This window comes from Gadus morhua, chromosome 4 (assembly GCF_902167405.1).
Source record: "Gadus morhua chromosome 4, gadMor3.0, whole genome shotgun sequence".
Taxonomy (NCBI): domain Eukaryota; kingdom Metazoa; phylum Chordata; class Actinopteri; order Gadiformes; family Gadidae; genus Gadus; species Gadus morhua.
In genome coordinates, this window is record NC_044051.1 from 21,246,838 (window position 1) to 21,387,196 (window position 140,359).

General features: G+C 44.6%; 5 protein-coding genes across 12 annotated transcripts; 1 reads left to right on the forward strand and 4 right to left on the reverse strand.

Moving 5' to 3' along the window:
- Nucleotides 1–517: 517 nt before the first annotated feature.
- Nucleotides 518–37,731, reverse strand: LOC115543105 (proteinase-activated receptor 2-like). The gene is made up of 2 exons (XM_030355656.1): nucleotides 37,489–37,731; nucleotides 518–2,009 (listed from the first exon to the last, which is right to left on the reverse strand). The coding sequence occupies exons 1-2, from the start codon at nucleotides 37,562–37,564 to the stop codon at nucleotides 826–828; spliced, it is 1,260 nt and encodes a 419-aa protein (XP_030211516.1). The 5' UTR covers nucleotides 37,565–37,731; the 3' UTR covers nucleotides 518–825.
- A 16,365-nt stretch (nucleotides 37,732–54,096) lies between these two features.
- On the reverse strand, nucleotides 54,097–105,423 carry LOC115542614 (proteinase-activated receptor 2-like). The gene is made up of 2 exons (XM_030354936.1): nucleotides 105,308–105,423; nucleotides 54,097–55,533 (listed from the first exon to the last, which is right to left on the reverse strand). Exons 1-2 carry the CDS (start codon nucleotides 105,381–105,383, stop codon nucleotides 54,416–54,418), a joined length of 1,194 nt encoding a protein of 397 aa, XP_030210796.1. The 5' UTR covers nucleotides 105,384–105,423; the 3' UTR covers nucleotides 54,097–54,415.
- On the forward strand, nucleotides 65,985–80,317 carry LOC115542615 (uncharacterized). Of its 8 annotated transcripts, XR_003976578.1 has the most exons (11): nucleotides 69,909–71,300; nucleotides 73,997–74,075; nucleotides 74,160–74,271; nucleotides 74,381–74,500; nucleotides 74,623–74,788; nucleotides 74,953–74,975; nucleotides 75,104–75,192; nucleotides 75,391–75,581; nucleotides 75,841–76,000; nucleotides 76,762–76,863; nucleotides 80,244–80,317. XR_003976578.1 is itself a non-coding variant. In XM_030354937.1 (8 exons), exons 4-8 carry the CDS (start codon nucleotides 75,004–75,006, stop codon nucleotides 80,285–80,287), a joined length of 651 nt encoding a protein of 216 aa, XP_030210797.1. In that variant the 5' UTR covers nucleotides 73,815–74,075; nucleotides 74,160–74,271; nucleotides 74,381–74,500; nucleotides 74,623–75,003; the 3' UTR covers nucleotides 80,288–80,317. The 8 variants fall into 8 exon arrangements, 1 of the variants encoding a protein (XP_030210797.1); XR_003976575.1 differs by having other exon boundaries at nucleotides 74,623–74,975; XR_003976577.1 differs by having other exon boundaries at nucleotides 74,953–75,192.
- Nucleotides 105,424–125,511: 20,088 nt separating the features above from the next.
- Nucleotides 125,512–130,769, reverse strand: LOC115543020 (proteinase-activated receptor 2). Its single transcript, XM_030355552.1, has 2 exons — nucleotides 130,481–130,769; nucleotides 125,512–126,830 (listed from the first exon to the last, which is right to left on the reverse strand). Exons 1-2 carry the CDS (start codon nucleotides 130,554–130,556, stop codon nucleotides 125,761–125,763), a joined length of 1,146 nt encoding a protein of 381 aa, XP_030211412.1. The 5' UTR covers nucleotides 130,557–130,769; the 3' UTR covers nucleotides 125,512–125,760.
- A 1,127-nt stretch (nucleotides 130,770–131,896) lies between these two features.
- LOC115542798 (proteinase-activated receptor 1) lies at nucleotides 131,897–134,126 on the reverse strand. Its single transcript, XM_030355216.1, has 2 exons — nucleotides 133,870–134,126; nucleotides 131,897–133,529 (listed from the first exon to the last, which is right to left on the reverse strand). Exons 1-2 carry the CDS (start codon nucleotides 133,934–133,936, stop codon nucleotides 132,262–132,264), a joined length of 1,335 nt encoding a protein of 444 aa, XP_030211076.1. The 5' UTR covers nucleotides 133,937–134,126; the 3' UTR covers nucleotides 131,897–132,261.
- Between the last annotated feature and the right edge of the window lie 6,233 nt (nucleotides 134,127–140,359).

Genomic DNA, 140,359 nt, shown 5'->3' on the forward strand with positions numbered 1-140,359 from the left:
CAGGTTGAGAGTTATGCTGATGGTTCTGCATCCATTTCTGGGTCGATTGGTGGGTGCGTCATTTTCCCATGTGGCTTCTACAGTGAAAAAGCGCATATGCAACTTGATGTGTTCGGACCGAGCGCTTCCGGATGTGACGCGGCGGAAGTATCCTCGAAAATGTAGTCAGATTGTAGTTTCGAAAATGCTTTACGGCACAGACACACACCCAAACATGACACCGGCTAGATATAAACAGCCAGTTGCGAGGCAATTTGGCTTGATTTACCTTAATATAACAGGCTAGGAGTCATTGCGATGGTTCCATTATACATTTTTGTTCGATTGTTCGTTGTTTCAACTCCCCCTTGCGCATCTTGGCGGAGAAAATGAATATGTTTTCTACCATTAGATATACAGGCCTAATAATAATCATAGTTTACCATAGAATATAATCATTAATTTCTACCACACCACCACAGACCGAATAGCTTCTCTCGTATCCCCCTCCATTGTCTCTGACTACAACTGAAACTGGCGCGCGACCTAGACGTCATCGTTCTCAGCCACTCCCTCTGTTCGCTGATTGGACCGCCAGAAATCTGGTTTCCATGGAACGCGTTCATATTTAGCAGACCCAGACCTAGTACTGAAGTTAAATGAAAATTGAGCGGAAGTAGTTGGGTGGGCGGTGCCAGGCTAAGCAACACCAAGGACCAGATAAAAACAAGCAATTCTAATTCACAGAATATACACATTCATAGGGAAACAAGCTCTTGTTAAAACGTTAAAAAGTGTGTCGCGTTGTGAGGCAGCACCTGCCAAGTCCAACATGCCCCCCCACAGTCAGCAGCTGCTGCTCTTGGTCTTCCCAGAGCTGTCAGAGCTGTATGTACTCTTCTTGGACTTCTTGGAGTTCTTGAGTGCATTGAAGGACACGCGCATGCGCTCTGCCTTGCGCTGGCTGCGGCAGATGAGTGTGTTTCGTACGTGTTCGCGGAAGTCCTCCGAGATAAAGTAGTAGACGAAGGGGTCGATGCAGCTGTTGAGGCTGGCCAGGCACAGGGTGATGATGTAGAAGCCGTAGCCGTTGTTGGTCCTCTGGGCCAGCAGGAGGCCGTAGTGCACAAGCAGCATGATGTTACTGGGACTGAAGCACACCAGGAACATGACCAGCACGGTGATGATCAGCAGCACCGACTTGCGTCGTTTCTTGGCGATGGCCTCGTCTGTCATGGAGCTCCACAGGGCCTTGAGCATCAGCACGTAGGCCACCACGCACACCGCCGCCGGAACTATGAATCCCAGGATGCCCATGGTCAGGAAGTAGCCGGCCGCCAACTCCCTCTGGTTATGAAGGGTGACGTCATGGCACGTAACGATGTCCATGTTGCTGACCCTCACCGTCTGGTCGTACAGGAAGAGGGGCGTGGTTAGGACCCAGACCGCCAGCCAGATCAACACAGAGACGGCCATGCTCACAGTGTTGTCCTTTCGTTGCCGGGACAATGGCTGGATGACACCCCAGTAGCGCTGAATGCTGATGCAGGCAATGAAGGCGGTGGAGCAGTACATGTTGGCGTAGAAGAACCCCACCAGGACCTTGCACAGACCCTCACCGTAGATCCAGTTATTGCCGTTTAAGTGGTAGGCGATCTTCAGAGGGATCCAGATGACAAAGAGCAGGTCACACAGCGCCAGGTTGGCCATGAAGATGGAGGACGGGTTCTTCTTCTTTGTCCGGAATAGAAACACCCAGAGGGCCAGAGCGTTGGCAGGCAGACCCACGACAAATACGATGATGTAGACGATGGGGAGGAAGACTGTGGTCAGCGGACTCTTCAAAACCGATCCATCTCCGACGCTGATGGTCACACTTCTGACGCTGATGTTCACACTTCCGACGCTGATATTCACACTTCGGACGCTGATATTCACACTTCTGTCGTTTGCATTCTTCTTTCCCGAGTCGCTGATGCTCACATGTGCTGTCCCCTTCACCTCTTCCCCTTTAAAGCCTCGATCGTCGTCTGGAAAGAAATACAAAGAAAGTATTGCTGTGTCCAACTGAAAGTTCCACTTTAAAACACATATTCAATGCCTCAGGTAAACTTTAACTTTTTAGGTGAATGCGCCTTCCACCATCCTTCACCTAGAGACTCTATTCTAATTTTAAAATATTTAGATTAGCTTGGAATCGTAAAAAAAACTTTTTTACTTTTTAAATATAAATTCTTACATTGGAAGACAATGGGAGGACGGTGGAGCTGTCACGCCAAATTTGTACCGGGTGCCAAATTTGTACCGGGCACGTCATCAGTTGTCCGTTGCCAGGCAACGGACAACTGATTACGTAAGGGTTGTCTGTTGCCGGGCAGGTTTCAAAAAACATTCGCGCTCATGTTGCCAAAGACGAAATAACATAATACAGAAAACGGATCGCTAGATAACACATGTTTTTACTTTATATTTGTATTGTATTTAATTGTTTAATCAAATTTAGCAAGTAAACTGAGTGTTTAAAGCAGGTCAAGGACGAAATAGCACAATACAGATAACGGATCGCTAGATAACACTTGTTTTGAACGAGCTTGAAGGTTCGCGAATGTTCGTGAACCTTTCACGTCATTCGACGTGATCGTCCGTTGCCAGGCAACGGACGACGCGATCATCTGTTGCCAGGCAGGTTTGGAAGGGATTACGTATGGATGACGTGCCCGGTACAAATTTGGCACCCGGTACAAATTTGGCGTGACAGAGCCGTCCCCCCATTCTCTGACACTTCAAACTTCGTAACTTGGTCATTTAAAAAAATCGAACCTTCATTCAAACATTTAACAAATCAACACACTTGTATCTTCATGTATATCAAACAGATTTTCGATTACATTTTTCCGAATCACAGTTTAACTTTGTACATTTTCAGTTGGTCTCATTCTGTTGAGGCTCGAAAATGAGGACGTTGAAGATAGTTGACGCTCTAGCTAGCCCAAGGTGGCTTTCACAAAAGCTAACCATTTTGGACGTCGAAGAGCCTAAACAACCTCAATATTTAAAATAGAAACACAATGTCAAGCTTAAACTGTTACGTTATTTCTTATTACACTGGCGCTAAAATGATTAATCGATTGGAAACATGATTGTTTTATATTGGGCGGTTGTCTGTGGGGACACCCGTTTATATGGCTAGAGGCTAGGTGCTTTCTACGTATGCGGTTTACTCCCGGTAGAAGCTACATGCTAACAACAATGCTTAAAGTATATTTTTTCACATCATGCTATCAACACAAACGATATTCCATGTGAAAGCTAAGCCCCAGAGGAATAAGCCTCATCATTTTGTGAGCTTATTTCGATGTAAAGGAATAAGGCCAATAACAGCAGTTTCCAATTTACCACCACACACACACACACACACACACACACACACACACACACACACACACACACACACACACACACACACACACACACACAGAGAACAGCTCAGCTTTTCCATAATTTGTCTCAAATGTATTCAAACATGATCACTTCAGATATTTGTTGAACTCTTCACTTTATTTGTTCTCAACCTTTTTAAATTGTTTAAATGGTGTGCATGTTTACATTGTTTTTCTCCATTTAGACTCTGTTCAAACTCCTTCACTTGATTTTTAGCCATTTAACATTTCTTTACGTCTTAAACTATGTGGCTTAAAACATATTTTTCAACCACACTTTGCACTACAGCATTGCCCGCATTTTCTGCAGGAAATGCATTTTATATTTGCATCAGTGGCTTTAAGGAGGAAATACAGGTTTTAGCAAGATCGTTTTCAGATCGCTCTTAAGTCAACAGATGGCAACAAAAGGTGTGTAGAATGGCCCATAACAGCGTTTCACAAAATTAAGGGGTCAGGCACATCAAAGCACGGAAATGTAACACACACCAAGTTGTAGGAAATAATTATTTTTAAAAAAGCTCACACACAATATTTGTATTGGCTTGAAGCAAGAAATGGCATTAAGTTAAGGTCAACAGTATCTTAAACAGTTATATTTCACACAGAGGGTTCCACGAGAGAACTACTGAATATCTTGTCGGAAGAATTTATAAATATTTATATGATCTCAAAGTCATAATAACCTTTCTATGAAGGACTCCGGATTGGAGCTTGGTCTGATCCCTGCCCCACACCTAATATAGACCTCTGAAGAATAAGTTCCGCCTCCACGGCTCCCGTTTCCCTCGGTCAAATGTCTATGGGAAATAACATGGTGTTTTTGAATGATAGCACATAACAAACCCTGTAGGAGGCGAAGAAGTAAAAGCTGCACCACATTTTGAACTACACACTTTTTCCATCTAGTTTCCACTGGGGTTTTGAATTGTCTGTGCCGTTAAAGTAGTTAACTATTATGAAGAAGCATTACTGTTCTGGTCAAGGTCATGCAAAATAAAGCTATGAGAACACATGAGACTTCGAATCGACTCTGATTCCTCTGTATCATAATTCAATTCATTATCTGTTTTTCTAATATTTTTCCAGCATGTAAAATATATATTATCATATATAGTATATATTACTATTATGAGCTACAATCTGCAATCAATCGAATATCTCAACAATATCTCCATAACAGCAAACAAACTCTTATCACGTTAAAACCAAAAAGTTAAGTCGTTGATAAAAGAGGCTGAACTGAAACTGAAATCACGTGTGAAATGACCATAAGGGTTGTCTGTTGCCGGGCAGGTTTCAAAAAACATTCGCGCTCATGTTGCCAAAGACGAAATAACATAATACAGAAAACGGATCGCTAGATAACACTTGTTTTTACTTTATATTTGTATTGTATTTAATTGTTTAATCAAATTTAGCAAGTAAACTGAGTGTTTAAAGCAGGTCAAGGACGAAATAGCACAATACAGATAACGGATCGCTAGATAACACTTGTTTTGAACGAGCTTGAAGGTTCGCGAATGTTCGTGAACCTTTCACGTCATTCGACGTGATCGTCCGTTGCCAGGCAACGGACGACGCGATCATCTGTTGCCAGGCAGGTTTGGAAGGGATTACGTATGGATGACGTGCCCGGTACAAATTTGGCACCCGGTACAAATTTGGCGTGACAGAGCCGTCCCCCCATTCTCTGACACTTCAAACTTCGTAACTTGGTCATTTAAAAAAATCGAACCTTCATTCAAACATTTAACAAATCAACACACTTGTATCTTCATGTATATCAAACAGATTTTCGATTACATTTTTCCGAATCACAGTTTAACTTTGTACATTTTCAGTTGGTCTCATTCTGTTGAGGCTCGAAAATGAGGACGTTGAAGATAGTTGACGCTCTAGCTAGCCCAAGGTGGCTTTCACAAAAGCTAACCATTTTGGACGTCGAAGAGCCTAAACAACCTCAATATTTAAAATAGAAACACAATGTCAAGCTTAAACTGTTACGTTATTTCTTATTACACTGGCGCTAAAATGATTAATCGATTGGAAACATGATTGTTTTATATTGGGCGGTTGTCTGTGGGGACACCCGTTTATATGGCTAGAGGCTAGGTGCTTTCTACGTATGCGGTTTACTCCCGGTAGAAGCTACATGCTAACAACAATGCTTAAAGTATATTTTTTCACATCATGCTATCAACACAAACGATATTCCATGTGAAAGCTAAGCCCCAGAGGAATAAGCCTCATCATTTTGTGAGCTTATTTCGATGTAAAGGAATAAGGCCAATAACAGCAGTTTCCAATTTACCACCACACACACACACACACACACACACACACACACACACACACACACACACACACACACACACACACACACACACACACACACAGAGAACAGCTCAGCTTTTCCATAATTTGTCTCAAATGTATTCAAACATGATCACTTCAGATATTTGTTGAACTCTTCACTTTATTTGTTCTCAACCTTTTTAAATTGTTTAAATGGTGTGCATGTTTACATTGTTTTTCTCCATTTAGACTCTGTTCAAACTCCTTCACTTGATTTTTAGCCATTTAACATTTCTTTACGTCTTAAACTATGTGGCTTAAAACATATTTTTCAACCACACTTTGCACTACAGCATTGCCCGCATTTTCTGCAGGAAATGCATTTTATATTTGCATCAGTGGCTTTAAGGAGGAAATACAGGTTTTAGCAAGATCGTTTTCAGATCGCTCTTAAGTCAACAGATGGCAACAAAAGGTGTGTAGAATGGCCCATAACAGCGTTTCACAAAATTAAGGGGTCAGGCACATCAAAGCACGGAAATGTAACACACACCAAGTTGTAGGAAATAATTATTTTTAAAAAAGCTCACACACAATATTTGTATTGGCTTGAAGCAAGAAATGGCATTAAGTTAAGGTCAACAGTATCTTAAACAGTTATATTTCACACAGAGGGTTCCACGAGAGAACTACTGAATATCTTGTTGGAAGAATTTATAAATATTTATATGATCTCAAAGTCATAATAACCTTTCTATGAAGGACTCCGGATTGGAGCTTGGTCTGATCCCTGCCCCACACCTAATATAGACCTCTGAAGAATAAGTTCCGCCTCCACGGCTCCCGTTTCCCTCGGTCAAATGTCTATGGGAAATAACATGGTGTTTTTGAATGATAGCACATAACAAACCCTGTAGGAGGCGAAGAAGTAAAAGCTGCACCACATTTTGAACTACACACTTTTTCCATCTAGTTTCCACTGGGGTTTTGAATTGTCTGTGCCGTTAAAGTAGTTAACTATTATGAAGAAGCATTACTGTTCTGGTCAAGGTCATGCAAAATAAAGCTATGAGAACACATGAGACTTCGAATCGACTCTGATTCCTCTGTATCATAATTCAATTCATTATCTGTTTTTCTAATATTTTTCCAGCATGTAAAATATATATTATCATATACAGTATATATTACTATTATGAGCTACAATCTGCAATCAATCGAATATCTCAACAATATCTCCATAACAGCAAACAAACTCTTATCACGTTAAAACCAAAAAGTTAAGTCGTTGATAAAAGAGGCTGAACTGAAACTGAAATCACGTGTGAAATGACCATCATGTTATGTTTTGACTGGTTGCAAGCAAGGACATCTAATGGTGTGTTCCAGATGACTCGGCCACAAGCCTTTCGAGTTGCATTTTTGACATAATTTTTCCTGTCTGGTAGCATTTATAGCGTTCCCGTTAGTCTTTGCGATTATGTCATGTAATTGTAATTTTTATTGTTAGCTACATTAGCATCTTTAGCAAAACCATTTCGAAAACAAACAACACAACTTAACATTGTATTGCACACGCAGCAACACTGTGCAACGCATACATTTGTGACCGGAATAAAGTAGCAATGTAATCAAGTGTGTAAGAGTATTTAAAATCTACATTAAAATGACGAATGTTGTACAAATGCAAAGAAAATAAATATCTTCATGGCCGCAGCCATTTTTTTTGTCGAGTCGCCTCACTGAACTCGGTATAATTTCGAGGGGGACAGACTAAAAGGGGGCGTGCCTCCATGCAATGCCGAAAGAAAGCTGGGAGATTTTCCCACTCGCAATTTGGAAGCCTGGTGTCCGAGGCATATGGAACACACCATAACTCCCTCTTCCCTAACAAGTATGACGTATGAATTCAGCGCAGATCGGCACTAGCTCCCGGTTAGCATTCAGGGTTGCCAACTTTGGCTGGAGTGAAGGCCGATATATGCTCTGTTTTAGACGTAACGCGTAAGCACGTAAGATACATAACCCCCCCTTGCGCGGTAAAATATCCCCCCTTACGTGCTTAATTGCGTCGGCCCAAATTCCTGACTATGCGACTAAAACACTACGGCCCTACGCAGCTCGCAAAGACTGTGATTGGCCAGCTAACCACATCCTTTCAGGAGTCTCACATTTCCGGTTTTACAGCATAATAGCGCCATTTTTAAAAGGCCGTGACAGAAGCGAATGAAGAATTTTGAAGAAGGAGAAGAAGAAAACACAAGAACGAATTATGATAATTATAAACAGTACCGCGGGAAGTAGGGGTGCCGGGGGTGCTGGGGGTGCTGCCCTGTCTGAGGCCCTGTCTTATCACAGAAAACGATTATTTCTAAAAACTCCGGCCAAAGTGGAGATTTCTGAAAACGCTGGTTATGTGTTGTGTCAACGGGGAGAAACGGGATTTTAGGTTCTGAAGCGTCACATTATGCACCAGGAAATGCTTAACGTCATGTGAGCGCCCGCTGTACCGTATTGGTCCGAATATAAACACAAACCCGACCTATGTTTGGAAAAAAGATTTGAAGACCAGATCTTGTTTTTATAAATAAATAAATTGTATTCATTGAAATAATATACGAAAATTAAAAAGGCATAGAATAAAACACTGCATTGCCACTAAACAGTAGTGCAAATAGGCCGTACTGATGTGTACACAAAAGACTATTCCTGACACTCCTCTGCCCCGCTGTGGTCGCTCCGCACTGTTTCGGCCCGTGGCAAAGCGGGTCATAGTCGCTGCTGTCCAAGGCATTTCGAGATTTATTTAATGCTCATATGACCTAGTGCTGAAAAAAAGTTATATGAAAAAGTGTGAGGGGAGCGGTGGCGCGCTAAACTTGTTCTGTGAGCAGCTGGATGTGAACCATGGTGTGAACACAACGATCGATTTTCGACTGTGCGCGCATGCACTGGTGTAATTGAGCTGCGCTGCTATATATCTTTTTTATCAATGTAGCGAGTTGTGAGTCTAGGCCAGGCTGAGTTTTTTTTTCCAGCACCCCCTGCTGAGAATACGTTTCCGCGGCTATGATTATAAATATAAACAAGCCAGCGATTTCCACTTCCACGCCCACAGATTCGTTCGTTGCTCCCCCTACTGTTCTGGCGGAGAATCCCCTTGCAACACGCGCAATCCTTAAGGATCCTTAAGGAACCTTAAATCAAAACCTGTCTAAAACAAGTCCCTTGTGTAAATTACGTGCTTACGTCTCTGCGTCTAAAACGACCCTAAATAGGCCTTGAGACTGCAAAATTTCAGTGCGCGCATGTGCGCGTGCCGAAGATTCTTGATATCCCTATTCCTCAAAACAGTCCTTGTTCAAGTATTATAAATTGTTGACGTAGGACATTCAAAATGTGTTTAGATATTTTTTAATTGTGCATTAATTGCACATTCCCGTCACTGGGAATTATACTTGAAGAAAATACTTTTGTTTTGAGAATTTTTTCCTCTTATGGGGAAAACATTTTCGTGATGTCGGCATGACGTCTTAAGACGTGTTATGCAATTTAGGCACATTGTTTTCCTCTCGCCTTCTATAGTTCTCCTTCTGCCTGCCTGCCTGCCCGTTATCGAACCTCCGCCTGCCTGACTACCCGCCTCGCTTGTACCAAAAAATCCTGTTGCCCTTACCCTGTCTCCAGCTCCCTGTGTCCAGCACTTGGGTCCCCACGTTCTGTTCCTTAACACCCGTTGCTAATAGGTCAGCCGTGCATCGCTCCATGCGCGTGTTAAATACAATTTCCCTCCTTTTAGTTCATAGTTACCATGCCGAAATACTTTATCAACTAAAGTGAGTTAAAAGCGATCCGGTTTAGTTGACTTTCTTCAAGAACACGACAGACGCTCTGATGATTCTACTTCTGTACATCAACTGGGGCCAGATTTTGATAACAGAGTGAAAACGCTCGTAGCTAACGAGGACTCCAGGGGTACTCGTAGGATGCTAAGAGCATCGTTAGCCTACTATAGCGTCAGTGGCTTCACTAGCGGACACTCCGTGTATTGTATGCGTTTTATGAAAACACATCCAATACCACGGAAAGACCAGCTGACGCAATTTCGCAACCAAAAGCAGTGGTTACCGCCGATATATTACTACTGTTAGATTTAAACATCAAAGATCGAGACATGTTGTCTCCCTCTGATTTTAATTCAACCATCGTGGTTAAAATGTCTTCATATTGATCAATGACAGAAGACATAGGCTACTGTAGAAATGCATCATGCTGAGAACAGCGGGTGTCGGAGAATTTCTGCAGGCGTTTTTTGTTGCGGTTGTTTGCATTAAGCACTGTAGGCGCTTCGGTGAGGCTGTGTGGAAGTTCACTATTTATCGGACCGTGTCTAGACTGTAACGAACATCCCTGACAATAGTTAATCCCGTTTGTAGTCTATACTCAGACGTGAAATCATTATATCTTCATTCATAAAAAAAATTAAAACAATCGGGGGCATGCAATAATACAAATTATTCCAAAGAGGTCATAGACTCCGTGCACAGCCCCGCCAATTTACCAAGAAAGCGCGCGCCGTGACGAACGGGGGATTTGACCCCCTCGGTTTTACACAGGAAACTTGAGATAAGAAGGTGAAATTGCCGGCCGTGCCAAGCTGCGACCGAACCGGCTTGGCAGTGTAAAAAGACCTATAGCCTACTTCATCCTGCCCAACAATATGGGCCGGATCTAGACCAAGCTCTCCAAATCGGGTCAGCAATAGCCATGTGTCAATGTCTAGCCTCTGCGTTTGAATTATTGAACGTTGCATTTTCAATGTCTACAAACATTCTAGACTAGACAGTGTGCGCCAATCAATGACACCTTACGCGGAATCAGATGAAATCGGCTCCCTTTGTTGCGCAAAGCATGTTTCAGAAATCAGCACATTAAGATAAATGTAGTTGTCACACAAGCTATTTTAGATTTTTGTTAATATGGAATTATTTCAGGGGGGGAATTTCGTGAAAAAATGTACGCACACTGCATTCAGGATTAGGACTGATACATATGTCGGCCTAGGCCTAATCAATTGTGTTTTAATATCTTTAGCATTCATATTATTGCACTCTATCCTTTTTGTATGCTACTCTGCTGGCTTAAAATATCTCCCCATCAAGGCTGCTTTTGGCCTCGATGGGGAGATATTTTAACTAGGGCTGTAACGATACACCAACTCACGATTCGATTTGTATCACGATTTTTGACCCACGGTTCGATACATCCCACGATTTTTTTAAATCTAAAAAGCATTTTATTTAAACAACACTTATATAAGAATTAACTTAATGTAACATTTAATAACAAATAATTTGGAACACTGAACAGATTTGAACAGAAAGAATACTATTAAAGTATAGCTAAATTAATTAATAAATAACCAAAGATTGCAGTTGGAGGATGCTTGCAGGTAGGCAAAAACCCTCAACTAGTTTGGTTGGTTTAGTCAAATATCCTATTAGCGCTTCTTATTAGGCTATGTAGCTTAAATAATGACATAATTAGGCCGTATAGAATGCAACATGTTTAATAGCCTAACTTTCAGTAGATGGGAAAAAACATGAACGTCTATGAACGTCGGAGTTACGAGGCATAGCGTTACGAGTAGGGTAGGCCTATGTGTGTGCGCGAGAATGGCAGTGTGCGTGTGTGTGTGTGAGTGACGTCAGGTAGTGAGTGGACGAGCGAGGAGAGCGAGCGGTAGCGTGTGTGTCTAGTGAAGAAGCGAACGACTCTGGTAGAATAAAGTACCCATCCTGTCAATAATCGGTGGCCGCTTCATGCCGACCTATAAGCAGACAATTACAAACCTACGAACGTCGTGAGTGCAGTGAACGCGTGTTCATGTTGAGAGGAGTTTCGGGAAATCCTCCAAGGAAATTTACGATGGATCACAAGATCCATCGTGAGAATGATCGTACTAGCGTGGATCCATCGTTATCGGGAAATGGGGCCCAGGCTTTACAACAACAACACCTAGGATCAATGCGAATTAGAGAGGGATTTTGAGGTAATACAGAATGCGTACACAGAGGTTGCAGAAACTGTTTTAGGTAAACCCTGGAAGAAGAAGAAACCATGGATTAGCGAGGAATCATGGCAGCTAGTCGATCAGGGGGAAGCTACAATGAGATCTTAAGTAGGCTACTCGTTCAGAAAGGGTGAGGCTATCCCAGAAGCTTGGAAAAAAGGGTTCATCATAAAGCTGCCGAAGAAAGACAACCTAAAAGATTGTAAGAACTCAAGAGGCATAACACTGCTGCCAGTCTTTGGGAATATACTGGGACGAAATGTCATTGACAGAGTGAGGAATGGAGTTGACAAGAGACTGAGGAAGGAGCAGGCGTGCTATAGGCAAGGAAGAGGAAAAACAAACCAAGTCTTTATACTGAGAAACATCATAGAACAAGTAAACAGGTAAAGATTTTGCTGATGATGTGGCATTACTATCTTCCACAAGACAGCACATCCAAGACAAAACCACCAGAATGGATGAGGCAGCCAACAGGGTAGGGCTTAGAATCAACCTTGGAAAGACAAAATTCTTCAGAACCAAGAAGAAAAAACAGACAAGAATAAACATAAACATTGATGGGCAGGTAATCGAGGAGGTGGAAGAATTCACGCATGTTGGAGCAAAAGTTAGTAAAGAAGGAGGCGAATTGAAAGACCTACAGAACAGGCTTTCACAGGCAAGGGGGAACTTTATCAGACTAAAGAGGATTTGGAACTCAAACAGCATCTGGAGGAGAACTAAGTTAAGACTGTACAAGACCTTGGTGTTACCTGTCTTGCTGTATGGTTGCGAGAAATGGAAAATTAAGAGATGTGATGACAAATGAGTCGATGTGTTTCCCATAGGCCTACATGGACCAATGTGTGGCACAGCGCCACAGAATCAACACCGAGCGCCACTAATTGATTCCGCTTCTTTTTTCTTTTTGTGCGATTTTTAAATATAATTATCGTTCCGTTTATTCATCTCCTCATAGCACTCTTTCTCCCTGACATTCGCATTCATGCCAGTGGTGCACAGGTACACTTATATAAACAGCTGATTCGCCCGCTCCTCCTCTTAACGCGCCTATCAAAGGAACCCGAAGCAGCGGGATATTTGGTACAGAGAAGATGGTCGGCGACCGTTTTACCAATGTTTAGCATGTTATACTGTGCTGAAAAACAAATGCCCAAAATTATTGCTAACTCGGTTGTTAGCCCTTATGAATAGGATTGAGCACCGAAACTCGGTTCCAGTAGGGAACTGGTTCCGACGTAAACGGTTGTAACGAGATCGAATAAGAACGCACATTTCGGTTCCTCATAACGGTGCCTGGCGTTTTTTAACGCCCCCTGCCCCGCCCCCATGGTGTTGCGGCGTCAACTTGCATAGTGCTAGGCGCTATACCGGTTCACACTGAATAACGGTGTGTATTTTCGTTAGGATAGGATTTTTGTATATAGCGCCATACCGGTGTATTTGATTACACAACGTTCGGAACGCAGCGCTGCGCGACACTGTTTCAGACGGGACCCTTTTCAATGTTGCGCTAAACACGCATGGTACGACTACGACCTTCTTTATAGGTCCATGACTGCGAGGCGTGGTATTTCAGGCCGTGCGTGTGTGTGTGTGTTGCGAGCGAATGTAATTTTAAGGTAACAAACAAACAAACTCAAAGCCGATGCATGCATCCAAAACTTTCTGTTCAAAACCAAATAAACAAATCAAAAACAGAGTCGTTATTCGCTTCAAATACTTTTTCTTTTCAAAACTTGGGAATTAATACAGCGCGGTACCGAGCGGTTGAAAACAATGTTGGCGTCTCCTCCTGTGGCTGCCTTGCGCACCTGAGTTATATTACTTAATATGACTTTGGCAGTAATGTTGCGCCATGATGCGTGCTTGCCTGCTTTCAGCGAGTAATTTATATTATTTGTAATTATTTTTTAAAAATATATTTATCAGTAATATAATAGTTTTTATTATAAATTAAATTACTTATATTAATTATAATAAATAATTAATATAAGTAATTTAATGCCAACCGTAAATCTTGCATATCAAGTAGGCTAGCAAACACCGTTGCCATTCAACTCAGTGTCCGCTGACTTTCTGCTTAATGTGAAACTCATAACAAGTCGTGCATGTATGCAAGTGTGTGCGGTTTCGTTTTTTTAAGTACCGGTTCGAGAACCGTTTTAGCACCGGAACCGTTTGAAAAGTACCGAGTAGGCACCGGTATCGGATAAAACCCAAACGATACCCAACCCTACTTATGAACTCCATCAAATTCTGCCTACTAGTGGTTGAGCGATCCTGCGTGCGCACCCATCAGTTTCTGCTGATGGTGAGTATTTTCTTTAAAACATGCTTTTTAACTGCGCAATTATCCTACATATATGTTTAACATTGCGCCTTTTGACATGTAATGCACTTAAATATGTGCACACTTCTGATGAATGTAGAAATAAGATGAAATATGTGTTGACTTTACGGGTCTGGGAGCGGAGAAAGTTTTCGTTGGTAGTGGAGGGGGAGGGGGACGACGACATCTTGTCTTATCGTTTTGCATAAATTCTAAGTACTTGTGTTTGTATTAGCTATGGAGGAAAGATGGAAACAATCGTTTGACCTCCTGTCGCTGGGAACATTCCCAGATGGCCTTGGGAGGTACGCTTCAAAATTCAAGTTAAAGGGTGAGTATCTGAAATACTTGCTTGTTTATAATGTCTTTATTTAAGATAGCAGGGGTAAAGTAGCCTATGTGGATAGACCAATTGCCTGTGTCAAATAATGCTCCCACTGCAGAATCACATTATTTAACACCACTACTCACCCTTTGTACACTAAGAAAATGGGGAGCATATTTTGATGCTTGTTTATAACGCCTTTATTTAAGATAGCTCAGCAGCAAAATCCTCCATATTTTACTGGCTTGGCATGTCAGTGGACATTAACAACTGGGTAGGCCATTTGTTTGAGTTATGGTTACTTTGTGTTTTAGTGTTTTATTAACAGCTACCTTCTTAAAGGACTTTGAATGTGATAAATGCCAGATGGTTGGGAAACCTTTGACTGCTTCCTAGACATTACAGTGTATACAGGTACATGTGTGCAGTGGTATCTTATCCAACAGCTATTAATAAAGAAGTATTGAGTGTAAAAATAATTATATTTGTTTTACCTTGATAGGTGTCTCCTGTCTGGGAGCTGATTGGTATTGACCTGACCGGACCTCTCCCAAAAACTGTGGATGGCTTCCAGTACATTTTAACAGCCACAGATTACTTCTCAAAATTGGTTGAGGCTTTCCCATTAAAGTGGGACGCCACATCTACTTGATTATTTATACACATGGTTGTCCCAAAATAATCGTATCTGACCAGGGAAGAGAGTTTGTTAGTGAAGTATGTGCATTTTAGTAATGCTATTGTAGTAAATACAATTCAGGAATTATTCCTTCTGCTTGGAATGTATTTTTTTTTTACTTTAACTGATTTAATTTCAGCTCAACACCAGCCTTTGCAGTATTTTGGGGTTAGTGTGACAGCTGCCTATCATCCCCAAACCAATGGTCTGTAAGAGAACATATTGTTACACATACCTATTTATTACACTTTTATTTTAGTCGTCATTTGTTCAGTGCTACAGAAAACATAATGCTTTTAGTGTCTATAGCATAAATAATAGGGAGGTATTTGTGACACATGTATATATTTAAGTATGTGTGTGAATACTTTTTTGAAATGTTTTTTCTTTTTTATTCACAAATTATACATTTGTTGCGTACCATGATTTATTTACTCACAGAATGATAGGAGTTTTAAAAGCTTATGAAAACCATTGTTTCTAGGGAATGCAGAGGACTTCTGTGTGGCGTGCTCCTTTGCCGAAGAAAATGCAGATGAGAGCATGATTGAAAAGATAAAGTATAACGTTAAATATGTGCTTTGTATAATTAATTGACTCAAAAATGTGGATTGTGCAGTCGGTGGGCACATTTAAAAAAAAAAAAATAATAATAATTTGCCCACCGACTGCACAAAAAATAAGGCTGTATATATTTGCAATAAATGCCTCAAAATAAAATAAAGATTTGAGAACGCGCCCAACGCACCAACGCGCAAAGTTAAAAAAATTGAACTTTTGACACGCCTACGCGTGACGCTTAGCTGCGATAGCCAACCAGCGTGGAGCTTGACCCGACGTCACTGGCAGAGAGTAGTGACGCTTGCACAGAAGCATATGGCGGACATCTTTCTTTATTCTGGGTGGAAATAGTAACATAGTTACGCCATTAAAAGCGTTTATGTAAACATTTTTAGCGAGAAATGTGCATTTTACTTTCCATTTTGCTTGGTGAATGTGAAGGATGTTTGGTTTGATAGTTATGACAAAGAGGGAACGCTCCATTCACTTGCATGGACTGCTCTGCTCTGGTTGCTAAGCAACCTCAACATCTTGGCGGACTATATCTCTGCTGATCAACACTACGAATGCTGGAAACACACCAGACACACCATGTGAAGTTATTTAACCGTATTATTGTTATTTATATCCCCGATCTAAGCTCTATCATGCACCCAAACACGGCGGCGTTTGGGTTTCCTACCTCAGACTCCTAAATCCAGCGCAGCGACAGGCGCGTTAGGCGCGTTGAACCATTTTTGTGACACACAATGATCAAGCGTCAAGTTAGGAGCGTTATGCGCATTTTTGTGGCCTTAGCCTTACGTCACGCTTGTGACGTAAGGTAGCATTTTCTGATGGGTAGCATGATTTGATAGACTCCGCTGTCGAGTCGCACTCTGTAAAAACAAAAACTTAAAATTGTTGGTCTCATTATGATTTCTGAGTAAATTGAATATTAAACATTAAGTATTCATGTCAACTGTGCAATGCAATTTAGTCCAACCAACAATGTTGAGTTTTGGGTCAAGAGTTGGGCTCACTGTAGTATCTTTGTTAGCAAGACACACGGGTTTAAGTCAGACTCTAGCTGTGTTCGAAATCGTTCCCGATCACGGATATAGTGTACTATATAGGGTGCTCGCCATTTTGTAGGGGTGTTCGAATTCTCAGTGGTTAATTTCATGCACTATATAGTGCACTTAAAATACCCCAAATTTGAGTGTACATACGATGTACCCTACATGTTACTCCCGTATACCACAATGCAATGCGGTCGTGTTTTTCCGGAGGAGAAGAAGAAGCTGAATAACCGCGAAAAATAATACATTTCATGATGGAGTCTCCAGCTTGCGTTTAGAAATGTCAACAATTTATTTGGGATTTAACATAGAATATTTAACATTCAAAATTAATTAAAAAAAACTTGAACAAGGAAATGTAATATTCAACATCAATACAACCTCCAGCCCGGTTTGTTTAGATGATGTGGGCGCATCACGTCACACAAATACCCGGCGCATTTACGGACGCAAATTAGGTTTAGAAATGTTCAGCGTAGTAAAAAGTAAGTAAAGTAAAAGTAAAATGTATTTATAAGGCACATTTAAAAACAGTTTTCACTGGCCAAAGTGCCGTACATGGTGCAAAGAGGCATATAAAAGGAACACATACCACATACATAGACATAGATAAAAACATATAAAATAAACGAGATATCACAAAAGGGGAGGAAAGGCCAGGGAGAAAAGGTGTTTTTTAAGCCTAGATTTAAAAATGGTGATGGAAGGAGCGTTTCTGACTGCAGGCGGCAGCTCGTTCCAAAGGCGGGGGGCAGCCACAGCAAAAGCCCTGTCAACCCTCTGTTTTAGCCTAGTGCGTGGAACGTGTAGGAGACCCAAGCTACCTGATCTAAGGGACCTGGGTGCTGAGTGGTGGTGGATGAGCTCTGTGATGTAGGGCGGGGCCAGGCCATTTAGGGCATTAAAAACCATTAGTACGGTTTTAAAATGAATTCTGTGCTGGATGGGCAACCAGTGGAGGGATGCTAGGATGGGGGTTATATGATCCCGCTTTCTGGATCCAGTCAGCAGCCTTGCTGCGGAGCTCTGGACCAACTGAAGGCAAGAGAGGAGTGATTGAGGGAGTCCTAGGTAAAGGGAGTTGCAGTAATCCAGCCGTGATGTGATGAAGGCGTGTATTACTATTTCCAGATTGTGAAGTGATAAATGGGGTTAGTAGGGTCCGTATTCTCGTTTGTTCGTTCCCTATATAGTGCACTATATCATGAACACTATATAGGACATTGGTTCTCAAAGTGCGGCCCGCGGGCCAATGGCGGCCCGCGGAATCATTCCTGGCGGCCCGCAATGACATACATAATTATGTAAGTTATAAAAAATAAAAAAAAACTTTTTTATTTTTATTATTAAATCAATATTAATTTAAATAAATATAAAGAGAAAATTCGACTCTCTCTAGCTTTCAATTAAATCCTTTTACATTTGTTAGTTTTAATCCGACTGTACATTATTTTGAAAGGGTGAACCTCAGTTTCGTGATTTAGACCTCACTTGACCTCACTCCACAGTGCAATGTTTTTTTTGACCACTGGGATGCTGACGGCGTTTCCCGCCAATTTTTTTTTTCCTTTGGCGGACCTCAGTCAAATTTTGGGTTCCTAAATTGACCCTCAGTTGTCAAAACTTTGAGAACCCCTGATATAGGGGAATAGTGAGTGAGTGTATAGGGAACGATTTCGAACACAGCTTCTGTCTGAGGCTGGGCCAACTACGGTGCACATGCGCATTTCGACACTTTGGAAAATACGGGGTTCCCTAACGGAATTTTCAGATGGTAAATATTGTGGCGACTCCTACCCCCCGGGGAGTCTGGGTATTCGTGATTCCGGCTGGGAAAAAGGGGTTTATTGCCTTTTGTCAATTTGTTTCCGTTAGGTTAAGTGGGGTTAACGGGTTTGGGGTCTTTATTGTTTGTGTGTTGTTTATTGTGTGTAGTGTTGCCGCCACCGTTACCGAGACTTGCATGTCCGTTGGTTGGGTGTGCGGTGCGCTGTGTGTTTTTTTTAAATAATATTAACCTTAATTTGAAATATTAAGTCAACAACCCTGACTTACTTTTTTGAGTTTTGTAAAATATAAAAATCTTAGTTGGTATAACTCTAACTTTCAAGTTTGTCTAAAGAAGAAAATTATCTTTTGATGGGCTCAAAACTCAAAAATTGATTGCAGTAAGTTGCCTTGCAATTTTGAGTTTTCTCAACTTTTTATATTTACAGTGCACTACGGTAGCAAAATCTGACAATGGAGCAGAAATTGGAACACCGGCGATTTGAATTCGCTCTGCATCTGGTATTCAATAACAAGTGCCTGCGCAGAATTCTCCGTGTCCGATGGCACGATCATATCAGGACTGAGGACCTGCTTAAGAGAGCTGAGATGAAACCACTGAGTGAGGAAGGGAAGATCAGAAGATGGAAGATGATCGGCCATATCTTGAGGCAGAATAGAGAAAGTGATGGCAATGTGGCAATGGGCACCGGAAAGGAAAAGAAGAAGAGGGAGACCTACGACAACGTGAAGAAGGACCGACGAGAAATAGAGGAGAAATGGTGCCTGGGGCTCATGGGATGAGGTGCGAGTTGCAGCAGCGGACCAAGAGAAATGGAAAGGTTCTGTAAAGTCCCTATGTACCACGAGGCACTTGGAGGACAGGTAACAGGTAGCTTTAGATAAGGGCAAGTATAGCCTTCCATACAGTGGCAATACAATATGCTTCTCATAGCAAAAGGATAGAAGGTGATAGGCTACAAGGAAATGAAGGCGTTCAAACTTGAAACTAATCCTTAATTCTGTTTAGTTCTGACTGTTTTTTATCGGATAAAAAAAACTGCCTTGAAGAACTTTTGACTTCTGATGAGGGGTCTCGTTATCACCTGGACCATGAATGCGCCTATAATCATGCATTGACATAGGAACACAGCTGTATAGACCTACTGGCACCTGCTGCCATAGATATGTATTTAACCAAGACTTCAGAATTTATTCCCAGTCTTACCCAGAAATAAGAAATTTAACAGAAGGTAACAGTGTGTTACAGTGTGTGTGGTTTTAATTAGTTTATTAACTTTGTTATGGGTTGATAGCCTAGACTACATTAAAGGTCCCATAGCATGCTACTTCATTGATGCTTTAATATAGATATTAGTGGGCCCCAAACACAGTATTTTAAGATGTTCCCGAAATTCAGCCGTTGCGCAGAATTACAGCCACTACGAGCCAGTCGCACATTGAGCTTTCCCCAAATGCGCTGTGTAGGTGTCTGTAGCTTTAATGCAAATGAAGAGGAGAGAGGCGGCTCAAGGAGGAGGATGGGGGTGTGGCCCTGAGCCGCTTGCAGCCACGGTACCATGCGCAGTGGCGTAACATCATGGTGATATGCCCGGGTGCAAAAATGTTGTGCCCCTCGACAGGACTTCAGAGCGGGGGGTGAGGGTTATATTCGTATAATTCAGTTAATTAATTAAGGGCGCCACCAAAGGGCGCCCCCGACACATTTGCCGCCCTGGGCGATATATATATATTTTTCTTCCTCCATGGGCCCCTGACGCCGTCTGGGCCCCGGGCAGCTGCACCGGTTGCACCACCAATATTTACGCCACTGACCATGTGCTCTGTTTACAGTGGATGTATCGCAATGGCGAGGCGCACACAGCCTTTGTTCTGTAATTATTGTAGGACACACGGGAGACCTGGAGCTCTATGTCTATAATATCATATTATACGTAGATATCTATATCATATAATATTAGAGCTGTCAAGCGATTAAAATATTTAATCGCGATTAATCGCATTAATGTCATAGTTAACTCACGATTAATCGCAAATTATTTTTCAATGCTAAATATCCCTTGATTTTTTTGTCCCATAATTCTTCTCATTTAAATTCTCTTATCAACATGGTGAAGTGCATCGGCTTGCCTTGTCCAAATGATTTTTTATTGATAACAACATTGGCATATACCAGACATGGGGGACTCGAGTCACATGACTTGACTCGAGTCAGACTCGAGTCGCAAATTTGAGGACTTGAGACTTGCTTGACAAACACTGATAAAAGACTCGACTTGACTTTGACTTGGTCTTCATGACTTGAGACTTGACTTAGACTTGAGACAGATGACTCGAAATGACTTTTCTAAAGTTAGATTATAGGTTGGATATGTGATTTGCGATACGCCAGCAGATTTTGAAAAGACGCAACTCAAATGGTCCTACCCCCTCTCCTTCAACGCTGACTCTGACTCCACCCATTCCAAGTACATGGACGCGCAATCACACAAGAGCGCGAACACAGATGCGCGAGAGTGGGCCAGGGCAGGCTAGCTAGGTTGGTGTTTAGGGTTGTATTCTAGCGCTAGGTCCAAATGTGGATTAGCTAGTAAACTAGCTCCAGTAGCTACCGCAGGATAACAACAAACAGAAGCTTGCTCTGGGTCACGAGCTTTGAGTACGTGCACGAAGAGGTCACGCGCGGGGGGAGGGGGAGTGCAGTACGACCGTTTGATTGACGTACTTACTGTCCAATGCCACTCAGTGTTTCTGAAAATCATTGGCAGGAGTTTTTCGAGCCCTGCCCGTTCCACAGATGATTAACTTGTTTAATTTTCATGTCAGTAGGCTACTTCTAACTCAGTGGTTTTAAGTGTCTTTTTGTTCAAGGTGGAGGTACGAGTTATAGCAGTCCCTGCATCAAGTGCACCTGTTGAACGTGTGTTCAGCCATGGTGGGGTGATAATGTGACCGCATCATTCAGAACTCAGTGACAAAGTACTGTCAAATTATTTTTTTTGCAAATGCAATGCATTGTAAGTCGATGTATGTTGCGAGGCAACATAAGAGGCAAGATTGCTACCAGCTTTCAGGCTTGTGTATTACTATTTCCCCTTCCTACAGTATGTGTATGTGATATTACTTTTGAAATATTATTTTTTTTCATGTCTGATGCCATGTGTTGCAAATAATATTCTACAACATGTAGGGAGATTGAGTGATTCACTTGAACTGTTGTCGTATACAGCTACCTAGAGGTTATATTTGATTCTGTTCATAGGTTGGAGGTAATGATCATAAAAAACATTTTCAAACTATGCAAATAATGGTTTTGGAATGTTTTGAATAGTTTAAGTTATTGTTATTGTTAAGACATTGTTATTGTTAATGTTGAAATAAAACTCAACTTATGAACCACTCTCTTTACCGATTTTTAAATGTGGAAACTGGGTTAGATCATCAGATTTTTGTATGACTTGACTTGTGACTTGCTTGATTCTCACCACAGTGACTTGGGACTTGCTTGAGACTTGAAGGTTATGACTTGAGACTTGCTTGTGACTTGCACATGAATGACTTACCCCCACCTCTGGCATATACTGATCAAAACAGGACGATGCAAAAAAAGAGCCTAGTGCAATTAAACGACTGCTTTGAACAAATGTCATTTGAACATAGCAGTCAGGCTACTGCTTCTTTGTTTTGAGCCAAAGAAATTTTTTTTTTTTTTTTTTTTTTTTAAAGATCCCATGCCATTCTATTTTATGATGCTTTAATATAGGTATTAGTGAGCCACAAACACAGTATTCAAAGACGTCCCCGAAATTCAGCCGTGGTGCAGAGTTACAGTCACTCCGAAACAGTCGCACATTGAGCTTCCCCCAAACGCGCTGTTTCGGTGGGCGTGTCAAGGCAGGTCAAGGAGGGGGGTGGGGGTGTGGCCCTGAGCAGCTTGTAGCCACTACCATGCGCTCTGTATACGGTGGGCGTGTCAAGGCAGGTCAAGGAGGGGGGTGGGGGTGTGGCCCTGAGCAGCTTGTAGCCACTGACAGGACCATGCGCTCTGTTTACGGTGGATGTATCGCAATGGCTCTTAGAAACCCATATTATACATAGATATCTATATCATATAATATATAATATATATTATCACGGCCAAAAGCTGTGTGAGCCTCCAGACGATAGGTTATTATGAATCTCAAACGACCGCGTCTACTTCAGATTGATGTGGAAGTGGAAGAACCAGAGACGTCGGAGAACCCGACGAAGTCCTTTGTGATTCATTATATCGCATTATATGGACGCGCACACAGCTTTTGGCCGTGATAATATGTATTATTTGATATAGATATCTATGTATTATATGATATTATTTAGATATAGAGCAGAGCTCCAGGACTGTAACGCAAGTGTTGTACACTTCCTTGTTATTTGGATAACCGTTCTGCTGTTGTTGGTGTGATGGCGCATAACACGTAGGACTCTCGTCTCTGGTATTTCTACAACGAGACTCGTAGTGGGGGTGATCTCAGCAATGGTTGAGAATGAATTGGGGGAAAGGAACTTTGGCTTTGACTCCCTGAAGTAGGCTACATGAACCACGACATGGAGGAGAAAGGGATTGTTGGCCGCGAATGTATCCCGCTTGAGCCCTGCTTCCCGCCGCCTCGGCAGCGGTCAGCGCTAATCACCGCCTCGGCAGCGGTCAGCGCTAATCACCGCATCCTGAAGCCGAGGCGGTGGTCCATCGGCAGCGAGGCTCCGGCGGGAGACGACCGCGGTCAACAATCCCTTTCTCCTCCATGTCGTGGTTCATGACTTCAGGGAGTCAAAGCCAAAGTTCCTTTCCCCCAATTCATTCTCAACCATGGCTGAGATAACCCCCACTACGGGTCTAGTTGTAGAAATACCATAGATGAGAGTCCGACGTGTTATGCGCCATCACACCAACAGCAGAACGGTTATCCAAATAACAAGGAAGTGTACAACACTTGCGTTACAGTCCTGGAGCTCTATATCTAAATAATATCATATAATACATAGATATCTATATCAAATAATACATATTATCACGGCCAAAAGCTGTGTGCACGTCCAGACGATATAATGAATCACAAAGGACTTCGTCGGGTTCTCCGACTTCTCTGGTTCTTCCACTTCCACATCAATCTGTGGTAGACAGAACCCTGCGCTGCCTGCTGCCGGCGCGAGGCACCACCGCCCGGCTGCCCGCTGCCGGGCGGTGGTGCTTCGCGGCGGTGGTGCCTCGCGGCAACCTGCGGCAGGCAGCATGTCGCAGTTCATGTAGTTCGATGTCGTTCTGCCATTGCATTCAAAATTCTGTAACTAGCCTGTTACTACGAACTAAGCAACTACCGTACACGTATTAGCATTTAGCACTAGCTCAATCACGACTCCTTCAGAATTCTTGTGGGTGGTTACGAACCAACCAAGTGGGCAGGGCCATGAATAATAATTTGACAAGGCTACGTCACAGTGTCACCTTATCCAGATCGGCTCATTTCTTCTGCCTTTTTCCTTTCATTGCCTATTGCATTCAGCAGACAAACTGCATAGATTTCAAACTTACCACAGCTCACAAACTTTTTCAGACCTATGTTATTTAACAAACAATAGGAAAAATGTGATTTTAATGGCATGGGCTCTTTAATACATTTTTTTAACGCCGTTAAAATTGGTTTGCGTTAACGCCGTTAATAACGCGTTTAACTGACAGCTCTATATAATATATATTATCACGACCAAAAGCTGTGTCCGCCTCCAGACGATATTATGAATCTCAAACGACCGCGTCGGGTTCTCCGACGTCCCTGGTTCTTCCACTTCCACATCAATCTGAAGTAGACTGAACCGCACGCTGCCGGCTGCCTGCTGCTGGCTGGCTGCTGCCGGTTGGTGCTTCGCGGCGGTGGTGCCTCGTGGCAACCGGCGGCAGGCCGCATGTCGCAGTTCATGTACTTCAGGGAGTCAATGCCAAAGTTCCTTTCCCCTAATTCCTTCTCAACCATGGCTGAGACGACCCCAACTACAGTCTCGTTGTGGAAATACAAGAGACGTCAAAGAGCCGATGTGTAATGCGCCATAACTCCAACATCAAACACTTGAGTTACAGTGTGTGTAATCACACACACACACACACACACACACACACACACGGCGCTCGCACAGTCATGTCTCATTGGCGGGCCAAATTCTCTGGGCGGGCAAGGCAGAGAAAGGGGAGTTTATGACGACATATGGGACCACATTCCAAATCAGCGCGCTTGAGCCTCCATTTTTTTTTTAAGGCGAGCAGAACACCTAGTGCTCGTTTTACACCGAACACAAGTTTTAGCCACTGGGCAGGCTAGGGGAACTCATATTTATGTTAGAAAACTACGATTAGTGAGATTTTCATGGCACGGGACCTTTAAAGGGGACATATTATGCCACCAGTTGTGAGTGTGATTAGCCTTACAAGCCGTTTCGAAAATCTGCCCCATATGACATCACTAGTTGAGCAACGTTTCCTTCAGTCCATTGGGTAGGATGGTAGACTGATCTATCCAGCATTTTCAAAACGGCTTGTTAGGCTAATCACACTCACACCTGGTGAAATAATATGTCTCCTTTAAGACACCTTTTAATTTTGTTTTGAGGAGGGCTGTCAAACCATGAGAAAACCTTTGGGGACTATATTGCGAGAATAGGTTACTTGGACACCGCTCATTGCCAAACGTGACTTTATTTAGCCTAATGACAGATATTGAAAAGTAACAACATGGAATTAATGTTAAATCTGAATTAAAACGATATAGCCTAATTAATAAATCAATATTTTGAACTGTAACATAGCCTATGGATAGATTCAGGAAACTAACGCCTATTGACTTGTTCTTGCCATGTTTTACTCGAAAGGCACTTGTAACATAAATAATATATAGACTAAGTAACACCAAACTAAGTTCTGGTTGAATTCAAAGGTCCACAGTCGGCGGATAGGCAGTAGACATGGAAAGAGGGAGGGAGAGAGACAAGAGTTTTTGGAAAGGATCCTGCCATTTTAGAGAAGGTCTCTGAAAATGTCTTTGAGGCCTTTATTTTTGCCTTTTCTCGCTCTTGTTCAGATGTTAGGAATCACATAAAAATGCACATTAGAAGTTCTTGTTCATTTTGATACCCTGAACGTAATTTTAGGTTGAGTATTGAGCAGTAGGTCTACATGCTCTAATAAGTAGGCCTAAATGAAACCAAATAGCGGAGTGTCCACATTAATTGCGTAAAACAGTAATAAAACAAACGTAACGTTGTTATTTTAAAATGACAGCACTATTTGAGGCATTTATTTGCGTTCTCAGACCTTAAGGTACGGCCACACCAAAAGCGTTACCCGCGTATCACGCGTATAAAATCGGCAATTTTTCCATAGGGAACCATTGGTTTACGCGCGTATGAGACGCGTACACGTGTTACACGCGTATAAGCAACATTTTACTCGCGTTAGGCGCGTATGAGGCGCGTATATATACGCGCGTATATATACGCGCGTACATATACGCGCGTACGAGGAGTTCAAAAAATTGATCTTTTTACGCTCATACGCGCCGCAATAGCCAATCAGCGTTGAGCTTGACCCGACGTCACTGGCAGAGAGTAGTGAGCTTGGACAGAAGCATACGGCCGACATCTTTCTTTATTCTGTGTGGAAATAGTAACATAGTTACGCCATTAAATGCTTTTATGGAAACATTTTTAGCGAGAAATGTGCATTTTACTTTCATAATGTTCGCTCGGTGAATGTGAAGGATGTTTGGTTTGATAGTTATGACGAAGAGGGAACGCTCCGTTCACTTGCATGGACAGAGTCTCTGGTTACTAAGCAACCTCAACGTCTTGGCGGACTATATATCTGCTGATCAACACTACGAATGCTGGAAACACACCAGACACACCATGTGAAGTTATTTAATCTGATTATTGTTATTTATATCCGAGATTATTTAATCTAACCCGATCTAAACTCTATCACCCAAACACGGCGGCGTTTGGGTTTCCTACCTCGGACTCCAGCGCAGCCATGTCCATGGCAGCCACGGCCGGCAACTTTCTTTATTCTGGGTGGAAATAGTAACATAGTTACGCCATTAAATGCGTTTATGGAAACATTTCTAGCGAGAAATGTGCATTTTACTTTCATAAGGTTCGCTCGGTGAATGTGAAGGATGTTTGGTTTGATAGTTATGACGAAGAGGGAACGCTCCGTTCACTTGCATGGACAGAGTCTCTGATTGCTAAGCAACCTCAACGTCTTGGCGGACTATTTCTCTGCTGATCAACACTACGAATGCTGGAAACACACCAGACACACCATGTGAAGTTATTTAACCCGATTATTGTTATTTATATCCGAGATTATTTAATCTAACCCGATCCAAGCTCTATCATCCACCCAAACACGGCGGCGTTTGGGTTTCCTTCCTCGGACTCCTAAATCCAGCGCAGCCACAGGCTGGGGGGGGGGGGGAGTTTTGGGCAGTCTCATCTACGCGCGTTACGCGCGTATCTGACCATTTTTGACACAAAATGGTCAAGCAACATTTTAGCTGCGTTACGCGCGTACATGGTACGCGAGGTACGCGCTTGGTGTGTTCGCGGCTTTACGGTACGGCCACACCAAACGCGTTACTCGCGTTGGGGGCGTCCAAACTCGGCATTTTTGCATAGGGAACCATTGGTATAGGCGCGTAGACGCGTTACATGCGTTGAAGCGTCGCGTTAGGGGCGTTAAGGCCGATTTATGCTCAGTTACGTAAGCGTAAGCGCAAGCGCAAGAGGCCCTTGCGCGCCCTTGCGCACCCCTTGCGCGACTTCTCACGTCTTGCGTGCGTCGGGCGATCTTTCTAGACTTGCGTCATTTTTTACGTAAGCTTTTACGTGAGCCGCGCAGCCTGCAAGGCTGTGATTGGTCTGCTCGTCTGGTTACTACTTCCTGTCTGGAGTATCACATTTCCTGTTTTCATACCGCCACCTTCCACCCTATCTGGCACATAATTATGCGAACCCTTTATGCGAACCCTTCCACAGGGGCAAAGTGCTATTTTGATGCGCGACATCAAACAGCTGATGCGGGATTGTGAGCCATTTTAATGATCTTGTCACCCGATATTCGTTCTATTAGGCCTACTGGCCTTATTTGTTTTAGTGTTAGCCTATTTGAATTAATTACGTAATGTTTTGTGTTCACGTTCTATGTGAAACATAAGTGTTCATGTTCTGTGTGAAACATAAGTTCAGTAGCCTCTTTGAGTGAATGAAATTTGAAAGCGTGAGTACTGTGTAGTGAATGAAAAATGTGTGCGTGTATGGTGGGACTATTTTCTGTATTTGATAAATAAACCCCTTTTCTCTAATAATGCTGCCTACCATATAATTTATGTGGACATTATGCGCTATAGCTTAAAGCCTTTGGCTATAGGCCTACACTTAAATAATTCATTCATCTGTCAAGGCAGTAGCTGTTATATAAACATTTGATATGGATATGAATTAATGAGTTTGACGTAAACCAAATTCGGTAACTTGTGTAACATAACTAATGAATCAAAAGTCATGCTGACCAATGTATATATATTTATTGGTCAGTGCGCATACCCAATCGTAGCACATTGTACTGGTGGGGAAACACGCCAGCATCTGACAAAAAATAATCTGCCAGCTGCTCCCTGACAAGGGCCGGTTTTGGTGAGAGTCGGGAAGATATCGGATGACTCGCGAAAGGAGATCATCAAACTTTGGCACATAAACAAACCAACGACTCCCACAGACAAAGACGTCATTCTCGAGGTCGTCTTCAACGAAAAACTTTCCTCCACATATTACTCCACCTACTGTTCTGGCGGTAAATTGCTTGGCAACACGCGCAACCTAAAAGGGAGCATGAATTGCTTTGAGTAAATTTTGCGCAACAACGTAATGGTACGGCCACACCAACCGCGTTGCTCGCGTTAGGGGCGTTGAAAATCGGCATTTTTGCATAGGGAACCATTGGTTTAGGCGCGGTACACGCGTTGAAGCGTTGAAGCGTTGATTTGGGGGCGTTAGGCGCGGCAGTTGCACGTAATTACGCACGTAAACGCAGTAACGCGCCCAACGCACCAACGCCCGGAGTTCAGAAAATTGAACTTTCAACGCTCCAACGCGTGACGCTTAGCCGCGGAAGCCAATCAGCGTGGAGCTTGACCCGACGTCACTGGCAGAGAGTAGTGAGCTTGCACAGAAGCATACGGCCGACATCTTTCTTTTTTCTGGGTGGAAATAGTAACATAGTTACGCCATTAAATGCGTTTATGGAAACATTTCTAGCGAGAAATGTGCATTTTACTTTCATAATGTTCGCTCGGTGAATGTGAAGGATGTTTGGTTTGATAGTTATGACGAAGAGGGAACGCTCCGTTCACTTGCATGGACAGAGTCTCTGGTTGCTAAGCAACCTCAACGTCTTGGCGGACTGCTTCTCTGCTGATCAACACTGCGAATGCTGGAAACACACCAGACACACCATGTGAAGTTATTTAACCCGATTATTGTTATTTATATCCGAGATTATTTAATCTAACCTGATCTAAACTCTATCACCCAAACACGGCGGCGTTTGGGTTTCCTACCTCGGACTCCAGCGCAGCCACGGCCGACATTCTGGGTGGAAACAGTTACATAGTTACGCCATTAAATGCGTTTATGGAAACATTTTTAGCGAGAAATGTGCATTTTACTTTCATAATGTTCGCTCAGTGAATGTGAAGGATGTTTGGTTTGATAGTTATGACGAAGAGGGAACGCTCCGTTCACTTGCATGGACATGGACTCATCTAGCTGCGTTGGCGCGTTGACGTGTTGGAAGCGTTGAACCACCACACACTGGTCAAGCGTCATGGTACGGCCACACCAACCGCGTTGCTCGCGTTAGGGGCGTTGAAAATCGGCATTTTTGCATAGGGAACCATTGGTTTAGGCGCGGTACACGCGTTGAAGCGTTGAAGCGTTGCGTTGGGGGCGTTAGGCGCGGCAGTTGCACGTAATTACGCACGTAAACGCAGTAACGCGCCCATCGCACCAACGCCCGGAGTTCAGAAAATTGAACTTTCAACGCTCCAACGCGTGACGCTTAGCCGCGGTAGCCAATCAGCGTGGAGCTTGACCCGACGTCACTGGCAGAGAGTAGTGAGCTTGCACAGAAGCATACGGCCGACATCTTCCTTTTTTCTGGGTGGAAATAGTAACATAGTTACGCCATTAAATGCGTTTATGGAAACATTTCTAGCGAGAAATGTGCATTTTACTTTCATAATGTTCGCTCGGTGAATGTGAAGGATGTTTGGTTTGGTAGTTATGACGAAGAGGGAACGCTCCGTTCACTTGCATGGACAGAGTCTCTGGTTACTAAGCAACCTCAACGTCTTGGCGGACTATATATCTGCTGATCAACACTACGAATGCTGGAAACACACCAGACACACCATGTGAAGTTATTGAACCCGATTATTGTTATTTATATCCGAGATTATTTAATCTAACCCGATCTAAACTCTATCACCCAAACACGGCGGCGTTTGGGTTTCCTACCTCGGACTCCAGCGCAGCCATGTCCATGGCAGCCACGGCCGGCAACTTTCTTTATTCTGGGTGGAAATAGTAACATAGTTACGCCATTAAATGCGTTTATGGAAACATTTCTAGCGAGAAATGTGCATTTTACTTTCATAATGTTCGCTCGGTGAATGTGAAGGATGTTTGGTTTGGTAGTTATGACGAAGAGGGAACGCTCCGTTCACTTGCATGGACAGAGTCTCTGGTTACTAAGCAACCTCAACGTCTTGGCGGACTATATATCTGCTGATCAACACTACGAATGCTGGAAACACACCAGACACACCATGTGAAGTTATTTAACCCGATTATTGTTATTTATATCCGAGATTATTTAATCTAACCCGATCTAAACTCTATCACCCAAACACGGCGGCGTTTGGGTTTCCTACCTCGGACTCCAGCGCAGCCACGGCCGACATTTTTCTTTATTCTGGGTGGAAATAGTTACATAGTTATGCCATTAAATGCGTTTATGGAAACATTTTTAGCGAGAAATGTGCATTTTACTTTCATAATGTTCGCTCAGGGAATGTGAAGGATGTTTGGTTTGATAGTTATGACGAAGAGGGAACGCTCCGTTCACTTGCATGGACATGGACTCATCTAGCTGCGTTGGCGCGTTGACGCGTTGGAAGCGTTGAACCACCACACACTGGTCAAGCGTCAGGTTAGGCGCGTTACTCGCGTTGTCCAACGCGAGCAACGCGGTTGGTGTGGCCGTACCGTCAGGTTAGGCGCGTTACTCGCGTTGTCGAACGCGAGTAACGCGGTTGGTGTGGCCGCACCATAAAGGTACGGCCACACCAACCGCGTTGCTCGCGTTAGGGGCGTTGAAAATCGGCATTTTTGCATAGGGAACCATTGGTTTAGGCGCGGTACACGCGTTGAAGCGTTGAAGCGTTGCGTTGGGGGCGTTAGGCGCGGCAGTTGCACGTAATTACGCACGTAAACGCAGTAACGCGCCCATCGCACCAACGCCCGGAGTTCAGAAAATTGAACTTTCAACGCTCCAACGCGTGACGCTTAGCCGCGGTAGCCAATCAGCGTGGAGCTTGACCCGACGTCACTGGCAGAGAGTAGTGAGCTTGCACAGAAGCATACGGCCGACATCTTCCTTTTTTCTGGGTGGAAATAGTAACATAGTTACGCCATTAAATGCGTTTATGGAAACATTTCTAGCGAGAAATGTGCATTTTACTTTCATAATGTTCGCTCGGTGAATGTGAAGGATGTTTGGTTTGGTAGTTATGACGAAGAGGGAACGCTCCGTTCACTTGCATGGACAGAGTCTCTGGTTACTAAGCAACCTCAACGTCTTGGCGGACTATATATCTGCTGATCAACACTACGAATGCTGGAAACACACCAGACACACCATGTGAAGTTATTGAACCCGATTATTGTTATTTATATCCGAGATTATTTAATCTAACCCGATCTAAACTCTATCACCCAAACACGGCGGCGTTTGGGTTTCCTACCTCGGACTCCAGCGCAGCCATGTCCATGGCAGCCACGGCCGGCAACTTTCTTTATTCTGGGTGGAAATAGTAACATAGTTACGCCATTAAATGCGTTTATGGAAACATTTCTAGCGAGAAATGTGCATTTTACTTTCATAATGTTCGCTCGGTGAATGTGAAGGATGTTTGGTTTGGTAGTTATGACGAAGAGGGAACGCTCCGTTCACTTGCATGGACAGAGTCTCTGGTTACTAAGCAACCTCAACGTCTTGGCGGACTATATATCTGCTGATCAACACTACGAATGCTGGAAACACACCAGACACACCATGTGAAGTTATTTAACCCGATTATTGTTATTTATATCCGAGATTATTTAATCTAACCCGATCTAAACTCTATCACCCAAACACGGCGGCGTTTGGGTTTCCTACCTCGGACTCCAGCGCAGCCACGGCCGACATTTTTCTTTATTCTGGGTGGAAATAGTTACATAGTTATGCCATTAAATGCGTTTATGGAAACATTTTTAGCGAGAAATGTGCATTTTACTTTCATAATGTTCGCTCAGGGAATGTGAAGGATGTTTGGTTTGATAGTTATGACGAAGAGGGAACGCTCCGTTCACTTGCATGGACATGGACTCATCTAGCTGCGTTGGCGCGTTGACGCGTTGGAAGCGTTGAACCACCACACACTGGTCAAGCGTCAGGTTAGGCGCGTTACTCGCGTTGTCCAACGCGAGCAACGCGGTTGGTGTGGCCGTACCGTCAGGTTAGGCGCGTTACTCGCGTTGTCGAACGCGAGTAACGCGGTTGGTGTGGCCGCACCATAAAGGTACGGCCACACCAACCGCGTTGCTCGCGTTAGGGGCGTTGAAAATCGGCATTTTTGCATAGGGAACCATTGGTTTAGGCGCGGTACACGCGTTGAAGCGTTGAAGCGTTGCGTTGGGGGCGTTAGGCGCGGCAGTTGCACGTAATTACGCACGTAAACGCAGTAACGCGCCCATCGCACCAACGCCCGGAGTTCAGAAAATTGAACTTTCAACGCTCCAACGCGTGACGCTTAGCCGCGGTAGCCAATCAGCGTGGAGCTTGACCCGACGTCACTGGCAGAGAGTAGTGAGCTTGCACAGAAGCATACGGCCGACATCTTCCTTTTTTCTGGGTGGAAATAGTGACATAGTTACGCCATTAAATGCGTTTATGGAAACATTTCTAGCGAGAAATGTGCATTTTACTTTCATAATGTTCGCTCGGTGAATGTGAAGGATGTTTGGTTTGATAGTTATGACGAAGAGGGAACGCTCCGTTCACTTGCATGGACAGAGTCTCTGGTTGCTAAGCAACCTCAACGTCTTGGCGGACTGCTTCTCTGCTGATCAACACTACGAATGTTGGAAACACACCAGACACACCATGTGAAGTTATTTAACCCGATTATTGTTATTTATATCCGAGATTATTTAATCTAACCCGATCTAAACTCTATCACCCAAACACGGCGGCGTTTGGGTTTCCTACCTCGGACTCCAGCGCAGCCACTGCCGACATTTTTCTTTATTCTGGGTGGAAATAGTTACATAGTTACGCCATTAAATGCGTTTATGGAAGCATTTTTAGCGAGAAATGTGCATTTTACTTTCATAATGTTCGCTCAGTGAATGTGAAGGATGTTTGGTTTGATAGTTATGACGAAGAGAGAACGCTCCGTTCACTTGCATGGACATGGACTCATCTAGCTGCGTTGGCGCGTTGACGCGTTGGAAGCGTTGAACCACCACACACTGGTCAAGCGTCAGGTTAGGCGCGTTACTCGCGTTGTCCAACGCGAGTAACGCGGTTGGTGTGGCCGTAGCATAACACCAACGCTGAAGCATGCAGCCGCCTTTAGGCGCGTCAGACGCACGTTATTACGCACGTAAACGCAGTAACGCGCCCAACGCACCAACGCCCGGAGTTCAGAAATCTGAACTTTCAACGCTCCAACGCGTGGCGCTTAGCCGCGATAGCCAATCAGCGTGGAGCTTGACCCGACGTCACTGGCAGAGAGTAGTGAGCTTGGACAGAAGCATACGGCCGACATCTTTCTTTATTCTGGGTGGAAATAGTAACATAGTTACGCTATTAAATGCGTTTATGGAAACATTTTTAGCGAGAAATTTGCATTTTACTTTCATAATGTTCGCCCTGTGAATGTGAAGGATGTTTGGTTTGATAGTTATGACGGAGAGGGAACGCTCCGTTCACTTGCATGGACAGAGTCTGGTTGCTAAGCAACCTCAACGTCTTGGCGGACTATTTCTCTGCTGATCAACACTACGAATGCTGGAAACACACCAGACACACCGTGTGAAGTTATTTAACCCGATTATTGTTATTTATATCAGAGATTATTTAATCTAACCCGATCTTCACCCTTCTACCCTCTGGCAGGCGCTACCGGGCCACTACAGCCCGCACCTCCAGACTGCAGAACAGTTTCATCCCCAGGGCCATCACAGAACTTAATAATCACACTACACTCCTACCCTCCACCCAGCACAACTGCACTTTTGTTAGTGGTTGCACAAACAAATTTCGTTGTGTATCCAATGCACAATGACAAATAAAGTCTATTCTATTCTATTCTATTCTAAACTCTTCACCCAAACACGGCGGCGTTTGGGTTTCCTACCTCGGACTCCAGCGCAGCCACGGCCGACAACTATCTTTATTCTGGGTGGAAATAGTAACATTGTTACGCCATTAAATGCGTTTATGGAAACATTTCTAGCGAGAAATGTGCATTTTACTTTCATAATGTTCGCTCGGTGAATGTGAAGGATGTTTGGTTTGATAGTTATGACGAAGAGGGAACGCTCCGTTTACTTGCATGGACAGAGTCTCTGGATGCTAAGCAACCTCAACGTCTTGGCGGACTATTTCTCTGCTGATCAACACTACGAATGCTGGAAACACACCAGACACACCATGTGAAGTTATTTAACCCGATTATTGTTATTTATATCAGAGATTATTTAATCGAACCCGATCTAAGCTCTATCACCCAAACACGGCGGCGTTAGGGGTTCCTACCTCGGACTCCAGCGCAGCCACGGCCGACAACTATCTTTATTCTGGGTGGAAATAGTAACATAGTTACGCCATTAAATGCGTTTATGGAAACATTTTTAGCGAGAAATGTGCATTTTACTTTCATAATGTTCGCTCGGTGCATGTGAAGGATGTTTGGTTTGATAGTTATGACGAAGAGGGAACGCTCCGTTCCATTGCATGGACTGAGTGTCTGGATGCTAAGCAACCTCAACGTCTTGGCGGACTATTTCTCTGCTGATCAACACTACGAATGCTGGAAACACACCAGACACACCATGTGAAGTTATTTAACCCGATTATTGTTATTTATATCAGAGATTATTTAATCTAACCCGATCTAAACTCTATCACCCAAACACGGCGGGGTTTGGGGTTCCTACCTCGGACTCCAGCGCAGCCACGGCCGACAACTATCTTTATTCTGGGTGGAAATAGTAACATAGTTACGCCCGCGACTTTCACTCAACACTTTTCACGCGCAACTAAAAGACGCAAGGGAGCGGCGAATCAACAGAGAGAGGGTGTGCGTAGATCAGCCTGCACTGCAATCAATGCAGTTGGTCCGAATAGATGGAGAAAGATGGATGAATTTATCTAATGAGCATATTTCCTTGCGCGTTCAGATCGCTGGTAATTATGGGGGAAACCTTTTCGTCGTTAACGAGAACTTTCCGACGTCGCGAAAATGTTTCGTGATGTGAACGCGCAATATCATAACTACTATCGATTAAATCGTTTTGAAGGAATTCGATAACCGGAAATAAGGCAAGATAGCATTGATTGGTGGGACATCGTTTTCTGATTCACGGTTCAAAACATGATCATAAGACACGGATCACTTGATAATGAAGCAGATAATAACATTGTCTTCTCAATAGGCCTACTTTAAACAATACCAACAATCACTTAGCATTCACACTGACAGCTGGCCTGTATGGAAGCATATATGTAGCAAAATTCAAATGGCAATGCAATTTGGAATTACATTATGCATTTGACAATTCATTATGCAATTTTATAATGTAATTTGTAAATACGTTATTCAAAGTGTATTTTAACATGCAAAGTGACAATGCAATCCTCAATTAAATTTGCAAAAGTTATAACAATACAAATAGAATAACATTTTGTCAAATTATTTGAGTTCCTTTATACAAATTGAAAAGCGTCCCCGTGATTGCAATCCACTTCGCCATGCTCCGTGTGTTGCGATATTCAAATTACATTTCAATCCGCAAAACGAACGCTTTGCAAAAGATTTGGCAAAACGGAATCCAAAGAGGAATCCAAAGAGGAATCCAAAGAGGAATCCAAAGAGGAATACAAATAGGAATCCAAAGAGGAATACAAATAGGAATCCAAAAAGTCAATATGCAAAGTGGCAAACGTATCAGCCAATCAGCGTCTGGGCGGCAACTACGTCACTTGCTCGTAATTTCCTTGTTCCCTTCTAGTTCGTAGCCTATGGTCCATGGTCACCAATGGAGATTATTGATATGCTCCGAAGTTTGGCCGATGATGTGGAGAACAATCGAGTTGAAGACACAGATGCAGTAGATAGAGTGCGTGTTCTGGGAGATAGGATAGACGACTTATCCTCACTGGTACGTTTTGACGCCAGTGTGGTATACACAAAGATCTCCCAAGTGCTACAGGCACTGGGGGCAAAACATAGGGTCGGGAGACCCACCGTCTCCACCCACTCCTCACCTACAAAGCTCTCCACAACCTAGCCCCCAGTTACCTCTGCGACCTCCTCCAAGAATACACTCCCTCCCGCTCCCTCCGCTCAACCTCTGCTGGACTACTATGTATCCCCACATCACGACTCATTACGAATGGGTGCCCGCCCGGTCATTCAGCTGTTCAGCACCCAGGCTCTGGAACTCCCTCCCCCCACACATAAAACAGTCATACACCATTACAACCTTCAAGTCACAACTCACCTGTTCAAACTCGCACACAACGTCTAACTGATCACTGTCTTGATTGTTTGTTTGTTTTGTCTTGTTTTTGTTTTATTTATTTATTATTATTATTTTTCCACAATGTGTTGTTTTAAACTATTTATGATAACTTTATGCTCTGTAAGGTGACCTTGGGTGTCTTGAAAGGCGCCCTTTAAATTAAATGTATTATTATTATTATTACCGTGGAGATACCCTTGGAGACAATAGAAAGTGACGTCCAGACGCTGATTGGCTGATACGTTTGCCACTTTGCATATTGACTTTTTGGATTCCTATTTGTATTCCTCTTTGTATTCCTATTTGGATTCCTCTTTGGATTCCGTTTTGGATTCCTATTTGTATTCCTCTTTGGATTCCGTTTTGGATTCCGTTTTGCGGATTGGAATGTCATTTCAATATTGCAACACACGGAGCGTGGCGAAGTGGAATGCAATCACGGGGAGGCTATAGCTTTGCAATTTGAATAAAGGAACTCAAAAGAATTTGACAAAATGTTATTGTATTTTTATTGTTATAACTTTTGCAAATGTAATTGAGGATTGCATTGTCACTTTGCATATTAAAATACACTTTGAATAACGTATTTACAAATTACATTATGAAATTGCATAATGCATTGTCAATTGCATAACGTAATTACTTATTGAATTGCAAATTGCAAATTGCATTGCCATTTGAATTTTGCTACATATATGCTTCCATAGGGCCTGACTGACAGTCGGCCTGATTGCAGTCTACCTAGTCTACTCAGGAGAACCATACAAATCAGCCAGGAGGGACTTACCATGTTTGGCCATAGACTTTGATATGTTGAGGATAAAAAATAGTACCAGGAACTTAGAAACACAACCAGGCTTCATCGCTTGTCTTCGATATTCAGAGACTCGGTCCCGGTCTTCCGCAGTTATCTGTGTGTCGTTATGAGCTGAATGTTGGCTGCATTATATTTATATAGTCGTGATGTCCCTCCATCCCCACCCAGTTGCTGGAGATGGTATTTCATGTTGTTTAATTTAGGCTATTTCGAATAGGACAATAATTCCTCCAAGTGGACGAGAGGGAAAACAAATTCAGCATGGCAATACAGCCTAGGTGTTGATAATATAAAACAATTTAAAACAATATAGGCTACTTATTTCAGAGTTATGTTGTTAATCAATGTTATTGCAAATACAGTTTAATCGTGGCAAAGTTCTGAGTGAAACCATAGATTTTATAGAGTGAAAACGACAGACACGAACAGAGACACCAGATCGTTTGGTGTACAAGTTATAAACACTTTACTGCAGCAGTAGCCTCTATTAAAAGCAATCCGTTTAAAGCATTTCATTATAAAGCAACATTTTTCAAGAAAACACACACACACACACACTCCGTTTTTGTTGTAAAGAAAATAAAAAATACAAGGAATAATCTATGTTATATGCTTTTTGAAATTATTTGGTTTATTCGGTTCAATTCAACCAAGCCCTATAAATGAAGGTGGGAATATGAGTGCATGTTGACATTACAAGAGTGCGCCATAGCGGGGGTCGGCTGGTTGGAGCAGACGACCAGCAGCATGTTGCAGTGGATGTTGGCTGGCCGTGACCACGCGGCACAGAAGCGGTCCTATCGTCCAGTCAGGACCGGCGATCGGCACAGGCGACCTAGGCGATCACCTAGGGCGGCAAATAGGTTCTGGTGGCGACCTTAATTAATTAATTAATTAATTAAAATATACGAAACAAGCGAAATGAAACCAAACACGTTCCCAAGTTGAACGGACAAGGGAGGGGGCGGGGGATTAATTGTTAGGGCGCACTGAAACCCTCACTGTAGCACGCAGGAAAACGCGATAAGCTAAATAATAAATCTTTATCCAAATCCTAAATCTAACTGCTAAATCTCTCGTAATTATTGTGTAGTTGTGTCAGATATTGTTAACACACACACACACACACACACACACACACACACACACACACACACACACACACACACACACACACACACACACACACACACACACACACACACACACACACACACACACACCAGAGATGGAAATTAACTTTTTTGCCCACCAGCCACTGTGGCAGGTAGATTTAAAAATCTACCAGCCACTCGTCTTTTTTACCAGCCACTTTTTATGCGCTGTATTTTTTTTTTATATATGCGTAGGCCTACATTTTAAACAATATAATAGTAACAATAGATAAGAAAAGTGTTTTTCATACACATCGTTTTTTCCAGGTATCACACTTCTCAGCCTCCCTGGTAAAGTCTACTCCAAGGTGCTGGAAAGGAGGGTTCGGCCGATCGTCGAACCTCAGATTGAAGAGGAACAATGCGGTTTTCGCCCCGGACGTGGAACTACGGACCAGCTCTTCACTCTCGCAAGGATCCTGGAGGGGGCCTGGGAGTATGCCCATCCGGTCTACATGTGTTTTGTGGATCTGGAGAAGGCGTATGACCGGGTCCCCCGGGAGAAACTGTGGGAGGTGCTGCGGGAGTATGGGGTAAGGGGGTCTATCCTCAGGGCCATCCAATCTTTGTACTCCCAAAGCGAGAGCTGTGTTCGTGTTCTCGGCAGCCAGTCAGTTTCGTTCTCAGTGGGTGCTGGTCTCCGCCAGGGCTGCGCCTTGTCACCAATCCTGTTTGTGATATACATGGACAGGATATCGAGGCGTAGTCGTGGTGGGGAGGGGTTGCAGTTCGGTGGTCTGAGGATCTCGTCACTGCTTTTTGCAGATGATGTGGTCCTCATTGGATCATCGGCCTGTGACCTTCAGCACTCACTGGATCGGCTGGCGGCCGAGTGTGAAGCGGCTGGGATGAGGATCAGCACCGCTAAATCTGAGGCCATGACTCTTAGCAGGAAACCGGTGGATTGCTTACTCCGGGTAGGAAATGAGTCCTTAGCCCAGGTGAAGGAGTTCAAGTACCTCGGGGTCTTGTTCGCGAGTGAGGGTACTATGGAGCGTGAGATTGGCCGGAGAATCGGAGCAGCGGGGGCGGTATTGCGTTCGCTTTACCGCACCGTTGTAACGAAAAGAGAGCTGAGCCGCAAGGCAAAGCTCTCGATCTACCGGTCGATCTTCGTTCCTATCCTCACCTATGGTCATGAGGGCTGGGTGATGACCGAAAGGACGAGATCGCGGGTACAAGCGGCCGAGATGAGTTTTCTCAGAAGGGTGGCTGGCGTCTCCCTTAGGGATAGGGTGAGAAGCTCAGCCATCCGTGAGGAACTCGGATTAGAGCCGCTGCTCCTTTACTTAGAAAGGAGTCAGCTGAGGTGGTTCGGGCATCTGGTAAGGATGCCCACTGGGCGCCTTCCTTGGGAGGTGTTTCAGGCACGTCCAGTGGGGAGGAGACCTCGGGGAAGACCCAGGACTAGGTGGAGAGATTATATCTCAACACTGGCCTGGGAACGCCTCGGGATCCCCCCGTCAGAGCTGGTCAATGTGGCCCGGGAAAGGGAAGTCTGGGGCCCCTTGCTTGAGCTGCTCCCCCCGCGACCCGACCCCGGATAAGCGGATGACGATGAGGATGAGGATGAGGATCGTTTTTTCCATCAGAATTGATTCTTACTGTAAGTAGGTGCTACACTCTTACCGCAGATGATAAACAATACACATCTGCCATGTTAATGTCAAAGGTGTTACGATGACAAGTTTGGGGATAATGCATCTATACAAAGTATTTTCAATAAAAAACAAATTGACATATTAACAATAAAACAACATGCGTGGCTACACCCTCATAAGTCAATCTAATTAGTGCCTGAATACAAATGTGTCCACAGACATGGTAACTAACGTATGATAGTAAGTATTATTGGCCCTTAACACTAATATTCAGAAAAAACACTGCCTCAAAAAGCTATTGGCTTAAGCAATACAAGTAGAGGCATACACTTGAACTTTATACCCTGAACTTTTAAACGTTGCAAACGTGCAAAAAAATAATTTTATATTTATATGGCATTCAGTCCAATGCTGGAAATATATCTGTGGCATTCAGTAGGCCAATGCTGTAATAAAATATGTAAAGTATGACCAAGTGTTTCTTTCTGTTCAATAGATAGAACGTTATCAATCCCCTGTGGGAGAAATGTGTTAATGTCTGTCCCTATAAAACAATAATGGTAAAAAAATAAATACACGACGGTAACTGCGTAAGTCAAACCGTCCAATCTGAAGGCTCTACTTAACCACGCCCCCTACTCACTTCCACCAATGCAAAGCGAACAGAACTGAGTAGGGGAGGGCGTAGCCTATCTAGTTTGCGAACGACCCAAAGAAACGCAACGCAAATTCAATGAGAACATGTATGAGGCTTTAATAAAATCCCGGACGATTTTTAAATTCCGCCACACATTTTTTAAAAGTGTCTCAAAAAGAGGGCATGTCCGGGCAAAAGACGACGTCTGGTTACCCTACGTACGGGAAACCCATTTGATTCCTACCTGTAACACTGTTTAATAGTATGGCGACACATTAGTGCCATAATTCACTAATGTGATAAAAGATGCATTCGGGCGTATTATATTATTCCACACGCGTAGATATTAACTGCGAGCGCGCAAATGATCTCTGCGCACGCGCAAATTACCTCTACGCGCGCAAAACTATGGCAAGCCGAGTGTGCCACAATTCGACTTCAATTAAACGCGTTCTGAAACGCCAGCACGCGTGCCCAGAACGCGTTTTGGTTTTCCAGAACGCGTTCCGGCGTTTCAGCGCGCGCGCCCAGAACGCGTTCCGGCGTTTCAGCGCGCGCGCCCAGCGTTTCAGCGCGCGCGCCCAGAACGCGTTCTGGCATTTCAGCGCGCGCGCCAAGAACGCGTTCCGGTATGGCAAGCCGAGTGTGCCACAATTCGACTTCAATTAAACGCGTTCTGAAACGCCAGCACGCGTGCCCAGAACGCGTTTTGGTTTTCCAGAACGCGTTCCGGCGTTTCAGCGCGCGCGCCCAGAACGCGTTCCGGCGTTTCAGCGCGCGCGCCCAGCGTTTCAGCGCGCGCGCTCAGAACGCGTTTTGGCATTTCAGCGCGCGCCAAGAACGCGTTCCGGCATTTCTGCGCGCGCGCTCAGAACGCATATTAGCATATTAACAGCACGCGTGCTGTTAATATGCTAATGCGTTCCTCCCCTCAATTTTCTCAGCCAATAGATTTGAGCCGTTTTCACCCAATCATATGCTAGGGCAAACACACAGACAACATCAGTCGAGACCAGAGCTCTTCTTTCGCGAATCTTTTCTGTTGTGTCGTTCTTAAAGTCGAAAGATGTTAAGATGTTTCAAATTAGGTGGTTAATGTGGAGGTGGTGAACACTACAAGTACATACACTTTGACTATACACTATCTAAGCTACTTGACCGAACATTGTGTATGGTAAGTGCCGTGGCAACTATGATAACATCATTAAAAAATACTTTTATTTATAGCGTATCGTTTATTACATTTATTTATTACAGCATTACATGAGTCAGCTTATTCGTCTTCTGAGTACAATAAAAACAATAAAAGAGTTCAGAAGTTAGAGTTAAAATTCCATTAGAAGTAAATAAGTCCGTCTGAAGTATTAACATGCAGTTGCAGGTTTTAGCCTGTACGTGGTAGTAGCCTATAAGACGAGGTATAATTCACTTCATCAGTTGGAATGAGACAGATAGAAAAAACTATATCTATATATATATATATATATATAATATAGGGAGGTGAGGAGATAGATACTACTACAACTGATACTATTGGTAACCAACTGGTAGGTATTGGTACCCAACAGACCAAGCCCTTTAGGAAGACTTCCATCCTGCTCCTGTCACATTACATAAATAGTTGGTGTATAGCCTATATAAATGCAGAAAATATTGCAGCCAAAATTGCCCCCAAAATATTCACAACATTTACCATTTAACCATCCCTTTTCACATTAAACTGGCCTCTACTCTTGATACATTTGTAACTCACCTACAAACTCACTCATAGCCTTTAATTTAGTGAAACGTTTTGTTCACCTTTTTCCTATTTCTTTTTCACAGTGTCTACACGTCAGGTCATGGTGAGGAATATATTAATCATATATTTATATTAGTTAGTTAGCATGTTATTACTATATTGTTATTAAGTGAACATCAGTCCATGTGTTACAAACAAACAGCAGAAATCAAATGCCGGGAGGGAGAAGCCTGTCTGGGCAGGCTCTATACACTGCGGTCCCGGTCCAACCAGCACCTGCCGACAATCTCCTGATTAGGAGTGAGAGAAACTGATTCGCGAAAGAAGAGCTCTGGTCTCGACTGATGTTGTCTGTGTGTTTGCCCTAGCATATGATTGGGTGAAAACGGCTCAAATCTATTGGCTGAGAAAATTGAGGGGAGGAGCGCATTAGCATATTAACAGCACGCGTGCTGTTAATATGCTAATATGCGTTCTGAGCGCGCGCGCAGAAATGCCGGAACGCGTTCTTGGCGCGCGCGCTGAAATGCCAGAACGCGTTCTGGGCGCGCGCGCTGAAACGCTGGGCGCGCGCGCTGAAACGCCGGAACGCGTTCTGGGCGCGCGCGCTGAAACGCCGGAACGCGTTCTGGAAAACCAAAACGCATTCTGGGCACGCGTGCTGGCGTTTCAGAACGCGTTTAATTGAAGTCGAATTGTGGCACACTCGGCTTGCCATACAAAACAGCCTCTCGCGCGTAACAGCCTCTCGCGCGTAACAGCCTCTCGCGCGTAACAGCCTCTCGCGCGTAACAGCCTCTCGCGAAAGATGTTTTTACGCTCGCTCGAATTTAATTTTGGCACTATGGGGGAGGGAATCAAGGCAGGGCGGGCTTTCCTATGATTGGCCGTTTCTGAAGCGCGATATTTGATTGACAGCCCTCCTCAGCCCTCCTCTCATTCAATTCTGAATTGTTCAGTAAATGGCTGAAACGATAGTTACGTATTGTAACTCCAGATTCTATGAGTATAGGCACAGCCTTTTAAGTGTCGGCCTCATTGTCCTTTAAATAGCTGAAGAAAACCTGTTTATTGGGAGCAGAACGTCCGCCGGCGCCCGACTATATCTGCGAAATGCGGACGTCGTTGAGGCACGCCGCACGCGGACGTAATTGAGGCCCACCAGACCCGGTTCTACGAGGGTGCATAAGCATGCATTGCACCCCCAAAAAAATTGTTTGCACCCTCAATTAAAAAAAATAAAAAAAAATAAAAAATATATATTTTTTTATAAATATGATAAAAAGAATAAAATACTTGCTCACAAAACAAATTGTAATTAAACTTGTGACAATATCCATTGAATACCGTTGAGATATGAGCGTCCAACATCACTCTGACTGTTCACCAAACTGACAAATCACTCCGCATTTATGTATGGTGTTTTGTTTATATGTTGCTTGGCAACAGTCCACTCAGTGGGGAATGGGGATCTATTTTTGTTGCTGGAAGCAATTTCATTCGTTTTAAGGCGAGACACGGCAGGCAAAATCATCGATTTTTCAGTCACTGGTCAATTTTGATATTTTGGGCTATTTTGCACCATTAACATGTAATGTTTCGCACAAAAGAAAGAAAAATGTCAAAACGAAACATTTAGGTGTTTGTTTTATTATAGTTTGTCAACTTGCGCCTCTGAATTTTACAGGAAATTCACCAAACGTTTGCTTTATTACGCACCGTTTCAAATTACAGCCGGTCTCTGTCATATGTGTTCCGTGGTATCATTGGAAAGCACTCGATCTGCTGCACAACATAATACTGATATCTGATTGGCTGGACTCGATTTCCGACCGGACGATTGGTTCGAATGTATCACGTGGTATGCTCTCAAGCTTGGTTGGCTTTTGCCATAAGAATCTTTCAAGTCTGTTTTCTCAAAATTAGTGTTTTTCCATTTTTAGGCGCACATTTCTCAGCCTATGTAGAACCTAGGTATACCACACTTCCCAGTTTCACACATAGCATTGTTATGAAGACATCTACACATGGATTTATTTATAAATTGTTCCTGGCCAGATTTATGGGTCATTTTACCTGGAAATCATGGCAAAAATAGGGTTTTTAAGGCCATGGTCGGGTATATTTTGATTTCCCAGGTCATAAAAGCAGATATCTTAAAATCCATGTGAGGATTTTTTGTCATTTGATAAATAAACAAAATAAAAAAAGAATTTTGGTCCTGGCTTTATCACAGTTTAAGATTCATGCACCGGAAATATATGCAAAAACGTGCATATTTAATGAGATTCAGCCTAATTAGCATAATTAAATATGCAAAATTCTAAAACTTGTAATACATTTTTTTCTTATAATGATGTATGTAATCAACTGGTAAAGTTTCATGGTGATCCCTTGTATTTAAAAATTTTACCCTATTCACCTGCCATGTCTGGCCTTAAACAAACAAATCACAATCTATTGTCAATCATTATTATTAACAGTACATTTTACTAGTATAACTGTTGTATAAAGCCATAACACACTCGAAATATTTATAAAAAATAAACGTTATATTTGAATTGCAGTCACATGGTTTTTTTTGAGAATTCGGTTATTTTTTACACCTCACACATCACACATATCAAAAACCTATCTCATATTCAAAGCTATCTAAGATATCAATAAGCTAATGTTGCAGCTGAAATGTTCTCCACATCACAAGACATGATATGATACCATCTTTTAAGCACAGTAAATGATTGTTGTCCCAACATGTCAGTAGAACTACGCAGAAGTGCTTGTCTATGGTAGAAAGGCCTGTGTGTAAAAAAGCGAAGTCTGAACTGAAGCTGGGTAGCTGGTTTTAGTACAGTACTGGTGCACCCCCTGTAATCTCAGATGCACCCCAAGGCATTCTGTTCTGGAACCGGGCCTGAGGCCCACGCTGTTGGTGGTCGGGGATTACACATTTTTCAATGCTACGGCTCACGCCTAGGGATAACCCAATAGCAATAGCCTTAAAAGGCTGTGCCTATATACTCATAGAATCTAGAGTTACAATACGTAACTATCGTTTCAGCCATTTACTGTACAATTCAGAATTGAATGAGAGGAAGGCTGAGGAGGGCTGTCAATCCAATATCGTGCTTCAGAAACGGCCAATCATAGGAAAGCCCGCCCTGCCTTGGTTCCCTCCCCCATAGTGCCAAAATTAAATTTGAGCGAGCGTAAAAACATCTTTCGCGAGAGGCTGTTACGCGCGAGAGGCTGTTTTGCGCGCGCTGAGGTAATTTGCGCGCGCGAGAGGCTGTTTTGCGCGCACAGAGGTCATTTGCGCGCGCGCAGAGATCATTTGCGCGCTCGCAGTTAATATCTACGCGTGTGGAATAATATAATACGCCCGAATGCATCTTTTATCACATTAGTGAATTATGGCACTAATGTGTCGCCATATAATAGCGACCCAAATTGGTGGGCGCTACCCTGGTAATTTCTCTGCGTGAGAAATACGAAGTGTGTCGTGTGAGCGTGTGCATGGGTTGAATTGCGTGTGTCAAACGCCGAATGCGTGAGACTTGAGAGCCCTGTTACTGGTATATTATCCCGGATGCCGGACAGTTGCAGTTCAGCAAAAGAGGCGTAGAAGAAGAAGGGGGCCGGATGTTGACAGTAATGGTTGTGGAACTGGGCCCCGTTTCCCGAAAGCATCGTTAGTGGATCGCAGAGTGGGTCGTACGAGCATCGTACAGTTTTCACACCGTTTCCCGAAAGCATCGTTGGTAACGAACGTCTTGAAAACGCTCGTAGCTAACGAGTGCTCCAGGGTACTCGTATGAGTGAACTCAGTATTGCATGAGGGAGTCTTCGTTCATAAAAAAATAAAACATTCGGGAGTATGCAATAATACAAATTATTCTAAAGAGGTCAGAGACTCCGTGCACAGCCCCGCCTTCCCCAGTGAACCAAGAAACCCTGCGCCGTGACGAACGGGGGATTTCTAACCTTTACAAGATGGTCAAATGTAGATATATAAATGTCCTATAATAATTTAATTTATAAACTAACTTACGATATAAATAAACGATTGTTTCTTTACCCCCAAGCCAAACTTGCTGAGTATTTCACCCCGGTGAACAGCTCATCGTTCTCCCCCCTCAATAGAATAAATCGAGCAGTATGCTGCTGGCTCCCTAAACCAAATGTTAGAATTAGTTTTGCTTTACACTAACAAACAAAAGCAGCTTAAATAGCAAAATAACCAAGTGAACTGTGTAATCAATCCCAACGACTGTAACGTTACGGTCTGAAAACCAGGGTCCACAACCTGTGTTCGCGTTGGTCCATTTATCTAACGTTACAGAATAGCAAATTATCTATATAATCGCCACAATTTCGGTAAATATAACCATTTTGACCTCTTAAATTTGAAACTATAGGGCTTAACGGGTGTTCTTAGTTAACGTTAAAGCGTCACTAACTGTAACGTTACCTTACTTATATTGCCTATTACTTTAAAAACGCGCTGCGCAGCGGTTATCAATGAAGTACTACATAACATTGTGTTGGGAATAGGTATTTTGGCGCCCCCTCTGGTTGCAGGCGCACACCTGCTCGTTGAGAAGGTGCCGTGCGCAGACGGAGTGAAACCCCCAATGAAGTCCGTAGGTTCACGATACAAACACCCCGGTGCCTCTCTGCACGGAGCTCCTGGGCCAGATTGTGGTATACCCCCTGTTCTTGTCTCCGTTCATTGATGGGGTGCACCCAAACCCTTCGTCTTCTCCTTGCCCGCCTACGGCACAGCAGAAGATGGGCAACCACCCTCTGTCTGGCAACAATTGTTCTGTTGAAATAAAAAATAATAATTTGCGTTGCGTTCCTCTTGGTCTGTCCCAAACTAGTTGGGCTACGCCCTCCCCTACTCAGTTCTGTTCGCTTTGCATTGGTGGAGTAGGGGGAGTGGTTAAGTAAAGCCTTCAGATTGGACGGTTTGACTTTAGAGTTACCGTCATGTTTTGTATTAGGCCTATATTTTTTTACCATTATTGTTTCATAGGGACAAACATTAACACATTTCTCCTGCAGGGGATTGATAAAGTTATATCTATGTAACAGAAGGAAACACTCATACTCCATCAAATATTCATGCTCTTGCATACTTCGCACACTTTACCACAGCATTGGCCTTCTGAATGCTACAGATATATTTTTAAGCATTGGACTGAATGCCACAAAAATATAATATATGTTTTGCACGTTTGCAACGTTTAAAAGTTCAGGGAAAAGTATATCCCTCTTGTTGCTTAGGCCAATATCCTTTTGAGGCAGTGTTGTTTCTGAATATTAGTGTTAAGGGCCAATAATGCCTACTATCATACATTAGTCACCATGTCTGTGGACAAATTTGTATGCAGTCACATATTAATATATCCCCAACAAAATCTCACTCTGAACTCAGTTAAAAAATGGAGAGTCCTACATTGCGCATCTGTTGACCTTTATCCATTTACAGTAAACAGATATATTTTTCTTGCTGGAAGAACTTTTATTTTGAAGAGCACAGGGCAACGAAGCACACTAGCCAATAAGAGGACCCGCCCGCCGGCGGAAACCAGATATTGAGTGGTAAATTCGTTTTGTGAAGAAGAACCAAAAAACGAATAAACAAACTGAAATTTTGTTTTTTCGTTTTTTTGGACAAAACGAAAAAACGGCTGGTTTTTGGTTTCTCATCTCATTTCTCATCTAATTTTCTTCCGCTTATCCGCGGTCGGGTCGCGGGGGGAGCAGCTCAAGCAGGGGGCCCCAGACTTCCCTTTCCCGGGCCACATTGACCAACTCTGACGGGGGGATCCCGAGGCGTTCCCAGGCCAGTGTTGAGATATAATCTCTCCACCTAGTCCTGGGTCTTCCCCGAGGTCTCCTCCCCACTGGACGTGCCTGAAACACCTCCCAAGGAAGGCGCCCAGTGGGCATCCTTATCAGATGCCCGAACCACCTCAGCTGACTCCTTTCTAAGTAAAGGAGCAGCGGCTCTAATCCGAGTTCCTCACGGATGGCTGAGCTTCTCACCCTATCCCTAAGGGAGACGCCAGCCACCCTTCTGAGAAAACTCATCTCGGCCGCTTGTACCCGCGATCTCGTCCTTTCGGTCATCACCCAGCCCTCATGACCATAGGTGAGGATAGGAACGAAGATCGACCGGTAGATCGAGAGCTTTGCCTTGCGGCTCAGCTCTCTTTTCGTTACAACGGTGCGGTAAAGCGAACGCAATACCGCCCCCGCTGCTCCGATTCTCCGGCCAATCTCACGCTCCATAGTACCCTCACTCGCGAACAAGACCCCAAGGTACTTGAACTCCTTCACTTGGGCTAAGGACTCATTTCCTACCCGGAGTAAGCAATCCATCGGTTTCCTGCTAAGAGTCATGGCCTCAGATTTAGCGGTGCTGATCCTCATCCCAGCCGCTTCACACTCGGCCGCCAGCCGATCCAGTGAGTGCTGAAGGTCACAGGCCGATGATCCCATGAGGACCACATCATCTGCAAAAAGCAGTGACGAGATCCTCAGACCACCGAACTGCAACCCCTCCCCACCACGACTACGCCTCGATATCCTGTCCATGTATATCACAAACAGAATTTGTGACAAGGCGCAGCCCTGGCGGAGACCAGCACCCACTGAGAACGAAACTGACTGGCTGCCGAGGACGCGAACACAGCTCTCGCTTTGGAAGTACAGGGATTGGATGGCCCTGAGGAGAGACCTCACCCCATACTCCCGCAGCACCTCCCACAGTTTCTCCCGGGGGACCCGGTCATACGCCTTCTCCAGATCCACAAAACACATGTAGACCGGATGGGCATACTCCCAGGCCCCCACCAGGATCCTTGCGAGAGTGAAGAGCTGGTCCGTAGTTCCACGTGCAGGGTGAAAACCGCATTGTTCCTCTTCAATCTGAGGTTCGACGATCGGCCGAACCCTCCTTTCCAGCACCTTGGAGTAGACTTTACCAGGGAGGCTGAGAAGTGTGATACCCCGGTAATTGGCACACACTCTCTGGTCCCCCTTTTTGAACAGGGGAACCACCACCCCGGTTTGCCACTCCTTTGGCACTGTACCCGACTCCCACGCGATGTTGAATAGGCGTGTCAACCATGACAGCCCCTCAACACCCAGAGCCTTTAGCATTTCTGGCTGGATCTCATCAATCCCAGGGGCTTTGCCACTGCGGAGATGTTTGACTACCTCAGTGACCTCCACCAGGGAAATTGACGACGAAACACCATCAACCTCGAGCTCTGCCTCCAACATAGAGGGCGTGTTATTCGGATTCAGGAGTTCCTCAAAGTGTTCCTTCCAACGTCCGACGACCTCCTCAGTTGAGGTCAACAGGTTTTTGGTTTCTGCTTATGTCAATTATTCCCAGAAAACAGAGTAATAAAACGTTGCTCCGAGCGCTCTCGTAGAAAAGGACATGCCATTTCTAACACTTTCTTCTGTCGGAGAGCTGCCTTCAGCCTTATAGACAACAGACTCAGAGTAGGTCTAACCACCTCCTGACTCGAGTAGGTTAGACCCACGGCGTGTGTTGCCGCAGGAACTAACTCTCGGTTGCGCTGAACCTGCTACCTGAAACGGAAAACCCAGAGTTTCCACTAACTCAGAGCGAACAAACTCGGGGTTGCCTCAAAACCAGCTACCTGAAACAGGGCTCTGGGCTCACCCTGACTGGTGTAAAGGCCCCATAGCATTTGTAGGGCTCTTCTGACGCCTCTCTCATCACCAACGATAGGCTTTTGTCATCGAGGAATTGAATAACTCTGCGTAGCATTCTCTGTTGTTTACAGGGTCTACGTCCCAAAGTTCATAGTTATTTTCATCTCCATCAATAACTAACCTATGCCATCTTCCTCCTGTATCATGCCTTGGGCCTTAACCTCTTGGGCTCTCCATTCTAGACCCGCCCACCGTCGGAAACCAGATATTGAGTGGTAAATTCGTTTCGCTCAGTAAGAACCAAAAAACGAATAAACAAACTGAAATATTGATTTTCGTTTTTTTGACAAAACGTAGAAACGAATAAGCGAACTGAAATTTTGATTCTCGTTTTCTTGTCAAAACGAAAAAACGGCTTGTTTTCTGGTTTCTGCTTGCGTCAATTATTCCCAGAAAACAGAGTAATAAAACGTACCTTGCTCCATTTGTATGGGCAGAGGATGGGGATGATGTCTCATGTCTTATACCTTTATCGCTTAAAAGTGAGTGAAAAACATTACTTCTCTGTTCAGTGCCATGGTCTGATCTGATACACTTGATTGTACCATACGGTGCATTGTCTGCAAGGAACATCTGTTGATGAATTGATGATGAAAAAATATCTGTCAATAAAATTAGCAGTTGGCTCAAATGGACCTTTTATGTCAGTGTGCACCGATTCATTAGGTGAATTTTTATTCTTTTTATCTATTAGGATCCCCATTAGCAACACACCGGAGTGAGAGCTAGTCTTCCTGGGGTCCGAAAAATAAAATGTTGACAACAGACAATCACTTGTTTGACATTATGTCAAACAAAGTTCTGTGTAAAGTGTCATTTACACAAACCTAGATATATCACCTTCGACATCTTGAGAATTGAATTGTTGATATCAAGAATTAACTTTTTGACTAGTGAGATTTGAGTTGTAGACATCATTAATTATAATTGCAACTAGTCAAAATGACATTATGGATACGGTGGCTTGGAATTATAACTAGTAAAAAATAAATTGTTGATATCTACAATTGCTGCTGTCGCTACTGGTTATATGTTTAAAGAGTTTGCCATAAATTGCAGCACTTAATTGCTTAATGGCTTTTGGAGCCATTAATGGTTCCATTTGGAGCCATTACAAATTCTTAATGGCTCTTCTTAATTACAAATTCGCTTGACGGAAATCGCTCTCAATACGGCCGCAATTCCCACATCCATAACAGATGATGTGCCCACTTTCATATCATTGTCAGATTTTGTTTATGTGTCTAATTTTTCTGTCTCTTCAAAGCTTGGTGGATTCTTTCTTCAGTGAAGTGAGCTCTGTATACAGGGCAATACTTATTGGCTCACCCTGACTGATGTAAAGGCCCCATAGCATTTGTAGGGCTTTTCTGCAACCTCTCTCATCACCAACGATAGGCTTTTGTCATCGAGGAATTGAGTAACTCTGCGTAGCATTGTCCGTTGTTTTCTGGGTCTGGACAAACAAGTATTGTGTCTTTAAAGGCAGAATATGTACTATTTCGGCATTCAATTATGTAAAAACTACTAGACCTATGTTATATAATTCCATTTCCCAAATGTTTCTAATCATTGCTAATCCTTACATTTAAAAATGGAAACGTCCCGGGCAATTTTGTCGAGCTTTGTCATTTTCCCCTTAACCTATATAGCATCCAGGAAATACAGCAAACCAAAAGAGTGAGGACGGAAGTCGGTGAACTAGATAGCTATCCACTCTGTTGTTGTTTCATTCTATTGTTTTTATTGCTTACTCGTGATAGACTCGTGATTGAAAAAGAATGAGAGAGGAGGCATTACATACTTCATTGCTCTCCCATCAGAGGAAGTGACATCACAGATGCAAGTCACAAAAACCAAAGGCGAATCAAACAAACCAAGAAGGTTATGTGACAATAGGAAAGATACAAGAGTAAACATTGGTGTGGCATTCTCAAGATGGAGAGCATCGTGAAGAGCTGGAGAGAGAGAGGACTACAGGACTACAGAGACGCCAACCTCACAGCACGTGTTCTACGAGACAAGTAAGCACCATTTGGCTCCTCACGTCTCACGTAGTACTAACAAAAGTAATAATAGTACTAACAACAGCAATAAAAGTACTCACAAGAGTAATACAAATACTAACAACAGTAATAAAAGTACTAACAACAGCGATAATAGTACTCACAAGAGTAGTAATAGTACTAACAGTAATAAAAGTACTAACAACAGCGATAATAGTACTATCAACAGTAATAATAGTACTAACAACAGCAATATCAACAGTAATAATAGAATGCTGTATATTATTTTTTGATAACTGTTGGAAAACATTAACTATCCTCAATGTTGATAGTTTTAGTGTTACAACTGTATTATATGATGAAAGCACATGCATTCATACTGTAAGATCCTCATGTTTTATGAATGAGAACGCTTAACGTACGTATTTTAATCATTTCTGAGTTTCGCCTCACTAATGTTAACGTATAATGGTAAATAGCTTTCCTTTGCAATTATATATAATTAGGCTGGGGAATTTGTCACATGTTGTTATATGTTTGATAACATTTTAACCTTATGTAGGCTATCAATCACTGCTTGTGTTCGATACATAATAAGTGAACAAACACACATTTTGCGCTTTTCATGATCCTGTGCCAATTATATTCAGTCATATTCATGCATCCAGACACAAATGGTGGGTAACGATGGCAAGCCACCATTAGACACATCCACCCACACACAGGTGTGTGTGGGTGTGTCTGTGTGTTTAAGGTCATGTTAAAACGTGCGTAGCGGTGTGACGAGGCAGCAGCCCCCGCGGTCAGCAGCTGTTGCTCTTGTGAGAGGTGCCAGAGTTCTTGAGTGCACTAAAGCAGGGGTTCTCAAACTATATGGGGCCGGGGACCCCCCCATAGGGCAGAAATTATTTCAAGGACCCCCTCATAACCGCAACACAAATGTAATCATATAGGCTCATGTCTATTTTTTCTGTTAGATGCTTTTGAACTCTTTTATGCTTAAATCATTCAGTGCTAATACGCTTAAATAAGCATTTTATTGTATTTTGGCATAACTTTACAATATGTAAATAGATTTTACTTTTTTATAAATGTGTGTATAACAATTTCGCCCACACACACACACACACACACACACACACACACACTCACACTCACACTCACACACACACACACACACACACACACACACACACACAATACCCAACCCAAACAAAACCAGCAAAAACATGACACGGCAACATTGCCCAATGTTGTCACAATGGACATGGGACAACGGCAGAGGACATGTTTATTTCCAAATCTCTGCAAGGATTGGTTAAATTATTCACCCACGTAAACACGTTTACGTAACACCTACTGTTACCAATGGTCCATCGTAACAAATCGCCTGCTCGGCATGCCATGCATATATGGATTAAGCTTTGAAGGGGACGCAAAACACAGCTTTGGCAACGCTGTTGAACGCTGATTGGCTGTCATCACGCGTTTGCTGCCGAAAAGTTGAAATATTTCAACTCGAGCAGCATTTGATGCGCCGCAAAATACGTGAACGCGCCTGCAGCGCGGGCACGGGCGTGCTGCGCTGCAAATCAAATCTTGCCGCGCCGCAAATCAAATTTTGCTGCCGGTTTTCTCGGCAGCAAGTGGTCCGGCAGCAAACCTGCAACGCGTCTCTACATTCACTTTGAATGGGATCGTGCTGCGAGGCATCTTTTTGCATCTTTTGGTGTGAACGCAGGGCAGACTCGAGCATGCGTTGACAGGTTGACGCAATGTTAACAGAGTTACTATTGGCCGAAAATTAAAGCAGGGGGTGGGCTGAACATAATGCGCCTGTTTAATTGGCTTTCATTTAGTTATTTAGGTGCGAGATGTGAAGGTAAAGCCTGAGGGAGTTTGACGTAATGTAAAAGCAGAGTTTTCATTGGTTTAACGTTACGCCGACGGGAGTAATAACGACCGGCCCAAATTTTTTTCCATAAATACCGGCATGTTTATGTTGTAACAACAAGCTCTTCACGGACCCCCTGGCAACGCGCCACGGACCCCACTTTGAGAACCGAGGCACTAAAGGACAAACGCATGCGCTCTGCCTTGCGCTGGCTGCGGCAGATGAGTGTGTTTCGTACGTGTTCGCGGAAGTCCTCCGAGATAAAGTAGTAGACGAAGGGGTCGATGCAGCTGTTGAGGCTGGCCAGGCACAGGGTGATGATGTAGAAGTTGTAGCTGGTGTTACTTATCTGGGCAAGCAGGAGGCTGTAGTGCACCAGCAGCATGATGTTACTGGGACTGAAGCACACCAGGAACATGACCAGCACGGTGATGATCAGCAGCACTGCCTTGTGTCGTATCTTGGCGATGGCCTTGTCCGTCATGGAGCTCCGCAGGGCCTTGAGCATCAGCACGTAGGCCACCACGCACACCGCCGCCGGCACTACGAATCCCAGGATGCCCATGGTCAGGAAGTAGCCGGCCGCCAACTCCCTCTGGCTACGAAGGGTGACGTCATGGCACGTAACGATGTCCATGTTGCTGACCCTCACCGTCTGGTCGTACAGGAAGAGGGGCGTGGTTAGGACCCAGACCGCCAGCCAGATCAACACGGAGACGGCCACGCTCACAGTGTTGTCCCTTCGTTGCCGGGACAATGGCTGGATGACACCCCAGTAGCGCTGAAGGCTGATGCAGGCAATGAAGGCGGTGGAGCAGTACATGTTGGCGTAGAAGAACCCCACCAGGACCTTGCACAGACCCTCGCCGTAGATCCAGTTATTGCCGTTTAAGTGGTAGGTGATCTTCAGAGGGATCCAGATGACAAAGAGCAGGTCACACAGCGCCAGGTTGGCCATGAAGATGGAGGACGGGTTCTTCTTCTTAGTCCGGAATAGAAACACCCAGAGGGCCAGAGCGTTGGCAGGCAGACCCACGACAAATACGATGATGTAGACGATGGGGAGGAAGACTGTGGTCAGCGGACTCTTCAAGACCGTTTCATCTCCGACGCTGATGGTCACACTTCTGACGCTGATGATCACACTTCCGACGCTGATATTCACACTTCTGTTGTTTGCATTCTTCTCCTTCTCGATGCCAACAAAGCCTCGACCGTCGTCTGGAATGAAATACAAAGAAAGTATTACTGTGTCCAACTGAAAGTTCCACTTTAAAACACATATTCAATGCCTCAGGTCAACTTTCACTTTTTAGGTGAATGCTCCTTCCATAATCTTTCAGCTAGAGACTCCATTCTAATTTTAAAATGTTTAGATTAGCTTGGAATCGTGCGCTTCAATTCAAAACAGATATATATTTTTAAGTAGAGCCTTCAAATTGGACGGCTTGACTTTAGAGTTACCGTCATGTTTTGTATTTATTTTTTTGCCATTATTGTTTTATAAAACAATAACAAACATTAACACATTTCTCCTACAGGGGATTGATAAAGTTCTATCTATTGAACAGAAAGATACACTTGGTCATACTTTACACACTTTACCGCAGCATTGGCCTACTGAATGCCACAGATTTATTTTAAGCATTGGACTGAATAACACATAAGTATATAAATATAATATATATTTTTGCACGTTTGCAACGTTTAAAAGTTCATGGAAAAGTATAGCCTCAACATGTGTTGCTTAGGCCAATATCCTTTTGAGGCAGTGATTCCGAATATTAGTGTTAAGGGCCAATAATGCTTACTATCAGAGCCCGTCTACGAAGAGCCTGGGCATTTCCTATACGCCCCATTGTACCGATCTTGGTTGTAGTTCCATTAGACATCCACTGGGGGTGATCGCGGGCGAGTCCGGATTGAATGCGAGTCTATGGGGCTGGACGGCTAAATATGTCTCTTTCACCTGCTTGTCGTTGAAATATCGCAAATTTTATTGTAGATTCCGCAAGTTCAATATAGATTATAGTTCAAAAGTCTAATGAATGAGTACTTATGTCCTTTCGATTTCTTACAGTTTGGGCCGTTGTTGGCCGTACACGCTAGCATTCTGCTAATGAATGCTGATTGGTCAGCAACGTTGCCTATAAGTCGCCATTTGGTCATGGCAACATTACCTCCTGGCAACGTTGTGCTAGACCCGGCGGACGGAGATGCCATGGGCCTGGTGGAATCTGCCCTATCAGTTCACTCCCAGCTTACACGTGACATGGGAAATTCGATGGCTGCTGCAGTGTTGTGCCGTCGGCAGGTGTGGCTTGCGCAGACCTCTCTGCCAGAGGCCATCAGGACGGAGCTGCTCAATCTCCCTGTGGCGCCTGGGCATGTTTTTCATCCGGAGTCCCAGGCGGTGTTGAACCGCACTGAACGTGCTGCAGCGTCTAGGGAGGCGGTCCAGCGCATATGTATTAGAACAGGGCTAGCCGCTAACCAAGCGCCAAGGGGTAAGCCCAGGCAACAGCGGCCCAGCTGGCCTTCACGGACAGCTGGTAACTTTCGGGACCGGCCTGTTCAGGCGGCATACCAAGGCCCAGCCCGAGATCCTCATTCCAGAGGGAGACGGGGACAGAGACCGAGTAGGAGCAAGTACGCAGGCCGCCGCGGCGGTGCTGCATAGCGGTCAGGGGCTGCCTGTCGGATGCCCTTCCCAGTTGTCTCGGATCTCCTGGGAGGGGATCGTGCCAGACCCTTGGGTTGTGGCAACAGTAGCCCGTGGGTACCGGCTACAATTTCAACGGCGGCCCCCGGCTTTTTTAGGGGTCAAGGTAACACCTGTAAGATACCCAATTTTAAAGTCAGTGCTCGACAAGGAGGTCCAGGAGCTACTTTTAAAAGGTGCCATAGCAGAGGTACCACTCAGCGCACAGCAAGTTGGGTTTTATACCAAATATTTTATTGTGCCCAAAAAGGACAGCGGTCAGCGGCCTGTTCTCGATCTAAGGCCCCTGAATCAGTACCTCAAGGTGTTGCCATCCAAAATGGTCCACACCGCAGTGGTGATAAGGTCAATTCAGCGGGGAGAGTGGTTTACGTCTCTGGACTTAAAGGACGCCTATTTCCATGTCCCAATCTGCCCGGAACACAGGCCATACCTCCGGTTTGCCTTCCAGGGCAGGGCGTTCCAGTTCCAGGTCCTCCTCTTCAGCCTCTCACTGGCCCCAAGAGTTTTCAGCCGAGTGGTCTCCGCCGCACTAGCCCCACTACAGGCACGGGGATTGAAAATACTCCCGTACCTGGACGACTGGCTTATATGCGCCCCCTCTCGAGAGCAGGTAGTGCGCGACACCAATACGTTGTTGGCCCACATCCAGTTCTTAGGCTTTACAGTCAACTGGAAGAAGAGCAATGTGCATCCCCGTCAACAGGCAGTGTTCCTGGGGATTCTCTTCGATCAGCCAGTATGAAAGCGTCTCTCACTGGTCGGAGAGCGTACAGCTTGATCGAGACCCTGAGGCATTCTCGGCTGGGCAAGCTGGTTACCGCCAACAGAGCCCAGAGACTGCTGGCTTTGATGGCTGCAGCAGCTGTAGTGGTTCCACTTGGTCTGCTGAGGTCTCGGCCCTTCCAGTGCTGGTTCAATGCTTTCCAACTCCACCCAAGAGACGACAGCCAGGTCAAGCGGCGTGTCTCTCGAGCTTGCATTTGGGCCCTGCGTCCTTGGAGGAACAGGGAGTTCCTGCTCAGAGGTGTCCCCCTGGGGGGTCTTCCACACAGGAGACAGGTCATCTCGACAGATACATCCCTAACAGGGTGGGGGGCTGTCTGGGAAGGACGTTCGGTAAGGGGCATTTGGCAACCTCCATGGACGTCAGAGCATATAAATGTCCTCGAACTGAAGGCCATTCACCTCGCCCTTCAGCGATTCCTGCCAGCGATACAGCGCAACCACGTTCTGGTGAGATCGGACAACACCTCAGCGGTGTATCATGTCAATCACCAGGGGGGGACAAAGTCCCAGAGATGCCTTCAGGTGACGGAGGAACAACTGACGTGGGCATGGCCTCGACTTGCCTCAGTAAGGGGCCGACATGCTCTCCAGGACAGGACCACTCCCGGGAGAGTGGAGACTTCACACAGACGTTGCGCTACGAGGTTGCGCAAGTGGATCTGTTTGCGTCAGCGGAAACAACCCACTGCCCAGAGTGGTACTCTCTGAGGGGGCAGGGGGGCAGTTTGGGCCTGGATGCTCTATCACAAGTGTGGCCGACAGGCTTGTTGTACGCTTTTCCTCCGATCCCTCTCATCCCTCAGGTTCTGCAGAGGATCAAGGAGGGCCAACACACAGTCCTGCTGGTCGCCCCACGTTGGCCAGCGAGACCCTGGTTTTCAGATCTGCTCCAGCTACTGCAGGGTCAGCCATGGCAATTGCCGAGCAGGGCAGACCTGCTGGCACAAGCAGGTGGACAGATATGGCATCCGAACCCGGTCGCCCTGTGCCTTTGGGTTTGGCCAGTACAGAGCCCGTCACTGAGCGTTTAGATGCGTCTGTTCGGGAGACACTCGACAACGCTATGGCTCCATCTACTAGAGCCAGCTATGCGCTCAGATGGAGAAATTTCTCAGGCTGGTGCCAGAGTATGGATATTGAGCCAGCAGCGGCTTGCCCTGTGCCTCACGTGCTGCGTTTCTTGCAGTCCCAGCTGGACCAAGGCAAGGCGGTTAGTACTGTGAAAGTCTACGCTTCTGCCATTTCTGCTTTCCACCAGGGCACGAACAACGGGCCTCTCGGGAGGCATCCCTTGGTGGGCCAGTTCTTAAAGGGAGCACGCCGTTTGCGCCCAGCCCGTACCCTACGGGCACCAGGCTGGGACCTTCCGATGGTTTTAGCATCACTCACTGAAGCTCCGTACGAGCCCATTGCGGATGCCGATCTACGCCCTTTGTCACTTAAAACCGCATTCCTTTTAGCCCTCTGCTCAGCAAGACGGGTTGGGGAGCTGTGTGCCCTCTCTGTCAGTGACGATTGCCTCAGGTGGAGGGAAGGTGGCACCAGTGTGTCACAGTGGCCAAATCCAGCCTTCCTGCCAAAGTTTGTTAATAGGCAGTCCATCAATCAGGTTTTGGAGGTGGATGCGTTTCAGCCCGCCTCTGCCTCACAGGCAGAGCAGGAGGGGTTGCTCACTTTGTACCCAGTGAGGGCCTTGAGAGCTTACCTGACCCATACACAGCCACTAAGGGGAGCACACTCCGAACTTTCCGTCTGCTACGGGGCAGCAAAGAGGGGCTTACCTCTTTCAAAGCAGAGGCTGTCCCATTGGCTAGTAGACGTTATTTCCAATGCCTACAAAGCGAGCGGGATGCAAGTTCCGCCTGGTTTAAGGGCTCATTCAACCAGAAGTATGGCAACATCCTGGGCTGCCCTTAGGGGAGTGCCAGCGGACGACATCTGTGCAGCAGCCTCATGGTCTACGCCATGCACGTTCGCAAGATTATATAGGGTGGATGTAACTCGCCCGGCTTCGGTCGGCAATGCCGCCCTCATGTCCATGACCGAGCGAGGTTTTTAATTTTACTTTTTAACAATTTGAGCAACACGTTCCTCGCGACCATTTTGGTATTAGTCATCCCTTTTAGACCGTAGTGACGGTCACAGTGAGGTCGATACAGATCGTAAGTTACGGATGTAACTATGGATCTGTGAGACCGATGACCGTCACTATCTTCTGTCGCTCAGAACAGCCTGAGGCGATCAAGGTAGGAGAACGACCCGGTAGCAATCCATGCTATTTACAAGCGCTGGATGTTCTGCTTCCGGAGGTCATGGGCATGACGTTTTTTGACATATGGTTTCGGTGATAGGCAGAACGATGTACTCATTCCCTTTTTAGACCGTAGTGACGGCCATCCCTCGGTCTCACAGATCCATAATTACATCCGTAACTTACGTTGCCATCAAGTAAAATAAATACGTTGCTGCAACGTAGTGGTTTGGTCATTTGCTTACGTTGCCGCTTGGTACTGTTAAAAACGTTGCAGCGACGTAGTGGTGTTGTCATTTGCTTACGTTGCCGCTTGGTAACGCAAGTAATGTCGCGGCAACGTAGTGGTGTGGTCATTTGCTAACGTTGCCACTTTTAACGCAAGTAATGTCGCGGCGACGTAGTGGTGTGGTCATTTGCTTACCCTGATGTCAAACTTCAGAATTACACAGGCTGTTTGTGTCCAGCACAAAGGTTAGCTTCAATCAGAAAATGTCACCACTTGTATTGTTTATTTACTACTTAGTGATGACTCAATTCCCACAGCAAATATTTGTGCTCAACTAGGATTAATGTTGACCATCCAGAACTACATAACAATTCTCATTGCCACAAACTCTGATCCAGTTGAAAAATAGAAATGAAATATATTCATATACTGCATTGATGAATCACTTATTTTAAATGCATATACAGGGACCAAATCATGACAAATGTTAACACAACATTTTAAGTAAACTTCATGCGTTTCACGGATTCAAGTGAAAAAAACCACATTGAAGGTATAAATTGTTCAACCAGGACAGCGCATAAAGGGCAAGGCCTTGGAGAGGCTGACGTGGAGAGTATAGCTAAAACAGTGACTGCTAATCAGAATCCAATCCAAACTAATGTTATTGCTGTCTAGTGCAATTTTAAGTTAATTGTATAATAATTCCACAGAACCAATATGTTGTATGGAATTGCATGAGAAAATAACCACACATTATAACACCAGTTTAAATATTATAATTAAATTATTGCATTTAACAAATTATTCAATCAAAAAGTCATTAAGTGGTCCCAATCCAACATCAGTTCATGCGTGAACTTCCATGTGCTGGCTGCACACAAACACAATACAGCCAAATGAGAATATGACTAGTTAACCGCAGGACTACATTGATCCCCTGGCAAAACGACTAGCCGTCATCTCCCAATTAAAACAGTGATTCCCATGTGATTCACAAGGTATAAAATGGACAGGGAAACACATATAGACCCCAAAGGTAATTGCCCCCCGGTTTTCGATCAAGCTGAAGTTGTCCTTAAGCTGCAGAGAGGCTGGCTCAACTGTTGATGCCGAGTCAGTGTTGTGAAGATGTCCTGTTGATTCCGGATGTCTCCCAAATGGCGTCTTCAGTTCGGTCCCTGGAAAAAGAAAAAATGTAAGTATTTAATACTTTCTGTTCACACACACGTATCTTATACTGAGGAACAGTTGGATAACACATCAAGCAAAATGAAAAAGTGTTCGAGGACAGCTATACAAGAACAATTGTGTCTGGTTTACCGAGTTTCACCAAATCGGTCTTGATTTTATGCCAGTAGCTCACAGCTATGAGGAGCGACAGCTACAAGTAATCTCCATGCCCTCTGCAGCCTGTGCAATACTTGACACAGAGAAGACCAAACATTGTTAATGCAAATTTCCTTTTCGATATAACATTTGATTAAGAGTCGATTGTCTATGCTTACCTAAATCTTATTTTGCTTTAAAAAAAAGTCGATGGCACCATTTCCACACTTTTTTTTACAGTTTGTTGTAATTCTATTGTTATAATTTGTGACACCATTAAAAGCACATGAAAAAAATGATAACACTAAAACATGACCTGTGGTAATCGTAAGTTACAGAAAGCTGCCTTTAAGATTTGTATACAGTATGACACAGGAAATAAGAATCTCTATGTCAACGTTTCATTTTAATTTTAATATTTATATTTAAACAGTACTTTGCAATATGATGGTCTATTCTGTGTGGTTGAATTGAACCAAAACGAAATTGAATAACAGAATGCCCAAAAGTGACGCAAAAGGAACAATTGAATAGAAACAAGGTTGAAACGCTGGCTCAAATCCTCTGGTTCTGTCCCTTGCCGTTTACTCACTGTTGGTATGCCATAAAAACCAAATGATGATTTTGTATTGCTGTTAGAACAGCAATACAAAACTTATTTCCCAGAATCTGGGAAATAATTTGTGCAAGAAATACCACTGGCAAGGTAGCGCATGACGCGTTAGTCAACCATAGGGCACCCGCAAATGCGATGGCGTTTATAGAACTATAGAACCAGGCCTCAGAGGTCTCCTGCGATAGAGACGGTTAAATACCAAGTACTCCCAAAGTTAGAGCTCATGAAATAAAGACGGTTAAATACCAAGTACTTCCAAATTTGCCTTTGTTGGTTTTGAGACAGAAGAGAAAGAGATAGAAGACAGAAGAAATTCTTAAAACAATTACTAGAATTATTAATTATTAGGTAAGGTAAGTCAATTGTAAGTAGCTATTTATTTTCAATGTTTGTATTTTTAATTTTAGTAGTATAGACTATTCTGATATCGATAACATTCGATAAATCTTAAATTAGCTATAGTACTATCATGACAACGATATCCAGGCGTTAGCTAATGAGCCAATAGCTAATGCACTAGCTGGTTAAACACTAATGTAACTCAAATGATATGTGCTTATAGGTGTAATAGAATTGTATGATCACGTGTAAATGACGTACCCGGATATACGTTGTTACGGGGCACGCATGCGCGGACGCGGACCGAAAGTAAAGACGTTGATTTAACTTGGACCGATGTGTGGACGTCTTTTACTATAAGTAACCGAATACTTTACATGGTGTCAGAAGTAGTTCGAGCCGACGATGCCGAAGTTTAATCCGCCGGACAGTTTCTGTTTCGAGAGACCTGCAGAATGGAGCGATTGGAAGAAACGCTTCATGCGGTATCGAACGGCTACGAAGCTGGATCAAGAGGACGGAGGGGTACAGGTCCGCCTTAGGCGGGGAAGCAGAGAACATATTCGGGTCTTTCCATTTTGATGAAGAAGATGACGGAGAGGATTTTGAGGTAGTAATGGGCAAATTTGATGCTTACTTTATACCGAAATGGAATGTCATCCACGAGAGGGCTTGCTCTTACCAACGTGTGCAGCGTGCGGGGGAGAAGGTGGAGATTTTTATTTGCGCCCTTTATGAACTTTCTGAGCATTGCGAATTCGGAGTTACTCGTGAAGAGCACATTAGGGACCAGTTTGTGGTGGGCATCAGGGACAAAGAACTCTCCCGGAAACTGCAGCTTATCTCAAATCTCACGTTAGAGATGACAGTTCAGGAGGCTCGTCAACAGGAGAAGGTGAAAGCTCAGGTTAGCCAGCAAGGTGAGGCCGCTGCATGCGCTGTAGAGGAGGTCGCGCGGAGCTTTAGCAAATTCAAAACGGACGAACGGCGAAATAACGAAACGGACCAACAACGCAGACGCAGCGAACGGGGTAAGACATGTAACAGATGTGGGAAAATGACGCACAAGATTCAATAACATTGTCCTGCAATTAAGTCCACATGCAACAAGTGCAAGAAGATTGGGCACTGGGAAGAATGTTCAAAAGTAAAATGGTAGTGAATGAAGTCAGTGAGCATAAAGAAAATGCAGCTTACTTTCTAGGCTCAGTAAAATGCACATCCTCAAGCAGTGGCGGGCAATGGACAGTAAAGTTCAATATCTGCCACACGCCAGTTAGTTTTAAAATAGACACTGGAGCGGATGTGTGCATTATGAGTGAAGAGACTTTCAAAAGTCTCAGCCAAGTGACTGAACTACACCCAGCAAAGGCCATGCTGTGTAGTCCAGGCGGGCGATTGAACTGCATTGGCCAATTCACAGCGAACGTGTGGCACAAGGACAAAAAGTACTCATTCAGAGTCTAGGTAGTTGGAGGAGAGAGTGTGAGCAACATGCTTAGCAGAGCGGCGGCACAGAAAATGGGGCTTGTGAAGAGGATTTGTCAGGTCCGTGGCTCCGGAGAAGAGTTCGGCCTGCTAAAAAAAAATAGCGCCCAAGGAGGATGCCCAACCCTATGCTGTCCACACTGCCCGCAGAGTCCCCATTCCCCTCATGAAGTCTGTTAAGCTGGAGCTGGACAGAATGGAGACCAAAGGCGTCATAGAAAGGGTGACGGAGCCCACGGAGTGGTGCGCTCCCATGGTGCCCGCTCCTAAGAAATCAGGACAGGTGCGTATCTGCGTTGACCTACGAAAATTAAACAAGGCCGTTAAGAGGGAGAGGCAGATACCGCTAGACAAGGATAGTCAGAGTCTGACAACCTTTATCACACCATTTGCCAGGTACTGTTTCAAACGACTCCCATTTGGGATATCTAGCGCACCCGAAACTTTTCAGAGAAAGATGGTGGAAACACTGGAAGGCCTACCAGGGACAGCTGTTTACATGGACGACATCATAGTGCATGGAAAAGATATGACCCAGCATGACGAACGTCTACAGCAGGTCATGGAGCGCCTGGAGACAGCTGGGCTGGGAAACCCTCCCCACGGCAGACGCGTTGTCCAGGAGCCCAGAAGGAGATGCGCAGGATGGAGGCGACACCAACATTGATGTTGAGTGCTACGTAGCATCCATCATCAACAACATGCCGGCTACAGAGGGGAGAATGGACAGTATCAGAGCTGCCACAGTTGTTGATGACACACTACAAGCTGTGACCAGATACATACAGTCCGGGTGGCCTGATCACGTAGGTAAGACACACCCAACGGTTAGAGAGTTCTTCCCCATGAGAAACGAGCTGTCCGTCCACCAGGGCCTGGTGATTAGGGGCAATAGGATAGTAATCCCAGAGACATTGAGAGCAGACATGTTAGAACGTATCCATGATGGTCATCAGGGACTGACTAAATGCCGAGACAGAGCTAACTCTGCCGTCTGGTGGCCGGGTATATCAGCTCACATCAAGCAGAAAGTCTCAGCCTGCCAGCCTTGTCAGGAACGAAGGAGAGCTCAGTCCAAAGAGCCTTTGATCTCCACACCGCTCCCGGACAGGCCATGGAAAAAAGAATTGGCATGGACTTATGCGAGTACAACAAACAGAACTATTTAGTCATCTCTGACTACTATTCACGGTTTATTGAGATTCTCCATATGCCCACAACCACTACCGTCCAAGTAGTCACAAAACTGAAAGCTACTTTTGCCCGCTATGGGGTAGCAGACAAAGTGGTCAGTGACAATGGCCCACAGTTTTCGAGTGAAGAGTTCAAACAACTGGCCCGTGAATTGGACTTCGCACACGTCACATCGAGCCCACACCATCCTCAAGGCAACGGGCACGCCGAAAGAGCGGTGCAAATAGCAAAAGGGATCCTGAGACAAAAGGATCCTCTCCTGGCACTGATGTGCTACAGATCTACTCCGTGCAGCAGCACTGGGGTAAGCCCAGCAGAACTCTTAATGGGCCGCAAGATTCGAACCACTCTGCCTACCCTTGAAAGCAACCTACAACCCAGACGGCCTAACAAGCAGAGTATTGCAGCCAAGGACGCATCAGAGAAGAGGAAACAAACCTACTACTACAACCAACGCCACGGAGTGAGGAACCTTCCAAAACTAAGGGCAGGGGACCACGTCCTCACCAGACTGGACCATCAAAAGTCCTGGGTCACCCCGGCTGTGGTGACTGGCGAGAGCATCAGACCGAGATCCTACCTTGTGGAGACGGAGCAGGGAGCCAGACTTCGCTGCAACCGTCGTCATCTTCAGGTGGTGCCCAGGGTGAGATCTACAGCATCGGGTACACTGGGTCCTCCACCAGAGCAGCCGTCCAGTGACCCGGGGAGAAGCCCTACAACGGTTGACACTAGCATGGGCGCAGTTGCTGATGGCCTGACTCAGGTCAGGCAGGGTCAGTAGACCAGTTCAGAGACTGGACTTGTGAGCGTTCGTGTCACTTGACACTAGGAAAGAAAGAAAAAGATTTCCGGAAATGTGTATCATACAGTGCACTGTGATACATGAGATTGGTAATATTGCATTGAGTTCAAACAATGAAAAGTGTTCCATCTTTAATGTGAAAAGAGTTCCAGAAATGTATATCATACAGTGCACTGTGATACATGAGATTGGTAATATTGCATTGAGTTCCAACATTGAGAAGTGTTTCATCTTTAATGTGAAAAGAGTTCCAGAAATGTCTATCATACCGTGTCGGAATGTATTGGTTGGTTTTACATTGAGTTCCAGAAGGCCATACACATTTTCCTAGTTTGGTAATAGAATTAACAGAATAGTGCTTTAATAATCCTTAAGTGATGTTCCTAGCCAATGTTGATAATTTCAGTGTTAAGGTCGTAAGAATCTCAAGGGGGAGATGTAATAGAATTGTATGATCACGTGTAAATTACGTACCCGGATATACGGGGCACGCATGCGCGGACGCGGACCGAAAGTAAAGACGTTGATTTAACTTGGACCGATGTGTGGACGTCTTTTATTATAAGTAACCGAATACTTTACAATAGGCGGAGGCAAATTACACTTAACACCCAAGTCTAGTAATTGTTTAATTCAACACCACGAAGTATGATGAAGACAGTAAGAATACTGCAAACTTTAGCAGGCTACTTGGCTAACTCAACAGGCTGACGGGGATATCGGCCTTGCTATAAAATGCCATTGTGAGCCAGCTGTAGCTTCTGTAACTTGATGTCACATTTAACCTTTCATTCAGAGTAGATTATAATTTAATGGGCTTTTACAGTTTTAAGATTGCATTAATTTCGCTTGCCTTTGGATGTGCAATGACAACCTGCTAATATCGACGAAATCGGGCGGGAATCAACAAAGATGTCGCGTGCAGTCCCAACATTGCATTTATCTGTTAACTATAATGCTGTTGCACAAGCTTGCAATGGTAGTGCTAGCACTACAAGGCGCGAAAAATCTACTTTGTCTAAACAAAGGATAGCTTCATACCGTAGCTTTCCGTTCCTCGCCTTGTCTTCTTTTACTCGTCAAGCAGGGTGTTCTGCCAATTTCTGCTACCCATCATATTGTGCTACCTACTTTGTTCCGCGCATGCGCATGATTACGCTATTTATCCGTGGTTTGGTATAAAATACACATACTGTACCCCTGAAATCTCCAATAAAGGTGTTATAATAATACAGTATCAAATTATGCTCTGCATATTCTTACCGTGTACATGGAGTGAGTAGTGGTGTACAACAACGTGATTCTGTAGTGGGAGCATCGTTTGATAGAGGCAGTTGGACTATAGATTAAATACGCTTCCTGACACATAAGAATATGGGGAGCATAATTTGATGCTGTATTAAAACTTCTTTATTGGAGATTTCAGGGGTACAATGGATTTTACAATTTTACACGTCATCATGCGCCTGCGCAGAACCATTAGGTACTGAATCTGATAGGTAGCATTTAGCACTGGTGTTGTACCAAACTGCAAGAATTTCAAAAGCATTTGGTTAGCTATGTGTCTCTCTGTCTGCAGACTAAATGCCACCAATGGTAATCTTAACTTACCTTATTGAGGATTTCAAGCGAAAACGACCACGTATCACTGTGGTCTGGGTCTCAACCGTGAAGTGTTCGCGGGAATGGGAGGAAATGAGCCTAGCAGCCCCATCGTAGATTACACGGGAGGCTGCTGTGAATCAAGAGGCGAGATCTAAATCAACTGCTGTAGTTCAAATGACTCTGTACTCAATTGGATAGTCCTTCAACCAATCAGACCAACGATCAAAAAGCTGCTTGCCGTCGCTTCCCTGTCCTTATTGGGTTAAACCAGCCAATAGCGCGCCAGGGGGTGATTGGCTCCAGTAAAACTGCATCGAAAACAGAAAGAAATGTAATGCTCCACTCAAATACAAATCCCCCCCACCCGCTTATCTACCCACTTATTTATTTATCTAAGATCACAGAAAATACATAAAAGCTAGAAATATGAACGAGTACGCGATTGACGCTTGTGTGACGTCATGTTCTAAAAAATGAAACAAAAATCGACCAGTGATCTTGACATCACTTGTTGTCAGTCAAGTTTAAAGAAATCCACCAATCACTATAATAGGCTAATAATAGTAACACCTGGCCCAATGTTTTCTAGGACCTTTCAGTTTTGATTTAAGATGAATTTACACATTCCCATCTTCTTTACCTGCACAAAACCTAGGCCTAGTCCTGTACTGTTTCACACACTGCATGTATCATGAACTGTACCGTTTAAAACAATTACATTCATTTCCTATACATTTCTTTTTGCATCATAGATCATTCCCTCCAGTCCCTGTTGACCTCATTCTTGTCAGGTATGTATAAAAAGCCTTGTCAGCCTTAAAAAGTCAATTCAGAACAAAGATTCACAATGCAACGTAACAAAACCGTTGCAGATAGAGGTTGCAGCAGTGTGAATTGAACGTTGCAAGTCGTCGTAAGACAGTTGACATGTTGAATTGCAGTTACAAGGTTTTAGAACACCTTTACTTCAGTGTTGATGACGTCTTGCCATTAACGTCAGTCAAGTCCAGCAGAGGCTTCACGATGATTAGGAGAGTAGAAGAAAAGACGTATCCACTTTGCGTGAGGAACACTACTCTTTGCAAAACATCAGTCGCGTAACAAGTATGCTAATAAAATCACATAACCTTTTGGCTAAAGCTTTATTGGTTAACTTCACCAGCAGGCTAGTTAGTAAAAGTGAGTGGTATTGTAAAGTGAGAGTAAAGTAAAGTGAGAGGTTGCATGGGTGTAAACCCTTCTGAATTGTGGTATCTGTGTGGTAAAATATTGCCGGTTTGTAGGATTTTGCATGTATTTTTCTTCGCAAATCTTTGGTCTGAAGCCTGCTTTTGCATCCCAAATCTTTGGTCTGAAGCCTGCTATAAGACAGTTTATGGCTAGATTATATTGAAACCAATCACACGTTAGAGTATGGTAGGCAGAGGTCCAATTCTTATTTTATTTTGAATCGCGGCGAATGCTGTGAGGTCATAGAGGAGAGGGATGGAAGCCAGCTGTGCCGTGTACACCAGCACCCAGATCCACTTTTCAGTGTCCCTTGTGACTCCTCATTAATCCGAGTGCTGAAATACAAGAACAATGACACTGTTTTGAGATGGATCCTGTGATGGAAAATCTACATGTTGTTACATTTTTGGTCTAGCTATGAACTTAAGTTTTGTTACTATTTTGTGTGATGCATATATTGCCTGCCTTCTCTCTCCTTGTGGGTCATCTAAAGCGTGAATCTTCGAGGGTCGTGTGATGCATTTTATTGCCTGCCTGCTCCTATGTTTTCGTGTGTTGTAAATCATCTTCCATGCAATCCTTTGATGTATGGGCCTGTTCCTCGACCCCCTGGCTAGCGTCAACGAAGCCAGAGGGTTAGATGGCACGGCCGCTACCCCCTCCAATGGCATCCAGGGCAGCTTCAGTTGTAAAGATAACCATCTGGTACACAAAGGCTTTTGGTTTATTGGGGGACACACCCCCTCCAGAACCCAACCGAAGTGAATAAGAACTCATTGATTCGAACACTCAATGGACTTCTCTCGAGCGTACCTTTAAGTATGAAGTAACACGCAACGAGAAGCTCCCATCTGAGGCCTCAGATTATTGTAATGTATTCCTGTTATGTTGTTTGTTGATGCATGTTGTGATGTATCTTTGTTCGTACTTTTATTACAAATATATGTGACCACTAATTGTCAACAGTATTGTGTGCTTTTTGCATCTAGATATCTCATCTGTCTTAGACGCAAACTCTGATAGAGAAATTGCCACGACAATTTGGGGGCTCGTCCGGGATACCAAACCTGAAGATCCCGTGAAAAATCCCTAGTTGTTTGCCAAGTCAGGTCTGAGGATTCGGTCTCAGTCCCAAAGCTCTACCTCGCCTCCAGGTGACTGTAACCAGACTAATGGGGTCGAGGAAAGGGTGTCTGTGGGGGATGAAGTAGGGGTATTCAGTACGGTATCCAAAGGAAAAAGAATTCGAGCAGGTGAGATCACAATACTGTTTAAAGCTTCCAAATAAAATCCGTTACAGGAACGGTATATAAATGTTTCGGTATACGTAAACTTATATCTGAACTTAGGCCTCGTTCAAGGAAACTCTGTTATAGGAACATACGGTAAAGCTCCGGTTCCGTCAATATATATATGGCTATATAGGTAACAGAAAGGGCAGCTAGAGTCTGTCGGGAACGGTAAAGGGAAACCCGTTGAAGCGCGGTTGGTGTTATATATATATAAATAATAATAATAGGCATTCATTAATAAATATGTATATACGTGTAGTAACAAGGAGGTTACGGTGATATTAGATAATAGTAACTAATAGTGTGTATGGATCTAAAAATGTATAATAGATCGGAAGAAACAGTGAAATATTGGTATAAACTGGGCTTAAACGTTTTAGCTTAAACGGTTGTTGGGGCCAGGATAGAGAAAAAAAATCAGCCAGGGACAGAGAGCGTAGAGAGTGTAGGTATTTTTAATCTCGATTTCACCCGAGATGTAGACCCGGACCTGGACTGCACCGGCGGACCGCGTGCGTCTCCCCTTCAACTCCACCGTATGACGACAACGCCCAGGCCGCCGCCCCATCATTCAACCTCTATCAAGACCTCACGGCAAAGGAGGCACCCGCTAACAGCGCAACAGGGGTTATGGCAGTCCGGCATACGTTTTCCGTGCATGGAGACCCAGTGACATTAAAAACATAGCAGAATGTCTCCCGGACCCATCTGCAGTGGGAGGGGAATCCCTCGCTACAGCCATTCTGGAAATGGCCCATCACCCATCGGCGAACCACGCCAAGTCTAACTGGGCCTACGGTGGGGTCGTATTCAAGGCGACATTCCCGGGAGAGACCAAGCTGATATAATGTTTGTGGAGGCGCCGGACGGCAAGGACGACCACAGGAAAGTGGGGAAGCACAGAGGCAGGCCTGCTTTCGTTGTGGCGTCATGGATCCTTGGTTCAACGATTCTCCCAAAAGAATCGACAAAGACAATGGAAGGGCCGGCTGGCAGTTCGCACCTTCCCTTGAACTGACTGTGAATCATCCAAGAGGCAGAGGTGGAGGGGGGCATTCGCATTGACGGGACGCAGGAGCAGGCCAGGTCCAAGGAGGAGGTATGAGCACCATAACACATAACACAACCAACACGCAAAATGGTCTCAGCGTCACAACGCACGCAAGCACCACATCCAAATGATTGTTGTATGGTTCTCACCAGCCTTACACGACCTGATCAGCTAAATGTAATATTATATATGGTTATTATATATAGTTATTATATATGGTTATAGTAAACAACGGGCTATTGTAGACAGTGGATACTCGATTTTTACAATCTATCACAACCAATTTAATGGTCAACCATATCACACAGCCATGACATGACCCCAACTGACCCAGACTAACCCCGACTAACCCCCGACTGACAACGTGACGGGGACAACAGAAGTGTATTGCCTAATATTGAAAATGCAGATTTTTATATTATGAAATTTTATTAATGTTTTATGGCCAAATTGCAAGAAGATGAATTGACGAACGTATCAGAGAGATTGGAAGAAGTATGTGTTATGGAAGGAGAAGAGATAGATGAGAACGTAAGGCAAGACAAGATAAGGAAAGGGGTGGGGAGAAAGATAACTCATCTGCATCGAGTTTTGTTGAAATAGATCCGGACCTGGACAACGCTCCTCCTTCTCCTGCTTTCAGCCCGACCAGTGGCCCAATACAGTGCTAATACCCCACGTCACGGCTCCTCTACATCAGACTTTATGAAGTTACAGACCATGGGAGGAGGCCCACCTGAAGAGCTACAGAGCGGTCTGCTGGACGACACAAGGAGACAGTCCAGCGGTGGCCTCCATGGTGCCTGTGTAGCCACAAGGAAGTGGCCTGAACAAAGAGACAAAGGAGGGTCTCAAAGACGGGAGAGACGTGGGGACAGGCACTTCAAAGGACAGCCCGTGATGCGGATGAGAGGCAGAAAGCAGAGAGAGAGGTGGAGGCGTGTCCGGGCGGATGGAGAGAAGAGCAGTGTGCGGAAAGTATCGCACTAGACACAGCATTCACGTATATTACAAGAGACGAGATCTAATGTGTAACTAGGACTGTCTATATGAGTGTGTGATAGTTTCTAAGAAGTATATCTGAAAGGTTTGAAAGTTATTAGGAAAAGTAGTTTGAAGGATCAAAGGCAAGTAGAAAAGTTGAAGGTTAAAGAAATGTTTTTAAAAAAAGTCATCCAACAGAATTGACATAGGCAACCATTGTGCGTACCATACTCGGAGTGGTGGGACAGGAGAGAGGTAGAATGGTCCCGTAGAGAACAACGTCTATGGGACAACAAGCCAATGCAACTGCAGATACAGCCCAAGGAAGGGCAACTCCACGATACATGGATTACTATCGAAGACGTGCCTGGAATTCACCAAGGTGGTTGGAATCATTCCAAGTCCTGTGGATCACAGCAAGGTAGCTAAGAGTGCTACCCGGACCCACGTCAGCCACTGCAAGCGGGCACCATCACCAACAACAAAGGTCACTTCCGACCCAACCCCCTTGAGCGTCACCCCAACACTGAAACCAGGGTGAAGTGCAAGTAACTCACCCTTGCACACACAATCACGTCAGAACCAGGCCCAAAAGACTGTCTCTGGCTTGGGGAGCGATGGGGCCAGAATCGACATCATTCAGAATGGACGCCAGCCCTGGACCACTATCTGATGGGATTGATAGTGTGATAGAAATTTAATTGTATTTTTTCCAGGTGATGTTAGGTGATTTTGTACTACCTTCTGTAAAAGCGAACGGTGGTATAAATATCTGTACTTGGAGGCCATGGTCGGACATAGTAGATTATGAACATATGCATGTTGTGATTAAGTGATAATTTTAATCCTAAAGGTTGCATCATTTTGTGATTATAAATAATCAAAGGGGGGATTGTGATGGAAAATCTACATGTTGTTACATTTTTGGTCTAGCTATGAACTTAAGTTTTGTTACTATTTTGTGTGATGCATATATTGCCTGCCTTCTCTCTCCTTGTGGGTCATCTAAAGCGTGAATCTTCGAGGGTCGCGTGATGCATTTTATTGCCTGCCTGTTCCTATGTTTTCGTGTTTTGTAAATCATCTTCCATGCAATCCTTTGATGTATGGGCCTGTTCCTCGACCCCCTGGCTAGCGTCAACGAAGCCAGAGGGTTAGATGGCACGGCCGCTACCCCCTCCAATGGCATCCAGGGCAGCTTCAGTTGTAAAGATAACCATCTGGTACACAAAGGCTTTTGGTTTATTGGGGGACACACCCCCTCCAGAACCCAACCGAAGTGAATAAGAACTCATTGATTCGAACACTCAATGGACTTCTCTCGAGCGTACCTTTAAGTATGAAGTAACACACAACGAGAAGCTCCCATCTGAGGCCTCAGATTATTGTACTGTATTCCTGTTATGTTGTTTGTTGATGCATGTTGTGATGTATCTTTGTTCGTACTTTTATTACAAATATATGTGACCACTAATTGTCAACAGTATTGTGTGCTTTTTGCATCTAAATATCTCATCTGTCTTAGACGCAAACTCTGATAGAGAAATTGCCACGACAATTCAAAGAGACAACCTGAAAAAAAAAGGCAATTAAGATACCTGTTGGGGGGAAAAAATTAAAAAAAAAATCTTCATGGCCATTCTCCATGACATTGCACTATGTTGTCATTTGCGCTCTCATCAGTGTATTATCATTGCAATTTCTTATGCACATAATTATTCTTTACTGTATCAAATTAACCCCTCTGTTCTTGATTACAGAATGTATAGTATAGTGGAGTTTTTGGGGGAAAAGACAGTTGGTATAGTGGCCAGTAATTGGATCACAAAAGAGGGAGATGTAAGTACATGCTAAAAACATTTATGTAAATCGTGTCAAAAATTCTATGCAAGTTCTGCCAAACTATTTTGTTTTCCATTTCAGAAGACATGCAGCTACTGGCCACTCCACAAGACAACACAGAGGGCAAAGGCAAAAGATCTGCACGATCCTAAAACCTGGCCAAATAGGCCAATAAAAATCTTTTCTTCAACAGGTGTGTTAATGGGCGACAAATAACAAGTGGTGAAATACAACACATTTAAAAGAGTGTAATTTCGAGCTAAAAATTCCCACAAATTGTTTTGGCCAACCTGACTGTTTAGATGATTGGGATCAGGCCGTCAGGATGAACAAGAGGGCGGAGACAAAGTCCTCTGTGGAGACAGGAAAGGAGGACAAAGGGAGGCGCATCATTGTCAAACCCCAAAAATGTATTCACAACGGTATATCTGCACATCCTTGTGTACTGTATTAACTTATTGTTAAAAGGGCAAGCAGCAATTCTCAAACAATGTGTAAACATGTAACACTGTTATTTACATTTGGCTCCTATGATTCTGTTCAGGTGAAAAGAAAACACAAAGAAATTAAACACAGAAAGAAACCAAATGCAAAAAAGGCAGAACAAGGTCCACATTTCAGGACTTTTCTTCCCCCTCTACCCCAGACAGAAACCCCAATTCCACGGCCTAGCCCACAACAACAATCTTCACCCCCTTTGACTGATGACGGTAAAGTTTTGCAAGGGAATAATGGTTAAAAACAACTACCAATAATTGTATAGAAGTCAAGAAGACACTATGGTTCGAAACAAAAACACGTAACCTAAATTCTTATCTTGTTCTTTCTGTATTTACTCTTTCTCTTATTACTCCCTTCCTTCTTCACCGGCAAGACAAGTTTTTACAGAAAATTATGGTAAAGTTATGTATGGTGATGATGACGAATGATGATGAGTCGACATAACAGTTATTCTATGAGCCAAGACAACAAAGAGTTTGGAACCAAAAAGATGACATTGAATTATTGTTTTGTGCTTTCTGCAGATGATTCGATCCCATCATCAATTGAAACGTCATTGCCTATCTCTACTAGTGACGGTAAAGTGGCAGGTGGAGAGGGTGGTTAAAAGCAGGTTATAACAGTTATCTGTCTATACTACCCCTACACATTATGCTTTTTGCACATTACTTAGGTGACCGAAGAGAAACCATGCCAATCTGGACAAAGAATATCAACGGCAATACATGCATTGCACTATATTGCACTGTATGCAAATGACACCAACTTCTACTAAATACACTCCTCTCCTCTCAACATATTTTTTTTACAGCGACATTGGAGGTTCTGCTCCGAAAGCTTGAGACAGTTGAACAGAATCAAAGAGAGGCTCTGATTCTGCTACGGGCAAATCGACGTGGGGACCCTGGGGAAGCTAGTGTCGAGTTACTGCAGGCGCAAACTCAGGCCGACCTGCAGGATCTCAAGGAGCGCCTTAAAAATAGGGATTTCACCAAAAAAATGGTAAGTGTAGTAGTGTACGAATAATTGTGAAGTGGCTTTAGGCTATAATGTACACATGCCACCAAGAGTGCCACATGGCCCTGCCATTAAGCTTTTTTCATCTTTAGTTCCCTGTTGTTAGCTAAGTAGTTGAGTAGATGAGCAGTCCATCTTCAAATACATATTAATTTGGTAACTCCACCTCAAACGAAAACACCACCACCCCATGAAAAATACAATCCAAATACTTGCCTTAACCATGGTTGTTTGATTTCCTTAGATTTCCCATCTGAGCCTAGTTGGGGGGTCCAATCCTGGGGAGTGTGTGAGGAGGGTGTTGCGCTCTGTGGCCTCAAACTTTGTTTGGAGCAGCTACAGCCTTAGGGGAAAGAAGGGGAAGATGCCACTGCTTAGCACAGCAGTGGGCAGTACCATCAAACGTAAGTCTAAATATGTGCAAGCAAATCTATTTAGCTGTTTCAGCTATTTGTCTACACTTTTTAGCTTATGTGATCTGTTTCTTCCAAAGACTCCTCATTTAGGGATGGGCATGATTAATCGACGATCGACTAATTGATCATTAAGAATTTCGTGGATGACGTAAATTTTCCATCGATAAAACTAATGCTAAAAAATATCTTCACACGGTGTGTTTTTTTTACACTTACCGTGTTGTTCAGCAGAGAAATAGTCTGCCAAAGACGTTGCCGTTGCTTAGCAACCGGACACGCTGGGGTTGATAAATTATCGGACTACTTACGGAGTGTTAAGAAAGACGTGAATCAGGCAAAAAATCCACTTTCCTTGACAGCGGTCCAGTTCGGAGTGCATAAAAGTACAGAGGGACGAACTACTGCAACTGCTGATGCCATCTCTCTAAGTTATAAAGGAGCTTCAGCCACCCCAAACCAATCTGAATAAGTGTATACATGTCGATTACAGCAGACTACACCACCTCTTCTATTCCACATGGAATTCTGAAATGTAGCCCAAAATGTATGTGTACTTCATCTGAATCTATACAATCCCATTCATTTTTAATGAGAAGGCTACTTGAGGGGCTGTTGAAATCACAAAGCAACAAGTTCCAATTTACTATCACACAAAAATAACCTCCAGAGATTAATAGCTTTCAGGAAAAATCTTTTTTGAGTGTGGGTGACACGCCTAACTTTTGATCACAAATTCAATGTAATTACAGAGGCAATCATGAAATGGAAGCCGGGTCTGGAAGAGAAGGAGGTGGAGCTTCTGATGGCAGAGGTCTTGAAACATGCCCCCTCAGCCCACTCCAAGTTTGAAGGTGAGTTTAAATGAGAGAGGCATAGGCAATCGATATCCCTCAAGATCAATTATACGAACATGCTAACAATTATCATATTTTTGTACACCACCACAACATGATATGCAGATTCATGTCCTACTCTTTAAGTTTGTTTACAAGACGTGGTCTTTCTGCAACAAGCTACAACTTCTTTGCACTTTTTGAAAACATAATAGCGCCACCGTTTCCATGCCAACACTGCTCGTTTTAACTAGTTGTTAGCCAGTCAACCAATGAAGCTTATAGCCAAAAATGCATGTAATTATGTTTGATATTGTGATTTTACCAGTTTTAGTCCACTCGGGATGGCGTCGTATATTTCAGAAAGATATGCATCGTTGGAGAATATTTTTGTATATTAGCAATTAACATACCTCCCGCAGAAGTTGCCGACTGCAGCTTGCCGAGCAGGTTTTCCAATTCACAAAAGATGGTGATCACGTGAATAGGAGATGGCGGACACCTTATAGAGCAGCGATAACACGTTCGCTAACAAAACTACGTTGCAATACAATAGGCTTTATATTTGGTTTAATCACGGTTGAGTTTTTTTAGTGTAATTTTTTTGGCAGATGAAATTAACATTACATTAACTATTTTCGTTTGGTTCGCTTAACTAAATCCCAAACAGGTCTATCGACAACTACATGTTCTACAGCTAGTTGACGAAAACGTGTTCTGCCAATATCTGCTTCCTGAATCCTATCAGATTTTGCTACCTAGTGGTTCTGCGCATGCGCATGATGACGCTACTTATCCCCGGTGTGGTTTTGGTTTAAAATACACATACTGCAGGATTAATACATTGATCAACTATCCAAACGCAAAAAAGTTCAAATTAAAGAACTAGTAAATATATTTCCCACAGAAAAGTGCTGTAGTGCAAAGTGAGGTCGAAATATTTTTTAATAAAGCCATGCACATAGTTTAAAATTGAAAGAGATGTTAAATGTCTTAAATCAAGTAAAGGGATTTGAACAGTCTGAATGGAGTAAACAATGCAAACATGCACACCATTTAAACCACTGAAACAAATAAAGTGAAGAGTTAAACAAATAGCTCATGTGATCAAGTTTGAATACATTTAACAACCTAATTATTAAAGGTTGGGTAGGTGATTTGCGAAACGCCAGCAGATTTTGAAAATACACAACTCAAATGGTCCTACCCCCTCTCCTTCAACGCTGACTCTGACTCCACCCATTCCAAGTACCTGGACGCGCAATCATGCACGAGCGCGAACAGAGATGCGCGAGAGCGAGCCAGGCTAGCGTAGGTTTTCGTTTAACAACATGGCACTACATTCAGCTGTAAGTTGCACCCAGTACCGCGGGAAGTAGGAGTGCTGGGGGTGCTGCAACACCCCCTGTCCGAGGCCCTGTCTTATCACAGAAAACGATCATTTCTAAAAACTCCGGCCAAAGTGGAGATTTCTGAAAACGCCGGTTATGTGTTGTCGTGTCAACGGGGAGAAACGGGATTTTAGGTTCTGAAGCGTCACATTATGCACCAGGAAATGCTTAACGTCATGTGAGCGCCCGCTGTACCGTATTGGTCCGAATATAAACACAAACCCCATTGTAAGACGACCTATATTTGGAAAAAAGATTTGAAGACCAGATCCGTTTTTTATGAATAAATAAATTGTATTCATTGAAATAATATACGAAAATAAAAAGGCATCGAATAAAACACTGCATTGCCACTAAACAGTAGTGCAAATAGGCCGTACTGATGTGTACACCAAAGACTATTCCTGACACTCCTCTGCCCCGCTGTGTTCGCTCTGGCTGTGGTCGCTCCGAACTGTTTCGGCCCGTGGCAAAGCGAGTCATCCTCGCTGCTGTCCAAGGCATTTTGAGACGCAGCATTTATTTAATGCTCATATGACCTAGTGCTGAAAAAAGGTTATATGAAAAAGTGCGAGGGTAGCGGTGGTGCGCTAAACTTGTTCTGTGAGCAGCTGGATGTGAACGATCGATTTTCAACTGTCCGCGCATGCACTGGTGTAATTGAGCTGCGCTGCTATACATCTTTTTTTATCAATGTAACGAGTTGCGAGTCTAGTGCAGGCTGAGTTTTTTTTTTTCCCAGCACCCCCTGCTGAGAATACGTTCTCGCTGCAATGTTTGGACCAGATGTTATAAACATTAAACGGTCACATAAATCATTACTATTTTTAGAAAATGTATGTTTGTTTCATATAATTGTATTGGAAGTCCTGGTTTTCACTAGGGTTGCCGCGGTGTGGACATTTTCACACCGAGTAATACACTCGTCTCCACACCGGTATTACCGAGTATAAACGGTATAAACTTTGAAACTAGGTCAACCGCCACACAAGCATCGGTTTTTAGACCCTTCTCGTCCTTCAGTTGCCGCCAACGTTCGAAAGCAGCGCCTAGGATTATTCTTGATTTCAGTTTTTCTCTTTCAGCGTTTTTATTATCAATTACTCTCTGAAAAAGAGTTTTCCTTCTCTTTGCTGGTGGTGGTGGTGGTGGTGGAGATGGTGGCGTCTTGTCTGCCATGGAAATTGTCTTCTACTGCTAGGTCCAAATGTGGATTAACTAGTTCCAGTAGCTACCGCAGGATAACAACAAACAGGAGCTTGCTCTGGGTCACGAGCTCTGGGTCACGAGTACTGCACGAAGGGGTCGCGCGCGGGGCGCGGGGGAGGGGGAGTGCAGTACGACCGTTTGATTGACGTACTTACTGTCCAATGCAACTCGGTGGCAATGAAAATGATTGGCTGGAGTTTTTCGAGCCCTGCCCGTTCCACAGATGATTGACTTGTTTAATTTTCATGTCAGTACTTCTAACTCAGTGGCTGTAAGCGGGTTATGATAAGGATTTCAAGTAATTTTGCAAAAATGGCCAAAAAAGCAAATCACCTATACAACCTTTAACTATGTGGTATACAAGGAACCTCTCATCTATCTCTCACACACACAAACCTCAGAAGGTCTGTGTAAAGAACACACTAAAAGCAGCAGAAAATTGGTCTTCAATGAGATTACATCACACAACACACAAAATAAGTATGTAAAAGACCAATGGTGAACACAATAAACAACTGAATTCGACCTAATTGACTTAATAACTTTTACAATACTCCTACGCGCGCAGGGACACAGCCACAGGAAACTTATGTTGGGTAGATGAGCTAAAGTAAAACAACCCGCAAAATAGTCATGCATAGCTTTCATAGCGACTTAAGGCTCTAGAACGTGCTCACGCTCGAGTCTAGCGTAACCTCGGAATAAGATTTAGTTTTGACTAAATGTACAATGACATTTGACTGAATGTAAAATGAAAATGAATGCACTCACATGTTCTCTTTTATTTGTTCTTCACAGGGTCGGATGGAACGGCAGTTGGAAGAAGTGTTTTAAATAAATAAAAATAGAATCCATTTATATTTGCAAGTGTACAGCTGTCTTGTCTTTTGAATAGGCTTGGGGTCAACATTAGCAACAGCCACCAGCCAAAATGTAGGTAAAATATTAATGTGGCTTGTAGATTTCAGACTAGATTTTGTGGGTTCTGTAAAGGGCAAATGAGGACTGCACCATGCAGATTCGCCCTAACGTCCTTGCAACGTTATGGCAACGTTATGGCAACCTTCTTGAAGAAGGTTGCATAAATGTCGCCAGTATGTATTTTGGTTGCCACGACGTCGCCAGGACGTGGCAGTTACGGACGAGCAACGTCGCCAAGATACGTTGCGGCAACGTGATCGCGTCTTTCACCCGCACGTCGCGGCAACGTTGAAACTTACGTGGCGGCAACGTATGTTTGGTCATAAAGTTACATACCCGCGACGTAGCGGCGACGTAACTGCGTTAGCTGGGCAGAAACATTCCATCTAAGTTAATTTTTTGGGTACTGTATTTATATTTTCCTGCAGGCCCTTTTATTTTTTATATAGTTATGTATGGTGAAAGTACATGGGCACAATGGAATTTCTTCCATTTCTTGTGTTCAATGTTCAATGTGACATGGTAGGTACGGTATGACCACCTTAAATAATACAGTCTTAGTTTAAAAAAGAAATGCCTCGTAAATGTGCAATGATAAACTGCTCTAACAGTGGAAACGGATTGTCCGTCTTTTCGTTTCCCAAGGACAGAAAAGGGTAACGTTCTTGCTTGCTCCTGTATGAATGGTCCTAGGCTACCTGAGGCTGCACCTGGTAGGGAAAGTAGCGCTGGAGCCCGGGTAAAATCGCGAGTGTCGAGACTCAAGCACTTAACTTACCTTAACCGATTGTTCCATACAAATTGTTTGTTAACGATTTAACAACTTCAACATCTTCTATTACTGTAGTTCTTTTTTTGTAGGACTTACTTGGGCTAATGACCTTGCACAGAGCAAAAAACATCTACACCACTTGTCATTGATTGCTATGCATTCACTGATCTTTACAGATGGGTTTGTTTTAAGCCATTGAATATAATTGCTCTGCCCTGCAACACATTATAAGCTACGCATGTTTGTTAAATGAGAAATATGGTCTGGGTCACATTGAAACAGTAACAGTTGTATAACAGTAATTATACAAACATTATACCAACATTGCAACAGGCAAGTTTATTCAAACATCACAAGAACAAGAACACAATAAGAACAGTAACTAATAGTAAATAATAATAAAAAAGATAAGTGATTCAACAACACTGAACATACAGAACAGAGGCAGGGAAAAAGGACAGAGGAAGAAGACTTGTCCGTTGTCACAGCATCAATGTCCAACTGTAGAGATCAAGAAAGGAAGAGGCATGAGGAGTACAACAGAACACTGCTCTCTAGGAAATTGTTTACTGATGTAAACTAAGTTGATGCAGTCTTAAAATTATGATTCTAATCCAGGTTTCTATTTCAGGAGAAAGAAATGGCTCATAATCGTTACTAAAAAAAAAGCTGTATCATCGGCACTAGGGAGGATTAAAAAAAAAACACTCTAAGTTACATACATATGTAAAACATTCGCGCATTTCTTTTATTTACATTAGCTCACTAAAACTAACTAGTAAGCAAGAAAAAGCCTTACCTCCAACAGCTGGTGTTATCGTTGCAGGAAAAGGGAAATGCAGAAGTGCTTCAGAAACTGCCGTAAAGCAGTACCCCTGACAGTATGACAATGTGTGACGTCATCGCATATTTTTTAACGCCTTTTTAGAACAGATACGTGATCTTAAAAAATGCAATATTCAGCTGAGTTTATTATCTTAGCCCCTCCTTTTGAACGCAACTTTCAAATTACTTGACAAAAAATGAGAAAAGTGGATTCTGAGGATAAAACCCCATAGGCTCCCATTCATTCAGGACTCGCCTGCGAGCGCCCCGCGTGGACAGAGATTATTACTGCAACCAGTCCAGAAAACCGGAACTAACCAACAAGTGCCCATTCTCCTCATATTAGACATTCTCTGTTACTATCATAGTCACCATGTCTGTGGACACGCCCCCCCCCCCCCCCCTGCCGCCGCCGCTGCAGACAAAATCTCACTCTGAACGTCGCAGAGCCTAAACAACTTCAATATCTAAACTAGAAACACAATGTCAAGCTTAAACTGTTCCGTTATTTCTTATTACACTGGCGCTAAAATGATTAATCGATTGGAAACATGATTGTTTTATATTGGGCGGTTGTCTGTGGGGACCCCCGTTTATATGGCTAGAAGCTAGGTGCTTGCTACATATGCGGTTTAGTTTACTCCAGGTAGAAGCCACATGCTAACAACAATGCTTAAAGTATCTTTTTTCACATCATGCAATCTACACAAACGATATTCCATATGAAAGCTAAGCCCCAAAGGGATAAGATTTGTGAGCTTATTTCGATGTAAAGGAATAAGGCCAATGTTTCCAATTTACCACCAAACACACACACACACACACCACACACACACACACACACACACACACACACACACACACACACACACACACACACAGAACAGCTCAGCTTTTCTATAATTTATCTCAAATGTATTCAAACTTGATCACTTCAGATATTTGTTTAACTCTTCACTTTATTTGTTCTCAACCATTTTAAAAGTTTAAATGGTGTGCATGTTTACATTGCTTTCTCCATTTAGACTCTGTTCAAACTCGTTCACTTGATTTTTAGCCATTTAACCTTTCCTTACGTCTTAAAATATGTGGCTTAAAACATATTTTTCAACCACACTTTGCACTACAGCATTACCCGCATTTTCTGCAGGAAATGCATTTTATATTTGCATCTGTGGCTTTAAGGAGGAAATACATGTTTTAGCAATATCGTTTTCAGATCGCTCTTAAGTCAACAGATGGCAACAAAAGGTGTGTAGAATGGCCCATAACAGCGTTTCACAACATTAAGGGGTCAGGCACATCAAAACACGGAAATGTAACGCACACCAAGTTGTAGGAAATAATTATTTTTAAAAAAGCTCATACACACGCAATATTTGTATTGGCATGAAGCAAGAAATGGCATTAAGTTACGGTCAACAGTATCTTAAACAGGTATATTTCACACAGAGGGTTCCACGAGAGACCTACTGAATATCTTGTCAAGAACAATTTATAAATATTTATATGATCTCAAAGTCATAAAAACCTTTCTAGGAAGGACTCCGGATTGGAGCTTGGTCTGATCCCTGCCCCACACCTAATATAGACCTCTGAAGAATAAGTTCCGCCTCCACGGCTCCCGTTTCCCTCGGTCAAATGTCTATGGGTAATAACATGGTGTTTTTGAATGAGAGTACACAGAGATGGAAATTAACTTTTTTGCCCACCAGCCACTGTGGCAGGTAGATTTAAAAATCTACCAGCCACTCATCTTTTTTACCAGCCACTTTTTATGCGCTATATATTTTTTTAATATATGCGTACATTTTAAACAATATAATAGTAACAATAGATAAGAAAACTGCTTTTCATACACATCATTTTTCAATCAGAAGTGATTCTTACTGTAAGTAGGTGCTACCAAGGAACTGAGTTGAAAATGTCACACTCTTACCGCATATGATAAACAATACACAGGTATCTGCCATGTTAATGTCAAAGGTGTTACGATGACAAGTTTGGGGATAATGCATCTGTACAAAGGATTTTCAATAAAAAAAAAATTGACATATTAACAATAAAACAACATGCATGGCTACACCATCATAAGTCAATCTAATTAGTGCCTGAATACAAATGTGTCCACAGACATGGTAACTAACGTATGATAGTATGCATTATTGGCCCTTAAAGGCCAACTAGGCAACTTTTTTAGCCAAAATTACATTAAGTATGCAGGTTGAGAGTTATGCTGATGGTTCTGCATCAATTTCTGGGTCGATTGGTGGGTGTGTCATTTTCCCATGTCGCCTCTACAGTGAAAAAGCGCACATGCAACTTGATGTGTTCGGACCGAGCGCACCCGGATGTGACGCCGCGGAAGTATCCTCGAAAATGTAGTCAGATTGTAGTTTCGAAAATGCTTTACGGCACAGACACACACCCAAACATGGCACCGGCTAGATATAAACAGCCAGTTGCGAGGCAATTGTTGCATTCATCATGGATCAATCGACTAATGGTACGGCCACACCAACCGCGTTACTCGCGTTGGATAACGCGAGTAACGCGCCTAACCTGAAGCTTGATCATTGTGTGTCACAAAAATGTTTCAACGCGCCCAACGCGCCTGTGGCTGCGCTAGAGTCCGAGGTAGGAAACCCAAACGCCGCCGTGTTTGGGTGCATGATAGAGTTTAGATCGGGTTAGATTAAATAATCTCGGATATAAATAACGATCTCATCTCATCGTCATCCGTTTTTCCGGGGTCGGGTCGCGGGGGGAGCAGCTCAAGCAGGGGGCTCCAGACTTCCCTTTCCCGGGCCACATTGACCAGCTCTGACGGGGGGATCCCGAGGCATTCCCAGGCCAGTGTTGACATATAATCTCTCCACCTAGTCCTGGGTCTTCCCCGAGGTCTCCTCCCCACTGGACGTGCCTGAAACACCTCCCAATGGAGGCGCCCAGTGGGCATCCTTGCCAGATGCCCGAACCACCTCAGCTGACTCCTTTCTAAGTAAAGGAGCAGCGGCTCTAATCCGAGTTCCTCACGGATGACTGAGCTTCTCACCCTATTGCGAGACGCCAGCCACCCTTCTGAGAAAACTCATCTCGGCCGCTTGTACCCGCGATCCATCACCCAACCCTCATGACCATAGGTGAGGATAGGAACGAAGATCGACCGGTTGATCGAGAGCTTTGCCTTGCGGCTCAGCTCTCTTTTTGTAACAACGGTGCGGTAAAGCGAACGCAATACCGCCCCCGCTGCTCCGATTCTCCGGCCAATCTCACGCTCCATAGTACCCTCACTCGCGAACAAGACCCCGAGGTACTTGAACTCCTTCACTTGGGCTAAGGAAACATAAATAACGATAATCGGGTTAAATAACTTCACATGGTGTGTCTGGTGTGTTTCCAGCATTCGTAGTGTTGATCAGCAGAGAAATAGTCCGCAAAGACGTTGAGGTTGCTTTGCAACCAGAGACTCTCTCCATGCAAGTGAACGGAGCGTTCACTCTTCGTCATAACTATCAAACCAAACATCCTTCACATTCACCGAGCGAACATTATGAAAGTAAAATGCACATTTCTCGCTAAGAATGTTTCCATAAACGCATTTAATGGCGTAACTATGTTACTATTTCCACCCAGAATAAAGAAAGATGTCGGCCGTATGCTTCTGTGCAAGGGTCACTACTCTCTGCCAGTGACGTCGGGTCAAGCTCCGCGCTGATTGGCTATCGTGGCTAAGCGTCACACGTTGGAGCGTTGAAAGTTCAACTCTGGGCGTTGGTGCTTTACGGCAAAGACCCCCAAACACGGAACCGGCTCGATATAAACACAAGTAACTAAGGGATTGTTATATTCATCATAGATCAGCCGACTAAAAAGAGACAGAGAAACCCAATGTCGGAGAAACAGAAGAAGAGAAAAGGGAGACTGACCGACAGAGAGGCCAGACACGAGTAAACATTGGGCAAGCTTTTCAGGAATAGCGTGAACTGAAAGAAAAAGAAGACTGCAAATCAGACGCCGACTCGGCCGTGTTGCTTTTGAAATTGAAAGTACCCTTGCGTGAACTTTGTCTTCGTGGTATTCTTGATGTTGATAGTCTCTGTACAAATGTGTTTGCTCAACCATTTTGTTGTGAGCCCTGTAAAAATTGTTTTCTCGACCGTTTTGTTGTGAACCCTGTATGTTTCTAGCTTGCTTGGTTGCAACCAAGTTTCCATGGGTGTTTTGCAGTTCGTCCGTCTCGTCCCCCAGATACAGACTGAATCCCCGAATCCAGGTTCTTGTTTATTTAGATTATTATGTTGGCCAAACCTCTTACACTGATTGTTCTGTTCAACCTAAGATATAACAATTATAATCTAGGATATAAATTCTCCCCGTCAACTATAAAAAATTATGGATTTATGTTTATTGCAATACAAATACACCATTTTAAAAACGTATAACCTTGCCTACACTTTATGAAATGCACATGGCTCGCGTAGAAGTGCATGGGGAAGGGTCGTCAACGAGTTGTTACGACAGTGTTGTGAAATATCTACTATGAAGCTGTAGGGGGCGCTGTGTAGAGAAATGTGCGTGCCAAAACCAAGAAAACAACAAAGAAATTCCCGAAGTTGCATAGTGGGCCTTTAACACTAATATTCAGAAAAAACATTGCCTCAAAAGGCTATTGGCTTAAGCAATACAAGTAGAGGCATATACTTGACCTTTATACCCTGAACTTTTAAACGTTGCAAACGTGCAAAAAAATAATTATATATTTATGTGGCATTCAGTCCAATGCTGGAAATATATCTGTGGCATTCAGTAGGCCAATGTTGTGATAAAATATGTAAAGTATGACCAAGTGTTTCTTTCTGTTCAATAGATAGAACGTTATCAATCCCCTGTGGGAGAAATTTGTTAATGTCTTTCCCTATAAAACAATCATGGTAAAAAAATAAATACACAACGGTGACTGCGTAAGTCAAACCGTCCAATCTGAAGGCTCTACTTAACCACGCCCCCTACTCACTTCCACCAATGCAAAGCAAACAGAACTGAGTAGGGGAGGGCGTAGCCTAACTAGTTTGCGAACGACCCAAAGAAACGCAACGCAAATTCAATGAGAACATGTATGAGGCTTTAATAAAATCCCGGACGATTTTTAAATTCCGCCACACATTTTTTAAAAGTGTCTCCAAAAGAGGGCATGTCCGGGCAAAAGACGACGTCTGGTTACCCTACGTACGGGAAACCCATTTGATTCCTACCTGTGACACTGTTTAATAGCGGCCCAAATTGGTGGGCGCTATCCTGGTAATCTCTCTGCGTGAAAAATACGAAGTGTGGCGTGTGAGCGTGTGCATGGGTTGAATTGCGTGTGTCAAACGCCGAATCCGTGAGACTTGAGAGCCCTGTTGAGTAGGGCCCGACCGATTATCGGCCGCACCGATATATCGGGCCGATATTTAACATTTTTGGGATATCGGTATCGGCCATACTTTCCATAAATTCCCACCGATAAGTTCATATAATTTTCACAACCAATTTTGCAGCCGTTTCGTTCTGAACGCGCCTTCCGCTCTTGCCACTTGGAATTCATGAGCCTTGCCAAGTTGCCCCGCCCGTCACAGCATCTGATTTGTTTGGCACACGGAATACAACCAATCAACACGCAAGGCTGCAAGCGGGGCGGGGTGCCTTCACGCTCCCTGTGACTCGTGAGCGGTTTCTAGACGGCCAAGTGGGGCTAAGGACGGTGCTGCGAATACAACTTAAAGCAGAGAAAACACATTTCCTTCGAGGTAAGCATATACGAAGCAATATCCCCTGCAATATGTCACAAACACACCAACGTTGCAGAAGCACGGCACCACAAGGTGTTTATTAATTTGTGAAACCGATCCATTTGATCTGTGTAATAACGACACAAACCTTAGCTCACGCAAGGACAACCAGAATGACAGCGAATACTCACTGAAAAGGTTGTACATAGAGCAGTCTCAACATGGTGTATAGTCCTACTACAGTTATTGTTAAAACCCCACATGGAAACGTGAACGTGTCTGTAGTTCTACACGAAAGGTGGACTGAAAGCCATGGTCAATGAAGACCAAATAAAACGTGTTTGTGTTTGTTCCCGAGACGAACCATTTAGAGCCTGCTAGCTACTTGATAGCCTGTTAGCTACTTTATAACCTGCCTGAGTAAGAGCCAGCATATAGGGTCGAGTATCTGCAGCCAGAGCCTTGTATACATTCCCATTTACGGCTCTGGTGAGAGCCTTGTTCCCTAACAAGTTACCCAGCACGGTAGAACCAACGGTGATTGGTCGCAATGTCCCTCAAATTAAGTTAAATAGAATTAAGTTTTGGTCAGTCGCTGCGTTTCAAACTGGTGTAACATCTTGTTACGGGTAGACAGACAGGCTAGCAGCAAGTAGCTACAGAGATACGACAGCATCTCTGGTAGCTAATTTTGGCTTGCGCTAACTAACTTGGTGTTAGGTAAACAACTTCATGAACACTACGCTACGCGACTCAGGCCCTAAAGGCACATTGTACGTTCAGTCTATTAGTTTCTTTATTGTGCGTTCCCAGGCCCTTTGACCACTTAATCACGCCTGGTGTGATCTCAAAGTGCTGGCATTTGATGTGCGCTAGGTACAATGATCCAAATACTTCTTTGTAATTCGCCTTTATTTGTGACATGAAAACATTATACCTAAATGCTTTCGTTTCACCTCGCCACCCAGAGGCAGACAAGCAGCCCAGCACAGCCACTAGACGTAAAATAAACTCTTGAATCAGGAGGTGGTTATACGTGCTGTAGTTTGCATTTTTTTTTTTTACTTTAAGTAAACTACTAGTGCCGTATATTTACAGAAATATACAGGCTTATCTATATGATTTTGACTATTTTTATATAGAGAATTACTATAAATTATTCACAATTTATATGTACAATTATTATGTTTGTTTTTTTACAATGTCTGAAAATAGATTTAGTTTGTATCAAATATTTATTTTCTAAATATGTCTGTATTAGATTGCAACTGCTTATGCTATTATTCTATGTTAAGTTATTCTAAGTTAAGTTCGGCTTTATTTTACAAATGCTGCTGGCAGCTCCCTGTACTTAAAATGTTTACTATTAAAAACACTTAATGGAAGTTCGAGTCAGTGTGTGCCATTTTTAATTTATTTGAGAATTTTTTTCTTCTATTTATCGGTTGCACATATCGGTTATCGGCCTCCCATTTTCATAAATATCGGTATCGGTATCGGCCCTGAAAAAACCATATCGGTCGGGCCCTACTGTTGAGCCACTGGTATATTATCCCGGATGCCGGACAGTTGCAGTTCAGCAAAAGAGGCGTAGAAGAAGAAGGGGGCCGGATGTTGACAGTAATGGTTGTGGAACTGCACAGCGCCATATAACGAATGTATTAAATTTGCAAATTTGAACGGACCTTACTGGAAAGTATTACCCGATGCAGTGGCGGGTGAAGTGACACAATTCATCCGCCAACATACAAATCCACCCGCAAATGGCGGGTGGCGGGTGTTAATTTCCATCCCTGATAGTACATAACAAACCCTGTAGGAGGCGAAGAAGTAAAAGCTGCACCACGTTTTGAACTACACACTTTTTCCATCTAGTTTCCACTGGGGTCTGTGCCGTTAAAGTAGTTAACTATTATGAAGAAGCATTACTGTTCTGGTCAAGGTCATGCAAAATAAAGCTAATGAGAACACATGAGACTTCGACTCGACTCTGATTCCTCTGTATTATTATTCAATTCACTATCTGTTTTTCTAATATTTTTTCAGCATGTAAAATATATTATCATATACAGTAGGCCTATATATATTACTATTACTATCTATGAGCTACAATCTGCAATCAATCGAATATCTCAACAATATCTCAACAGCCAACAAACTCTTATCACGTTAAAACCAAAAAGTTAAGTCGTTGAGAAAAGAGACTGAACTGAAACTGAAATCATGTGTTAAATGACCATCACGTTAGGTTTTGACTGGTTGCAAGCAAGGAAATCTAATGATGTGTTCCAGATGACTCGGCCACAAGCCTTTCGAGTTGCATTTTTGACATAATTTCCTGTCTGGTAGCAGTTATAGCGTTCCCGTTAGTCTTTGCGATTATGTCATGTAATTGTCATTGTTATTGTTAGCAACATTAGCATCTTTAGCAAAACCAGCTTGAATACAAACAACACAACTTAACATTGCATTGCACGCGCAGCAACACTGTGCAATGCATAAATTGGTGACCGGAATAAAGTAGCAATGTAATCAAGTGTGTAAGAGCATTTAAAATCAACATTTTAAACGACGAACGTTGTACAAATACAAAGAAAATAAATATCTTCATGGGCGCAGCCATTTTTTTTGTCCAGTCGCCTCACTGAACTCCGTATAATTTCGAGGGGAACAGACTAAAAGGGGGCATGCCTCTGTGCAATGCCGAAAGAAAGCTGGCAGATTTTCGCAATTTGGAAGCCTGGTGTCCGAGGCATCTGGAACACACCATAACTCCCTCTTCCCTAACAAGTATGACGTATGAATTCAGCGCAGATCGGCACTAGCTCCCGGTTAGCATTCAGGGTTGCCAACTTTGGCTGGAGTGAGACTCTGCAAAATGTCAGTGCGCACATGTGCGCGTGCCGAAGATTCTTGATATCCCTATTCCTCATTTTTTTTACAAAACAGTCCTTGTTCAAGTATTATAAATTGTTGACGTAGGAAATTCAAAATGTGTTTAGATATTTTTTAATCGTGCATTTTTAATTGCACATTCCCGTCGCTGGAAATTATGGGGAAAACATATTCGTGATGTTGGCATGACATCTTAAGACGTGTTATGCAATTTAGGCACATAAGCCACCCCCACATAGCCACAAGGGAGCAGGATCAAACACATAAGCTGCATTACCCCCACATTGCCACAAGGAAGCAGGATCGAACGCATAAGCTGCAATTACTATACATAGCCAGAAGGGGAGCAGGACAAACATACAAGCTTTAATAACTACTCCAGACACAGATGGCAGCACCTTTAGACAGATGAGGAAGCCGGAGCCAATACGTCACATAGGCCACACCTACTTGATACAAACGCAGAGCGGGAGCCAGATGAGGTCAGAAACATATGGCAGCCCCCGTTGGTAACCCCGTTGTTACGCTACGTCCTGCTACGCGGTCCAACACCCCAATCTAGTGGCCGCTGGTTGTCTCTGGTCCTCATCCCCTCGACACACCTGCCGGTAATATGCTAATCAACATTCCCTACTTCAGCCGGGGATTTCCAATCAGCCGGCGCCAGTTCGTCGTTTACAACAACAAGTTTGTATCGTCCTACCAGCTCTTCGTCAAGTCTTGCTCCTATTCCTTGCTCCCTTAGTAATCCCCTCTCGCCTTCTCTAGTTCTCCTTCTGCCTGCCTGCCTGCCCGTTATCGGACCTCCGCCTGCCTGCCTGTTATCGGACCTCCGCCTGCCTGACTACCCGTCCATCGCCGAGTCCTTGTTTATCCGATCGCCCGCCCAGTACCAGACCCCCGCCTGCCTGACTACCCGTCCATCGTCGAGCCCTTGCCTACCCGATCGCCCGCCCGGCACCAGACCCCCGCCTGCCTGACTTCCCGCCTCGCTTGTACCAATAAATCCTGTTGCCCTTACCCTGTCTCCGCCTCCCTGTGTCCAGCACTTGGGTCCCCACGTTCTGTTCCTTAACACCCGTTGCCAATAGGTCAGCCGTACATCGCTCCACACGCGTGTTAAATACAATTCCCCTCTTTTTGCTTCATAGTAACCATGCCGAAATACTTTAACAACTAAAGTGAGTTAAAAGCGATCCGGTTCAGTTGACTTTCTTCAAGAACACGAGAGACACTCTGATGATTCTACTTCCGTTCGTCAACTGGGGCCAGAAGATCGAAAACGCTCGTAGCTAACGAGGACTCCAGGGTTACTCTTAGGATGCTAAGGGCATCATTAGCCTACTATAGCGTCAGTGGCTTCACCAGCGGACACTCCGTGTATTGGATGCGTTTTATGAAAACGCATCCAATACCATGGAATGACCAGCTGGCGCAATTTTGCAACCAAAAACAGTGGTTACCGCCGATATATTACTCATAGACTACTGTTAGATTTAAACAGCAAAGATTGAGAAATGTTAGAAGTCAACAAAAAGATTATTTAGGTCGCTTTCGAGCTGCACTTGCTGTCTCCCTCTGATTTTAATTCAACCATCGTGGTTAAAATGTCCTCATATTGATCAATGACAGAAGACATAGGCTACTGTAGAAATGCATCATGCTGAGCACCGGGGGTGTCGGAGAATTTCTGCAGGCGTTTTTTGTTGTGGTTGTTTGCATTAAGCACTGTAGGCGCTTCGGTGAGGCTGTGTGGAAGTTCACTATTTATTGGACCGTGTCTAGACAGTAACGAACATACCTGACCATAGTTAATCCCGTTTGTAGTCTATACTCAGACGTGAACTCATCATAACTTTATTCATAAAAAAATTAAAACATTCGGGGGCATGCAATAATTCAATTTGTCAATTTTGTAACTGATTTGATGCTACTGTCGAAATGTAAATCGGAATCCATGATAACCCCTAGATTTTCCGTTTTGCTCGGAACTGGGTCGGCAGCAATTCCTCGAAACGGAAGCTGCCTGAGAAAGTAAATTAATTAATAAATTAATAAGTATGAATTCAAATAATTAAAGGTCCCGTGACGTGCTGTTTTATGTATTCTTTAATATAGGTATTAGTGGGCAACTAACACAGTATTCAAAGACGTTCCCGAAATTCAGCCGTGGTGCAGAGTTACAGCCACTCCGAGCCAGTCGCACATTGAGCTTCCCCCAAATGCGCTGTTTTGGTGTCTCTAGCTATAATGCAAATGAGGAGGAGCGAGGCGGGTCAAAGAGGAGGGTGGGGGTGTGGCACTGAGCCGCTTGCAGCCACGGTACCAAGCGCTCTGTTTACAGTGGATGTATCGCAATGGCGAGGCGCACACAGCCTTTAGCCGTGTTCTGTAAATATTCTAGAACACACGGGAGTCCTGGAGCTCTATATCTAAATATTATCATATAGCCTACACAGATATCTATATCATATAATATATATTATCACGGCCAAAAGCTGTGTGAGCCGATATTATGAATCTCAAACGACCGCGTTGGGTTCTCCGACGTTCCTGGTTCTTCAACGTCCACATCAATGTGAAGTAGACACTGTAACGCAAGTGTTTCTTGTCGGTTCTTTGACGTGTCTTGTATTTCCACAACGAGACTGTTGTGGGGGTTATCTGAGCCATGGTTGAGAAGGAATTGGGGGAAAGGAACTTTGGCTTCGACTCGCTGAAGTACATGAACTGCGACATGCCGCGGGTTGCCGCGAGGCACTGTTGGCGGTGAATGTCTCCCGCTTGAGCCCTGTTGAGGGATCACCGCCGGAGGCGGAGGTGCCTCAGCGCTGCCCGGCAGCGATCCCTTTCTCCTCCTTGTCGTGGTTCATGTTCTTGAGGGAGTCAAAGCCAAAGTTCCTTCCCCCCAATTCATTCTCAACCTTGGCTGAGATAACCCCCAATACGAGTCTCGTTGTAGAAATACCAGAGACGAGAGTCTGACGTGTTATGCGCCATAACACCAAAAGCAGAACGGTTATCCAAATAACAAGGAAGTGTACAACACTTGCGTTACAGTCCTGGAGCTCTATATCTAAATAATATCATATAATACATAGATATCTATATCATATAATACATATTATCACGGCCAAAAGCTGAGTGTGCCTCCAGACGATATTATGAATCACAAACGACTTTGTCGGGTTCTGCGACGTCGACTGAACCGCACGCTGCCGACTGCCCGCTGCCGGGCAGTCGCTACTCGCTGAAGTAGGGTTAACCCTAACCCTACTTCAGCGAGTCAAAGCCAAAGTTCCTTTCCCCCAATTCCTTCTCAACCATGGCTCAGATAACCCCCACAACAGTCTCGTTGTGGAAATACAAGACACGTAAAAGAACCGACAAGAAACACTTGCGTTACAGTGTGTGTATTCACACACACACATGTGGCGCTCGCACGGTCGAGTCTCATTGACGGGCCAACGTCTCTGGGCGGGCCAGGCAGAGTAAGGGGAGGAGCTGAGATTCTTGGTGACGTCCTAAATACAGACCTTCCAAATCAGCACACTTGAGCCTCAGTTTTTTCAAAGGCGAGCAGAACAGCTAGTGCTCGTTTTACACCAAACGCAAGTTTTAGCCACTGGGGGACCATAGGCAGGCTAAGGGAACTCATATTTATGTTAGAAAACCTCATAAAGTGAGATTTTCATGTCATGGGACCTTTAAAGGAAAAAAAAAACGTTTTTTTTTGTGAAACACGTTTTGTTTCTTTACACCACGTGAGGGAGCTTTAGCAGAGCTGCGTGGCCAAGTTGACTCCTCCCAGTAGTATGGAGGGCACTTCAGGCCATCACTGTGTTGGTTGTAACATTGCCATGCCCCTCGAGGATGGCCACGATAATTGTGTGTTATGTTTAGGCCACCAGCTTGCAATGTTGGCCAGGGATACACCCCAGTCATGCATGAACTGTTTCATCATGCCGATGCATACAAGGGAAGCCCGCTGCCGTTTTTTCACATCAAAACGGGGAGGGTTACCTACCTTGGAAAGGCCAGCAAGAAAGATGAGGAGGGCTTCCAGGGGAAAGGGGAGGCTTGCGGAGCCCCCGAGCGAGTGCTCGGGGGCTCCGCGAGCCTCCCCGTTCTCCCTCAGTGTTCCTAGGGTCCCCGTTTCTCTCTGCGTGGGTCCCTCTTGGCCTCCCGTCTTTTCTCTGACAGGGAGTACGATGGTTCAGAGGAAGAGGACTTGGATGTGGAGACAGTATTCTTTTCAGAGAGTGGGGAGTTTCCCAGTGAAAAGCTTCCCTCAGCTAACCCTTCCGGGCGAGAGCTGGCTCACCTGTTTGGGGAGATTGTTGACAGGGCAACCAAGGCCCTGAACATCGTTTTACCCGAAAAGCCGACAGCTGCTGCCTCCAGGTTCGAGGCTGAAGCAGAGGAAGGTCTCAGGTCAGAGATCCCTCTCCTACCAGACTTCAAGAACCTGTTATGTCGCCAGTTTACTTCCCCATCATCCTACCATAGATGGTCAAGGCAGACTAAAGTGTTCTCCAACATGGCCGGCCAAGAGCAGGTCTGCTGTGGGGCACTTCCAGCGGTGGACCAAGACCTGGCGCCACTCTTTCGATCCCCAGGTTCTTTGTTTTGGGGTCCAGCCTTTCTGAACAAAGACAGTAAGGCGATGGAGAGTCTGTTGGGCAAGCTGCACAGGTCCACGGCGATGCAAGCCCGTCTGGCTAATACTGCGGCCATCCTGACTCTGTACACCCACCACCTCTCTGGTCTCATGCAGAACCAGCCGGTGGATGCCTCTCTGGCAAGGGAGTTCCAGTCAGCAACGTTGTGCCTGGCTTCGGTGTCCAAGGAGCAGGCAGTGGCATCAGGCCGCTCGTTGGCTCAGCTCTGGCTGGTGAGACGACATCTGTGGCTGTCCCAGTTGAAGCTACAGCCAGCAGATAGGGACTGTCTCCTCAGGGTGCCAGTGGAGCCCACAGCCATGTTTGGGCCACAGGCCTCCTCCCTGCTGCAATAGGCACGGGATCGCCGTCGCTGTGCGGATGAGGTGTCAGAGTCCCTCGGCAGTCGGGGGAAGCGGGCAAAGCGCCCAGGAGCAACTATACCTTGGGTGGCGTCTCGGTCAGTAGCCCAGGCCTGGGGCCCGGGAGACATGGTGATTTCCCAAGAGGTGGTCGGAGGGGGTCATCTGCTAGCAGACACGGCCCCTCTAGACGCCCGCATCGTTCCTGACGGTTTGCGGGCCAGCCAGCCCCGCCTCTCATCACAGCACAGGAGGGCTTGGCTGGCTCTGGCGGCGGACCCATGGGTGGTCTCTACCATGACCCAGGGGTACCGTCTGCAGTTCTGGCGCAGGCCCAGGGTAGCGAGATCTCCGATCTTTACCATGGTGGCCAACCAACTACAAGCCCAGACTCTGCGAATGGAGCTATCTACCCTCTTAGAGAAGGGGGCAATCGGAGAGGTCAGGCGCTCCGACCGCCAAGGAGGGTTCTACTCTCGATATTTCCTCATCCCCACGAAGGATTTGGGCCTACGCCCTATCTTAGACCTCAGGGGGCTCAACAAATACCTCCGCCCCCTAAGATGCAGGTTCTTGCCAGTTCCGCGGGTTCGGCAGACCATCAAGGCAGGGGATTGGTTCGCGACCAACGATCTGAAAGATGCCTATTTTCAGATTCCGCTATGGCCAGGGCATTGGCGTTTCCTGAGATTTGCTTTCGAGGGTCGGATCTTCGAGTTTCAGGTCCTCCCGTTCGGACTATCTCTTGCCCCTCGGACCTTTACCAGGTGCATGGACGCAGTCCTCGCACCCTTGAGGCAGCAGGGGCTCAGTATACTGAACTATTTGGACGACTGGCTGATCTGCGCAAACTCAGAGGAGCTATGTCGCCAACACGTGGCCCTGCTATTGACTCACATTCAGTGTCTGGGGTTGTGCCTCAATACCAAGAAGAGCAAGCTGCAACCCTGCCGGGTAACGAATTTCCTTGGCATGGTGTTAGACTCCAGGAGGGCTACTGTTACCCTCTCTCCAGCGAGACAGCAGTCCTTTGCTGCCTGTCTCAGTCCCTTCACCCTCAGGGCTCAGAGGGACTGGAGGGTTTGCCTCAGACTCATGGGCCTTATGGCAGCAATGGTACAGATAGTCCCTCTGGCCCTTCTTCACATGCGCCCTGTTCAGAGGTGTCTCCTAAGTGTAGGCCTGTGTCCACAGAGCCCCGCCCGTGCCAAGGTGACGGTTTCCCAAAGGCTCTACAGAGCCCTACGCTGGTGGAGGGACCCAGCCAACATCAGGAGGGGGCAGACCATGGGGTCAGTGACTCACCGCCAGATCGTATTTACAGACGCATCCCTAGCAGGCTGGGGAGCCGTACACAAAGGTCAGGGTATCAACGGACCCTGGAGGGGCCGCTGGGGGTCTCAGCATATCAACTTGTTGGAGCTGAGGGCGGATGGTCTAGCCCTAAAGCACTTTCTGCCGCGGCTCAAGGGACAGCATGTCATAGTCAGAACCGACAGCACAGTGACAGCTGCGTACATCAACAGGCAGGGGGGTTTGGGCTCCCCAAGCCTCTGCAAACTGGCAACAGCTCTATGGCTATGGGCTCATCCACAGTTCAGTTCCCTCAGGGCCGTTCATGTGCCAGGGCCCCTAAACGTGGCGCCGGACATGTTGTCCAGAGGGGGACCAAGTCCAGGAGAGTGGAGACTCCACCCCCTGGTGGTCGAGGGAATCTGGTCCCGATTTGGCAGGGCGGAGGTCGACCTGTTTGCGACCAGAGAATCTTCTCATTGCCCACGTTTCTTCTCCCTGAGGAACGACGATCCTCCTCTGGGATGGGATGCGCTGGCGCACCCTTGGCCGCAGACCCTGCTCTATGCCTTCCCCCCATTCACCCTCCTCCAAGCCCTTCTGCACAGGGTGCAAATGGAACAGGTGAGGCTAATCCTGGTTGCACCGTTTAGGCCTCACATGTCTTGGTTCTCGGTGATTCCTACCCTACTGGGTCAGCCATGGATGCTTCCTCTCAGGGGGGACCTCCTGTCCCAGGCAGGTGGGAAATTGTTCGACACATTCCCAGCAGGGCTGAGGCTGGTAGCCTGGCCCCTGAGAGGGACCGGCTCCTGGCCCTAGGGTTACCAGAGGCAGTGGTGCCCAACTAGGGCACCCTACACTTATCGATGGCGGGTCTTCACAGGGTTGTGCCAGGCACACCAAACAGACCCCTTCTCGGCCTCAACCCAGGACATCCTGCTCTTCCTGCAGATGCAGTTGGAGGCCGGTAAATCTGCAGTCACCCTGAGAGGCATGCTGGCAGCTATCAAGGCAGTCCGTATCGGAGAGTTTGCCATTAGTGAGGATGGCTGCTCCATGATCTCCCGTTACCTATGGCTGGCACGAAGACTTACAGCGTCCAGTAGGGGTCCTCAGGTACCACCCTGGGACTTGTATCTTGTCCTTGAAGTGGCTCTCCCTAAAAACAGCTTTCCTCCTGGCCATAACTTCGGCTAGGAGGATAGGCGAGCTCCATGCGCTGTCCGTCCACAGGGACTGCTGTACTTTTTCTCCGGAGGGGTCAAAGGTGGTTCTTCGCCCCAACCCAGCCTTCTTGCCCAAGGTTCTGTCTGACTTCCATCTGTCCCAGAGCATAGAGCTGCAGTCCCTACCTGTCTCAGCGGCAGACCAGCTAGCACTCTGCCCGGTAAGGGCCCTGTCGGAGTATATGTGGCGCACTAAGCCGCTAAGAAAGTCAGACCAGCTCTTTGTGTGTTTTCACACTAGTTGCTTGGGCAGACCACTGACGAAGTGTCGACTTTCTCACTGGGTTGTGGACACCATCCAGCAAGGTTACACCCTTTCGGGCGCTCCTGCCCCCTCCAGGATTCGAGCACACTCGACCCGCAGCGTGTCTACTTCTTGGGCTTTGTGGCGGGGTGCCTCTCTCGCCACCATATGCGCAGCAGCCACTTGGTCCTCCCACTCCACGTTCACCAGATTCTACCGCCTGAATGTGCCAGCGGGACCCTCCTTCGCGGAGCAGGTACTTGGTGTGGCTCGGACTCAGAGGTAACCCTGAGCCCTCAATTGGTCAGCCTTGCGTCTTGCGGGCTGACCTGGGCTGCTTATCTGCACAGAGTTGGCCCTTGCGCCTGGCGGGGCTATACCTGTGTTCCGGCGTCGGGTCTTGCGTCTGGCAGACCCACCGGAACAGCCTTCTGCCTTTCGGGCTTGGCCTTTGCGCCTTGCGGGGCATCGTCCAGATTGGCATGTAAATAGTGTACATTTGTAAATAGTTCTTTGGGTGGGTATACTTCACATCCCTTGGGATGAATAAAGTATCTATCTATCTATCTATCTATCTATCTATTTGGTGGCACCGTCTCCTGGCGGGGTGTCTTAAAGAGTTACCCCGTACATATGGAATATGTAATGGAGTGGAGAGATGGTCTCGATACGATAGAGAACGTTCGGGTTACGTGGTAACCCTGGTTCTCTGAGTGAAGAGACCATCTCTCCAATCCAGAGGCCGCCCGGAGACAAGTTCCGATCAAACCATCAATGATTGCACGTCTACACCGGTGTTTTATAGTGGTGTGGGCGTGACCGGGCGTGCCGGTGTGTCTTAAAGCCTATCCACGGTCCTTAGTCATGGGGGTTATACCCCGTACATAATGGAATATGTAACGGAGTGGAGAGATGGTCTCTTCACTCAGAGAACCAGGGTTACCACGTAACCCGAACGTTATACTGTGCTGAAAAACAAATGCCCAAAATAAAGATTTGAGATCTTTTTGTTGTTTTAATTATTGATGTTTCTTTTGCTGTTTATTTTTTTCCACATTACGTACATTGCACATACTGCACCGCTGAAATCTTCAATATACGTTATAAAACAGCATCAACGGTGTACATAGGGTGAGTAGTAGTGTAAAATAATGTGATTCTGCAGTGGGAGCATTATTTGATAGAGGCGATTGGTCAATCCACATACGGTACTCCTGAAATCTTCAATAAAAGACGTTATAAACAAGCATCAAAATATGCTCCCGATATTCATACAGTGTACATAGGCTATGTAGTGGTTTAAAACAATGTGATTCTGCAGTGGGAGCATGATTTGATAGAGGCGATTGTTCTACAGATCACACGCGCCCTACGTCACGCTTGTGACGTAAGGTAGCATTTTCTGATGGGTAGCATGATTTGATGGACTCCGCTATCGAGTTGCACTACGGTAGCAAAATCTGACAAGGGAGCAGAAATTGGCAGAACACCGGCGATTTGAATTCGCTCTGCATCTGGTATTCAATAACAAGTGCCTGAACAGAATTCTCCGTGTCCGATGGCACGATCATATCAGGACTGAGGACCTGCTTAAAGGGACACTGTGTAAAAATTACTCCCATCTAGTGGTACAATTGTATATTGCATTCAAACTAATAGTGCTCCCTTGTTCAAAAACTACGGTGGGCAGTATGTGCCAAGAAGCTGTGTCATGAAATCCAATACTGACTCATTGAGTCATTCGAGTGATGATGAGGTTCATTATTTCAAACAAATTTCAAACTGCATTGAATCATTAGTGTAAGCTAATGATGTATGAGCAATTACTCCTCTAGCAAGATAGTGAATTATTTCATTCATCATTCACGCCGGCTCACAGTGAAAACGCGTTTGCATTTCCTGTACCACGTAGTGCTTTTTGTCCCTCTCGCCAGTTCGTAGACTGGAAGAACATGGAAGCCTCCGTGGAGCTTACCCGTCCTATGTAACTACATATTAATTATTCTTCGCTCAGGAGGATAAGTGAGATTTTTGGCAGCGATCATTTTACACCAATGAGCACATATTTATGAATGAATACGTTGATTTGAGATAATAAATGACTTAAAATATTACACAGTGTCCCTTTAAGAGAGCTGAGATGAAAGCACTGAGTGAGGAAGGGAAGATCAGAAGATGGAAGATGATCGGCCATACCTTGAGGCAGAATAGAGAAAGTGATGGCAATGTGGCAATGGGCACCGGAAAGGAAAACAAGAAAGACCTACGACAACGTGAAGAAGGACCGACGAGAAAAAGAGGAGAAATGGTGCCTGGGGCTCATGGGATGAGGTGCAAGTTGCAGCAGCGGACCAAGAGAAATGGAAAGGTTCTGTAAAGTCCCTATGTGCCACGAGGCACTTGGAGGACAGGTAACAGGTAGCTTTAGATAAGGGCAAGTATAGCCTTCCATACAGTGGCAATACAATATGCTTCTCATAGCAAAAGGATAGAAGGTGATAGGCTACAAGGAAACGAAGGCGTTCACACTTTAAACTAAGACTGTTTTTTATCGGATAAAAAAGAAACTGCCTTGAGGAACTTTTGACTTCTGATGAGGCGTCTCGTTATCACCTGGACCATGACTGCGCCTATAATCATGCATTGACATAGTAACACAGCTGTATAGACCTACTGGCACCTGCTGCCATCGATATGTATTTAACACAGACCTCAGAATTTATTCCCAGTCTTACCCAGAAATAAGAAATTTAACAGTAGGTAACAGTGTGTCATGTGGTTTTAATCAGTTTAGTAATTTGGTTATGGGTTGATAGCTTAGACTACATTAAAGCAGGCCCGGTTCCAGAACAGAATGCCTTGGGGTGCATCTGAGATTACAGGGGGTGCCCCAGTACTGTACTAAAACCAGCTACCCAGCTTCAGTTCAGACTTCGCTTTTTTACACACAGGCCTTTCTACCATAGACAAGCACTTCTGCGTAGTTCTACTGACATGTTGGGACAACAATCATTTACTGTGCTTAAAAGATGGTATCATATCATGTCTTGTGATGTGGAGAACATTTCAGCTGCAACATTAGCTTATTGATATCTTAGATAGCTTTGAATATGAGATAGGTTTTTGATATGTGTGATGTGTGAGGTGTAAAAAATAACCGAATTCTCAAAAAAAAACATGTGACTGCAATTCAAATATAACGTTTATTTTTTATAAATATTTCGAGTGTGTTATTGCTTTATACAACAGTTATACTAGTAAAATGTACTGTTAATAATAATGATTGACAATAGATTGTGATTTGTTTGTTTAAGGCCAGACATGGCAGGTGAATAGGGTAAAATTTTTAAATACAAGGGATCACCATGAAACTTTACCAGTTGATTACATACATCATTATAAGAAAAAAATGTATTACAAGTTTTTGAATTTTGCATATTTACTTATGCTAATTAGGCTGAATCTCATTAAATATGCACGTTTTTGCATATATTTCCGGTGCATGAATCTTAAACTGTGATAAAGCCAGGACCAAAATTCTTTTTTTATTTTGTTTATTTATCAAATGACAAAAAATCCTCACATGGATTTTAAGATATCTGCTTTTATGACCTGGGAAATCAAAATATACCCGACCATGGCCTTAAAAACCCTATTTTTGCCATGATTTCCAGGTAAAATTACCCATAAATCTGGCCAGGAACAATTTATAAATAAATCTATGTGTAGATGTCTTCATAACAATGCTATGTGTGAAACTGGGAAGTGTGGTATACCTAGGTTCTACATAGGCTGAGAAATGTGCACCTAAAAATGGAAAAACACTAATTTTGAGAAAACAGACTTGAAAGATTCTTATGGCAAAAGCCAACCAAGCATGAGAGCATACCACGTGATACATTCGAACCAATCGTCCGGTCGGAAATCGAGTCCAGCCAATCAGATATCAGTTTTATGTTGTGCAGCAGATCGAGTGCTTTCCAATGATACCACGGAACGCATATGACAGAGACCGGCTGTAATTTGAAACGGTGCGTAATAAAGCAAACGTTTGGTGAATTTCCTGTAAAATTCAGAGGCGCAAGTTGACAAACTATAATAAAACAAACACCTAAATGTTTCGTTTTGACATTTTTCTTTCTTTTGTGCGAAACATTACATGTTAATGGTGCAAAATAGCCCAAAATATCAAAATTGACCAGTGACTGAAAAATCGATGATTTTGCCTGCCGTGTCTCGCCTTAAAACGAATGAAATTGCTTCCAGCAACAAAAATAGATCCCCATTCCCCACTGAGTGGACTGTTGCCAAGCAACATATAAACAAAACACCATACATAAATGCGGAGTGATTTGTCAGTTTGGTGAACAGTCAGAGTGATGTTGGACGCTCATATCTCAACGGTATTCAATGGATATTGTCACAAGTTTAATTACAATTTGTTTTGTGAGCAAGTATCGCAAAACTTGTATCTTGCTCACCCTCTTGTGAGCAAGAGGGTGCAAACAATTTTTTTGGGGGTGCAATGCATGCTTATGCACCCTCGTAGAACCGGGTCTGCATTAAAGGTCCCATAGCATGCTACTTCATGGATGCTTTAATATAGATATTAGTGGGCCCCAAACACAGTATTTGAAGACGTTCCCGAAATTCAGCCGAATTACAGCCACTACGAGCCAGTCGCACATTGAGCTTTCCCCAAATGCGCCGTTTCGGAGTCTGTAGCTTTAATGCAAATGAAGAGGAGAGAGGCGGCTCAAGGAGGAGGGTGGGGGTGTGGCCCTGAGCCGCTTGCAGCCACGGTACCATGCGTAGTGGCATAACATCATGGTGATATGCCCGGGTGCAAATGATACATATTGTTTTCTTCCTCCATGGGCCCCTGACGCCCTCTGGGCCCCGGGCAGCTGCACCGGTTGCACCGCCGATATTTACGCCACTGACCATGCGCTCTGTTTACAGTGGATGTATCACAATGGCGAGGTGCACACAGCCTTTAGCCGTGTTCTGTAAATATTGTGGGACACAAAGGAAGACCTGGAACTCTATGTCTAAATAATATCATATTATACGTAGATATCTATCTATCATATAATATATATTATCACGGCCAAGGCAAGGCAGAGAAAGGGGAGGACCTTTGATCCTTTATGACGGCATATGGGACCACATTCCAAATCAGCGCGCTTGAGCCTCCGTTTTTTCAAAGGCGAGCAGAACACCTAGTGCTCGTTTTACACCGAACACAAGTTTTAGCCACTGGGCAGGCTAGTGGAACTCATATTTATGTTAGAAAACTAAGATTAGTGAGATTTTCATGGCATGGGACCTTTAAAGGGGACATATTATGCCACCAGGTGTGAGTGTGATTAGCCTTACAAGCCGTTTCGGAAATCTGCCCCATATGACATCACTAGTGGAGCAACGTTTCCTTCAGTCCATTGGGTAGGATCGTAGACTGACCTATCCGGAGTAGATCTAGCTGGACACGCCCACTAGTAATGTCATATGGGGCAGATTTTCCAAACGGCTTGTTAGGCTAATCACACTCACACCTGGTTATATAATATGTGTCCTTTAAGACACCTTGTAATTTTGTTTTGAGGAGGACTGTCAAACCATGAGAAAACCTTTAGGGACTATATTGCGAGAATAGGTTATTGCCAAACGTGACTTTATTTAGCCTAATGACATATATTGAAAAGTAACAACATGGAAATAATGTTAAATCAGAATTAAAATGATATAGCCAAATAAAAATATTTTAAACTGTAACATAGCCTATGGATAGATTCAGTAAACTAACGCCTATTGACTTGTTCTTGCCATGTTTTACTCGAAAGGCATATATAGACTAAGTAACACAAAACTAAGTTCTGGTTGAATTCCAACAAGGTCCACAGTCCACACAGTGAGGCGCATAGGCAGTAGACACGGAAGGAGGGAGGGAGAGGGAAAGGATCCTGCCATTTTAGAGAAGGTCTCTGAAAAGCTCTTTGAGGCCTTTATTTTTGCCTTTTTTCTCTCTTGTTCAGATGTTGGGAATCACATAAAAATGCACATTAGATGTTCTTGTTCATTTTGATACCCTGGACGTAATTTTAGGTTGAGTATTGAGCAGTAGGTCTACATGCTCTAATAAGTAGTAGGCCTAAATGAAACCAAATAGCGGAGTGTCCACATTAATTGCGTTAAAATAACAACAGTAATAAAACAAACGTTACGTTGTTATTTTAAAATGACAGCACTAGTTTGAGGCATTTATTTGCGTTCTCAGACCTTAAGCAAGACTTTATTTTCTTCTTCCCAAACGCGTGTCTTTCACTCAACACTTTTCACGCGCAACTAAAAGACGCAAGGGAGCGGCGAATCAACAGAGAAAGGGTGTGCGTAGATCAGCCTGCACTGCAATCAATGCAGTCGGTCCGAATAGATGGAGAAAGATGGATAGATAGATCTAATGAGCATATTTCCTGGCGCGTTCAGATCGCTGGGAATCATGGGGAAAACATTTTCGTTGTTAACGACAACTTTCCGACGTTGCGAAAGTGTTTCCCCCATAATTCCCTGTGATGTGAACGCCCCATATCATAACTACTATCGATTAAATTGTTTTGAAGGAATTCGATAACCGGAAATAAGGCAAGTTAGCATTGATTGATGGGACATAGTTTTTTGATGCACGGTTCAAAACATGATCATAAGACACAGATCACTTTAATCAATAATGAAGCAGATAATAATATTGTCTTCTCAATAGGCCTACTTTAAACAATACCAACAATCACTCAGCATTCACACTGACAGCTGGCCTGACTGACAGTCGGCCTGATTGCAGTCTACTTAGTTTACTCAGGAGAACCATACAAATCAGCCAGGAGGGACTTACCATGTTCGGCCATAGACTTTGATATGTTGAGGATAAAACATAGTACCAGGAACTTAGAAACACAACCAGGCTTCATCGCTTGTCTTCGATATTCAGAGACTCGGTCCCAGTCTTCCGCAGTTGTCTGTGTGTCGTTATGAGCTGCCTGTAGGCTGCATTATATTTATATGGTCGTGATGTCACTCCATCCCCACCCAGTTGCTGGAGATGGTATTTCATGTTGTTTCATTTAGGCTATTTAGAATAGGACAATAATTCCTCCAAGTGGACGAGAGGGAAACAAATTCAGCACGGCAATACAGCCTAGGTGTTGATAATATAGCTAAAACTATTTAAAACAATATAGGCTACTTATTTCAGGGTTATGTTGTCAAGCAATGTTATTGCAAATACAGTTTAATCGTGTCAAAGTTCTGAGTGAAGCCATAGATTTTATAGAGTGAAACCGACAGACACAAACCGAGACACCCTTTAGGGTAGGCTACAAGTTATAAACACTTTACTGTAGCAGTAGCCTCTATTAAAAGCAATCCGTTTAAAGCAGGGGTTCTCAAAGTTTTGACAACTGAGGGCCAATTTAGGAACCCAAAATTTGACTGAGGGCCGCCAAAGGAAAAAAAAAATTGGCGGGAAACGCCGTCAGCATCCCAGTGGTCAAAAAAAACATTGCACCGTGGACCTCCGGGAGTGAGGTCAAGTGAGGTCTAAATCACGAAACTGAGGTTCAGCCTTTCGAAGTAATGTACAGTCGGATTAAAACTAACAAATGTCAAAGGATTTAATTGAAAGCTAGAGAGTCGAATTTTCTCTTTATATTTATTTAAATTAATATTGATTTAATAATAAAATTTTTTTTTTTTTTTTTTTTTTTATAACTTACATAATTATGTATGTCATTGCGGGCCGCCAGGAATGATATAAAGAGAAAATTCGACTCTCTCTAGCTTTCAATTAAATGCTTTTACATTTGTTAGTTTTAATTAGCACGCGGGACAACGCGATAAGCTAAATAATAAATCTTTATCCAAATCCTAAATCGAAATGCTAAATTTAACTGCTAAATCTCTCGTCATTATTGTGTAGTTGTGTCAGATATTGTTAACACACACACACACAGAAACACAACATACTTTGCTGATATGTTGCTATATGTATGATTGCATGTAACTGTAGTTACCTGTTCAGAACCAAAAGGAGGCGCTGTTGCGCCATGTCTGTGACCATATAAGGGAATGTTCACTCCAATTTCCAGTATACGGCTAAAGAGAGAAGTTATTTGTCATGTAATAAAATTATTATTCCACCGTGAGAGTGTGACTCTGCTATAGGGCTGTCAACGAAAATTCGAAGTTCGAATATTCGTTCGAAATGTATCCAAAAACGCGAATTCGAAGGTGAAAATTAATATTCAAATGTGAAAAAACACTCCCGCGGTACAAGCGCCTCTATCTGCTTTGTGAATGAGCCTCTGTCTGTTCGCGATGTCCCTCATAATATTCTAATGTGAAAAAACACTCCCGCGGTACAAGTGTAACAGACTAGTATTGTGAAGAGCGAATGTATTTTATCCCCTCGGGGTTTCCGTACTTGGATATAGGTATTCCAGCTCGGCTATGCCATTCAATAAGCATCCGAAGTAGAGCTCAGGGAGCTAGTAGTCTGGCTGGTGAAAGCTGCTATAACGCAATGTTCTCGGCAAAGTCCGAGACAGCTTTTTTTTCATGAATCCGAACGGTGCGTAGTGCTGGCCCTTTCGCTGGCATGGTGGAAGACGTAGGCGACATGCATTTTTTTCTTTATCGATTTTAATAGGCCTTCTCGATAAATGGTAAGCAAAGCAAGGAACGTTACCACTAGCATACCTTGTAACATTCAGAAGCGGGCGTCTTCTTCAGATTACTATAGTTTGCGCGCTTGCAGGTGTGGTGGTGAAATGCAAGCGATACAAAGTTGTGGCTTTTCATGATTAGGCCTCCACGTTACTGGGCTGTTTATAGGATATATATATATCCCACTAATTTGAACCATGGTTTTGTCGCATTGTTGACATATTGACGGCAACTGCGTAAAATAGGCAACCAGATATTCGAATAGTTCGAATTCCTGATTTTTTTCCAAACGAACATTCAAATGTCATTTTTGAGCAATTTTGACAGCCCTACACTGCTAACACACTTAAACAATCAACTTGGTGGCGGTGGTGGAAACGCCAACTACACAAACACACCGCCACCTAGTTTACCCCAACCCTTGCACCCCACACAAATGTCACTGCCGCAAAGGACCTAGATGGGCGCCAAAGGTCCAACTGGCGATAGTCCGAACCCCCCTCCCTGGGTTCGCTAAGGTAATAAAGTTACTCGTATTTTATACATGTGAATTCAGTCTCGTATTCCAGTGACGTATTCATTCAACATGTCTTCATAGCTGATAGTGATAGGCCAGCCTACTACCCAAATTACTAAATAGCAGTGCTGGTGCTAAATCATATTTTTTATCATATCCTCTGTAATCATATTTTTCAATGTGTAGAGTTAATTTTCTCTACAGCTAACCACAACCCAAACTTTCCATTAATCTAAATCCTGATTGCTGTGGTAAGCGATCGAGTTCAGTAGCAATCATCGGCGACTTGACTTTCGCGGGTGCGATTCCATGGTAAGAGCGAGCTCCGCCAATCAAAGACGTTGTGTTACACTTTAGGATTGTGGATAGTGTAGTACTACTTTTAAATGACATCACGAATAAAACATGTTTTCCTACTATTGTAGAATGTAAGTGTGTGTTTGCTGGGATCACTTTATCCAGGACGGTAACTCCGGTCAGAGAGTAGACGCATACACAGGGAACAGTTCAGGGTGTTTATATCTCTTGCAGACGAATGACATCAATGATGGCTTCAATAAGTAACCAAATGAATGACGGAATGGATGAACAGATGTATGAATGATGTAGGAATGATGTAGGAATGGTTTTTCTGTAAGACAGAATAAGAAATAGACAAATAGTTATTACTAGATTTACCTACTAAAACACCGGGCTCTAGTAGTAGCAACATACCATAAATGCTATAAACATAACTGGCATAAATAGCTGCCACATACACACGTTAACACAATAATGCAATAGTGCAATATAACGGCCGACATGGTGCTGCAGAGTGACGCACACATGCTACACGAGGTGCAGGCTAATACACTAGCTACCCAATTCGTGAGTGAAACAATTAACACAGCAGAACCACACAAATCACGGCCACCATCAGGAACCGAGTTACGGAATGTATATAACATATATATTACGTAGATACACGTGGTTCAATATTACTCACTCTTCACGAACGCATTCTCTGTCATGGCGTGTTAAGCAGTCGCGCGCAACGAGCATGGACATAATAAAGGGTGGACCACGGACTGGAAAATGGCCGCCCATTCATTCCTATACAAACTGCTCAGTGGCGCAGGGTAACATACAGGAGCGATTTGCTTCCGCGTTATGGGGCCAAGACACGTGGCCTAGTCCGTGACGTACCGGATGCAGAAATATAGAACTGATACCGTAATGCACCGCTTCTTTGTCTTTGGATCTTTTGAATAAATGGATCAATACATGATGAATCACAATGATCGCAAGCAGAGGACCGTGAGAGTTATTGAGCAGCAGATGAACCAGTCCAAAAATCGGACACGTTAACGGAGCACTGAACTAGGCAATCTCGGATGCCATTTGTTTCACTACGATTCCTTTCAGCTGCACACCCCTCTTCCCCAGCGAGATAACGGCTAATAAAACGCTTGAGGTGGCGTTTTGGAAAGAGAAAACTTACATTTTTTTAGGACATGGCATGAAGGTAATTATGAGCCTTTGATTGATATCCAGACATTTTTTGCAGAGACACAATCCTGTTCCCCACTTGTATTGGAGTGGACGGCGATATCTACTTCGTTCTGGGCCACATGAAATGACGGACCCCCGTCCACAGCCAGCTTAAACAGCTGCAATACCAGGCTTGGCCTCTGAGCACTGGTGGATTGCGGAAGTATGCGCCGGTGTAAGTACCATATCGGCTCGGTTTCCAGATCGGCTCGGGGTCCGTCGTCTGCTGATTACGTTTCACAATATCATTGGCTGTACGCTTGAATGGGCGTACATTGTGATTGGCTGTACGTCGGACAGTTGTGATTGGCTGTTTTGTGCTGTAGCTCTGGCTGTAGTCATAGCAACCACGAGGCAACAGCGAGCACATGTGTGAGCGCGAGTAGGTCTGTCTAGTTTCGGTTTGTGTTGCCAGATTGGGCATATGTCCAGTTTTTCCAGCCTAACGTGATTCAAAGTAGGCAAATCAGGCTGAAAATGTGCCCAATCTGGCAACACGGACGGCTTATCTTAACAGCCAAGATGATTCCGAGGGATTTTTTGTTTTTAGAAGAAAACTATCTATACAGATAGGTTGGGAATGGTCTATGTTCAAAATGAAAGATCATTACAGGAATTTAATTTAAGCCATAAAAAACCTTATTGCTGTAGATAGCGTATTGTGTGACGTAATCAGCAGACGACGGACCCCGTGCCGATCTGGAAGCCGAGCCGATATGGTACTTACACCGGTCCTGGGGGCCTTGCAACGAGCTCTGGCGCAGCCCCGTACAATTCGTAACTCTAGGACCCTACGGCGCTACCTGGGCTGCCCAAAGTGCCTTTGGGCACATACATTATATTATACATTATACATTATATATATATATATAAGATACGATATTACAAACTAATGGGAATTTACAACACCTACAAAGCCTTTCAGAAATACACCACACGCACTAGTTGGACTTAATTTCCTGGCTTGTAGCACTTATAGTGTTCCAGTTTGTCTTTGTGAGTCATTGGCTAATTGTTATTAGCTACATTAGCCTCTAATCCAAGGACATATTCTATGATCAGCTTCAAGCAGAATTAGAAGAAACTCCACAACATGACATGAAGATAATAATGGGCGATTTAAATGCAAAAGTAGGCAGCAATAACAAAAACTATGACAGGGCCATGGGGAGGGAGGGCTGCGGCATCATGAATGAAAATGGAGATAGATCATCTAATGATCAACGGCACCTGGAGACGATCACTCTTGGACGTTAGAGTCAGGAGAGGAGCTGATGTCGGCAGCGACCATCACCTAGTCACAGCAGTGCTTAAGTTAAAATTAAGGAGAGCTGAATACTAGCTTTCATACTACAGCTGAAAAACAGATTCCAAGCTCTGGCAGACACGAGTGACAACACGCAAAAAGGACCTGATGATGCCAACATTAAATGGGAACAGATCAAAACCGCTTACTCCAATAGCAGTGAAGTCTGCCTGGGAATAAAGCAAAGGAACAGAAAAGAGTGGATTACAGCAGACACCTGAAAAGTCATAGCAGATAGGAAAGCACTTAAAAAGAAATTAATGGAAGCCAAGTCAGAAAGGATTGAAGATAAATACAAATTACAATATAGGGAAACCGACAGAACAGTTAAGAGGATGGCAAGAGAAATTATATAAACAGTCTTGCAGACCAGGCAGAAGAAACAGCAAACAAGGGAGAGCAAGGTAAGGTCTACAAAATCACCAGAATAGTCTGCGGTAGGTACCATAGATCTATAGATACGCCGATCACTGACAAACAAGGGCGAACTCTTACATCAGAGGCTGAAGTAGAGGCAAGGTGGGCTGAACACTTCAGTGAGGTCCTAAACAGACCCCCACCAACAGCCGAAGCAGAGATACAGGAACCTGAGACTGTTCTTGATATTAACACCGCACCACCAGAAGAAAAAGAAATTGTTTCAGACATCAAATCACTCAAAAACGGAAAAGCCCCCGGGCAAGACAACCTGAACGCAGAACTGTTCAAAGAACACCCAGAACTTTCAGCAAAACTGCTCAAACCACTCTTCACATCCATATGGGAGGGGAAGACGATACCAAACGACTGGTCAAAGGGTGTAATCGTAAAGATCCCCAAGAAAGGTTCCCTAAAAAACTGCGACAACTGGCGTGGAATTACCCTTTTGTCAATTCCAAGTAAAATACTAGCAAAAGTCATCATGCAAAGAATTTCAGATGCAATAGACAAGCAGCTCAGAAGAGAACAAGCAGGGTTTCGGAAAGGAAGAGGGTGTGCCGACCAAATTTTCACTCTGCGCAACATCATAGAGCAGTGTACAGAATGGCAAAGACCGCTATATATCAATTTTGTAGACTTCAAGAAAGCATTTGACAGCATACACAGGGACAGTTTATGGCGCATTCTACGTTTGTATGGGATTCCACAAGAAATCATCCTCATCATAAAGGGTTTTTCCACCAACTTCACATGCCAAGTAGGTAACAGCAACCACACTTTTGAAGTCAAGACTGGAGTGAGGCAAGGATGCGTGATGTCCGCATTACTCTTCAATACCGTCATAAACTGGGTGATGCGAAGAACAACCGAAGATCAACCTAGAGGCATCAGATGGACACTATTTACAACACTTGAAGACCTAGACTTTGCAGACGACTTGGCACTGGTTTCCCATACACACCTACATATACAAGAAAAAACATCCTGTGTCAACAGATTTGCACAATAAATAGGACTGAACATAAGCCTGAAGAAAACAGAGGTGATGACCTTAAACACACAAAATCCCCCACCTATACAAATAAATGGAATAAATATACCCACAACAGAAGAGTTCTCATATCTGGGAAGCATTGTAAGATATGATGGAGGAACAGGCAATGACATCAAAAGCCGACTCAACAAGGCCAGAAACACATTCAGAATGATGAACAATGTGTGGAAGTCCACGAAGTACAGCATCAACACCAAACTCAGAGCTGTGTTCTCTCCACCTTACTATACAGCTCTGAATGCTGGAGGATGACAGAGAAAGACCTTTCTAAGATATCTGCATTCCACACAAGAAACCTCAGAATAATCATACGTATTTTCTGGCCTAACACCATCTCCAACCAGCAATTACTTGCTCGGACCAACCAAGAAAGTATAGAGACCAGGGGTGGACTGGCCATCTGGCATACCGGTGCGCCGTTGACCCAATGTGGGCCGGTCCGGTCCACTATGTTTTATTTTTTCCTCTCTCTCTAATTCCCTCCAATTGGGCCGGCCAATGGGCGACAGAGTGCTAGCAGTGTGTTGCCAGCATCGATGCATATTATTGGTCTATGTTTGTCATTGTCAATCAATCATGGGCTGACTGGCTCAGAGAGCCCTGACAGTGCTGTCAATCACAACACAAACCAGGGTGGGCGGCACCTCATGGCATGGACCGGAGTCGCGGGAGCCGGTACGGAGCTGAAAACGCCCGGGTGGTGCTGAAAAACGGCGACTTAAGCCTCTGGAGATGGAAGTTAAATATTCAAAATTGACAGACCTATTTGGTGCCGGGGTCCACACCCCAGCAGGTGCTGCTGCGCCAGGAGACGAGCGAGTGGAGGCATATATGCTAAGTAACGTTAGCCTTGGGCTAGCTAGGCTACATTTTGAGACATGTCCAAAACAAAGTAGAAAACGTTTCTACATTGAATGTGATGTGACCTAATTAACTGCATACTTGTGACAACATATTAGCCCAGAGTTGAAGGGCTGTGACTGTTGGTAGTTGTGGTTGATTTTGTTTAAATATGCCGAATTGTGATATTATGGGTTATTATTGTTCAGATGATTTAGCTAAGCTAGCTAACATCTGCTAACGTCAGCAGTCTCTTGTTGCCATAGCAACAGTAAACATTGACACGGACTCATGAGCTTGTGGCAACCCCAATCGTCGGCGGCTGAGATTCCCGAAGGAGACGGACCAAACAGGGTGTGGGTCAATGTTTTTTTATTGCGTGTAACCACTCATGCCAAAAAAAGGGTAACGAAAGAGTTAACTCAGGTTCTTCCTGGTATGGGAAAAAAGGACACCGCTCCGGGTCTTGTCCTGCTGCGGGGGGCGGGGTCTCGGTCCCCGGCGTCTTCGGCTGCTTAGACCTGGGGGGAGGCGTAATGGCGTTAGCGGGGGTCCGGGTAATCTCCACCTACCGCGTCTTTCCGACTCGGCCGCATTCCCCTGACTGGTGCGCGTGCGGTCCTTAAGTACCCTCCGCCGTCTCCCTCCGCCGGGTGCTCTGCATCTCCGTGATTGCGCGGGTGCGCTCGATGCGCGCTCCCGCGTCGCTGCGCCAAGCGGCACATATCTCCCACCGACTACCTGCCCGCGGAGAGGGCGCTGGCGGGGCTCGAACTCCTCCGTCGGATCGGGGTTGCCACACACCCCCACCCGCAAGTCGGGGTCCCCCCGGCATAGGCCTAGGCAGGCGTCCCTCCAGGACAGTGCAGCTGTCTTCTCCCGGGCCAGCTGGGTGAGAGGGACCTGCCAGTATCCTTTTGTCAGGTCCAGGGTGGTAATGAACCGGGCCGGGCCCAGCCGCTCTATCAGTTCGTCTATGCGGGGCATGGGATAGGCGTCGAAGGCCGACACTTCATTACATTTCCGGAAGTCGTTGCAGAAGCGGTACGTTCCATCCGGTTTGGGGACCAGGACCACCGGGCTGGACCATGCGCTGTGGGACTCCTCGATGACCCCCATCTGTAGCATGCTGATGACTTCCGCTCGGATGGCGGCCCGCCGTGCCTCCGGAATGCGGGAGGGCCGGAGTCGGATTCTGACTCCCGGTTCCGTCCTGATGTCATGGCTGACGGTCGCGGTCCTCCCGGGCCGCTCCGAGAAGACATCGAGGTGCTGGAGGACCACTTCCTTCATGTCCTGGGTCTGGCTTGGGCTCAGCTGCTCCCCCACTGGTACCTCGGGCAGGGGTAGTCGTGCGGACAGGGACAGGAGGGCTGGTTCTCGCGGGGCTGTTGGTGGGTGCCACTGCTTCAGCAGGTTGATGTTGTAGACCTGGATGGTCTTGCGCCTCCACGGTTGCCGCACCCGGTAGTTGACGTCGCCGACCCGGTCGATAACGTCGTAGGGACCTTGCCATTTGGCCAGGAACTTACACTCGGCGGTCGGGACGAGGACCAGCACCTGGTCCCCCGGGTTGAAGGTGTGGAGCTTGGCCCCTCGGTTGTACACCCGGGCTTGGGCTTGCTGGGCCCGACCGAGGTGTTCCCGGACCACGGGCCAGATCTGCGCCATCCGGCCCCGCATCTGCTCCACATGCTTGATGACGGTGCGGTGGGGTGATGGTTGGCTCTCCCAGGCGTCCCGGGCGATGTCGAGCAGCCCTCTTGGTCGCCGGCCGTAGAGGAGCTCGAAGGGCGAGAATCCCGTGGAGGCCTGGGGCCAGTTTTTCCCATCAGCTTCCATGACCTTCTTGAGCATGGACTTTTGAGGGTTTTGTTAAACCTCTCCACCAACCCGTCGGTTTGGGGATGGTAGACGGAGGTCCGGAGGTGGCGGATCTGTAACAGACTGGTGAGGTCTTTCAACACCCGGGACATAAAACAGGACCCCTGATCCGTCAGGATCTCTCGGACTATCCCCACCCGGCTGAATAAAACCATTAGCTCCCTCGCCACCGCCTTGGCTGTGGCAGCACGGAGAGGAACTGCCTCTGGGTAGCGTGTGGCGTAATCCACCATAACTAAGACGTAGCGGTGGCCTCGACTAGTCTTGGGGAGGGGACCTATGATGTTTAGACCCAGCCGGTCGAACGGGACTTCTATCAGCGGCATCGGGATGAGGGGGTTCCGTACATTGGGTCTCGGGGCGGTGCGTTGGCACTCGGGGCACGCCCGGCAGTAATCCTCTACGTTACGATTTACCCCCGGCCAGTAAAACCGGTTCAGGATTCTGTCCCTCATCTTGTCCACCCCCAGGTGAGCCCCAATAGGTGTGTGTGGGCCATATAGAGGACTTTGCTTACGTACGGCCTTGGAACGACCAACTGTTCTACCTCCTTACCCCCTCTCTGTACCACCTGGTATAGTAACCCCCCCCTGGTGCTGAAGTGTGGGTACTGTCGGTCACTCACCGAGTCCCGCGAGAGGCCTTCATGGACCTGGACGTGTCCCCAGGCGTGGCGGAGGGCGTCGTCCTCCAGCTGGGCGGTGGCGAACTGTCCTCCCTTGTCGGGACCTCCCCCGTCGGCCAGGGGGTAGTCGGAGAAGTCTATGAGGGGCGGAGTCTCCTCCTCGTCTGGCGGAGGGGCCTGCTCGGAGGCCGTCATCGTGTCCGGGGTCCCCGGGGGAAGGGACACCGTGGACGAGGCGTGGGTGTGTCGTGCCGCCTCTCTCGGGGGCCTGTCGGGGGTCTCGTCCGAGTCGGACCGGGAGGGCGCCGGGTGGGAGGCCATATAGGCGGGCCGGCTACGCAGCCGGCGGGGTCGGGTCCGAGGTGGTCGGCGCCGGGGTGCCTGAAGCTCGGCCCCTAGCAGTTTGGCGAAGCTCGGGCAGTCCCGTCCGATTAAGAGGGGCATCGGGAGGTTTGGGACCAGCCCGGCCCGAACCGTGAAGGTGCCCTTCGGGGTCTGGACTGTGATCTGCCTCGTGCTGTAGGACTCGGTCTGTCCGTGGATGCAGCCTACGTCGATCCTCCGCCCGGAGGCCCCGTCCGCCAGGCCGGGTCGGACCAGCGTAACCACGCTCCCTGAGTCGAGCAGGGCGTGGGTGTCGTGCCCCCCCACGCGTAGGTCCGCTCTTGGGACCAGCAGGTGGTGCGGAGGCAGACCCCCCTCTCCTGTCGGACGGACTGGCCGTGGGCATGGATACGTCCCCTGCTCCGGGACAATGGCGGGCCAGGTGGCCCGTCTGGCCGCACGTGTAGCACCTCCACTCCTCTCTCTGGGTCGGAGGGGCGGGCCCTCGGCGGTCCGCGATGGTCGGGTTCGGGTAGGCGGGTGCGCGGGAGGGCGGTGCCTGGGTGCGCTGGCTCTCCAGCGTCCGTCCGCGTCGCTCGGTCCGCGTCCGCGTCACACCTCGATCTCCTCCTCCCGCGTTGCGGCCTGGTCTCCGGGTTGATTCATGGTCGCCTCGTCTAGGGTCTGCCGAAGGATGGCGGTGCCTGCATTCTCCACCACTGTGGCAACCCCAATCGTCGGCGGCTGAGATTCCCGAAGGAGACGGACCAAACAGGGTGTGGGTCAACGGTTTTTATTGCGTGTAACCACTCAAGCCAAAAAAAGGGTAACGAAAGAGTTAACACAGGTTTTTCCTGGTATGGGAAAAAAGGACACCGCTCCGGGTCTGGTCCTGCTGCGGGGGGCGGGGTCTCGGTCCCCGTCGTCTTCGGCTGCTTAGTCCTGGGGGGAGGCGTAGCGGGGGGTCCGGGTAATCTCCACCTACCGCGTCTTTCCGACTCGGCCGCATTCCCCTGACTGGTGCGCGTGCGGTCCTTAAAGATCCCATGCCATTCTATTTTATGATGCTTTAATATAGGTATTAGTGGGCCACAAACACAGTATTCAAAGACGTCCCCGAAATTCAGCCGTGGTGCAGAGTTACAGTCACTCCGAAACAGTCGCACATTGAGCTTCCCCCAAACGCGCTGTTTCGGTGGGCGTGTCAAGGCAGGTCAAGGAGGGGGGTGGGGGTGTGGCCCTGAGCAGCTTGTAGCCACTACCATGCGCTCTGTATACGGTGGGCGTGTCAAGGCATGTCAAGGAGGGGGGTGGGGGTGTGGCCCTGAGCAGCTTGTAGCCACTGACAGTACCATGCGCTCTGTTTAGGGTGGATGTATCGCAATGGCTCTTAGAAACCCATATTATACATAGATATCTATATCATATAATATATAATATATATTATCACGGCCAAAAGCTGTGTGAGCCTCCAGACGATAGGTTATTATGAATCTCAAACGACCGCGTCGACTTCAGATTGATGTGGAAGTGGAAGAACCAGAGACGTCGGAGAATCCGACGAAGTCCTTTGTGATTCATTATATCGTCTGGACGCGCACACAGCTTTTGGCCGTGATAATATGTATTATTTGATATAGATATCTATGTATTATATGATATTATTTAGATATAGAGCAGAGCTCCAGGACTGTAACGCAAGTGTTGTACACTTCCTTGTTATTTGGATAACCGTTCTGCTGTTGTTGGTGTGATGGCGCATAACACGTAGGACTCTCGTCTCTGGTATTTCTACAACGAGACTCGTAGTGGGGGTTATCTCAGCCATGGTTGAGAATGAATTGGGGGAAAGGAACTTTGGCTTTGACTCCCTGAAGTAGGCTACATGAACCACGACATGGAGGAGAAAGGGATTGTTGGCCGCGAATGTATCCCGCTTGAGCCCTGCTTCCCGCCGCCTCGGCAGCGGTCAGCGCTAATCACCGCCTCGGCAGCGGTCAGCGCTAATCACCGCATCCTGAAGCCGAGGCGGTGGTCCATCGGCAGCGAGGCTCTGGCGGGAGACGACCGCGGTCAACAATCCCTTTCTCCTCCATGTCGTGGTTCATGACTTCAGGGAGTCAAAGCCAAAGTTCCTTTCCCCCAATTCATTCTCAACCATGGCTGAGATAACCCCCACTACGGGTCTAGTTGTAGAAATACCATAGATGAGAGTCCGACGTGTTATGCGCCATCACACCAACAGCAGAACGGTTATCCAAATAACAAGGAAGTGTACAACACTTGCGTTACAGTCCTGGAGCTCTATATCTAAATAATATCATATAATACATAGATATCTATATCAAATAATACATATTATCACGGCCAAAAGCTGTGTGCACGTCCAGACGATATAATGAATCACAAAGGACTTCGTCGGGTTCTCCGACTTCTCTGGTTCTTCCACTTCCACATCAATCTGTAGTAGACAGAACCCTGCGCTGCCTGCTGCCGGCGCGAGGCACCACCGCCCGGCTGCCCGCTGCCGGGCGGTGGTGCTTCGCGGCGGTGGTGCCTCGCGGCAACCTGCGGCAGGCAGCATGTCGCAGTTCATGTAGTTCGATGTCGTTCTGCCATTGCATTCAAAATTCTGTAACTAGCCTGTTACTACGAACTAAGCAACTACCGTACACGTATTAGCATTTAGCACTAGCTCAATCACGACTCCTTCAGAATTCTTGTGGGTGGTTACGAACCAACCAAGTGGGCAGGGCCATGAATAATAATTTGACAACGCTACGTCACAGTGTCACCTTATCCAGATAGGCTCATTTCTTCTGCCTTTTTCCTTTTATTGCCTATTGCATTCAGCAGACAAACTGCATAGATTTCAAACTTACCACAGCTCACAAACTTATTCAGACCTATGTTATTTAACAAACAATAGGAAAAATGTGATTTTAATGGCATGGGCTCTTTAAGTACCCTCCGCCGTCTCCCTCCGCCGGGTGCTCCGCATCTCGATTGCGCGGGTGCGCTCGATGCGCGCTCCCGCGACGCTGCGCCGAGCAGCACATATCTCCCACCGACTACCTGCCCGCGGAGAGGGCGCTGGCGGGGCTCGAACTCCTCCGTCGGATCGGGGTTGCCACAAGCTGTAAATAGAGATGCAGAATCAAGCTGTATTGTAAATACAGATCATTGAATTTATACTTTGAATACTTTGAATTTTAGCACAAAATACAAGTAAACCTATAGGAAATTATTACGGTAGTTTAATTGCCATTGAATTTATTGTAATCTTTCAATTAATTTATTGTTTACTGAGGTGATGACTATTGCATGTGGTGAGAGGAATGCAATATGTGTATTTTTAAAGGTTTATGTGAAGAAACATACTATCTGTGATAAAATGACAATTGGTAATTCATGAATGTCCCTTATATTCTCTGCTACCATCATCTCCTGTCAAACAGGTTTTCCTGACCTGCTAGAAGTTCTTATGATGCTAGAGAGAGAGAGAGAGAGAGAGAGAGAGAGAGAGAGAGAGAGAGAGAGAGAGAGAGAGAGAGAGATTCGTCTTGACTTTGTGATTTTATTATGCAACTTGTTTTGTCTCAGATTGAAACAAAAGGTTTGATTATGATTATTTCCTGGTTGAAGATTTTCATATTGATGTTCATTTCAAACATCTGCAAATCTTTTAAGTTAAATTAACAGTTATGCAGGTAGGCCTTGGGGCTCTTTGGAGACTTAAGTCATCCTTCATGACAGATAAATTTGTCACCAAGTGTCACTACATCAAAAAAGGCTACATGGCTATTGGCTACATATACTTGTCAGTACACAGATACTGAGTGCAAGTTCTGTTTGCTGTTATTTTGCAAGTCATGAATTTGGTGAGGAGTGTAGCTGGCTGGCTGCGGACGAGGAAGTAAGTCTTTATAACCATAAATAGAGAATACAAATTTTTTTACCTATAGCCGTGTGAAAAAGTCTAAGACATGAATTACAGGTCTGAATAGATATGCATTCTCATGCGTGTATGTGCACATGTAAACATACATGTGCACATACACGTATATGTGCACATGTAAACATACATGTGCACATACACGTATATGAGAATGCATATATATTTAAACCTGTAATTCATGTCTTAGGGCCCTTACATAGTCGACGCGAGCGACGCGCGTAAACGACGTGAGTGACGCGAGCGTCGCGCTTCCTTTCATAGTCTACACAGCATGCGCGAACGTCGCGGGCAATGCATGACATGCAATACACCACTCACGCCATAGGTGGCAGCAGAGTCACCGGTGTTTTCGCGGGGGGACGTTCCAGGTGACGTTCCGATCAAAGTGGCTACGGAAGAAGAGTGATGCAGCGCAGAGATAGGCGGTGGTATGTGCGCCCTTTAAATCCCACACGAGATCAGGATGGGGAATTTGTTTCTCTGGTGCTTCCAATGCGAAGCATGGACGAGGAGAGGCATTTCCAGTATTTTCGGATGTTTGATGATCTCCTTTCGCGAGTCATACGATATCTTCCAGACTCACCAAAACCGGCCCTTGTCAGGGAGCAGCTGGCAGATTATTTTTTGTCAGATGCTGGCGTGTTTCCCCATCAGTACAATGTGCTACAATTGGGTATGCGCACTGAACAATAAATGTATATACATTGGTCACTTGGAAGCATGACTTTTGATTCATTAGTTATCATGTTACACAAGTTACCTAATTTGGTTTACGTCAAACTCATTAATTCATATCCATATAAAATGTTTATACAACGAGCTATTGCCTTGACAGATGAATGAATTATTTAAGTGTAGGCCTATAGCCAAAGGCTTTAAGCTATAGCGGATAATGTCCACAGAAAATATATGGTAGGCAACATTATAAGAGAAAAGGGGTTTATTTATCAAATACAGAAAATTGTCCACCATACACGCACACATTTTTCATTCACTACACACTCACGCTTTCAAATTTCATTCACTCAAAGAGGCTACTGAAGTTATGTTTCACACAGAACATGGACATTTATGTTTCACATAGAACGTGAACACAAAACATTACGTAATTAATTCAAATAGGCTAATTCTAAAACAAATAAGGCCAGCAATAGAACGAATATCGGGTGACAAGAAGATCATTAAAATGGCTCACAATCCCGCATCAGCTGTCTGATATCGCGCATCAAAATAGAACTTTGACCCTGTGGAAGGGTTCGCATAAATTGGCACAGATAATTAGTAAAAGAGACGTCAAGTCATTCTTATCACGTTCCCGCATCCTCTCATATGTTCTTCTGTAAATATTACCTATAGTAGTAATAATGTACAATATTTGCAGTATCGCCCCCACCGACAACGCTTGGTATTGCATGGATCGGCGCGTCGCGTATCAAAAATTTGGAGGACGCGTTTTGCTACGCTTCGACGCTTAATGGCGGCCGAAGCGTCGCGTCGCGTAGCCTTTTGGACGCGTAAGCGTAGCGTTGCGTCGACTATGTAAGGGCCCTTAGACTTTTTCATACAGCTATAGATAATATATATTTTTTCAATTCTCTATTTATGGTTTCATAATGACTGAGTCACCGTTAAAACAAATGAGTTTCAGCTCTAATGCTGCTACTGTCTGTAATATGTTTCTATTTAGATTATTTGTCAGGATATTTTGTTATTATTGACCAAGTCTGGTTTTAACTAATGCTGGGCTTACACCAAAATTTTTCACAGTCACAGACTAAAAGCTGCAAGAGAGAATTTAGCGTTGGATCAAGTGTGATATTTAACAAGGGTTTTATAGATCTGTAGATATGGGTGATGGAGATGCAGCGACCACAGGAGGTCTGTTAACTTCCTGTTCGGGTTTCACATCTATTTTGTCAGCAGCACCAGAGACACAAACTTGAAAAACAAAAACAGTAAAAAGCAACTGCTATTTACAGTGCTGTACTATTATTCGGATGGATGTACTTGATTAAATTGTTTTAATCAAGTACATACAGGCTTCTTCCCGTTCATCTCGTCCCACCCCTAGTGCTGATAATGTAGTGGGCTGGTCTGGACAGAAAATGCCAGGGCTGACTTTCTGTCCCAGTCCAACCCTGATAGAGACCATCATTAGAAGAAGGCGGTGGAGATGGATTGGACACATCATGCGAAAAGAACAGGATGACATTACAAAAACGCCCTACACTGGACACCCGAAGGCAAGCGAAAGAGAGGACGACCCAAAGAAACCTGGCGTCGAACAGTGGAGAAAGAACTGAAAGCCATGAAGCAGACAGAAATTATCCGGGTGGAGAAGGAGACAATTAAATTAGAGGCAGAGACCAAAAAAATAGAATTAGAGCAAATTAAATTACGGCTCCAAATACAGTTGCTCCAGCAACAAATGAGGCCCCAAACCATTATTTTTGAAGACCAACCGTAGAGCATCCAACCAGACCATCCCTGTACAAACATGTAAATAAATATTTTAGAGTTAAAGGATAATTGTTTGATTATATTTATTATATTTATTTATTATATTATTATATTTATATTTATTATATTTTTTCTTACTGTGTTTTAATGTTTTACTTTTTACTGATCAAATGAAGATGCTGTCGGACACCGAAATAAATATTCCTTTCATTCATTCTTTCATTCATTTTCATTCATCAATTGTGTTAATGCATAACAATAAAACACTGCAAACGAAAGTGAGTACAATATGTATCTGTAATGTCTGGTTTACAACAAGCAGGCATTTAGACGGGAATGGTTATTTTTGACAGAAGCAGTGCAGTGAACATCATCAAATGACAAGGAGCTAATTGAGGTGTTTCGATTCTGTAGGAGAGATTTGTTCGAATAAATAGAAGAGCTGTCACCGGATTTACAGTTTGTGTCGGCCTATATAAAACATATATACAAAATTAAAACAATTCACAACTGATTAATGAGCTGAGCACGGACTAATCGGCCAGCGATGTCCTCAATTGCAGGCCGAGTGGCTTGACGCACGTCTTCCTCGGGGACTGCCGGCCCCTAGGTTGTGCAAACGCCCCCCAGGGGGCGGTACCGCCCCCGTTGAGAAACCACGGTCTAGGCCAGGGATGCCAGGGTTACGGCCCGACTGTATGTCACTTTTTTTTTTTTTTTGGAATCCGTCAGTTGGTCTGTTACTGCTGCTGGTCTGTTACGATTCAATAACTGTTTATCCCCCATTCTCCATTCCATTTCGTAACGTGTTTAGAAAACACGCTTGTTTCATTACAATTAATTCATTAATTAAGGCCGCCACCAGGGTGCGCCCCCAACACTTTTGCCGCCCCCAACGCATTTGCCGCACTAGGCGATCGCCTAGTTCACCTATGCAAGCCTTCAATAAATAAAATAAAAGTAATTAACACTTGTGTTATTTATAGGAAATGTGTTTTGTTGGCACCTAGTCTATTTTGTTGCATTTCTCATTTATAAATGTAGGCTACTTGCATGGATAGGAAAATGTTAAATTATTAGAGGGGAGCTGTCTCCTGCTTTAGGCTATGTAATTGTAGGCCTCATTGTGAGGCTATTTTGGGGCCAATGCAATTTATTTTTGATGTCTAGGCCTTCAAGCATAATTTAAAATAGCCTACCTATCCATGTGTTGAGTCAGTGTTTGGCCTTTTCAGGCCTTTTCAGTCCGAAAGTGTAATCCGGCCCCCTGAGGTCTCACTTGAAAAAATTCTGGCCCCCTGACCAATTTCACCCTGGCATCCTGTCTAGGCCTACAACTGTACCTGCACATTGATGCTGTGGAAGGACTTCCTATTAACATAGTCTCCTTCATTCACTGAAGGAGCTTTAATAGGAATATGAGTTCCATCGATGCACCCGATGACACCCGGTAAACCTACAACATTACAAATTAATTAATTTAATTAAATAGTGCACATTATTTATTAAATTAAAACGTTCCAAGAAACAAATAGGCTACATTATTGCTACTATACCTGCAATTCTGTAGAACTCTTCCTTGATTGTTCGTATGGGTCGGTGACTTGGAAACATCACAAACGTGTAAAGAAAACGTTTCAATGCCAAAGTCACCTTTGAAATGTGCTCGGCGTCACCGACGTTGTAAAGAAAGCTGCCATTTGCAAAAAAACGTAGTGCCACACAAATCATTTGTATTGAACTTAAAAGTATGCCCCCGGTGCGTCTGACAGTTAAAAAGGGGGCTGAGAAGGTGGGCTGAATAAATGATAGATGGCGCTGAAAAACGATTGCGCTCGTGAAGAAAATTATCAGGAAAAGAAAGTAGGCCTATATCCAACCGGGGTCTTAATAATCGTTCCTCACGGAGATTCCTTCTGAGGATCGCAGCCTCTACGTCCACGGGCTCTCGTAGAAAAGGACATGCCATTTCTAACACTTCCTTCGGAGAGCTGCCTTCAGCCTTATAGACAACAAACTCAGAGTAGGTCTAACCACCTCCCGACTCGAGTAGGTTAGACCCACGGCGTATGTTACTTGAAGTATTTTCTTCAAGAATAATTATTTACAATTTCAAACACAAATTATATTAACTAACCTGCTACCTGAAACGGAAAACCCAGAGTTTCCACTAACTCAGAGCGAACAAACTCGGGGTTGCCTCAAAACCAGCTACCTGAAACAGGGCTCTGGGCTCACCCTGACTGGTGTAAAGGCCCCATAGCATTTGTAGGGCTTTTCTGACGCCTCTCTCATCACCAACGATAGGCTTTTGTCATCGAGGAATTGAATAACTCTGCGTAGCATTCTCTGTTGTTTACAGGGTCTGGATGGGCGGTGGAGAGTATTGTGTCCTTCTCAGGTGGCCGAAAAACTCTACTTCCCAAAGTTCATACTTATTTTCATCTCCATCAATAACTAATCTATGCCATCATCCTCCTGTATCACGCCTGGAGCCTTAACCTGTTGGGCTTTCCATTCAGTTCTCCTTATCAGGGAGGAATCACAATGTATTTTCTTCATTCTTTAGCGCTGGAAAATCATCAGTCGCATGTTGACTGATGATTGTCCTCAGACAACACCCTGATTGCAGAACGCATCTCAGAATGTCCGGCAGACGTCAGCCCTTGGACGACTGCCCATCACCTTAAACTTAATCTCAACAAGACTGAGCTCCTCCTAATGCCAGGGAAAGATTGCCCTCACATGGACCTATTGGTCACTGTCGAGATCATCATTTCTACGTCATCAACTGCCAGATACCTCGGTGTGGTACTGAACAATCAGTTTTGCAGCAACAGCTCATGTAAATATAAATTCCTCTTCTTCTTTAATAGGTGGGCATGATGTTTGAACCAGAACCTATTTCTCATATAGAAAACAAGATGTGAACAAGAAGCTATCCAAACTCTGGTCGTAAACCACATAATACAGGAGCATATCATTTGAACAAATAGATAACTTGAGATAAAAAAATGTAGATTTAGAATTAAGCAGTAGATTTACTTATAAAGATTTAGATGTGACATGTTGATTTATGAAAAAATGAGCAGTATTTTTCCGTACTCATTGAGGTACGAGTCCAAGGGCTCGTCGGTGGGCCTCTTGTCCGTGCGTGTTAAGGCCAACTCTGGAGTGACAATGAAAAGGTACCACCCCTCGTCGTACGATGACAATTAGTTTCCGGCCCATAGCGTCATGTTTGAATGCTTTTCAATTGTTATTGAGCCTTAATGGTTTTAAATACATCATTATTCATTTATTTTGTGGATAGAAAAAAGGGGCAATTTCAATTTTACAAGTGCAATATCGTGTATTCAATCGTGTGTCAAATAAGGGAAACCAAACTAATAAGCTAATTTTCCTTATTGGTGTTGACTATCTGAAACAAAAAATAAAATCAAACTCACAGAAGGAATCCATTCGAGCAATGTGTTTTATTTAAAAGAATATCACATATTGGAGTAAAACATAAACAGAAACAACATGCCTTATTTAGACAATATACTGCTGGTCGGATACCAGCAACACCAGGGACCTGATAAAAAACAAACAATTCTAATTCACAGTATATACAAATTCATAGGAAAACAAGCTCTTGTTAAAATGTTAAAAAGTGTGCCGCGTTGTGAGGCAGCACCCGCCAAGTCCAACACGCTCCCCGCGGTCAGCAGCTGCTGCTCTGGGTCTTCCCAGAGCTGTCAGAGCTGTACGTACTCTTCTTGGAGTTCTTGGAGTTCTTGAGTGCACTGAAGGACACGCGCATGCGCTCTGCCTTGCGCTGGCTGCGGCAGATAAGCGTGTTTCGTACGTGTTCGCGGAAGTCCTCCGAGATAAAGTAGTAGACGAAGGGGTCGATGCAGCTGTTGAGGCTGGCCAGGCACAGGGTGGTAATGTAGAAGCCGTAGCCGTTGTTGGTCCTCTGGGCCAGCAGGAGGCCATAGTGCACCAGCAGCATGATGTTACTGGGACTGAAGCACACCAGGAACATGACCAGCACGGTGATGATCAGCACCACCGCCTTGCGTCGCTTCTTGGCGATGGCCTCGTCCGTCATGGAGCTCCGCAGGGCCTTGAGCATCAGCACGTAGGCCACCACGCACACCGCCGCCGGCACTACGAATCCCAGAATGCCCATGGTCAGGAAGTAACCCGCCGCCAACTCCCTCTGGCTAAGACGGGTGACGTCATGGCACGTAACGATGTCCATATTGATGACCCTCACCGTTTGGTCGTACAGGAAGAGGGGCGTTGTTAGGACCCAGACCGCCAGCCAGATCACCACGGAGATGGCCACACTCACGGCGTTGTCCTTTCGTTGCCGGGACAATGGATGGACGACAGCCCAGTAGCGCTGAATGCTGATGCAAGCGATGAAGGCAGTGGAGCAGTACATGTTGGCGTAGAAGAACCCCACCAGGACCTTGCACAGACCCTCGCCGTAGATCCAGTTGTTGCCGTTGAAGTGGTAGGCGATCTTCAGAGGGATCCAGATGACAAAGAGCAGGTCACACAGCGCCAGATTGGCCATGAAGATGGAGGACGGGTTCTTCTTCTTGGTCCGGAATAGAAACACCCAGAGGGCCAGAGCATTGGCAGGCAGACCCACGACAAATACGATGATGTAGACGATGGGGAGGAAGACTGTGGTCAGCGGACTCTTCAAGACCGTCTCACCTCTGATGCTGCTCACACCTGCATCGTCCTCCACTCCAATGAAGCCTCGGAAGTCGGATGCTGGAGTGAAATACAAAAGGAAGTATTAATTTTGTGTCCAACTGAAAAGTTCCACTATAAGACACATGTTCACTACCTTAGTACTGGACAATCAGTTGTGCTGCACCGCAAACATCACCGTGATGGCCCAGTCCTGCAGGTTTGCCTTCTACAACATCTGCAGGATCAGGCCATTACTCATGAGGGAAGCAGCTCAGCTCCTGGTCCAAGTGCTCGTCATCTCCTGCCTCGACTACTTCAACTCCTCGCTGGACTCCCTGCCTCCGTTATTGAACCTTTGCAGCGTATCCGGAACGCTGCAGCGCGTCTCGTGTCCAACCTGCCTAAATTCTCCAATGTGACCCCCCTCTTCAGGGACCTCCACTGGCTCCCTGTAGCAGCTCGTATCAGATTCACGATGATGGTACTGGCATACAAAGAGGTCAATGGAACTGCCCCTGCCTAGCTCCAAGCGTTGGTCAAGTCACTAATCTAAGCTCACACACCCAAGCCCAAGCAGACCCAAGTGCGCCGCCAAACTACCTCAGCTGCTCATCTGTTTTGGCAACACAGTGGTGGAATCAGCTCCCTGCCGATGTCAGGACTAGTGATGGCAGTGTGACACTGAAGCTTCGATACGTGCTTCAAACCAACTCCCAAGAAGCACTGCTTCGAAGCTTGCTTCAGAGCAAAAAAAAACACGTGACATGTGACGTCCGAAACAGCAACTGGTTCGTTGCCTGAATGAATCACTTGACTGGTCCGCGGCTCGGTGGAGAAGCTTTGAGCAAAAAAAAAGAAACCGACTCAATCCATAAGGCAGCCTACCTCAATACAAATCTTTGAGTGTCTAACCCCATCCCACATAATCACCCCCTAGAGTTACTCAAGCACACCCAACCAACCTTGCCCGAAGCCAGCTGGTCACCGCCTAATTATTTAATGAAAAAAGAAAACACAATCGATGCTACAATCGTTTACGGGAGTTGTGCATAGTACGCTATGTATGTAATAGATCAACGCAAGGTATCGATTAGAGTAGACTAGGGGATAACACACTGACTGTGGAGTGGAGGACCCGGGTTCATATCCCATTCCCGGGGGGAAAGTTTTTATATGCTGTTTCAATTATATCCTAGCCTACATCAGTTAGCCTATCTGGACAGAAGGCTAGGCATATCCCTTTAAGAACAATTTAGACATCTGTATTTAGATCAATCTTTATTCGTGAAAAGATCATGCTATTAAGTATTTGGGTTTGTGTGTTTGTGTGTCAAATCGTTTTCAAAGCAGGGATACGTTGAATCCACTGCAGCCTCGAACTTCGCCAGCAGAGGTCACTGTCACTGAAGCTTCGAGTAATGAACCCATTTTCGAAACATTTGGCTCAACTGGTTCGATGCTTCATAAAAGCTTCATTTGCCCATCACTAGCCAGGACTGCAGGGTCGCTCACCAGCTTCCACAAAAAACTCTCTTGTACAGAGCTCACCTAGACTCTGCATAGCCGGCCCCCTCAACCCCTATGCACTCGTTGTATGTTGCAAGTCATACAATGGGAGGACTCAATTCTGTAGTATCTTATCCTAGATATCTTTGTTGTGTAATGGGAAGGGGTTAACCTTACAATTGTTAGTGCTTTACATAGGTTCTATGAACATCCTTACTGTACCGAAATATTGTTTCTCCTTCTGACAAATGTACTTATTGTAAGAAGCTTTGGATAAAAGCGTCTGCTATATTCCATAAATGTAAGGTCAATGAAAGATAAGTTTTATTATGATCATTTACAGATCTCTCTTAAGTCAACAGACGGCAACAAGAGGTGTGAAGAATGGCCCAGTACATTTTTTCACAACATTATGGCAACAACACAAACGGAAATTTAACGCACACCAAGTTGCAGGAAATAAAAAGAAAATGTCCAAACCACACGCATGCAACATTTGTATTGGCATGAAGCAAGAAATGGCATTAAGTTACGGTCAACAGTATATTATATTTCACAGAGGGTTCCACGAAAGACCTACTGAATATTTTGTCAGGAACTATTTAGAAATATTTACATCATCTTACAGTTTTTCTCAGTCACTTTGGTACATTTCTCAGATCAGAATTGAAATTCTCAAAACTACCTTTTCAATCTTCACATCATTGTGTCGTTTGTGCACATCAAAAAAGCAGTTTCTCATTTCTTTGAATTGAAATGCTTTGGTACATTCATGCAAATGATTATGTACAATTCTCTGCTCTTTCCTACATTATCAATTGCTTATGTCATGTTGATCAAAATGTATGGTAATGGGTCTCTATTGAATAGTCTCACCCCCACAACATTTAGGCATTAGTTCATTGCATAAGTCTTTGCATACAAAATGGTTGAACAAGTTGTCATAATATGTCACGCATTTTTCTATACGTTTCCATTAGACTTTTTTTCTAAATCTGTCCTGAATTGGTACATTTCTACCAGGTGAATCTTGACTTTCTCTAAAGAAGGGAAAAGTGTGAAGTGTTAGATCAACCAACGATCAACCAGTTTTCTGGAATAGCTCAAAGGTGCATCTCCTGAACCATGAACGTATATATATAGCTGGAGCACAACACAATGTTACATTGTCTGAGAATTTGTTGCCCAACAAACAGGAACGTCAGGAGGTGTAGGATGGCTGCACTGTAATTCCTACAGCAATGCATGTACAGTTTACCCTAAGGAGATTTTCCTATGTTCACATTTCTAGCAATGACATGGTCCGTCAACAAATTACAGTACAAACAGTCAAAGCGTAAATGTGAATCTTGTCCAGTCTCTTGCAATCAATCTTCCACATACACTAAGGTGTAACTTACAATTTACAATAATTGTCTTCAAAACTTTAGCCATGGTTTACATCAGAACATCCCTCCAGAGTACACCGTTATATTGACAACAGGGCTAAACTATTTGACTGTCTCATCCGTATACAATGACACAAGGGCTTGTCATTTTGATGGCACTGACTTGTTCATTGACACAGATATTTACTTTGAGAAACAAACTAAGGATTTTGAGCAAGAGACTTGCTTTTGCAAGAAATCCATGGTGTTTTGCTATTTGTACAAATTGTTTTGAGAAATGCACTTAATGTTTTGCAAATTTCAATTCTGATCTGAGAAATGTAGCTACCAAAGCGACTGAGAAAAACTGTGAAGTCAGCTAATAACCTTTCTAGGAAGGACTCCAGATTGGGGCGTGGTCTGAATCCCCGCACCACACCTGTTTATATTGGGTGGCTTGTACTCCCACACATGCAAACTAATGAGCCTTACTCAATCTGCCGTAAATTGGACACTGTCGTTTTTTCGTCATCTGCTTATTGTCACGAGGGACAATAATATAGGCCTACTCATCGATTTTATCGTCTTGAAGGAATTTGACAAACGAAAATAGGGCGAGATAGCAATGACTGATAGGACATCGTTTCACTGATGCACTCTTCAAAACAGGACCAGAAGTTATATCCGGATCACATTAATCAATAATGACGCAGCGGCAGGTCAATGATATAGGCCTACTGTAAACAATACTTCCACCAATCACTGAGCATCGACACGGCCTGACTCACAGGTAGCTGCTGGTTTTCTCAGTAGGTCTACTCAGGAGAAACATAATCAGCCAGGAGGGACACTTACCCTTATCGGCCATAGACTTTGATATGTTGAGGAAAAAACATAGTACCAGGAACTTAGAAACACAGCCAGGCTTCATCGCTTGAGAGACTTTAACCAGAGACTTAACATAAAAGCGTTCGATAGTCAGAGGCTCTGTTCCGGTCTTCCGCAGTTATCTTGTTTCACAACTTTACCTGATCTATATAGTCGTGATGTCACTCAGTCAGGTGACCAAACGTTGACAATACCATCTACGCCCAGTTGCTGGAGATGTTATTTCATGGATTTAGAATTCAGACAAATAGTTCCTCCAAGTTTGTTTCCCCCAGAGGGGAAACAAATTCAGCATGGCAATACACGATTATGAAACAATAAAGCGTACTTATTTCAAAGTTATGTTTTGAAGATATGTAGGCCTAATTATAAATAAACTTTAATCTCGGCTAAATTCTGGGTGAAACTGACAGACACGAATGGAGACACCATAACATCGTTTAGTACATGGCACGTGACCACTACGTCGTGGGCCCTACCTACTGGCAGACATGATGATTGTCAGGTGGTTCAAGTAATAAACACTATACTGTAGCAGTACCCTCTATTGAAAGCAATCAGTCTAAAGCATTTCATTATAAAGCAATCAGTTTAAAGCATTTCATTATAAAGCAATCGATTCAAGAAAAGACAGTTTTTGTTATAAAAAGAAGTAAAATACAGGAATCATGTGTTCCGTGTTTTTTTGTAATGATTTGATTTTTTCAGCTAACTTCAAGCCCTATTAAATAAAGTTAGGATTATGCGTGCATGTGGACTTTGTAGGAGTGGCGGCTTGAGCAGATGACGGCCAGCAATTCTAACGATGCAGCTCCCTCTAGCGATGACAATGATAAGGTACCGCCTCTCGACGTTCGATGAGTTTCCGGCTCATAGCGTCATGTTCGAATGTTTTTTTAATTGTTATCGAGCCATCATTAATTTATTTGGCATATATTCTGGGAAATTGAAAATGTATTTCGTAACTGCAATATTTACATTAATATATTCAATGGCGTGTCAAATAACGGAATTTGATTTCCTAATTTTCCTCATTTGCGTTGACTATCCGATGATTGTTCAAAAAAGCAAAAATCCAGCTCATGGAAGAAATCCATTTGAACATTGTGGTTGAGAAATAATATATGGTATGTCATATATAGGACTTTGAAAACAACAACATGCTTCATTTACACGGCTTCCGGTTGGATTAGCAGAAACACCAGGGACCTGATAAGTAGTTTTCAGTTGGTAGCTTTAACTCACTCACTCTCACTCACACACACACACACACACACACACACACACACACACACACACACACACACACACACACACACACACACACACACACACACACACACACACAGTTTTATAGAAGATAAAATACAGGAATCATCTGTGTTACATGTTTTTTTGTATTGATTTAGTTTATTCAGCTCACTTCGAGTCCTATAAAATAAAGGAATATGAGTGCATGTAGACTTTGTAAGCGTGCAAAACTAATATCGAGGGTCCATAGGCAGGAAGGCCTGAATAACCTGCATGATGTAGATACTTATAGGTAGATAAATAGAAACATTTTCAGTTATCTTTGATAAAAGCTTCTAATAAGAAAATAATACTTTGGTTCATTCACATTTATAAATCAAAGCAAATTAAATATATACAACCAATTCACTTTTTTACAGGTTCAAAGCTTTGTTTTAATTTCCTATGTAAAAGCCTTTGTGCCGGGGCTAACCAATCCAGTACATTCAGGTTTTGATCTAAACAAGAAGCTTCTTGTACTGGCTTTCGAGGCTGGCCTGGAAAGAGTCCAGTTTGGCTCCCGGAGGTTTGGCCTTCAGACTGGTGAACCCGGCGTGGCTGGACCTCAACACAGTTCTGGAGGAGGTCTCAGAGCATGAGTATCTGTTCTTCCTGCCACTATCAAGCCCCTTCCGGCAGCCAAGCGTGGCAGAGAGCTGCCGCTGGCACTGAGACGAGCCAAAGTAGTAGACCAGAGGGTCCAGACAGCAGTTGAGGCTCCCCACACACAGGAACACCAGGTAGGCCACATAGGAGCCGTCGGCGCCACCAACCAGGGGGCTGAACTGGAGGTAGTGCAGTAGCAGCAGACAGTTGGTGGGGGCGAAACAAACCAGGAACAGCATCAGCACGATCAGAGCCATGGACATGGCCCGGGCCTTCTTACGCGAGTGATGGCCCACTTTGTCCGGCACCCTCCGCAGCGCCCAGATGACGAGGGCGTAGCACCCCAGGGTAACGAGCATGGGCAGGAGGAAGAGAGCGACGGCCACGGTGGAGAAGTACACCTTGTAATACCACTGCAGCTGCTCTATCTGCTGGACGTCGTGGCAGGTGGTGATGCCCAGCTGGTCCAGCCGGACCGTCTGCTCCGTCAGCGCCAGTGGGGCGGAGCCCACCAGCGCCAGGGTCCAGGCTGTGCCGCAGGCCGCGGCGGCGTAGCGCGGCCGGCGCCAGCCCAGCGAACGGATGGGGTAGACGACGGCAAGCAGGCGGTCCACGCTGATGCAGGCGATGAGCAGCACGGAGCAGTGCATGTTGCAGTAGAAGCTGGCCGTGACCACGCGGCACAGAAGCGGGTCGAATGTCCAGTCGTTGCCGTTGAAGTGGTAGTGGATCTTGAAGGGCAGCAGCAGAGCAAAGAGCAGGTCCGCCCCGGCCAGGTTCAACATGAAGACCACCGCCGGTTTGACGGGACGCACCTGCCGTGCGAACGTCACAAGGGCGAGGCCGTTGAGGGGCAAGCTCAGCAGACACACCAGCGTGTAGAACGACGGGATGAAGACCGTGGACAGAGGACTGCTCAGAAACTGCCGGGCCTGCTTTGAGATGTGTTCGCTCGGCCAAGTCTCGTTTGCTGAATTGTAGGAGTTGTTTTGCAGCTCTTCCGGTGCCCAAATGACGAAATGTTTCCAGCTTGTGTCACCGTACGAGTCCGAGTCAAAGGGCTCGTCGGTGGGCCTCTGGACCGTGCGTGTTATGGCGAACGTTCTCACGATGGAGCTCCCTGCAGTGAGGGTTTAGATCATAAATCATATGAATAAATGTAATATATTATAGATGTTTTAAATAAATTTAAATAGTTCAGGTTTAGACCTTTATTATAAATCAGTTTTATAAGTGGTCCAAATACATGAATTGAGGATAGGGTATTCAAAAAAATTTGACCCATGTTATACCGAGTTGGCAATATCAACAACACATTAGTACGCCTATTTAGTATTAGTAACTACAATGTATCAGATAAGATTAGACAAATCCACACACAAGCTAGTCATCGAATTCCACACACTAGCTCAAAAAGCATTGAGCAGATCACCGAGGGCGCGTGCGTCACCATAACTCACCGTTATGTATCGCAGTCGAGGCCACATGCGCAGACACCAGGAGCAACCAAAAGGTTGTACAAAACATGCTGGCCGACTATGAAGTTGGGGGGAAAAAAAGCACACAAAAAAAGATGTGATTTGTACGGCCAATTAATTCCCGGTTTCTTCTTAGTATGCTACCTCGGATCTTGGGACAGTTGTTTCTACTGGGAAACCAGGGCGGTCGAACCCTCCTTAGCCTCTTGCTTACACTGTGAAGCAGAGCGCGCAGTGCACGCGCATTCCACTCCTGTGATGTCACCTCTCCAGCCAACCCGTTTTCAGACCTTATCTCAACTTTTGATTCTTCCAACAACTCATGATATGGCTGTGACTTGAACTCGTTTTTGTATCCCAGACATGGGAGTGCTTCATATGAGATAGGTAAAAAGAATAAAAACTTAAATACGTAATTGTCCTGAGGAAGAACTTAAAGGTTGGGTATGGAATTCGCTTTTTTGGCCATTTTTGCAAAATTACTTGAAATCCTTATCATAACCCGCTTACAGCCACTGAGGTAGAAGTACTGACATGAAAATTAAACAAGTCAATCATCTGTGGAACGGGCAGGGCTCGAAAAACTCCAGCCAATCATTTCCATTGCCACCGAGTTGCATTGGACAGTAAGTACGTCAATCAAACGGTCGTACTGCACTCCCCCTCCCCCGCGCCCCGCGCGCGACCCCTTCGTGCAGTACTCGTGACCCAGAGCTCGTGACCCAGAGCAAGCTCCTGTTTGTTGTTATCCTGCGGTAGCTACTGGAACTAGTTAATCCACATTTGGACCTAGCAGTAGAAGACAATTTCCATGGCAGACAAGACGCCACCATCCCCACCACCACCACCACCACCAGCAAAGAGAAGGAAAACTCTTTTTCAGAGAGTAATTGATAATAAAAACGCTGAAAGAGAAAAACTGAAATCAAGAATAATCCTAGGCGCTGCTTTCGAACGTTGGCGGCAACTGAAGGACGAGAAGGGTCTAAAAACCGATGCTTGTGTGGCGGTTGACCTAGTTTCAAAGTTTATACCGTTTATACTCGGTAATACCGGTGTTGAGACGAGTGTATTACTCGGTGTGAAAATGTCCACACCGCGGCAACCCTAGTGAAAACCTGGACTTCCAATACAATTATATGAAACAAACATACATTTTCTAAAAATAGTAATGATTTATGTGACCGTTTAATGTTTATAACATCTGGTGCAACCATAGCCGCGAGAATGTATTCTCAGCAGGGGGTGCTGGAAGAAAAAAAACTCAGCCTGCACTAGACTCGCAACTCGTTACATTGATAAAAAAAGATATATAGCAGCGCAGCTCAATTACACCAGTGCACGCGCGCACAGTTGAAAATCGATCGTTGTGTTCACTTCCTTCACACCATGGTTCACATCCAGCTGCTTATAGAACAAGTTTAGCACACCACCGCTACCCTCACACTTTTTCATGTAACCTTTTTTCAGCACTAGGTCATATGAGCATTAAATAAATGCTGCGTCTCAAAATGCCTTGGACAGCAGCGAGGATGACTCGCTTTGCCACGGGCCGAAACAGTTCGGAGCGACCACAGCCAGAGCGAACACAGCGGGGCAGAGGAGTGTCAGGAATAGTCTTTGGTGTACACATCAGTACGGCCTATTTGCACTACTGTTTAGTGGCAATGCAGTGTTTTATTCTATGCCTTTTTATTTTCGTATATAATTTCAATGAATACAATTTATTTATTCATAAAAACAAGATCTGGTCTTCAAATCTTTTTTCCAAATATAGGTCGTCTTACAATGGGGTTTGTGTTTATATTAGGACCATACGGTGCAGCGGGCGCTCACATGACGTTAAGCATTTCCTGGTGCATAATGTGACGCTTCAGAACCTAAAATCCCGTTTCTCCCCGTTTCTCCCCGTTTACACAACAACACATAACCGGCGTTTTCAGAAATCTCCACTTTGGCCGGAGTTTTTAGAAATGATCGTTTTCTGTGATAAGACAGGGCCTCGGACAGGGGGTGTTGCAGCACCCCCAGCACCCCTACTTCCCGCGGTACTGGGTGCAACTTACAGCTGAATGTAATGCCATGTTGTTAAACAAAAACCTACGCTAGCCTGGCTCGCTCTCGCGCATCTGTGTTCGCGCTCGTGCATGATTGCGCGTCCAGGTACTTGGAATGGGTGGAGTCAGAGTCAGCGTTGAAGGAGAGGGGGTAGGACCATTTGAGTTGTGTATTTTCAAAATCTGCTGGCGTTTCGCAAATCCCATACCCAACCTTTAAGCAGTAAAACCAACCCTAAATCTGTATAGGCCGTCCTAGACCGACGATCTAAACGCGGTAATACTAATAAACGATGAAAAACAAAACAAAAAAAGGGGCTAGGGATCATCAGGCTTATTATTTTATAGTAATAGGCTAATAATTAGGCTAAATACACATTTATGTTTTGTAATTTTTATAAAAGCCTACACATTAAACAAACAGAAAATGGGACAAATAATAATTATTCCCCAAAGTTTTTTTTCTTTATTTATCCTCTGTTAAGTACAAATTGAGTTTATCAGTTGAAAGATACAGGGTATCCTCAGCACTAGAAAGATGCAGGTTGGTTTATGGCCACATTTTGTTGACCATACTTGTAAATGAAGACACTTTATTTAGAAAACTCAAAGGCTATTGGTGATTCCAGAGGTTAATCCTGAGGTGACGCATCTTAAGAAGGTTTATATTACAAGGTATTTGATATGAGTATCCAGATGCATCCCCACTCGGCTTCTCCTTCTGTTTGGGTCTCGTTTCCCTGTAACGTCAACCAGCTGGGTTCAGTTTCATTTAACGTCACAACGCCTCCCTGGAAAGCCCATGGTAAATGTTTTTTCTGTATGACAACACACCAACATCCTAGCGGTCGGCTAAGTCTCCTTTCAAGTCCCATATATATGGACTTCCCCCCTTTGTAGTATAGATGAGACCTACATCTTTTTACTGCATGACTCCTTTAAGTATGAACAACTTTTGTAAAATTCCACATTACCAACAGGGATTGCTTTCCTCCTTATTTTTGTTTAGATTGTGGCTGGGCGTTAGTTCAGAGTACAGACTCCCACGCGAATTCCAAAGTGTGACATAGTGTGTGTTGATAATAGTAGCTCTACAAACAAAAACACATCACATTTCCCTAGGCTGCATTTTCTTTTTCTTTTTTAACCACTTTCCTGTTGTTGTTGTTGTTGTTGTTGTGTTGGTTCCCTTGTTAAGCACATAGGGTCAAGCACCTTGCTTTTTTGCACAAAAAAGTGCTCTATGAATAAAGTTACGAGTTGATATCTAAAATATGTCGTGGATGTTCTTCAACTACTAAAGTTTATGCATTTAAGTGGAGGGATCTGAGGGGGCCCTCTTGGAATGTTTAGACACTGAGAAAAACATTGGCATGGATCCAACCAACGGGCTGTTCCCGAGTAGGCCTACAGGGAACATGTCTTGGTGAGGTAAAGTGAGGTGTTCACAGTTTATCTGTGGATACCTATTGTTATTGCCCGAATTCCTATTATTGTTTGGTAAAGTAAAAACGTTTGGAGGTGCGTCCATGATATTTGTATCCTGGAAGAGCATGGCCCATTCGGAGAGTCAGCTCTCCTAACCTTTATGCCACCTTTCCTTAACCTTTGTGGATAAGGTCATCGGGTCAAGGTAAGTCAAAGGTGCGTCCTTTCGAACATGTTTAAAATGAATTTGACTCCACTTTTCCCTACCGACGTCATTGCGCGATGGCGGGTATTGCTAATATTATTTGTCTCTAGTGTGAAACTACAATTTTCCGAAGATGGACTACAAAAAGCCCTCTTTCGATCCATGCCTTCTAGTCATATTGATTTCAATCAGGTTGTCGCCAACAGGGAGAATCACTTAGGTTGGACTTGGCCAACGGGAACATTTTAGACCACCTGAACCCCAATTCAGATTTGAAAAAAAGAGGCTAAACTTACCCTGATGTTGAAATTAACTGCACCCAGTAGTCTTTCTTAAATGGGAAGTTAGCATTTTATTTTCTTCTCTTCTCTTCTTCTGCTTTACCGCGTCTGTCATGCGTCTTCGCCTAGAGTCAGTTAACTTTGTCGGTGGCGTCTCCAAAATGTTTGGCGGCAAAAGTCCAATATTGTGTGCTATGACTTTTGGTCTAAGGGTTAGGATTGGGGTTTGTCATGGCCACCCCAATGGATACAAAAATCTGAAACTTGGTGTACATTATTTATTTTGCATGCTAAACATTTTTGCCATGAGACCAATAATGTCGGTCGGATAGATTTTGCTGTTCAGTTACAATTTCATTAAAAAAACATCAGCTTCTTAAAATTCATAGCTTGAATTGAAAAAATAGTTTGGATGATCAAGATCTATTGACTTGCATGATTAATAAACTGATTGTGTAAAGAATGGTAGAGTTATGGCAAATTCAATATATGAAAATCTGTGAACAGTATTATATTGTTATATATACTGTATATATGTGTGTGCTTAGGTGTGCATGTGTGAGTGCGTGAGTGTGCGTTTTTGCGAGTGTGTTACAATCCCCTGCCGGAAGCAGAGTTGCGTCTAGGATGAATGAATATATCCTTGATTCGCTTGAAAAGGGTGGCCGCTGGGATAGGCGGTGCGTGGGTGACTAAGAATACCTCTGGGACTGCTCACAGTCCCAACATTTATGGTTTATTTAAGGTTTCCTTTTTTTGGGGAACATACTAGACAATTAAATACAAGCTGATGATTGTATGTGTCCCATAATATCTAATTTCCTTTTTCTTCTTTAGAAAGTCTTCTGCAATGAATTTGCTGTAAATGTTTGTTGTCAAGAAACAGGCAGCACAGCATTTAGTGTAGGTTTGTGTTACACAGTCATAAAGAAGTGTTCATTGGGCAGCTCTAGTGCCACAGGAGAGCTGGGGACATTCCAGGGAGGAATGTCAGAGAACAAGCGACTCAGTGGGTACTGTAATGTGTTATCTATGGGAAATGGCCTTCCATCATGAGTGATGAGAGGGATGGAGACCTTGACATGGAGAACATGGGACAGGGGCGGAGCTTAAACAGGTTGTGAATACAAAGGGGCCAGGTGCATGTAATGTTTATTCTGTGGCACACTTTCTGATGAATAAAAGTAACTCCACGAGTGATCCGTATCAGTGTAACGTGTGACTTTATTCATTCCAACTTCCTGGATTGCGCTCCCATTCCCTGGTCTCGCGGGAATACATAGTGCCTATACTATGGCAAGTGGTTGTGTACATACAATCCTATGCTGTATAGCATATGAGAGTGTTACAGTGCAGATGGGGTGTCAGGGTGGCTTTTCTACCAGCATCACGTACACAATACTCCTGTTTATCTAAATGAGTTGGAGCGGGATAGTCGCTGCTGCTGTGAACCTAGCCTGCAGTTCTGGAGAAGAGGAATGGACCTTCTGGTGGTTGTCTTTCTACTGCTCCGGGTAAAGAATCAAGGAGTAGAAACCCCCATCGGGCTTCAATGTAAACAACTTCACTACAAGGGGAGATGTACAATGTGTGTGGGTGTGTGTTTACAGTTGTGTTTTAATGCTGAGAAAGTGTGTTTTCAGGTTTTGATGAGAATGGAATTACTGATTTCATGGAGCGGTGCAACTCTCTACTTTGCATTGTCAAATCTTTTTCATTTAAAAGGTTGTGTTAGGATTCTAGTTGATTATAATTCTATATTGAAGCTCAAGCAGTACCATTGATGATTACATCGGTATGAATCAAAGTAAATACACACTTGAAAAAACTCAAAACTATCTATTTTTGTTGGTGAATATTTGAAGGGGTTGTATTTCTCAGAACATTGTCTTTCAGGTCACCATATACGGCTGAGTGGGAGAACTCTCTGCTCACAGTATTCGGTGAGTTGGTTCAGACCTCCGACTCAATGCATTGGTATTTCCTGTCAGACAGGGAGCAGCTTCCTGCCGTTTGATTCATCAGTGGACACACTAACATTTCGCCCCGGAACAAGATTGAAATCAAAGAAACACATCACATTGTTGAGATAAAGAGGCAGTCATAAACAGTAGGATGTTATCTATTAACTCCATAGACATTATCATTCTATAATATAATCAGTGTATAGAGCTGAAACTATGTCTACTACCAAAATGTTTCATCTATTAATTCCAGAAGTATGTTAAGGATGGTCTGTAATTACAAGGATACACAATTATGTGATGAGCTGTAAAAGGACCATCAACTTTTTACTTCCTGCCAACATTTGAGTTTGCACTCAAATGTTGGCACATAAGTGTCTTTCTGTCGAAAATAACTCTGAATTAAAGTGACAACATACCGGGAGACTTGGCCAGAAGGGAGTTATTTTTTATTCAGCCCAAAGATAAATTATAATTAGGTACAATTAAGGAAATAATGCAGTGTTGTAGTGGGCCTCTCCACTAGCAACGTTTTAA

Bases quoted from the DNA above. Each gene is read 5' to 3' on its own strand.
- LOC115543105 (XM_030355656.1), bottom strand. From the start codon at position 37,564: ATGAAGCCTGGTTGTGTTTCTAAGTTCCTGGTACTATTTTTTATCCTC. The intron at 2,010-37,488 runs GTAAGTCCCTCC...ATTTCTTTCCAG, and splicing joins AAAGTCTATGGCCAAACATG to ACGACGATCGAGGCTTTAAA.
- LOC115542615 (XM_030354937.1), top strand. From the start codon at position 75,004: ATGATGATGAGTCGACATAACAGTTATTCTATGAGCCAAGACAACAAA. The intron at 75,158-75,390 runs GTAAAGTGGCAG...TTTTTTTTACAG, and splicing joins GCCTATCTCTACTAGTGACG to CGACATTGGAGGTTCTGCTC. The intron at 76,001-76,761 runs GTAAGTCTAAAT...ATGTAATTACAG, and splicing joins AGTGGGCAGTACCATCAAAC to AGGCAATCATGAAATGGAAG.
- LOC115542614 (XM_030354936.1), bottom strand. From the start codon at position 105,383: ATGAAGCCTGGTTGTGTTTCTAAGTTCCTGGTACTATGTTTTATCCTC. The intron at 55,534-105,307 runs GTAAGTCCCTCC...ATTTCATTCCAG, and splicing joins AAAGTCTATGGCCGAACATG to ACGACGGTCGAGGCTTTGTT.
- LOC115543020 (XM_030355552.1), bottom strand. From the start codon at position 130,556: ATGAAGCCTGGCTGTGTTTCTAAGTTCCTGGTACTATGTTTTTTCCTC. The intron at 126,831-130,480 runs GTAAGTGTCCCT...ATTTCACTCCAG, and splicing joins AAAGTCTATGGCCGATAAGG to CATCCGACTTCCGAGGCTTC.
- LOC115542798 (XM_030355216.1), bottom strand. From the start codon at position 133,936: ATGTTTTGTACAACCTTTTGGTTGCTCCTGGTGTCTGCGCATGTGGCC. The intron at 133,530-133,869 runs GTGAGTTATGGT...CCCTCACTGCAG, and splicing joins CTCGACTGCGATACATAACG to GGAGCTCCATCGTGAGAACG.